General features: G+C 44.5%; 1 long non-coding RNA gene across 1 annotated transcript; it reads right to left on the bottom strand.

Moving 5' to 3' along the window:
* Positions 1–204: 204 nt before the first annotated feature.
* On the bottom strand, positions 205–108,232 carry LOC128340221 (uncharacterized). Its single transcript, XR_008313526.1, has 3 exons — positions 108,171–108,232; positions 2,900–3,049; positions 205–350 (listed from the first exon to the last, which is right to left on the bottom strand). It is a non-coding gene; the product is annotated as an uncharacterized LOC128340221 (long non-coding RNA).
* Between the last annotated feature and the right edge of the window lie 13,664 nt (positions 108,233–121,896).

The following is a 121,896-nucleotide window of genomic DNA, read 5'->3' as shown; positions in this document are numbered from 1 at the left end:
AAACAGCTTCCAATAAAGGAAGAAAAAGCAGCAGATTATTTCAATAATTTATTTTCATGAGAACCAGATGGGAGCACTTTTAATCAGATTGATTTGACAGTTATGGCAATGATGGAATAATACATAACCTCATAAATATCATGGCTTAATAATTTGACCAGACTGACTGCTACAATCTAGCTAGATGCTGAAACAATTGCAGATAAGGACCATGATCTCACACGGGGACACACCAGCAAAGAGGACCTTAACATCCTTGCAGAAGTTCCTCAAGGTCTCTAGCATAATGGTTGAAAAACAATAGAGTTTGTTTGTTGCCATCATCTGTTCAGTGTGCCTAACTTGCAATACTGCAAATGGACAAAAAGGAGAAGAAGGACAAAGAAGGAAAATGAGAGACAAGGAAGGATATGAAGAAAATGCATCAGGCCTTGCCCTAGTGCCATCATATCCTTGACAGAATGGAAATAATGGTGGCAGTAATAATGAGGGGGATAATGTTTGTTTCATATCCATAGTCTCATTTGGTGGAACTGAAGAGGTTAAAACAACGGTGCCCCTCTTGGAAGACATGCCAATTAAAAGAATGCAAAGTCAAGAAATGCAGCTGGATAAATAAAAGCAGCCCAGATGGCATAACAACAAACTTCTGGCAGATCTTGTGGCAGACAATTTTCTTGCATATTTTATTTCCCAGCATTGTGTTCCACTAGACCAGATCACACCAGTGAACATTCAGGTGGGAAGACAAAAACAAAGGGTGCCTGAATGCTCTCTCTGTTTGTTCTCGGGCTATCACAGTGCCAAAAACAGGTCCACTGAAAAGTACGGTGTTTATTCACACACCACATAATTACCCCTAATATTCTGCACTTTCCTCTAATGAAAAGGTACCTAGGTGAACATGGCTGTAATCTTTAGGGAGATGTTGATTTAGGTACCAGTGCACATAGGGCAAACCTTCTTTCACAATGATGATCTCTGTCGCCTTTGTCCAGACTTCCTCCAAGGTCTATTGAAGCCCAGAGTGCTTCAATTTGATGTGCTTGAACAGGATTTGTGAAAACGGGGGCTATTTTGGGCCCCTGCTTAGTGGTTTAGGGAGAGCATAGATAACCTGTGTTCTCATGGGCAACCCTGCCCCTTAATGTGGTAGGGGCAGCACTCCCTAACCTGGTGGTGGCACATCTCCACTCCTGCTGGTGATGGTGGCAGAAGTAGCAGCCTCCTCCTAATGATAGTGTGCTCCTGACAACCACACAGTGCACTATTGGGGACAGGTAGGAAGTGGTGATGGGCTGCAGGAGCCCATTGCTGGAGAAGGAGAATGGCAGCGGAGCACAGCAGCCCCAGGAGTGGCTGGCCAGCAGGTGAGGGAAGGGGAGTGAGGTGGCTCCAGAGAGGAGTGAGGTGGCCCCAGTGGCAGGAGGACATGGGTTCTTGGAACCTATTATAGCTCCACCCCTGCCCCTGCTAGTGGAGTAAAGAGGCATATTCTGAAGGGTGATTCCCTCATATTTAGTAGGGCGAGGGCAGTGATTCTCTGATAATGAACAGGGATCCAACTCCAGCACAGCATCCCAGCATAGCATAGTGTTTAGAGTGTTGGACTAGGACTGGGAAGACCCGTGTTCAAATCCCCATTCAACCATGAAACCAACTGGGTGACTCTGGACCAGTCACTTAACTCTCAGCCTAACCTACCTCACAGGGTGGTTGTGAGGATAAACACATCCCGTCAGCCTTCGAAGGGTCATTTCGGCCCTTTCTGAGGTGGCGGTGTCCATATTGGAGGTTACCTCGCATGCATATGGGCCATTTACATGGCCAGGTCATGACCCAGTCACACAAATGGCCAGGGTGCACATGTGGCAGCCTCCAAAATGGCCGCTTCCACCTCAGAAAGGGCCGAAACGGCCGTTAGAAGACTGAGGGGAGTCTGGCAGTGGGAGTGGGAAATGCTGAAATGCCCTTCAGTCACAGAAGCACCCCCCAAGGCTACCATCTGTGTGTGTGTGTGTGTGTGTGTGTGTGTGTGTGTGTGTGAGAGAGAGAGAGAGAGAGAGAGAGAGAGAGAGAGAGGAGAGAGAGAGAGAGAGAATGAACACATTCCTTTGCCAGCAATGGGAGGAAAGCACTCCCTTTCTGCTGGTGCAGTGGAGGGAGGCATTACTTCCCCTCTACCAAAAAGGAGAAAAGAGAGAAGTACTCCCCCGTTGCCAGTGGTAGGGGGAAGGAGAAAAGTAATCTCCCTCTGCCAGTGGCAAAAGTGAAGACATCCTTTCTCCTTTGCAGGTTCAAGGAAGAGCAGTATGACATGTTTGCTGTCAGGGAGTGAGGGGAAAGAGGTGCAAGCAGCATGCCATATACGCTGCTGGAGGGGGGATGGAGTACGGGAAGGCCCCTTGCCACATCACCTCAGTCACAGATGGGGCTTGGGCCAGGCTTGAGTCTGCATACAGTCTGGAAGTCAAAAATGAAAGAATGGCAGGTTGTGGGTGCACTAGTGGTGTTCCAGAAACAAGAGAAGGTAATTTGGAGACACAGCCCCAGGGAGAAATTTGACTGGGGAGAACTTTGTAATCATCCTTACCAGTTTGACATGTGGAAGAATATAAATGTAAACTTCAGATAAGATTTTTGGAGTAGTGACGTACTAGACAGCTAAGAAAAATGGGCTCATGATGAAGCCCAGAAGATAAATCTAAATTATGAGCATGAAATCTAACTTGACTGTCATATATGAAATAAAACAAAATATTTTGCTACAGACCAACTTGATGGGTGACCCTGGATATCTTTGCCTTCCTCTGAAACATCTGGCACAGCCAAAATCGTTAGCCGTCTGGCTTTGCTTTACCACATTCTTTGTTCTATAAGTTCCTCTAGAATGGCATACCTCAATCCCTTGTGCTCTCTGCTTGTGGCACACGATAATCTGAATGATATATAGACGACTCTGTTGGAAGATCTTGGCATCAGTGCAGGGGCTGGAATATTTTGATGGTCTTCTGATTCCCCTCGCCCCCAACCTTCCCATTCTCTTTCTCTGTAAGAAAATAATTTGGCCTTTTAATTCAGCAGAGCTATGCTGTTCGGACCTGATAAAACCTGTGCAGCCAGTGGCCTAATAAAAGAAGTTTATACAAATTACGAATGGTTTAGAGAAAGTGAATAGGAAAAGAAGTGAAAAATGAAGAAAACCCTTCCGTGCACATAATACTAGAATATGGAATGAAATTGGTTAGCGGTGGCCAAAAGAAAGACAGAAATACAGAAAGTCAGAAAGACAGACAGACAGAAAGAAAGAAACCTTCACATAACTGAGAGCCAGTGTGGTGTAATTGTTAGGGTGTTGGGTCTGGGTGAGAACTGGGTTCAGACTCCTGCTTGGCCATAAACCTAACTGAGTTTCCCAGACTCCATCATATCTCTCAGCCTAACTTACTTCACAGGGTTCTTATGAGGATACAAGAATGGGAAGACCCATATATGCTCATTAGAGAAAGCATGGGATATCAATCAGTCAGTCAATCAATCAATCAATCAAAAGATGATGTGATGATGGGATAGGTCTGTCAATGGAGAGCAGCCATGATGGCTCAGTGAAACCTGTCAGATTGGCAGCAGTATATTTTTCCATGCCAGTTCTTAGGGGAGAAGCAAATGAGCGGGGCTGTTGCCTTCAAGCATCTGGGTGATATGCTCTTGGAAACAAAATGCTGAGCTTGATAGTCTGATCCAGAAGGCTCTTCTTACATTCTCAAACCTACCAAGACCATAGCTGGAGGAGTCTGCTGCACGCCTGAACACTTTTACCGCAGGTCTCCATTTTGCCTGCTGTATCTGAAATGGCTTCATTGCAAACATGGTCTCCTGTGTGATGTGGCTGATCATTTGACATCCTGCCCCAAATTCCGCAATGCAAGTTTCTTCCTTCCCTTCATTTTCTTTCTTTGTTGTAATCTATGTGCTGCTCTGGCAGACGTTTTATTTCCAGGATATTTTTCCCCTCCAAGTGAGCGCTACTAAGTGATATGAGGAAGCTTTGATGGCATCGTCCTGATTGAAGAGCAGCCTTCTGGCACATTGGAAAAAGACTTGCTATATGCATGCTGCTGAGTTATAATAGGGATACCACTGCTCAGCCTCCTGTTTGGGCTGCACTCTATTTCTCATCTTCCCATATGGCTGGAGGAGCAACGAGTTTCATGGACTGATGCCGACCTTTGGAAGAACAGAAGCAGAAAGCTGAAGTCTTTCTGCTCACCCTGAGAGGAAAAGCAAAATACATTTGTCTTCCCTCACTTGCACTCTTTCCCATTTTTCAAAATTCCCTCCCATTGCCTTTGACTCTCTGTCCCTGGATGTCTTCCCACTCAAGGGGATGTTTCCCTCCAAGCGGAGAAATTAAAATCTAAAGTACCAAGATGTACAGTGCCCTCATTTCCTGAAGTGCCAGTCTACATAGTGTGCAAACATCTGTGTCACTAGCTGTGTAGTTAATAGGCTTGAGTGAAATTGTCTATTCTCTTCTGGGTAGTATTGAACAGTTTCCTCACAAATGGAACGGTTGTGCTCCATTGGTTAGCTATCTGGCCGAAAGAGATGATAGGTTCCCATAGATGCTGAGCCAGATACATGCTTTATCATGCAGCTTAATGACATGGGGAACTTAAGGTTTGCAAAAGGTCCCCAGTATGCACATTTTGAAATGTGTGCAGAATGAAAAATCTACACCCGGTTTCAGCTGCAGTTACACTGAACTGATGGCTCTGTTCTTCAAGTGCATCGTTGATATTTATTTCAGGTATAGCATTTTCCCCAACATGGAATTCAAGGTGATATACATATATGGCTCCCAGAAAACTTCCAGTCTAGGCATAAGTTTGGTTCCCAGGCTATGAAATGTACCATATTGGTACATTTTAATAGAAATACAACCTGACCCTATGATATAGAAAGAAAAGGAAAGATTGTGCCATCGAGTTGGTGTCGACTCCTGGTGACCACAGAGCCTTGTAGTTTTCTTGGTGGAACACAGGAGTGGTTTACCATTGCCTTCCTCCTGCGCAGTATGAGATGATGCCTTTGCCATTGTCACTGAAATGAGCATCTGTCTCCAGCACCTTAATATATTGCTGCTGCACGATATAGGTGACTACAAATATATATTTACTAGGCACAGTCTGGGAAGCACACCGTTGGGGATTCAAACTAACAGCCTCTTGTTCCCTAGGTGATGCTTCCCTACTGCACCACCGCAGCTAATTATATACACCACACACACACACACACACACACACCATTCACCCTATGATATAAGCCTTTTTCAAATGTACAGTGACCATGTGGAGAGGCAGACCTGGGATCATATCCCTAATCCCTGCCTCCATGTATTCTGCTGAAGATATCTCCATAGGCTCAACCCACAAAAGTTGGATGCATATAGGCTCTCCAAACACAATTCAGCATGCTACAAAATGAGGCTCTTCATACAATTAGTGTGAAGACCCTCTAGGGGGTTTGTGGGGAGAGCGGTCTTAGCCCGCTCTCCCCGCAGACAAGCAGACAGTCTGCTCTTGGTGGCCATAGCGGCCGCCCACACAACTGCCGGCTCCATCATGGAGCCAGCCGGGGCTGGGGAATTTGGGGGCCGCGCACCCCCTGGAAGCTCCAGCATACCCTGCGTGAGCGCGCAGGGCATGTTGGAGAGACCCCTGAGCCAGGAGGCTGCTTTTCAGCCTCCCGGTTGGGGTCTACTCATGAGTAGCCACCGTGCGGAGCTGTGCTGTGGCTACTCACAATTTTAAAAACTGGGTTTGCAGAGTGCTCACTCTGCAAACCCGGTTTAAGGGGAGGGTTACTTTGGTGGGCTAACCACCTGGAGGCCACCGGGCCCGCCTGGGGGCCCCGGTGGTTCTCACAGTCAGGAGAAATCAGGCTAGGCTCCCCTAGCTCAATTTCTGCAGATCGTGAGAATAGCCTCAGGATCTCCAAGTACTTGCACAGAGCCTTTGCACATATAGTTGTACATATATGAGCCCTGTTCTGACCCTTGGTAGATCATGCCGAGGTCAGGGCAAGGAAGTGTAGTCCTATTTCTCCTTCCATATCTTTAGAATGTGCATGATTGTCGTGTGAATGTTGGCATAGGAAAAGCCTTAACAGTCTCCCATCCATTCATTGATCAGACCGAGACTTGCTTATCATCCTCAAAGTTGTTGCATCATATGCCATCAGACCATGCTTTGGGACCTTGCAAGCACTCACATGTGAATGGAGTAAATTACCTGATGTAATGATGTAGTTCCAATAGTGGCATCTTGTCCAAGGCAAGTGGGCTCTATCTGTTCCTCAGTTGCAATCCTATCCTAACCAGTTATTGGTATATGTGAGATGAATGGAAATGCACAAAATGGCTGAATGGTAGAGATGAAATGTTTCTGCTCACTGTAGAGGTTTTGGAGTGTAAATCTAGTCTCTTTTTAACAGAGAAAGGTGGGATATAAATAATTTAAATAAATAAATGTGCCCCATCCTGCTTCCTAGACACTATCCATTTCTGTGACAAGTTAATAGGTTTGTATAATGTATCTAGCCATGGTAAATGCTAACTCTACCCTGTTGTGCAGGTATGAAAGTTTGGACCAGTTCACAACACTGGCCTGACAACCAGGTGTGATGTAGTAGCACCACATGCAAAGCAATCAGTTCATGAAGGCAGACTGCACCAGCTCTCCAAGAGATCAAACAAGATCTTCAGATCCAAGAGCTGTGATCCATTGATAGAATGTTTGAGCATTCCAGCTTCCTTACTTTTCTTATATAGCTGAGTTTGCAACTTTGTTTTTTGTTTTTGTTTTAATCTTCCATTTCTATCTTCCCTTTAAAAATAGCTCCAGTTTTTAACTGGCTTGTAAGAGCTGTGAGTAAAGTTAGGCAGTCTGAGAAGTCAGAACAAGTTTACTCCAATGCACAGTTAAATTATACAGCTCAGACATTCAAGAGTGTTTCTTTTTTAAAATCATGCAAACATTCCACAGAAAATATATCTACTGTACCTAATAAGGCTTTCTCTGCACTATCATTACATTTCTTTCCAAAAGCATTTCCAATAAGAACTCTCCAGATTACGCCCCCTTAGCTAGCTCATCTGTTCAGTCAATAAGCAAAATTTTATTGCTTTTATGAATTAAAACCACTTTACATCCAATCATTTTCTAAACATCTGTAGTTGAATCAGTCTAGGGAGCTTTTGAAAAATCAATCAGTAGGGAACAGCTTTAATTTCTTGTGCTTTTTTATTTTAATAAAGTATTTACACATGTTTGCTCCAAATGAAATGAGAAAAGCACCCCCTGGCTTGGGCATCATAGGTGGCAGTGACAGTTCTGAAACACCTCTTCCAGCTGGTAATAAAAGGATTAATCTGGGTGTTGCCTCATGGAAAAGAAAATAGCCCCCACAATGTCAGGAATAAAATAAACTTATTGTGATCTTCGGCTCCTACTGCAGTAAACAAGAGTGACATAATTTGAATTGTAGACAAACCACACTGGCACATTTTTACGTTCTGCATATTATAAGTTCCTTTCGTGCGTCCAGCCAGGGCCATCCTTAGGGCATGGCAAGCAGGGTGACTGCCCCAGGCCCCTCTCTTTTAACCCCCGTTAGAATGAACTGGAAGGGGGCCCCACACGGGCTGATTTGTCCCAGGCCCTGCACCTGACCAGGGCTCTCTAAGGACAGCCCTGTGTCCAGTGAGCATGTGGAGGAGAAGGTCTGATCCTCTATGAATTTAGTTAGTTAGTTAGTTAGTTAGTTAGTTAACACATTTTTATACCGCCCAAAATGCAAGTCTCTGGGCAGTTTACAATAAATAAATAAATAAATAAAAAGGTTTAAACATAACAATTTAAAATTTAAAACATTAAAACGATTAAAAACACAATTAAAACAATATCTAATTAAAAGCCTGGGTGAACAAATGCGTCTTGACTGCCTTTTAAAAAGTTGTAAGAGATGGGGAGGCTCTTATTTCAGCAGGAAGTGTGTAACAAAGCCTCGGGGCAGCAACGGAGAAGGCCTGTCCCTGAGTTGCCACCAGACAAGCCGGTGTCAATTCATTTAGATGAATTCATTTAGATGATTCATTCAGATGAATCAAGAATCCTTGATCCTCACCTCTGTGTGCTGAGCGGCAGATCTGTGCATAGGCAATACTCACACAAGTTAGATATGTGTAGGCTCCCTCTGCCTGGTCAAAAACATCACAAAGGCAGGGAGCAGGATAATGACTGGTGTGATGCTAGCGTTAGACTGTATTGTGAGGGCATTATGTGAAGAAATACATCTCTGTTCCAAACTTGTTCTTGTGTTTGCAGAAGATGTTGTGCAGCAGAGGAGTGCTGCTCACTAGGAGTGTGCACACAAAACTGGGTTGCCCAGTTCAGTTTGAGTCCAGACCAGACTTGAACCGGACCGGGTATGTTCAGTTTAGTGCACCCTGAACCTGCCCCCAATTCAGGTCAGGTTTGGGGAGTTCGCGAATTAAAATTTCCCCATTCCCCCCCACCAATATAACTCAATGCTGCCACTCCAGGAGCTTCTCCATGGCTACCAGGAGGGGGATCCTTCAGAAGTTCCCCCTGCCCCCCACCGACCTCCATTATTTGCCAAATCATCTGGGCCTCACCCCTGTGGTGGTGGCCATTTTGGAGGCCACCACCACAGGGTCACGCAGAGGTCCATTGGGCATGCACGGTCATTTGGCAAATAATGGAGGCCGGCAGCGGGGGAGTGGGACTTCTGGAGACCCCCTGCAGCCTTGGAAAAGCCCCTGGAGTGGTGGCAGTGAGTTCTATTTCTGAAAAAAATAATAATTTTGAACTCACAACATGCCCCCCCCCGCCCACACAACAGGCCAGGGGGTTCAACTCGATTACGAACTAAACGGGGTGGGTGGGTTTTGCTCCGATATCGAGCCATCAGACCTAAATGGTTGGATGTCAAACAGGTTCGTTTCCAAAACATTGTGCACATCTCTAGTGCTCACTAGGTGCCTGTGTTACCGCAAGCTGCACTACTCACTGCACAATCCTACGTATCCTGGATATACTGCTGCTATTTCTATCGTTCTCTTTACACTCTTATTCTGCTAATGGTTGAGCAACCGTTGCACAGTAGTGCAAGCGTCTTAGAGGCCTTACACCAATGCTGCTATTGTACTTTAATATTGGTTAGTTGTCTTGTGGTTATTTTTATGATGATGCAGGATTTAAATAGAAACAACACTAATCTGGATCCCACTCAGAGCTTCAATTCATATGTAAAGGACCCATGCACACATAGTTGTGCATATGTGAGCTCTGTTCAGACCTTTGGTTAAACACGTACAGGTGTGTGCAATATTGTTTCCCCTTCCAAGTGTTCAATATGAACATGCGCATGATGCTGGGTCAGGTAAAGGTCCATCGATTCTAGTACTCTCTTTCTCACAGTAGCAAACCCCTGTTATTTTGCACAATAGCACCCAAGGCCTTTTGAATGATCAGTATGAACTGTTTTGGGGGCCATCAGGAGGGACAAGCAACATCCCTAGTCCTTATCTTCCAGATTAGTAAGATTTATTCCCAAAATTAGTACTACAGAATCATGAACAGATCAAAATTTCAGAACAGTAGGTTGTGTTTTCCTGCCTTTTTCAGTAATACTGCCAGAGGCGTATCTAGGATAAACAGCGCCTAGGGCAAGCACTGAAATTGTGCCCCCTGTCCAAACACCCGACACCCATCTTTCAGATAACTTTACCATAATATCAGCTCAAAAATACAAGTCAAGCTTGTTAATCTTTTAATATTTCAAGAACTATTTAGCAGTGGATGTAGCCTGACCAAAAAATGCTGGAAAACTACAAATTTTAGTATGCTGGGGCTCATGAAATACCCAAATACTATGTGGAGGTATACTTTGAAAACTAAACAGATGTGCCTGTCTAATTCTCTACTATGCACTGTAGCATCACTATTACATAAGTTTTAAAAATAAATGGAGAATTTGACTTTCCCCAGATACTCTGAAAATAATTAAAGGATATGCAGAATACACTGTGTCACTGCTTGGAATATATTCTAGTATTTCAGAGAGACAGTTAAAAAATGAGAGAAAAGAGCAAGAAACTCCCAGTGGGCCTTAAAACAAAGGATTTCACACTGATCAAAGACAAACTCACCATTAATAGCCATATTATTAAGACATCACATTTAACTCACTTATGACAAGAAGCAAAGTAAGATCAAATAAATACAATCCTAGTTAATAAGCTTGAGCTCAGTATTCGCAAGCCCTGATTCTCTGTACATAGGGCCAAACTGAATATCTGTACAGTGACTTATATTATATTAAATTTTAAATTTTTTTACCTGTTGCCCCTTTGGGGGGGCTTCCTAAAGGCCGTGGGGGGTGTCTGCAAAGTTCCCCCTCCCCCTGCTGGCCTCTAGGGCCATGCAGGGACCATTTGAGCATGTGCGGTGACCATTTTTAAAAATAATTGGTTTTTTAAAAAATGGCCACTGAAAACAAAATGGCCACCGCACATGCTCAAATGGCCTCTGTGAGGCTTGGCATGGTGTCCGGGGGCACGTGCCCTGCCTGCCCCACCCTAGGTACACCCCTGAATACTGCTTTACAGCAGATTTTAATTATGGGAGTCTGCTTGATTTGTATTTGTCCTATTAGCGCGACTTTTTATTGGCATTGATGTTTATGTCAGACATCAGTTGTGAAGGAAAGATAGCATAGAGAAAGAATCATATAAACAAACTAGAACCAAAGACTAGCTTGAGGGAAGTTGGGGGCAGAGGGAGAAGGCAAATTGTGATCAGGCAGGAAGCTGATTAGAAGTTGCAGAGCTAGCTCCAGCATGGGAGCCAAGCAAGATGAAGAACGTGCATGGATTCATTAGGAAGTTACCTGTTGGGCCAAGTGGTATATAAGGAGAGGAGTGCCTGATGCCATGCAAGCACAAAGGGAACATTCCAGCTAGGCTCTTATCCATATGGTCTTATCTCCACCTGCCCTCAAATAGGTGAGGCAGATGGCAAGAGGAAAAAGGGCCTTCTTGATTGTGGCACCTTCTTCATAGAACCTCTCCTCAAAGGAGCTTACCTGACACCTACACTGCTATCATTATATTGGCATAGTCATGCCAGTACAGTTAAGATGAGGAGTGTTTTCAACATTCTGCCATTACAATCCCTGAATATTCTATTGCTTATAAAATCAAAAGTATGCATCCAATCCCCCTGAAATCATGTAAAGTTCAACTAGGGGAAAGGAGACACCACTCCTCCATATTTCATGCAAGTCCATTGCAAAATGGCTGAGGTGCAGCAGTTTAGGTTTTTAACTCCTAAAAAGAGGATTCAAGGTGTTGGCAACACTTTTTCACCACATATAATGTGTGTATATATTAGGGATGTGCAAAACGTTTCAAAACGTGTGTATATATTAGGGATGTGCAAAAAGGATGTGCAAACCGAAATGACCAATTTTGGGTGATTCGGAGCCAAACCGAATCACCCATGATGAGACCCAATAATTTTCGGACCCGAAACGAATCACCCCTGTTTCGGGTCCGAATTTTTCGGGTGTTTCAGGTCTTCTTTTTGTGTCCTAGAAAAGTGCCAGCCTTGTCTTCTTCTTCCCCCTCCGTTTTCAGTTTGATGTCTCTTTGGATTTCCCGCCTTTTTGCCTCCATTGATTTCAATGCAGAAATTGCTTTCCTTTTACTTTAATTGAAAATGTCCTGGGGCCAAAAGAGTGGGGTGGGGTGATAGTGCCTAATGGGTGGAGGTTACCACCCCAATTGCAGAGTGATTGGGCAGAGGGCTGATTTTTGGTGAATTTCTGAAGTTTACGCGTTTTTAAGGTTTTGTCCCATTAAGTATAATGGAGGGTGTATCGCTTCACGTCAGGGGGAAAGGGATGGCCTAGAGCAGTGTGGGGTTGGTGGTAGTGCCGGGTAGGGGCAAGGAAGCTACCTGAATTTTTTCAAAGGATTTGGGCAGGGGGCTGATTTTTGGTGAATTGTTGAAGTTTACGCGTCTTTAAGGTTTTTCCTCATAAGTTATAATAGAATGGAGCTTTCAGCAGCCCCATAAGTGCTCTTGGGGGGTGCTGGGGTGGCCCAGAGCGAGTGGTGGTGTAGTGCACATAGGGTGCCAACCACCCCCATGGGTTTCTAACCCATGGCGTGCAGGGTTCTGTTGTTTCTGAGGTATTCTGAGCAGAGGTGTAACTATAGGGGGGGCAGGGGGGGCACGAGCCCCGGGCGCCATCTTTTCTGGTCACGTGGGGGGCGCCGCCATGACGACATTTTTTTTTAATTTTTTAAAAAATTTCTTTGTTAATACAAATGTTTCCTGCTCAGTGCAGCAGCGCTGCAGCAGTCAAGGGAGTGCGTCGGCACCCCCTCCCCCATGAGAGGTCCCTTCCGTGCCGCCCAAGAATTGGCGGCGGCGGGCGCTTGTGAGGAAAAACCTAAGTTTAATGTAGTATGTGGGGGGGGGGCGCCATTTCAGTGCTTGCCCCGGGCGCCGTTTTCCCTAGTTACGCCTCTGATTCTGAGTGTGGATTCTATGATAGCAAATGAGATTTTCAGTGACACACCATGAATCCACTCTAATTTGCTATCATAGAATCTAAACCTTAAAGACATGAACTTCAACAATTAACCAAAAATCAGCCCCCTGCCCAAATCCTTTGAAAAAATTCAGGTAGCTTCCTTGCCCCTACCCGGAACTACCACCAACCCCACACTGCTCTAGGCCACCCCTTTACCCCTGACGTGAAGCGATACACCCCCCAGTCTACCTAATGGGACAAAACCTTAAAAACGCGTAAACTTCAGAAATTCACCAAAAATCAGCCCTCTGCCCAATCACTCTGCAATTGGGGTGGTAGCCTCCAACCATTAGGCACTACCACCCCACCCCACTCTTCTGGCTCAGATACCACTTTATGCCCCGATCTGCCCCAAAGACACTAAAACTTCAAAAAATCACCAAAAACCAGCCCTTTGCCCAATCCCCCTGAAATTTGGGTGGTAGCCTCCACCCATTGGGCACTACCACCCCACCCCACTCTTTTGGCCCCAGGACCCATTTTTATTACCTGAATTGATTCGGATTCGGGTAAATCCAAATGCGAACCGAATCGGGGGCGATTCGGGTGAACAAAATTTGGGCACAGAACAGAACAGGGGTGTTTCAGTTTGGGTCCGAACCAAAACACCAAAAATACCAAATTGCACACCCCTAGTGTGTGGTGCCTTGAGCTGGTTTGGAAAACATCAATCTAGTGATTTTTGAGTAATTAGTGTTCAGAATCCCCACAATAGGGAAAAATAACCAAGGGAAAGTTAGCTAAGAGCATTACTGCGTCTGCCCACTGAGAATTCTGAAGCCAGGGTTGGGAGGGACAAGTCCTGGCAATTTCTCGGAGTGAGTTCCTGATTCCGAACATAGGTGCCTGATAAGGACAGTCTATGAGTACTCCAGCATTTGTATGATTAAACAACCATTCCTCCATCTCCCTTTCCTTTCATGGGCATTTTTTCCCCTCTGCCCCCTTGCTCTCACCTCCACCAAAGAGGGTAAGCTCAGCCCGTCAGCAAAGCTTGGAATAAATTACTAGAATGTAAGTCTTTTTATTCAACCTGAGCTTACTTCTGAGTAAACACATGTAGGAATCAGGACCAGCAGAGATGCTAGACAAGAATGTGGGCTCTCTCTTTTTCCTTCCTCCCAGCCTCTCAGCAAAGCATAGAAAGAAGGAACCCTTCTGTGGGGGGGGGGGGCATTTATTTCTTTGGGGCTAGGAAGTTATGAAGAAGGAACAGAAAGGAAATCCTAAAAACCATTTCCACCCAGCAGCAAGAAATCATCATTTTGGTGTAGACTGCTCTAGAATACGGAGGTTTAAAACAAAAATGCCAGTAACATAAGAACAGCCCTGCTGGATCAGGCCCAAGGCCTATCTAGTCCAGCATCCTGTTTCACAAAGTGACCCACTAGATGCTGCTGGAAGCCTACAGGCAGCTGTTGAGGGCATGCCCTCTATCCTGCTGTTACTCTCCTGCAACTGGTATTCAGAGACATCCCATCCTCTCTTACTCTGCAGAAAATACAGCAAGAAAGAGACAGTGACTGATATAATAAGTAACATTATTCAAAGTTATCCTACTGGAATTAAAACAACATGTTAAGGAATGCCTAGTATGCTTTTAATTTCAATGAGACTACACTGAGTAAACCATTATCCTAACAGCCATTAACCATTAAGTGGAAGCCCAAGGCTTAAAGGGAAAAAATCTATTCCATCAGTGCTCAGAGGCTGCATCATTTGTGTACAAATTTTAAATATACTACTTTCTAGACAGAAGGAAAAGAGACAGACACTAATGAGTATCAGTAAAACATGCCACAACTTTCTGCACCAGAAGAGCTCATATCCCTTCCTCAGGGCCAAACTATAGCCAGAGAAAAGGCCCTTGAAAGGTGGGGGGAGGGTGGCTGCTCAAGGCCTGTGTGTCCTAAGTGAAGGAAGGAGAAAAAGGAGGAGATATAAGGCCTCCTAGAGGTTTCCATCCCTTAAAAGATTTGGGGTTTCAAGAATTGGGTAGGGATGTGCTTGCCATCGGACTGAGCCTTCAACCAGGGTCATGCAGATGGCCAGTGAGCATGCACGGCAGCTTCCAAAATGGCCACCAGCATGAAGAGGCCCAGAATGGGCCGCAAATGGCCTGTAAACCACCAGAACTGAGCCGGATTGAGACTGGGGGGAGGCCGGTGGGGGGAGGGGAAACCGCTGGAGACCTCCCATGGCCGCAGCAGTGCCCCCTGGAGATGGTGAGTTCTTTTAAAAAAAACATTCCCATTAGAACCCTTGGACCAGCCGGGGATGGGAGTTCAGCTTGAATTTGAATCAAACTTGGTCTGGTTTGGCTCAAGGGTAAGCAGAGGGCGAGCCCTTGAGTCGACCAAGTTTGATGTCGAACCAGCTCGAGCTAGAGTTGGTTTACACATCCCTAGTGTGGGGCATCATCACGTGAGGGAAAAGGAGGAGGGATGGGGGAGACTGCCTCATTCATGTAAAGCCAGCACTGGGCAGGAAGGGTGTGGTCACCAACCATGTGCACGCAAAGCATATGTTATGCATACCCCAGTCCTCATGGCCATTTAAAATGTTACCACTTTCTTTCAATCATGTCAGCTTGAATACAGACATTCTTTGTACCAGCAACTGTGAAGAAGGAAATTGCACCAAGGATACTGAATAGTGAACATGCTGAAAGATTCATGAATAGCCTTGCCGATTGTAACAGCGGCTCTGAAAGCTAGATTACTAGAATCCTGAGTCCAGTGTTAGTTACTTTAATGTATTAGAGCCATAGCCTTGGGACTCATGAGAACAAATCTGTAAAATTGTTATTCTGATACGCAATGTTGTATTACTCCTCCAAAGGCCTGGCATATGTACCCTGTGTGGGGAAATTACCTGGTTGTGGCACCATCCCACTTCCCTTACCCTCTTAAATCCTCACTTTGAAGCATCAAGAAAAAACTTGATGGCCGAAGTGCCAGGAAAGGAAAACAATGGTTGTTTGACAGTTGGTGCTTATAAATTTTAAAAATTGCCCCCTCTGTCCTCTTCCCTTCTCAACTCTCTCTTGATAGGTAGACTTGCTCTGTGGATAAGTTACAAGGATTAGTCCTTGCATACCAGGACTCAACATCTCTCTCTCTATTTCTCTAAGGCATACCCGTCGCTAATCCCATGCGTGGCAACTCTTGCAAGAGTTCACAAATGAGCTGCTGGGAGTGGGAGTGGGAGCAGAGAGAGGCGGAGGTGAAGCTAAGGCACAGGCCAATTGGCAGGCCAAGGAAAGTGGTGCAGTGGACAGGAAAGCAGAGGCCAACAGGTGGGGTGAGGAAAGTGGCGTCCAAGGCAGGAAAAAGGAAAGCAGAGGCTGACGGGCGGGGAGAGAAAAATGGCTTTGCAGCAGTCTGGGGATAAAGGGAAGTTCTGTTTCTTTTGAATAATGCAGAAGAAAACACATTCTCCATGGGGGTGAGGGAGTGCATCACAAAGAGCTGCCCAATAATTGATATAAGCACTGTGAGCCTTTAAGTTAGGGATTTGAACAATGCTGTTGGACGGCTAAACAACGAGCTTCCAGTGTGTTTACTTATGGTTTCTATTTTCTGGACTGCAGAGCGCTGAGAAATTCTTTCAGAGGGAGTTTAAGGGGCCCTGCTGCCCCATCCCCTCGCGGTTCCTGGATTTAAGCATGTAAGACCCACCTGGGCAAAGCGGGGCTTCCTCAACACCCCCCCCCCGCTCTGTCTGCTATCCCCACACCACACTGAGTGCAGCCGCCGAGTCTGCTCTGCTGCTGGCCAGCTCCTCCTTTCCCCGACATGCCACCAAGGCCACTTCCGATTGGCTGGGCCCCTCTGCTGCTTCCACAGAGGATACTGGGATGTGTAGTCCTCAGAGAGAGAGAGAGAGAGAGAGAAGACAGAGCAGTGCCGGTGGTGGGAGCATTCAATAAAGAGCAAGCACACAGCACACACAGAAACACAGGGGGCATCAGTGAAGCCCCAAAATTAAAACACATGGCCCTCCCCTCACACTCAAGGGAAGGGGGGGGAGACAGGGATAGCAGCTGAATGCGAGACTGTCACCATGCCAACCGCCTTCTGTATGTCTCTCTCTCACACACACGCAGAACAACAGTATCTGAGAGATCTCCTCACAAACACAAAGCTTTGGGGAGGGGAGATTACCCGAGAGGGAATAGAAAGAAATCCATGCTTCAGACAGCTACACATGTGATGGTAACATGGTCCCAGTCTAACATGCTGCACAGAGACACTTACACTGACATAAGCCCTGTGCACTCAGAGAAGGACCTTTGCAATGACTGCGCTCCTAGAAGCACCCTTCCCTTCCTTGCTGGCAAAGGAGAGCAGCCAGCCCTTGTGCTCAGGGGCTTGTGAGACAACCTACAAGGGAAAGGAAGAGAGATAGTCGAAAGAGGAGGGAAAGGGAAGGAGAAAGAAAGACAAAGAAAAGCGTGAAAATGAAAAGAAGAAACAAGAGAGGAAAAGAGAGATGGGAGGAGAGGAGAGACAAAAGAGGGGAAATGAGGAGGGAGAGAGAGAGTGTGTGTAAAAATAAAGAAGGGGGAAAGAAAGATGGGAAGAGAGGGGGAGGAGAGAGAGAAGGGAGAGGCAGCGAGTAAGAAATAAGGAAGAGGAAGAAAGAGGGGATGAGAGACAAAGAGAGTGAGAAAGATAGAAAATAAAGGGATAGAGAGAGCATTTGGGGAGTTTGGAGATCAGAAAAGGTAGGAATGAGGGGAAGTGGGAGGCAGCTGGAGCAGGAGCAAGGGGCTGAATGACACATGAATGCCAGAGTTGAGGAAATAACTTGTTGGAAGCAACGGGGTGGGCAGGCCTCTGCAGTGAGGGGGCTGTAGTGGGTGTCAAAGGGAACAAACAGATTCTAGTGCACAGATGCTCTGTGACCCTATATGAACCCAACAATGCTTCTGCCACTTTTGAGACCACAAAAAGCATGACTTCTCAAAGAGGATGGAGCAGCAGCAACAGGAAGTAGAGGAGGAGGAGGCAGGGTTTCCTCACAGATCACAGATGTGAGCTGAGATTTGATGGTGGAGTTGATAGAATCAGCGGAGAAGTGGTTCTTGACAGTGTCATATGTGAACATGGATGTGATGTGTGATCATGTTGGGGTAATTGGTGTAAAAATAATGAGAACCTGTGCTTCAGGTCCATGTTTTTGGCACCATGGTGGTGCCAAGAGGCACCGGATCTAGGATCCAGGCACCGGATCCAAACAAACAGGGACTGCAGAGCAATAAAGCAATAAAGTACTAGTATGCAGATGCTCTGCGCAGGTTCAGCTAGTTCATTGTAATTTTTGAAACCTATTCCCTACAAAAGATATCCCTGTTCTGATTCCTTGTGTCTCCTCACACATCCACTGGCCAAGTCCTCCATGGTTTTGACAGCTCAAGGGTGAATGGCACATCCGAGTGATTACTAAGACTATGATTTGATAGCACATTAACACCTTGGTGAAGTGGCAAATTGGCACACTGGCACATTGGTAAAGTGAGATATGTGTGTGGATGTAAACCTCTCACATGAAAATAAAGCTGCACGGAAGTCCTCCTTCTTCTGATGAAAGTCTTCTGTTGAAAGCAACAGGGTGGAGAGTGGGCCGGCCTCTGCAGTGAGGGGGCTGTGGTGAGTGTCAAAGGGAACAAACAGATACTAGTGCACAGATGCTCTGCGACCCTATAGTTCACCCCGAACTGAGGGTGATTAAGATGTGTGTGGTCAGAAATGTGTTCAATTATTTGTGTTACTAGTGCTTAATGTGTTTGTGCACAAAGCACTACAGTGATGAATCGTTGGAGACCTCCCCTGCTGTCCTCCCATCCTTCTTTTTTTTGCTGAGGAACACGCAAGTTGCAAAACGTGCAGGAGAAAGTGGGCTTTCTCCAATGTGGTTCTACCCTTTAAATGCATGGACTCTAGGGATGTGGCATCCCTGTTGCCAAGCAGCAGCAGGAGGAGTAAGGAGTTGTGTTTCTGGGCTGCTCTGAGCTAACCTCTCTATGGTTGCGGGAAAAGTTTGCACAGAAAACCCAGGTTATAGCAGCAGCAGAATTGAGATGATGCAATGGTGCCTTTGAACCTCAGGTTTCAGCAGCGAAACTCACTACTAACCGAGGGTTCCAATTCAGGTTTGGAAGTGAAAATGGATCTGCAGCTGGGTGATGAACCTGTGGCTTCATGCATCTGGGTGATCACTCACTCAAAGCTCTGGCACGTTTACTTCTAATTTGGTGTTATGTCTGAATGTGGCCAAAAGCTCCTACTGGCCCCACTTTACATATCAGGCTGGGAGAAAGAAGAAAGGGGTGGCCTCACTCTGGTCACCACGGATGCAGCCCATTGCAGGGCCCAGAGGCATTACTGATTCTGACTCCATTTGTTTTCCTTCAACAATCAAGGAAGTATGGAGGACCTCCCCTACCATGGGATCCCCTCTGTCTGGGAGAGTCTAGAAGAGAGGCTGGTGAAGAGGAATTGTGCCCACTGAAGTCATAAAATTGTCTTGCTTTTCATTGCAGCCACTTCAGCTGCCCCAGACCCACCACAACTGTTAAGTGAACTCATTGAAAATGGCCCTAAGAGGAACCTTTGAAAAGACATTCGTCATGAGCAAGCCACTTGGTATGTCAGCACCCTGAGAATGAATGGCATTTGTCTCCATCTTTATTAATTTGTTCAGTTTTGTTGCACTGAAATACATAGTTTCCAGCTTGCCTTCCAAACAGGAAAATATAGAAAGCAAATCCCAAGTCTGACATCATTCCCAGTCAGCATCCCTTTTTAACAGCTTCCTCTAATAACTCATTTGTGACTACTACTATTTAGCAGATATATAACAGCAGATATATATTTAAGCAGATATATATAATATGAGGTGGGTCTCACAATCCGTGAGACCCGCTTTTGTAAAAACTGCAGGGAGAGCGGGCTAAGCCCGCTCTCCCCTCAGATGAGCGGACAGGGAGCCCTGGGTGGCCCCCTGGCCGGCTCCATGATGGAGCCGGCTCCATCAATGGCCGGCTCCGTGATGGAGCCGGCAGGGGCTGGGGGGAGCAGGGGCCACACGGCCCCCGCAAGCCCCAGTATGCCCTGCGCAAGTGTGCAGGGCATATTGGGGAGACCCCCGGAGCCGGAAGGCAGCTTTTTGCCTCCCGGCCGGGGGCCTACTCATGAGTAGGTGCGGAGCGAAGCCGCGCTGTGGCTACTCACGAGCCTAAAAAGCAGGTTTGTTGGGGCGCTCGCTCCGCAAACTGCTTTTTAGCAGGGGTTCTCGAGCGGGTTACCCGCTCAAGAACCACCGGGCTTGGCTGTGAGCCTGGTGGTTCTTACAACCAACAAAAATCGGGTTAGGCTCTCCTAGCCCGATTTTTGTTGATCGTGAGAATCGCCCCTATATTTTTCAGTGCTCAAAATCCTTCACATAGATTGTCTCAATGCAACAACCCATACATTAGTTCAGTATTCATCTCCTCATATTGCAGATGAGGGACTGTAGCTGAAACAACAACTTAATCAACATCATTTAGTGACATCATGACAAACCTGAGATTTGAATAAGGGCTTCCTGGTTCACTACAGGGGTTGACAGCCAGTCTTGCAGTAGCAAGCATGAATTGTCCCCTTTGCTAAGCAGGGTTTGCCTTTGCATTCGGGTGGGTGATTACATGTGAGTACGGTCTGCTGTAAGATATTCCCCTTAGATAATGGAGCTGTAGTTCAGTGGTAGAACATCTATTTGCACAAAGAAAGTCCCAGGTTGAGTCCCTGGCAACTCCGGCTAGGGATGTGCAAACAGGTTCGAACTCAGACCAAACAGGGCATTGCATTGGTAATGCCAGTCTGAGTTCGAACCAATCGAGCCAGTTTCGACTCGAACCAGTTCGAGCTGGTTCGAAGGTTCTAGAGTCCGTTTTAGTTGTTGTCCTCCATTTTGTGTGACTTGTGTTGCTTGATTTCATTGGCTGAGCTCTTGCTTCCCTGATTGGCCAGATGGCTCTCTGGTAGGCTCTGCACTGTGCCAGTCCTTGTGAACTGGCACTATATTGGCCAGCGGGAAGGGCAAAGGTGGGGGCTCCCAAAGGAGGGAGTTTCAAATCCTATTTAAAGCAAAGCCCCTGGCCTGGCAAAATCACTCTGGCTGCTGTCTTCTCTGGCTTCCTTCTGGTCTGTTGTTGCTGTTGCTGGTGGTGAGTCTGCCTGGCAGACCCTGCTGTGTTTTTTGTTTTGTTCCCAATGCCTTATTCCCTTCTGCCTGCTTTTCTGCTCCCTCACAATCCCCCCTTGCTTTAAACCCCTTTTCCCTGGTGTGACTGTGACTGTGACTGTTTGTTCTCTGCTGCTGGTCCCCCCCCATTAGTGAGTGAGTGAGTGATTGAGTGCCTCTCTCTCCCCCCCTCCTCTGGGCCAGGGCACCCTGGCCTAAGGCCTCTCTCTGGTCCATTTCCCTAACATCCCCCAGTCCCCCCTTTCCTCCCCCCCGCTTTTTTTTTGCTTCTGTGGTGGCTGCTGCTTTTAAATCTGTTGGCTGAGTTGCATAGAGAGTTCTCAGCTCAGCAGCCACTGCCAGTTGTTTTTTATTTTATTCTGAGGGGTTTTTTTTGTGTGTGGGGGTGTGTCTTTGTTTTCTCTGGAGCAGGTGCTTTTCTTTGTTAATCTTTTGCTTGCTGTGCTTAGCACACCACCTGCTTCAGAGTCCAGCAGCACCTTTCCTTCCTGTCCCCCCCTTCCATTCCCTTTCTTTCCCCCTCCCTCACCACTTCCCCATCCCCACAGCCATTTCCCCCCAACAGCCCTTTTATTTATTTAATCAGTGTTTTTACTTTAATTTGTTTGTTTGTTTGGGTGATTAGCTACAAAGCTTTTCAATCTGCCCTACCCTACCGCCCCGGCTGTCTGTGCCCACCCACGCTGTGCCAGCCTGCCACTAGTCTGGAATTTCTTCTTTTTTCCTTCTCCAGGACAATGAGGAGGTAAGTGCTTACGTTTTGTTGCCCCCTTTGTTCCCTTTAGTTTTCTTTAAATAGGGCCTCCTTTCATATTTGGGTGTGGGGGACTATATTTTCTGTGTTTTTCCTTTACAGGTTGTTCCTTGTTTTCACAGGTTGTTTCTTGTTTTCACAGGTTCCTCTTTAGTTGTGCCCCATTGTGTATTTTATTACATTGGTTTTTATTGTATTGTATTGTTGTGTGTGGAGTGGCTGGGTAGGCTTGTTTTAAATAGGATCTTCTTTAAATAGGGTTTTTTGTTTTTGTTTTTTAAAAAAGAGTTTCCCCTGCCAAATAGGGTTGTTTTTCCCCCAAATGGTTTTAAAAAATAATAATAATAAATCCACCCCCCATTTTTTTTACATTTTTCTATTAGTATTATTATTATTATTTTTAAAGCCCCTGGGATCTTTGGGAATGTCTCAGCATTGTGTGGTGAGCAAAGCTCACAGCAGGGTGGCAGGCAGATATGGGAGGAGTCCCCAACCTGGTGCAGGAGGCCGAGGGCGGGGGGCAGAGAAGATGGCTGCACGGGGTCCTACAGGTCCCCATCAGTGAATTCTTTGTCCCAGGTGAGGCGGTGGCACAAAGGCTCTCCTATCTGGAGGATCTTGCTGCCTGCTGCCACCAAGCCAGGTCCTGGACATGTGGCAGGTATATCGGGTGGTACTCTGCTGGGGCTGGCGCCCGGTGCAGAGCCTGACAGTACAGGGGGCTATCCTGCTATGGAAGCTGCTTCCGTGGCAGGGGTGTTGATGAAGGGGGTTCAGAAGGGGGTTCATTGTGACAGACAATGGCTCCAATGTAACAGTGGTGATAGAGTCAGTCTTGGAGTGTGTGAACATAAGCTGCATGGCACACATGCTGCACCTGACTGTCAGAGATGCCCTTGGCCTCAAGAGGTGAAGGCGTCCAGGGAACAGGGCCACCCCATGGCAGGTGCTGTTGCTGCCATGGCTGCGCTTGTGGAGAAGTCCCACATGATTGCAGCCCACTTCTACCAGAGTGAGAAGTCCAGGTGCCTGCTTCATGGGCAGCAGCATGTCCATGGGCTTCCACATCTCATCCCCACAGATGGAGATACCTGGTGGAACTCCACCTTCCTCTTGTTCCAGTGCCTGCTACAGCAGGAGGTGTCATTCGAATGGGTCCTTGGGCATGTGCGACCTATCCAACACAGAGTGGAAGCTCATGTCTGAGCTGCAGTTCCAGTTCTATAAGCAATTATGAACTAACAATTTGATGACATACAAGCACTTCTACCAACATGCAGGACATAATATAATTATCTCCATTCCATACTTGTTTTCCTAAGCAGAATCTCAGCTCATAACACATGAAATATGGAGCAGGTCTTGATCTTGATGAAATTGGCATGATCCAGGCTCTGGGTGCCACCCAACATTTTGTTGTTGTTGTTGTTGTTGTTGTTGTTGTTGTTGGAGCTAGGACCCTGACAGCATCAGCTCTCAGCTGCAGTGTCTCATAGTGACCATTGGGGTTTTTTAGGGTCATGGATAAAAGTGCTGGTCTCCTCCCCTCTTTGTTCTTCCAGTGTTAGTCTCCATTTTGTCTCTCCATAGATGGCTGTTTGTTTTGGTCTCTCTCTCCAGCCATGAGCTACAGCTGAAATTAAGCTGCAGGCTTTTTCACATTTGTTTGGAACCTTTTCTTTAAATAAATCCTTCTAGTTCTTCAATACTAAATAACGGTCTCAAAAACTCTTGCTTTGCTGCTTTCTCACCAAACTGGTTTTGCTTTACTATTTGGGGACTGAACTGCCATTCTTCGCCTACATTTTTGTGGTAGACAATAAGGTAGACAATTCAGGGGATGAGTCCAGCATGGAAGCCCCCTTGCCAGTGCACCCATTAGAGGAATGAGACCCAGTCCCCCTACCAAGGCGAGCAGAAACATCCTTGCTTGCATCTTTGGATTCGGGGGGCCCTTTGAAGACCAGCAAAACTCCTGCCCCCATGCCATTAGAATCGTTAAACCCATTAGAACCAGCATCTGCAAAACCAGACACTGGCCCTTTAAGCCTGCCAGATCCTGCCAGAAAGGAGAGTGGAGCCAAAGTTAGCCACCAGCAGACAGGCCTACTTAAGGCTTCAATAGTCGCAGGTCCTTGATAAAACAGCATCTATTATGTTGGTTCTGCACACAGCCCTGCCTTTGATGCTATCCAAGATCTCCTCCTGCCTGTGTCCCTGCTTGGCTTGAGACCACGTCCCCTCTTCTGGTCTCTGACTCTATGATGTGGCAGACACTGGCCTGGAACAGGATAGAAACCCTCTACCCTCTTTTAAAAATATATTATTCTGAATATTGGATTGACTTCAGTTAGACAATTATGCACATTACAGTTTTGAAGACATTGAAGTATCCAGTGTGCACAATTTATGTCTCCGTGATTTCATTCTGTTGAGGTGCCCTATATGTCCTTGCCTATTCACAAGACCAGCAGTGGAATTGTGGAGCAGATCATGCAGAGTCCTTATTTGAGCCTGAATTTAAAAAACAAAACAAAAACCCATTCCCCCCCTAAAGTATCTTGAAAAGTTATCCTACTTTGGGTTCATCTCATAAGCACCTGAAAGCTGCCCTGGATACACACTGAGAGATACAGGGCTGGTATGAAGCTATTCAAAAGTTCAATATTTGTAAGCCAATATTTGCCACATCTTTTGTCTTTTACATGAAACTATCCCCTTCTTGTATCATAAAAGCTGGCATATGTGGATTTCAGTATTCTGTGATACTTTAGATTAGCATCAGAAATATCATAATTTGTATACAAACAGCTCATAGACCAGTTTTAGCCATATTTACAACTCAGAAGTATCACTGAATTCCCCGGAAAGTAGCACTGAATTCCCTGGAATTTATGCTCTGCATAGGATTGTGCCAGGGCAGTCACATTTACAAAGAAGTAAAAGCCACTGAATGGCTCAGTGGGGAAATGACTTGACTAGCAAGCCAGAGGTTGCCGGTTCAAATCTCCACTGGTATGTTGCACTTACCCCTCCCGTCGCTCTTCCCCTGCTGGTGCTCAGTTTTTCGAAAGTCCATGGGGTGGCAGTGTACCTCCCTGCTGCCCCGTTTGCCCCTGTTTACTAGAATTGAGTGGAAGTATCTGGTGTGCCTGCACACACCAGCATGGGCGCATGCACATTGCGCCTAAGCACACACATGGCAGGGGCACAGCAGGTGCAATGTGCGGCAAGGAGGTATGCTGCCGCCCCATGGACTTTCGAAAAACCGAGCACCGGCGGAGGAAGAGTGGAGGGAGGGGTAAGTGGAACCACCTGCTGTTCAAACCAGTTCAGAGGCACATCAAGGGCCTCTGAACAGGTTCCATGCACATCTGTAGCAGCAATATAGGAAGATGCTGTACAGCATCATCTCATACTGCACAGGAGGAGGCAATGGTAAACCTCTCTTGTATTCTGCCAAAGACAACCACAGGGCTCTGTGGTAGCCAGGAGTCGACACCGACTTGACAGCACACTTTACCTTTACGTTCCACTGAGTTAAATGGACTCACTTCTAAGCATGCATAGGATTACAGCCCTCAGGCAGCATTGAATTCTCTGGAATGTTTGAATAAACATGAATAAACGGGGATGTTCATCACCTAAACTGAGCAGAGCATTTCTAATTTGTGTATCACATTTTAATTTTCTTTCTTGTATCTGCCTTTAATTCACACCATGTACACACATGACTCTTTAAGGATTTGGATTCTGATTTCGACGGTAGTTGAAAAGATGACACTGTGGATTCAAGTGTGAGTTCTTGTGTTGTGTGAACGAAAAATGAAGGAAGTGTTTTCTCTCTCATTAAAATAATCTAGAGCCCCTTGAGAGCCATGCTGATTGAAAATGTATTGAAATATGGCAATGATAACAATAATAGATATAATCTAATAATGCAATCCTTTCCTAATAAAAAACGCAATTGGTAACAGACAGCAATTGGAAAGTCTGAGAAGCATGAAGGTGACAACTGCCTTTGCTTATCATATTAAACCAATACAGCAATGTGCATTGTTTGTGATGTTCTTTGGGCAAAGACTAGGTTCACTTTGGTGCTTCAGCAAATATATAATATTTAGGAGGAGGTTCCCTGAAATATAGAGGCATGCCTTTATCCATGTTATCTCCTTCCCATTTTCTTTTGGCAATTACAGTAATGTCAGCTGCATTTTGAAATGCCCAATTATCAAGCACAAGTCCCCCTTTACCTTTTGCATGAAAGAATAATCCCCATATGGTCCGTGCTATGACAGAATGGAAGCATTTCTTGCATTTGGAAGGAGGAACTAAAGGGACACCACTCTGTTCATTCAGATAATCAACTTCCCAGAAGTGACACACAAGGAGAAGGTGAGAGCTGCACCGTGTTCTGTGGAATCCAATGCAAATGTATGCAAATTTCTTCATATTAGAATCATTGTTTAGTTGTCATCCTCACATGGGGCACATGAAAGCCATATGACCTGATTTTGCACCTGCTGTTTAATTAAATTTACAAGGCAGACACAGTCTCTACTCCTGGTGATATACAAATTCATTTTTACTACCAACGCTTCTCATTTACAAGGTACTTGACTGCTGTGTTTTCACCATCAATAGCTGCCCAACTGCTCTTTGTTACAATGCAGATTGAAAATGGAAAACTGTCCACAGTTTGGGCATAAGGAACAAATTATATATGAAAAGTGATTTCCCTCTTCACTTTCTTTTTGGCGGTGGGAGTGGGGAGACACAGGCAAGACTGAGACTACAGGAGAAAGTTTATATTTCTGATTATAACAGCCTAGATCTTTCCCTCTGTGCTAGGAGGAAGTCTAAACACACACTTTTGTTATGCTGCCAATGGCTTTAGTGTTTCACAAGACATATCAGGTTGAAAGAATATGCCAACAGTAGGATATAGTAGGCCTGTGCAAATTCAGATTAGTAAAATAGGACATAGCCCAATTTTACCTTTGCAACCCCTCCACCACCAAAAATGGAGCTCTCCGGAGCTCCAAATGGCAGCGAGGTCCCCCGCCTTGCGATCATGATATTGTGTGTGTGTGGGGGGGGGGACCCAATCTTCTGCCCTATCTGCCCACCTGCCCCGTGCATATTAAACTTTGGTTTTTAGCCCTTTTAAAACTATCAGCAGCCACCAGCCACTCTCCAGGAATTTTACATGATTCTCTGATGTTATAACACTTCCCCTTGGATTCTCTGTTCTTATATCAGTTCCTCTGGTGTTCTATTACCTGGTTTCAAATAGTGAGTATCCACAGTTATCCACCCAACCCCCCGACTTGACTCTGACCCATTTCTTATTCTGATCCTGACCCTAACCTTGAATTTGACCCCAAATCCAATCCCAACTTTTGGAGGGGTCCAAAGGACCCCAAACTGACATTTGCAGAGTCGGTAAAGGTCAGGTTGGACCCAACTCTGATCTTTTTTTTTTTTACACACATTTCTATCCCACTCTTCCTCCAAGGAACCCAGAGCAGTGTACATGGTTATGTTTCTCCTCACAACAACCCTGTGAGGTAGGTTAGGCTGAGAGTTATGTGACTGGCACAGAGTCACCCACTGAGTCCCATGGCTGAATGGAGATTTGAACTTGGGTCTCCCCAGTCTTGGTCCAACACTCTAACCGGTACACCACCCATTTTTGTCTGTGCACTGGGCTAGCATGTAGCATAGCAGCTGGTATCTCACTGGCAGGAGATAATTAACAAGGATTTTGCATACAGTGGCACACTTAGGCATTTTGGGAGCCTGAAGCCACCCCCACCACCCCACACTTTAGGGAAAGTCATGGGCTTATGATGCTCGAGACTTTCACTGCACAGATGTGCGGGGGCATCCTGCCTGTGCTCAGGCCCAGACAAACTCCCCAGCTGCTGCCGCCATAGGGGAAGCCCGCTCAGCTCTCACCCCCCAGCTGCTCACATGGCAGCGAAACCAGGAAAGATCAGCGCAATGGTGGTGTGGGCATGGGGGTGGTGGGGGGCTTCTGGGGAGTCCCCCAGGACATTTGGATACCCCCTTCCGGAGCTGAGGCCAGGACTTCATCCCAGAAGCCCGGTCCTAAGAGTGCTGCTGTTTGAATGTATGGTGTTGGTTGGGAATGCCATTTCATGCTCATGGGGTTGCTTCTTGCTCATGGTTTGGGTTTGTGCATAAAACTGAGAGTACAGGATAAGAAGAAAATACTCCTCTCTCTTATTGTGCTCACTAGAGGAGCATCAGTGTTTCTGCATTCATTACTTGCTGCACATAGATGGGCAAGGACAGCTTGTGGGGAAGGTGGAGGAGTTGAATGGCATGTTATTATGGGTATTCTGGAAAATATATTACTTTGCACATTTGTAAATTGAGCTGATAGACAGTCCCTCTTACTCTGCTTCTGAAAAGAAGCTCACTGCATATCCCATCTTCAGTGCCTGGTGTCTCCAGGTAGTGGTGGGAAAGACTGCTGTTAGGTCTTTGTCTAGATTGGCCTAGAATTTACAGGAATTGGTGTCAATCACAAGGTGACCACTGCAGCCAATCCTAGAGATCCTAAAGCTCTTAATGGCTTGATATTGTGAAAAAGACTGGACCATCAAAACAACAACAACAACAACAACACACACACAAACCCTCGTTCGCAACCCTACCATGCTGTATGAACCTGTGGAAAACCTGTGCCTGAATAGCTGGATAGACTGATAGTTCAATTTGAGGCTAACTTCTGAGCTGTGATACAAAGTATGGGGAGCTCTGGGAAACATATAGCTAAGTTTTAACACTGTGAAGGGCCACCATGGGATAAAGTCACAGAGACTTTGTTGACTGCATTGGTTGGTTCAATGTGCACTAAATTGTCTGTTCATTCCCTGATTGAGTGATTAATTTATATACCGCCTGATTATACACACACACACAAAATATCTATCTATCTATCTATCTATCTATCTATCTATCTATCTATCTATCTATCTATCTACACACACACACAAACACACAGAGCTTTGGAATATGCTCCCTGCTGAAATAAGAGCATCTCCTTCTCTGTTTGCTTTCAGGAAGGCCCTCAAAACTCTCCTGTTCTCGCAAGCTTTTAATTAGAATTAATTTTAATAATTTTAATAACTTGTTTTATATTGTTTTCATTGTGTTTTATGCATTTTAAGCTGTGATTTTTAATATTAAAATTTGTACACCACCTAGAGATGTATATATCAGGCAGTATAAATATATATATCTTGGCAGTGTACATAACCCATATTACAATATAAAAATAAAACAAACAAAACACTTTCGCAGAATAAAACGGAAACAATTCACAGCATAGAACAATTAAAACAATTTCACAGAGTAAAACAATTAAACAGTTTAGAATTAGTTTTTATTAAAAGCTGGAGAAAACAGGTGTGTCTTAAGGGTCTTTTTTAAAGCAATCAGAAATGGGGATACTCTTATTTTGACAGGGAGTGTGTTCCAAAGCCCTGAGGCAGCCACAGAGAAGGCCTGGCCCTGAGTCACCACCAGATGAGCCAGCGGCAACCATAACCAGACCCCCCATCACAATTGTCTCAGAGATACTATCTTAAAAGTTTATTGTTCCTCATTCCTAAAGCATCACCAGTACAGTTTTGAGTTAGGCCAACCAAGCAGGCCTCCAGCCTGCACAAAAATGTTTGTATCCATTAAGAAAGGTAGATAGTGGTCATGAACACAAGTTTTCACGCCATTAATTAAAAGCATAAGCACTCACAAAAGCAGTGAGCACCTTATTAAAGGTATAAAACTAATTAAAGACATAAGCACTCACAGAACCAAAAATGGATTTAAGCTCCATAAATCTTTATTGCTTAATAAGAGGGTATAACAGTATGCTCATCTAACTTCCAACACACCAAAGCCCAACTTAAAAAAAATATCCAGCAAGAAACGTGAACCATCTTCCATTCAAGAGTCTCATGTCCTCACCCACACCCAATGCATGTACATTTGTATAAAAAATATTGTGTCAGGAGTGTGCAGTGCAGGAGAGCTACTTCCATGACCAAACACAGTGTGCTGAATGTGGGGAGGTGAGATGGTGGTAGCATGCGCTAGCATGTATCTGTAGCCTCTTCTGAAGGGGTCATGAGAACAGGATTAGTGTTGCACTGTGGTTGATACAGTGTGATCCTCCTAACTAGGCAAAGAGGCATCTTTTAAAGTGGTGGCACTCTCTTCTGCTTAACAGGAAAGAGTAACTGCTCCCAATTCTTACCTGCATAGCATCCCTTCCAGTGGCTTGTTCATGTCTCCACTGATGCCACCTTTCTGCTTGCAGGGAATAATACTGAAATTACATTTAAGGTGGCTAATTTTTGTGCTGCGGTTGTGAAGATAAGATGAGGTTTGTTTATAACTAATCATTAGAATGGGAAGGTCTTAGATTTTAGGTAAATAGATCCTAATAGATTCTGGCAATCTGTGTAGCTGAGAGGTTTTTGTCTTTTCTTGAGTGGATGGCTGTGATTGTTTTATCATATTGTTTGTTATTGTTTCTGATCATAGCCTGAAATAAAGAACTGACTGATTGATGTCTCCATTTTGTTTCTTTTTATATTGCGAGTCCATTTGAACCCTTATCTCATTACTTTTTCTGTTTTGGGAACTTTTTTTGGTGTTGTAAATCTGTATAGAAATAATCCAAATAATAATGAATAATAATGTCCCCCAAGATGTTGTGCATCAATAAAGGTTAGGAGTTTCTGTAGAAAGTTCCCACTGCAGTTTATGAATAGCTGTGTTAAAGACACAGAAACATTTTCCAGTCTAAAGCTTGTGAATCCATAGGAATCCATATGATGTATTTAACACAGCTATTCATATTCTGAAGTGTTTTGACAGATGAGTTGCAGGAGTATTCCACTTCTCCTGAGATTTCGTTCTAATAATATAATGGAGGTAGAGATGTAGATATTATTGTGGAAAAGGGAAATGCAAAGAGTAATTCCATCAAACCATCTAGAGGTGGCAGCACATGTTTGCATAAAAAGAAAATGAAATATGGAAGAAAAAGTGCAAACTGATTTTATTATTAATAAGCACTGGTTTGTTTGTTTGTTTGTTTTTTGTGGGATGTAAGTGCCCTGCAAAATAATAATAATGGGGATGAACTTCCTGACAAAATGGGCAGTCTGTAGATTTTATTAAAGAGCTTTTATGTTCACGTCAAGACTCATAGAGATGGGGTTCACATCCTAAGCTTCTCATCCCCAACAAAGGCCTGAATATTTTCTTGCATGACGAAGGATCATGTAGTTGCTGTAACTGTCAGAGATTTGACCCATCAAGTGAGGAAGATAACCTGGCAAACAGAGAACTGAAAAGCAGTGATGCCTCCACCTTGTTTGTTTAATGATAAACATATGAGCTTTTCTAATATATATAAACCTCAAATGCATGTGAACTTATGTGGAAATACTTAGCATTATTTTTGGTAGCCACTATCATTGGGATGGTTCTTTTTAAAGAACTGGCCTTTTTCAGATGACAAGTTTGGAATAATGATCTCAGGAAGGAGTGGAATTGTGGCAGCAGGTTGCACCCCAGCGTACAAACATTTGATCAAGTTTTGCATAGATCCTAGGTGTATATAAGTTGTACACACAAGAAGAAGTCCTTACGTACAGAGCACAGTAGAATCCATTCAGCATAGGCCCAGGAAGAATGTGCATAAGCCCAGGAAGAATCTGCTGCCATTATTCCATTCCATCCCTCTAAATTATCTCTAGGCTGGGCTATTATGGATGATTGTCAGTCAATGTGTCATTCAATGCATGATGAGGAGTGAGTATGCACTTTAATGCAGCATTTTAACCACACAATTAAGCATGATTAAAATGTTCTGCCTTCCTATGTGACTCTTCAGATTGCGGGAAGCACACTGAATGGGTGGGAGATGTGTGCACACTTGCTTCTCATGGTGCATTGGGCAGCCAGTCAGGAAATTATAGTCTGAACTGACCAATTGGTATGGGAGTCCGCAAATCTGAACCTCTGGCACATTTACTTATGTTTTGGTGTTATGTCTGAATGTGGCCTGGGTCTCTAAGAGCCATCCATAGAGACACGAAATCAAGTTTGTTGAAACTGCATATAACAAGAGCCTCCTGTATTGCATACAAACTCGGTTTCTACAGTTTCTGTCCTCAGTTTCTTCAAGAATAGTTCCTTATACTCCTTAAGGAGTCCAAAGGGACTCAAGTGGATGGGCTGACATCCTGACTAACAAAGTGTGTGCACTATGAGGGACTGCAGGGGTGCAAGAGGAACCCTTGTGCAACTACGCCTTTCCCCCTGTGCTCAGGCTGTGGCACAATTGAAGGCCCTTAGAATCCAGAGTGCTCTCCATGTTCCAGAAGGGCTCTGCAAGAGAGGAAACATGACTCTGACCATCAGTGACATTTTCCCAATCTTACAGCACTTCTAGAGCAAAAGCTGTGCTTGGATGTCTCATGGCTCATGTGTGCAGGGTGAAAGGGGCAGTTGCATGAGGGTTGCCACTGTGACCCTGTAGTCCCTCAAAGGGCATGGACTTCAGTAGGATGTCAGCCACTGAGTTTATAGTGTGGAACACTTCATGCATTTAACAATGATTATGTTTCATAGCAAGGTAAGCTTTGACATGAAATATAACTTGGTAGGGCTGTACATTTAAACCATCAAACTTTCAGAAAATTCGGATTCAGATCTGATACAATCTGATCCTAATGTAGCAATATTGGATTGGGAGTCTATGGGCTCCAGTGATATCGGATATAAAATTGGATTTGGAATCTGAATCCAAATTTTAACTTAAATTCTGATTCCACACACCCCCCCCACAGTGGTCAATGGGGAAATCAGGGGGGCAGGGGGGTTGCCAAAAATCACCGTTTGGTCTTAGAGTCTTGAAACATAATACAAATGTGGGGAAAGAGGTCAGTGTAGTGAATTTAGTTAGTCTGCTGACATTTTGTGAATTTTTGAAACTTCTATTAAAAATTGTGAAATCTGACTTGTTTACAAAAACTTCTGAAACTGAAAACTCTCCTTGGACCATCATTCCACCAGCATGTGGAGGAATCTGCCCTTTGCCTTCATGAAAAAGGGCAGCAGTATGCCCCTTTCATATCTCCTGAATGGATGGGGATACAGGTATGAAATTGGGGCACACTGGAAATCCACACTGGCAGGAATCTCCTTTTCCCCCCATCCAAAGCTATGGGTAACTCCTCTGATTTTGGGGGGGGGGGGGAGGGGAAGGATTTGGGGGGGAATTCTAAAAATAGAAAAAAGGGCTAGAACTGGCTTGTTTCAAGGAAGAACTTTACAAAATGTTCTGGAACTGAAGCCCTCTCTAGGACCATCATTCCACCCTCATATGAAGAAAAAAGGACATTGCTTTGATTTTATATTAATTTTTGACTTCTACATTGCAGAAGCACACAGTGAATAAAGGTGAAAGTACTTTGAATGTTTCTGTTTTTGTGGTTAGAAAGAATTTCTCACTTTCCCTTCTAGCCATTAAGGGATTAAAAGATGTGAATTCCTTTTAATCCCTTTAAAAATGTCTGCCTGTTCCTGCAATGGGAAAGAAAAACATCACTAATATAAAATTAAAGGAATGTCCTTGTTCCTTCACATGGAGGGTGGAATGATGGTCCAAGGAGGGGTTTCAGATCCAGAACATTTTGTAAAGTTCTGGCGTAAAACAAGCCAGATTTCACATTTTTAGCCATTTATAAAAGTTTCAAATATTCACCAAAAATCAGAAGGTTGACCAATTCTTTTCAAATTCACCTCAGGGGGTCCTATTACTGTTCCCCACATATGTAGCATATTTCAAGGCTCTAGGGCCAACACGTGATTTTTGATGATTTTTTCAATTTCCCCATTGGTCACTATATGTGGTGGTGGGGGGATCTGAATTTAAGTTGGAATTTGGATTTGAATTCAGAATTCAATCCAATATCACCAAAGCCATATAATCCAAATCAATGTTTGGATAAAACAAACCAGTCAATAACACCTGCCTGACTGTGTAAACAAGACATCATCATCATCATCATCATCATCATCATCAATAAATAATCCCCAGCAAAGCATCCCTCCTGTGGCCGTTGCCGGTGTCTATCTTATGCTTCTTTTTAAAGATTGTGAGCCCTTTGGGGACAGGGAGCCATTTCATTCATTCATTCATTCATTCATTCATTCATTTCTATATAAACTGCTTTGGAAACTCTTGCTGAAAAGCAGTATACAAATATTCATCATATTCATATGCAGCTCCACCTTTTCCTGAGCCAGCAGAATGAAAAAGAATGTTTCCCATGAGAATTTGGCAGCTCTTTTACCTGAACTAGAAATGCTATTCCCCATGTATACAAGTATACAGTAGGAATTCACCTATATTTTTGAAAGTATAGATGAGATAGCATGAACTTTTAAAGTTTCTTTTCAACTTTCTGTCTTATCTCTGTGCAGTGTGCTAGAATAAACTGCTTTACTACTACTAATAATGCACCGTCTAGTCAACATGTAGCTCAGAAATGCGTCACATGCCTGCCTGTTCTTTCTTTTCCCGCTTTCTGGGATGCAGACTGCGGAAGCTGGATTTTTGGAGCATGTGGGGAGAACCTTTTCTGTTGTAGTGACCAGGCAGTGCAATTTGAAACTCTGGGAGATCTGGAAACATGTGACATTCATGCTGAAAGTTTGACAGATTTTTGATTTTGGTAACATCCCCCCCCCCGCACTTTAATATTATTGAAGTTTATTTCTTGTGTCCCTTCAATGAGATGATTATTCCTTCATGGGTTGTTGTTATTACTACTACACTCCTATTCTTAATACTACCCTGATTATTACTGCTACTACAGCTACGCTTGCTGTATCACAGTCAGTGGCGTAGGGAGGGAATAGGTGGCCTGTGTTCAGGCCACCCCCCCACCCCCACCAACTTGGTGATGGCAGCCCACTGGGTCACCCTTCTCTCCCTGCATGAACAGCTGCCCATTTCTCCCCACCGTGTGTGGTGGCGGCCCGTATGGAGTCCCCGCCTCTCAGCTGGCCACCACGCACACAGTGGGGAGTGTGTGTGTGTGTGTGTGAGTGAAAACGGGCACCCCATGTGCATGACTGGAAATTGTTGGGGGGTACCAGCCGTGTCCATTGTGGTGAGTGCAGTGGCACCTGTGACAGCTGTGCATTGGTTCTTGGAACCCATGAACACAATTAGAGCGCTGCCCCTGATCACAGTGGATCTAGTCTAGCAACGTACTCAACGTACTATATGCCATAGGCTAAATCTAGGTATATGTTTTTAAAGCATTTGTTGGGCCTGGGTGTCCACAAGCTGTGATTAATAAGAATATTAGTAGCATCTGTTTTAGGGTGGTCTTTTGCTGAATATGGAGAGCTGATGTAATGTAGTCACTAAAAAATGAGCAAGAAAGAAAGAAGTCAAGGTTGGAACCTAAATTTCTCCAAAGTAAAATCTGACAGAGAACTTGAGAGTTTCTCCAAGGAGACAATGAAAATAATTTTAGGATTCCTTCATCTTAATCTTGCCTCTGCTATGAACTCACCGGGTGGCCTCAGGCAAAGGACCATCTCTTGGTCTCAGAAGAGTCTTTCACATCTAAAATATGGGGATAATAACCTTGATCTATGAAGCAGTACATTTAAGCACAGTATTAATCCACATTATGGCCACATTCTTATGTAATGTGAACCTGCAGTTGAACAGGCCAGAGGCTGGAACTCCATTCCGTCTGAATGTGTGCAACCGCGGTTTCACTGCAGAAGTGACTTGAGGTTAGCCTCGTTAAACTCCCATTTGAACCTTGGGTTTGAAGAGAGTTTCACCGCCGCCACCTGAGGTTATTCGGCAGCAGCATTATGTCTGAATATGGACACTGCCATAACCACGGTTTCATTCACCGTCTGGAACTGTAATCATAGAGATGGCAGCACAGACCCGCCCAGGATTGTGCCCGCTCCATGCCTACGGCGCTTCTCACTGGTCACTTCTCCAAGCACTCACTCCACTCCCTGTCTCCGAACCAACAAAGCAGCTGCCCAGCAACAGGGATGCCACCACGTTCTATCCCAAGCTTGGCAGCCTGTCAAATGGCAAAGTCACACAGGGACGTGCCCTCTTCCCACTCTGTCCCATGCTCCCCCTTCCTGGCAATCGGGAGAGAAAGGCGACGGGATGGCAAGACAGGCATTCTGTGCATTGCTCTGTGAAAATGAAAAGAAAAATATCTATGCTCATAAGCACATACACTCAAGATGGCAACATAAGCAGGGCAAGCACATTTGAGTGCTGGGGCGGTAACATATGGCAGAATGAGGATACCTGGGGTCAGGTTTAAAGGCAGCCCCAGCCAGGAATTATTGAATGGCTAAAGTCTATTTTTTTGTACAGTGACGTTGGGGAAGGGGGGCCCAGACCCTTCCACCTGCGGGTACGTGTGCGGTCCCTAGGCTTACTCATGAAAAGAGCTGGGCAGCATGATCAGTATTGCCCCAATGAAGGGATTGATTCCTCATATGTTATGAGGATGGCTGCAGTTCCTGAGTGGACCACTCACTCATGACAGTATCCAACGGGATACTCCTTCACACCTCATGAGAAGATCTGTTAATAATCTGTGATGACATCCCCTTCTCCCATGGACTGCTCTCTTGTGAGAGTGTCAGGCCATTGGTGCCAGATGGCAGATGCCACTCAGCTAGATTGCTCTATATAGGCAAGCCACGGGAATGGGTATCCCGCCAACAGCTCTCTCTGTCTTGATGACTGCCATGAAGAAGCTGTCAAAGCATGCCCTCTGCCAGCCCATCCACCCATTTGAACGTGTCCATCTTTGGTTTTGCCCGGAACAGCAACCCGACTCTCCTGGGGTTGCTGGAAATCAAGGCTCCCCTCTTGCATGATTCCCCAGGGTGGCAGATCTGCACATGGCATAATGCCAGTCTGAACCTGGGAAATGTGAGTGAGAATCAAGATCTGTCTCCGACCCCAGTGTTTCCCAAGTTTGCCCACCCAGCCATGTCTGGACACATGGAGTGTCAAAATCTCCTTTGGGTGTGTGAAAGGCTTCCCTGGAGAGGAGGAGGTCACTGTGCAAAATTTCTATCTTTAACCAGAGAGTGGGGGGCTCCACACAAGTGGGGCCCCATTTGTTGGGTTAGCTCAGGCATCCCCAAACTGCGGCCCTCCAGATGTTGCTGAACTACAACTTCCAGCATACCCAGCCACAAAAATTGTGTCTAGGGATGCTGGGAGTTGTAGTTCAGCAACATCTGGAGGGCCGCAGTTTGGGGATGCCTGGGTTAGCTCAACTCATGAGTGTGCAGTCCAATGGAAGACCAAACGTTTTTGAGAGCCCAAGGTCATCCCCCAGTAGACTGGCCCTCTCATGAGAGTGCTAGTCTGCTGGTGTCAAGCTGGGGGCAGAAGTGTGGTTTGGTCTGCATGGACTGCTTTGCCAGGGTGAGCCCTCGCAAGAGCATCCTTGGCCACAAGAGGCCAGACCCCAGGATCCTTTGTCCTATGGCATATACATATCCCCTCCTAGGAAGTCATCCTTTTCACTTCTCTTTCTTGAGTAATGGGGAAATAATGCCCCTCAAGATCCCGCCCACCACCAGAAATTGTGCTTGAGCGAGACAGTTTTGTTTTGGGGCTCTTATGAAGGCAGCGGTGCAATCGCTGTCAGAAGAAGGGCTGGAATGGCAAGCCTTGCTGTCCCTGCCGAAGGCAGGTGGACCATTCTGAAAAGGCATGATTGTGCTTGGTATGCTCCCTTGAAGATTGTGGGCAATGGCTGCTGCCCTGGAGACCTTCTGATGCCTTGCCCACAGTCTGGCAACATGAGTGCTATGGAGCTTGCTGGGATGTGGCCTCGGTAGACCAGGAAGAGGGAGGAGCTCCCCTGCCCTGAAAATGGAAGTTACTGGACTGAAGTTGGACTGACGTCTGCAATGTGATGCACGTTTTGAAAAATTAACAGCGAGTCCTACAACCTTCGGTTTCGTATTACATGTGAATGCGGCCAATATGTTGTGTTCCCTATTGCAACTTCATCTGAAGGGGCAATATATCTTCCTCTGTGGCTATGCTAAATGACAGAAGTGCACACAGTTTTGCCAGTTGCTTTTGAATCTACAGTAGATTCATCCCACCCCCGCCACAAGCAATATGGACTGAATTAGTTTAGTCATCTGTGTGGTTTACCATGAGCACAGCGAACTGGTGAGGCTGTGCTGGTGAGGATATTTTTCACTCTCAGCATAGCAGAAGCTCTTGTGGTAAACCATTAGGACAACAAGTTCTGCAAAGGCAAATTCAACCTGGGTGGGCTAGAAAAGTCAATCCAGGCTGCACATCAGTTGCAAAATAATTGTCTGTCAGTACTTAATGTCTTCCCAAAATCTATCCCCGCTTAATATAACTGAGAGATGGTGTAGATGCAGTGGCTAAAGGAGTGAGCTATGAATCAGGAATTCCCTGGCCTGAATCTTGCCTCTGCCATGAGTTCACTTAAGCAAGCTGTTCCCTCTCAGCCCCACCTACAATATGGTGCTAATAATACTCACTCTACAAGGTCGTTATAAGGATTACAGCAAGATGATTCATATGAAGCTCCTGGAATACTTGCAAGTGCTTTGCAAACATTAAATACCCATTCTTTTCCTCAACATGCAGCCAACGTTCTGGCTGCATATTGTGACCTAGCAAACTGTGGGTGCTAAAGCACTGGTGGCAAAGCACAGGGTTTGCAACTATTCTCTCATTCATTTCAGTTTTATCGTTGGGTGTATCAACACTGCAAAATCAAACCGATTTTGCTCCTTCTTTCTCACCTGAGCACCCTGGGAACTGTCAGAAGGAAAGGGCTGGAGAATTCATACTCTCCAAGATTTCATAGATGAAATGAAGGAATTGCTGTGGACTTGTAAGTCCCTTCTTCTCATCCTGGGTAAATCATTGCCAAGAGTCCCTCCCCACTTCAGCTATTGTATGTAGCAGAAAGGTTGTATCCATCTATCATATGTTGTATTCACTTACTGATCTAAAAGCCTAGAGAATATTTACTTTTTGATTTACAATATACCAGAAAAACAGAATGCAGTGCAATGCAAGCTATCCAGAGATCAAAAGGCATCTCATCAGCTGCAGGGTGTGAACTGGCAAACTATACCACAACATGTTGCCTTAGTGTTCACGCATGCACATTCCCCTGTTCTCCCTTGCATCTGGTCATCCTGACCTATGGAGATCCAACCCACTACAGTGTAAACTAGTTAGAAAGAGCAATGTACAGAACCTTCTTCCACCTTCCCCAGGGATTTCTCTTGTCCTATAGAAACACATTAGCTTCTCTTGAAAATTCTCTGATGTCTGTCTATGGGAAGACATCTGACATTTGCTTTGAATGTCACAACTGCAATTTTTAAAAGCAGCTTTAAATCTGCCTCACTCCTAGGTCTTCCAGTCAAGGAAGTGTAGGAACTGTAGAGCTATGAGAACATAGGCGACCTCTAAAAGAAAATTGTCAGCACTGCCCCCCACCCCAATTTTAACTCCCTGGTTTATTTTGGATAAGCCATGACAATCAAACTGGTACCAAATCAGTATAAATTTGCAGTGTAGCTGTGCCTTAAATTCCACCACTGTTAGTTTCCTTCTCTTTTCCTCAAAGGAACAATATACAGTAGCAAGGATGATAGTCCATTTAGGCATCAGCAAGTCTGGGCATTCTTGGCTCTAGAGATAACATTAATCAGATGCCTTCAGACCATAATCTGGACAAGGGCCCTACATCAGAAAATGATTTTTTTATTTATATATTATTTATCAAATTTGTATGCTACCCCAAATGTCTGTCTCTGGGCAGCTTACAGCAACATAAAAACAATCCAAAACACAAAAGTAAAACCCTTCAAACAATTTAGAACCACAATTAAATTAAAAAGCTCAGGTGAAAAGGTAAGTCCTTAACGACTTTCTAAAAGTTGTCAGAGATGGGGAGGCTCTCATCTCAACAGGGAGTGCATTCCAGAGTGCCAGGGCAGCAACAGAGAAGACACAATGTGAAAGCACAATACATGTATGGAGATGCCTTCCCCACTCTTTCCTAAAAGCTTAGGACAGATTATAAAATACATGTAGGGTAACATTATCCAGCAATCATGTGAGTTATGTTTGGCTTTAAGATACCAATCTGTCTAGGGCCAGCCCAATGAATCATGGCTGAATAAAGACTAGGTCAGCCAGCTGGCTATTCTCTTTTGAATCTGGCACAGGTAGGTTTTTTTTGTCAATCGTCAACATTTTTGTTAGGAAAGTTGAAATTTTAAAGAGAGATGCAGGATGTGTAATTGTTAGTGGACATGTACAGATGCCTACAGGGCACATACTGACTTAGAAACTTCAGATGTGTGGATGTACGTCCTCCCCCATTCTTAGGTTACTACATGTCTTGCACGTGCAGTGTAGGGCATGTGTGCCACAAGCCACCATGGCTTGCTTAGTCTTTATACTGTAAGTGGTGCACTAAGGTGATTAGTGGCCTTTTAAGCATACAATCCATGCTGTGTCACAGGGATACATGTACAGGCGCGTAACAATGATAGGGCAAGGGGAGACAGTTGTCTGGGGGCCCCACTGCCTGGAGGGGCACCCCAGGGGCACCTCACGTGACTCCCCATTGCCCCCTGCCCAGCCCCATAGCCTCTCAGCCACTTGCCCTCTTCGCCATCTCTCCTGCTTGTTCTGCTGGCCCGAAATCGAAGCAGCAGACAAGCTGCAAAGAGCTCCTTTTCTCCCACCTCTCAGCTGATCGGCGGGTGGGCGGGGCTTCCACGGAGGCCTCCGTGTAGGCCGCAGTGAAGCCTGAACTCGAGTAGGGCCCAAGCCAGCCAGGAAGGAGGAGGCAGCCAGAGTGTTCTCTGCAGCAGAAGACCCCTTGCTGCCCTGCTTAACCCAGACCAGCATTTGCCAGGTAGAGTGTGAACTCCTTTTTGTGGTTACCTTTCCTGCCCCCCCCCATATATAGGGATCTGCTTGCCATAGGGCTTGGATATGGGGGGGGGAGGGACCGAGAAGTCTCTGAATATTTATTTTGAAACAGCTTGGAAAATTTGCTGACTTAAAAAAAACTATTTAAAAAGTCCTATAAGTGGCTTGTTTCATGGCAGAAAATTGCAAAAACTTCTGGAACAGTATTTTATTAATTTTATTTATTCATTCATTCATTTATAAATGCACTTATGTTCAAGTTGTTTTGCAACCCAGAAGGTCTGAGTGAGAACTGTGCAGCATGTGTGGTGCTTTTATTTTATTTTTCTTGTGTGTGAACTGCTCTCCAATAACTTGCAGGGACTTCAGGGTCAATCTGGCCGACATGTGAATGCAGCACCTCCATTCCAGAGGAGATGTGTCTTAAAGGGCTTTAAAAGCCTCCTGTGAGAAACCTCCTGCAATCAAACTTGACTGAATTTGTTCAGAATTCTGAGAAAACAAACATAGGTTCACCCTGCATGGTTGAAAGTCTCCTTTGCTAATCTACAGCGAGGGGCCCATTTTAATAATTCATCTTTCTAGTGTGTTCTAGGCATTAAAAGTAATACAAATGTATAGTACTCAATGTATATCACTATATATTGTGACGTGTGTGTGTGTATTCAGTGAAATGTATTTGCAGGCAGCATACTTATTTTGGAATATCAGACTTAAATCCTTGGGGACCTGGGGTGTGCGGAGGCCCTGGACTTTTGGGGGGGGGGCCATTTTAAAATCTTGTCTCTGGGCCCACTCCAAACTTGCTACGCCCCTGTACATGTAAAATACTGAAGAAACCAGTGAGTCCAAATGTCTATGTGATGACTTCCTGACAATCTATCCCTAACCAGATCATCCCCTGACATATACAGACTTTACTCTCTCTCCAAAATGACAGAAGTTTTGCTGGCAACCATTGTGAAGGTTTGAACCTGAATCTTATACGTCTAGATCAGAGATTCTCAACGTGTGGGTCCCCAGATGTAATTGGACTTCAACTCCCATAATTCCCAACCAAAGGCCACTGGGGCTGGGGATTATGGGAGTTGAAGTCCAATAACATCTGGGGACCCACACGTTGAGAAACCCTGGTCTAGATTATCCACTGCTGTGTATTAACTGTAGAGCTGGGGAACTCTCAGGGACGTATACTGAGGACAGCAGAGGGAAGGTGGGAATGGCAAAAACTGTTACATACCTGAAATATTCTAATGTGATGGCAGCATTAGTTTGGATCCCCAATGTTGACAAATACCCATTTTTGACATTTGATAGGATTATTGTTTGCATACTTGCCAGTATCCAACAAAGCAGTGCATAATCTGTACAAAGCAGTGCATAATCCAGATGTGTAAGATTCGGGTATATGTCAATATCTCTCTCCAGATGCTTATCATCTATCAGTCTGCTTATTATTTATTACACAGAGACCTTGAAGATTATGTAGATCAGGAATAAAGAGTATTGTTGTTAAAATAATCACAAGGATTCATAGGGCAAATGCCTCTAAAGAAGGCCTTGTTAAGGCTGAAATGTTTGGGGCATGATAAGAAAAGTATCAAAAGAACTATCTCCTTGCATGATTCATAGTTGAATCTTGGTCCTACAAGAAAAGTCTACTGGATTACCCATTTGCGTATCTGAACATTTGGGACTTCAGAAGAACTCTTGTGGGAGATTGGATTACAAGTGTGGTGCTCCTTTTCCATTGCTATTTGAAGAACCAAGTCAAGAAGGACATTTTGGATTTATACCATATAGGAATCACTTCCAGTTTTGATTGATATGTTTACTAATTATGATTTTTTAATTGTTTTCTGTGTACACTGTTTTATATTGCTATTTTAGCTAAGTTATTCTATTAAATTTTGTCAATATATTGTCTACAGGTCTTATAATATATAGAGGTTCATGTACATCTTCCAGGGATTGGTGTTTTTCTGCTGGATGATCACATTGTTTTGGTTTCTTTTTGAAATATTAGACCTAAAGTAGCATACATGGGGTTCCTAGGTGGTCTCATATCCAGGCATGGGCCAGTCCTAGACTTGCTTAGCTTCAGCAAGGTGGGTGCCTCACATATTTTCAGAACAAACTCTGAGAGCCATAAATTGAGCATGTCTGAAATGCATCTGCACTGGACAAAATGGTGGTCCGGCTTGTAAAATATAATAATTACTTGACTGGCATAAATGCAAGGGCTTCCTGCAGTGCAATGGAGTAGCCAGTGGGCTGTGACTAGCAGCTAATTGAAACTCGAAAATACTGAGCATGTGTGGGAACAGCTAGAGAGAAGCAGCATTATCAGGAAACTGGGGAAATCAAAGCAGGGCAGACATGCCTTTACCACTTAACTGGGCCTGAAAATGGCAGAAAAATTGTATTCTTAAAAGCTTTGTCATAGATTTAAAACACAGAAGTAACCTTCAATGCAACAACAGATAAGACAGGTTGTTTCTCTCAAACATCATTTTCAGTGTGATGAAAATTTCATGATTCCCCAAGCTGGGGGAATGCTTCAAACTCTTCCATTCAAATTGAGAATGCTCATCAGTTCTTTGGGGGGGGGGGGTGAAATGTGAAAGAAATATGCATCCCAACAATTAGGGGTGTGCATTTTGGAATTTTATTGTTTCGATTTGTATCCGAATCGAAACACCCCCATTTTGTTTTGTACCCAAATTTTCTGAATCCGAATCAGCCCTGTTTTGTTTTGTAGCCAAATTTTCCGAATCCGAATCGATTAGGATTTTTAAAAAGGGTCCCAGGGCAAAAAGAGTGGGTGGTGGTAGTGTCCAATGGGTGGAAGCTACCACCCACATTTCAAAGGAATTAGGCAAAGGGCTGATTTTTTGTGAATTTTTTAAGTTTACACATCTTTAAGAATTTTCTCATAGGGAATAATGGGGATTCCAGCAAATGTATCGCTTCAAATCAAGGGGAAAGGGATGACCCAGAGCGGAGTGTGGTGGGTGGTAGTGACCAATGGGGGCAAGGAAACTTCCAGAATTATCTCAAAAGATTTAGGAACACAGGAAACTGCCATATACTGAGTCAGACCATTGGTCTATCTAGCTCAGTATTGTCTTCACAGACTGGCAGCGGGTTCTCCAAGGTTGCAGGCAGGAATCTCTCTCAGCCCTATCTTGGAGAAGCCAGGGAGGGAACTTGAAACCTTCTGCTCTTCCCAGAGCAGCTTCATCCCCGAGGGGAATATCTTGCAGTGCTCACACATCAAGTCTCCCATTCATATGCAACCAGGGCAGATCCTGCTTAGCTATGGAGACAAGTCATGCTCAACCACAAGACCAGTTCTCTTCTCCATTGGGCAAAGGGCTGATCTTTTGTGAATTGTTGAAGTTTACGTGTCTTTTAAGATTTCTCCCATAGGGAATAATGGAGGTTTCAGCAGCCCCATAATTCCACTTGGGGGGCACTGGAGTTTCCCAGAGCGAGGGGTTGTGTAGTGCACATAGGGTGCCAACCACCCCCATACCCACAAGCCCTTGGGGTACTGGGTTTTGTGTTTCTGAGGTGTTCATTGTAGATTCTCTGGTAGCATATGAGATTTTCAGTGAAAAACAAGAATCCACTCTCATATGCTACCAGAGAATCTACACTCAGAACACCACAGAAACAACAGAACCCAGCACCCCATGGGTTAGCAACCCTTCCCCTGGCCAATGTGGTGTCAGTAAAGAGTGGCAAGAAGCAAAAGAGCCAATGGGGAATAAGGAGGGAATTGTCAGCCGGTCAGCCCATGATTTAGGTCACTGATCAGAAGGCTGGAAGGGTGGGAAATTCAAAGAGCTGTCAAACACAAAATGGAGACTGACTCAGAGATCACCACAAAATGGAGGTCCGAAACAACAAAACGTTTTGTAGCCGAAACAGGGACGTTTTGTTTTGTATACAAAACTTTTGGCTCTGGAAAATGGGTGTTGTGTTTTGTCTACAAAACACCCGAAACAGGCTGTTTTGGGTACAAAATGTTTTGTATTCAAAACATTTCACACATCCCTACCAACAATAGCCTCTACTCGAAGTAAGGCCTATTCTTCTCAATGGGGCCAATTTCCAAGAAAAGTAACTTAGGCTGCAGAACGTACTGGACATTTTGGAAATCAATAGAAAAACTGTCATTGAAATGTCAGCAGACACAATGAGTAGGATCAGAGTATAACCAAAGGTCTTGACCACTTGCCAAGGTCTAACTGGGGTCTAACATTTTCCATGTCAGAGCTTGGATTATAACATATGACTTAATCGAATGGATACATAGTATGTTTGTGAAAAAATTCAGTGCTGAAGGGTCAAAACGAATCATGTGCACATCCTGACACACTGTTGGGATGTCTTTTAATTGCATGAGAGGGCACTAATCTGAATCACCCTCTACACATACCCCAAAATTTTGTTTACAATTTTGAACATGGAGCATGTTCAGAGGGACAATTTAGATCAACCTTAATTTAGATGAAATTAATGGATGCCCCAACTGCACATCCAGACATCCTCTGGTGATGCCAGGGCATGCACACACTCAGCATGACCCTGTCCTGCTTGGGTGTTGTGGCTGCATTTATTTTTTTAAACGGCCCAGGACTGACATCCAGACAATTAGTGTGCCATCTCATGAGGGGGAGAGGGGTGATTTTCAACACTCATGCTTCCCCATTTCTCTATAGAAATATGTCTCCGAGAACTGCATGTCCTTCAGGAACATATTTTCAGGAGGCACAGTAGGATTCAAGGAAAAGGGGGAAATGTTGAAAATAGCCCCTTCCCCCTTCACTCAGTAGTGCACCAATAATCTGGATATGTTACTTTGGATGACAGCCAATGTCATTTTAGGTTATTTTTTGTCAGCTGCCTTGGATTCAGTAAGTAAGATGGGATACAGTAGGAAGAAAGAAAAGAGCTTCCATATAATAAAACATTCCATATTTGGGGGGAAATGACATAAGGAAGTCAGAATGATTTCACAAAGCACTTTTTACAAAAATGGTAAAATATACATAATTTATTCTGTGTACAGGATTAGATTTTCTGCCCTCCTCTACTTTTTAGTACAGAACGTAATCAGCCCTAATTATATGTACTTTTGCATTCCATTTCTTAATTGAGGATTTGGTTTATATTGCAGTACAAATTATGGCAATGAATAAAATGGACACCAGCGTGTTTTTTTCCACTGGCAAATTATGTGGGCTTGGGTTTGTATGACTGTGCATTGTGTATACATTTTATCATTCTTTGTAGTGAAGAAGACCATATGTAGCAAGGTAAACATATAGGACAATGAAACAATTAAAGCCAACCACAGGAATTGCCTAATATGAAACACAAATGCAGCTTAAATTCAGAAATTCAGATGTTGTTATGATTCAGCTTGTCCCAAATAATAGCACACACATTAACAAGGAACATTAAACAAAAATAGTGTTCTGGGACATTTCCATTTGAAGCAGACTACAGAATATGTAAGCTCCCACAGGCACACACCAACAGATGAGATGACAGACCATAGCATGAATTAGAGATCTATTCCACGCATTTGGAAAAGAGCATAAAGTGAATTAGGAGTACCACTTGCATTATAAGTCCATCACACTTACATTCACATCAGGATGAGGTTACCATAGGCAACAGACATATTTCAGAGCCTGCCCCTATGTATGGGGAAAGTTGCAACCTTCTTTTGATAACATATATGGGGTCTTACATACCACACAATGCAACACAGGTTGTTGAAGCTCTGCCTGCATTGGTGTGCACGTGTAAAGACTCAAAACACAGCTGCTGATGCTGATGACATTATTGTGCATCAGAGCAGCTCCACTCCAGCACATAGTTGCACAAACACAACTGTGCAATGGGGTGCCCATTTTTTAAAAAATAATAACTTGGGTAACAGTAGTCTGGATTCTGTTCATAATGTATGTGATTTGTGTAATATATTCTGTTGTCGGTAACCTTGCAGAATCCATTACTCATTTTGATAACATCAGTAAGCTAATGTTCATGGCTAAAGGTTCTCTGCTGCCTAACTCAGAAAACCCCTGCAGATTCTCTCCTAATGACAGCAAGATTCTCTCCCCCTGCCCTTTTCCTTTCCATCAATAGAAGCCAAAGTTCTGAGGAGCATAATGCTTTCATAATGCACCTGAAATGGATGGTGTACCACAACAATCCCTGGCAAGGTCCCCAGAAGGACAGCAAATCTCATCTGCTTCCCTTCCAGTCAGGAAACCGTATATTCGGGTGCCATAGTAACCCAGGTGCAGCCCTATCTTGCACTTCATGCAAGTGAAACCAAGCAGAGCTTTGCTCTCCCTACCCTGCCCCCTCTAACAAGCATGCTAGAAAAAAGTGAGTAAATCCAAACATTCTCCTTACTAAAGACAACCATTCAAACTTAGTCTTAAAGCAACAGGAGGACAGGCTTTTAGTCTTTCCGAAACAATGATATAACTAAAAGAAAACACAGAAGAACAATATTTTTTTACTTTGGATAGATTTCTACAAGGAGAACAACTTCCAGCACAAACTGCGTTCCTTAAGGTTGCCAGGAAATTGCTCAGGCTGGCCTTTAACAGCAGCTTGTGGTTGGCTGGTCAGATTACAGCTTGTCGCCTGGGTCTGCCGCTTCCCCTCCCTGCCTCTCTTATTCAGGTAGGAGAATTGTGCTTTGGTTACATGGCTAAGCATTAAGCTCCCCAGCTCTGAGATGGCCTTGTTTCCTCACAGTCCACCTGCCCACTGGGGCAAGAAGAAGCAAAGGGCCAAAGTGGGAAATGACAGAGGAGGGTTCTAATAACTACTGTGCCAGGCTACATGCCTTAACTTGAATTGTTTAAAAGATCTTCTTCTTCTTTTTGAACTGTTTTCTCAACGAACCATTTTAGAAAAACAAACCCCAGCAGTTTGATGTGCAGGAACCAGCAAGTGAAGCTTATTACAGTATGGAGAAAATGCAAATCCTTTCCAGATGTTTTATGAAGGGGGGGGGACACTGTATGTGCCTGAGCTCCAGGTATTCATTATATGCCCTGCAGAATCAGAATCGCACAAAGAGAGCTCTCCACATGTATATTCAGGGGTTCTTATAATGAATGTGTGGAGGTTGGGTAAGTACCATCCCACATCCCTGCTTCACATCTTCATAAAAGGTCTAAAAATTATTGATGTCTGCATATCAAGATTCTACAGTGACTGATTGGGAAGCTGGCAATTCTACTGTTCTATTCTACAGTTCTATTCACACCTGTTATGTTTACTTCTGTATGCTTCTAAAGTAGAGTCCTGAAGAAGGACTCTCCTTTAGAGAATGAAAAACAGAAAGCCTATTAACACCACTGAAGTTGTCTAAGTGCAATGTTCAGAAGTCTGCAAACAGAATCCTGATTATCTCTTTTGTGGTGGACTCTATACATGATGAGAGGTGGAGCACTTTTAGTCCAGGGCTTTTCTACTGCCCAGTCTCTCTCCAAGGCTGGACGTAAACAGGCAGCCACGTTTGGCCAAACTGTTTCCCCATTTGTATTTGGCCTCTTTTGATAAAATCTTCACCGACTACCTTTTTTGCATTTTCTTGGCTTCATGAAAAACATTACAGGAAGCAAAATAGTAGACATGAAGAGAAAACAAAGAGTGGTCAATATGAAAATAATGAATATTCAAAAATAAACATCAACAATATAAGAATACTGGAGAAAGAATTTCACCTGGAAGTACAATTCAATAGCCTTTTGTGCACATATTTTGTTATGGAACTACTAGTTTAGATGGTACTTTGGCTCTTAAGGTCATCTGTAGGTTCATCTGACTATTGACCAATGAATGAAATCAAACCCCATATTGTGTCATAAAGTACAATGAAATTAATCTGATTTAAAGAAAGATTGATTTGAAAAGGTTTCTATGAAACTGAAATCATCTCAATAAGGTTTATTACTATAGTGCTGTGCTCAAGGAACTGAATAAGCATCAATATACATTTTAATTAAAGCATAAAGTGTTAAAATATTTTACTGGGCTCTTACTCAGCATATCCAGTGGGTCTTTTCCTCTCAGAAATGTCATTTTATTGATCTAGAACATTTGCTTTCCTGTGCATTGCACTGCAGCTCTTTTCTTTTACAAAAGAAACATTTTATATATTGGTCATAATCCTTCGTGATTATATTTGGCAAAGCTAAGCAAAGATTTTGCTATTAAACCGTATTGGTGATAAAATGTATATTTATCAAATTTCAAGTTGTATTCTCTACATTGCCAGATGTTTTTCCTCCTTTGCAAACTTTACTCATCTTTCTATGAACTACTAATTATCTGAAAACATTGGATTTTTCCAGGGAATTCCAATAGGTTTTTCCAGTGGGATGGCAGCATTCCCCTGAACTCTATGAGCCCCACCATCTACATCCAACAGAATCTGGCCTTCAACTCTTCCATCTGAGCATTGGAAGTATGCTGAAAGGGAACCTGCCATCCAAGCTCCTACCGGCTCTCCCCCTCCCTGCTGCTCAGCAATAGAGATCGCCCATTGCACTGGATCTTGAAGCCCCACATAGCTCCCACCTCAGCCGGCCATGCCCTCACTGCTGAAGAAAACCTTTTGCCTGTGCCTTCCCTTGTTTCCCTCCTGTGTCAAGGTCTGGCCAGCTACTAGGGAAGTTCACGAAGCAAGCGGAGCTGCTGAAATCAGATACGGCTTGGCTGAACGCTGTCGACAAGAATGTTGACGAACGTTGATTCTCAGCAATGAGTAGGAGGTTGGAGATGTGATTTATAGAGCAAGCCGAGAGCTCCCAGATGGTAGGAATTCAAGGCTTGTCAGCTCCTCAGCCCTCAGCTCCTCCTAACAGCCTCTAATTGCATTCTATGTCTTGTGAGCCTGCGCTGTTGTGGAGTCAGTGGTGTTTCATTGCTTAGCTCTTCTTCGCATTGGTCCCCCACGCCTTCCGCTGACTCAGGTTGCCGTGCCTGCTCTAAATCATCAGTTGGATCTACCACAGCCATTTCATGAACGCTGACAGCCGGGCTCTGCCCCTCAGACACTCCTGAATCTGCTGGTAAGTTGACAGCTTCCCCTTCCTCCTCGCTGTCAGAGCTCGAGGGCGTGACATCCTGCACCTGATAGAATGAGATGATGGAGGTCAGCCAATCCTTGGACAGACCTCTAAGCAGCCACCCCATGCCTCCTTGTGTATCAGGAGATCAGCTAATGAGGTTTGAATGCATTCAAACTGGCTGCCTGAGTGCAGAGGGCTGGGGGAGGAGTAAAGAAGAAGAGAGTGAAGAGAAGAAGGGGAGAGAGAAGGGGAGAGGATGAAAGAGGGAAGGGGGAAGAGGAACAAGAGAAGGAAAGGAGGGAAGAAGGAGGGGAAGGCGGAGAAGGAGGGGGAGGGGTAACTTTACATTAATCACTTTACGTTAATCACTAAAGAAAAAGAAAGGAGAGAGAGTGACATCCTGGGGTGAGGAGCAAGCCATCCAGAGGTCCTAAGCATAGAGTTGAGGAAGAGCCCAAGATGTCACCCAGGGAGTTCTGCAGATATGGCACCATCACTGCAAAGTTCCCCTCTCTTGTACTTGCCAGACATAGCTCATTCAGGTAGGGACAGGGCAAAAAGAAATGCTTCTTAGGCTGATCTAAGAACTTGCATGGGTTCATATGGGAACAGCTGGTCCTTAAATTAATGTGGCCCCAGACCTTTTAGGGCTTTAAGGCAAGCCAGCACTTGAATTTATCCCAGAAGCAAAAGGGCAGCCAGTGTCATTGGCATAATATAGGCCATTGGTTGTGGTGTCAAGTCGGTGCTGATTCCTGGTGATCACAGAGCCATGTGGTTTTCTTGGTAGAATACAGGAGTGGTTTACCATTGCCTTCTCCCATGCAGTATGAGATGATGCCTTTCAGCACCTTCCTATATCACTGCTGCCCGATATAGAAGTTTCCCATATTCTGGGAAACACACCAGCAGGGATTTGAACCAACAGCCTCCTGCTCTCTAGCCTGCTGCTGCACCATTAGGTGGTTGTCACATGGGCCATTAGTCTGACCCCAACCAGCATTTTGGCAGTTGCATTCTGCACTAACTGCAGCTTCCAATCCATCTTCAAAGAAACAGAAACTTTGTTCATCTTCAAAGAACTGGAAAGAGAAGAAACCAAAGGAAAAGGTGCAGAAGGGTAAAATAAGAAACTCAAAGAATTTCAAGTTAAGTGAGAAGTTATTCAAGATGAAACAGAAGCAATACAGGCAGAATTATTAGCAGTTGAAGACAGGGTAAGATCGGCAACCAAAAATATAACTGCAAAGTAAGCATCAGCATAGAAGTGATAATTAATAGCACAGCAATGTATAAGGTTCAAGTGCCAACAGAAAAACAGAGAGACGGGATCCCAATGCAGAAGAAAGTAGCATCTAAGAAAGGCAAGAATAAGGCATAGTAGTGAAAGAAAAATACGACGAGGAAACAGAAGCTGAAACATGATGCAAAAAAAGAGAGAAGCTGGAATCAGAGCAACCAGTGAAAGATGTTAAAAGAGAACTATAAGGAAAAGAAGATCAGACACGAACATTTTTGTAGGGAAGATAATTGGAAAAGATCTTGAGGAATCAAAGGAGCAAGAAAGGAAAGCATCGGAGAATGAAGCAGGAAATAAGACAATAAGCATCCAGACAACTAGAAGTGGGTGCATATGTAGAGATCAGATTAGAAATATATCCCCTCTTAGCAAAATTTAAGGCAGAAGACATGTGTAGTCTCCTTTGATAACATAAAGCTGAAGTGTATATAACCCATCGTAATGCAGTTTCCTTCCCATTTTGGCCCCAGTGCAGGGGTGTGTGTGTGTGTGTGTGTGTGTGTGTGTGTGTGTGTGTGAGAGAGAGAGAGAGAGAGAGAGAGAGAGAGAGAGAGAGAGAGAGAGAGAGAGAGAGAGAGAGAGGATATGAACCCAGAACTTCTTGATTCATAGCTCCGTCTTTTTCGCCACTATGCCACAGCACAGAGGCAGTGCTAAGTATTGGGGGAGCCCTCAGGCAAAAGCCCTGTGCTGCATTCCCCGATGACTATCTCCTTCCTCCAATGATATCTGGTTATCTTAGCCAGCAGCAAGAAAGCTAAAGCCAGCAGCAAGAAAGCTAATCAGCCAGTTGATGCATTTGTCCTTCAGCTTGACTGCTTTGTTTCTTCAGGGGACTGGGAAACCTGGGGAACACTAGCTGAAGGAAGAAGACATCTGCTGTACCGACCATTGCTTAGTAAGCTTGTAGGGGAAAGCGTCCAATGAGAAGGCTTATAGTGGGCAGCAGAAGACATTGCCCTCCTTTTCTTCAAGGGCTGTTCCTCTGATAGACATGGGCCTTCAGATGGGCATCGGCCCTCGGGCCTGTGCAAGACCAGGATGACTCCTGACACTAGCCCTGCTATACCTGCTTTCAAATATATTCAGCCAGTCCCAACCTGCACCACTAAACCTGCACTGAAAGCTATAAAAGGGAAGACGATTCCCTTCAGAAAATGGAAGTCCTGCCCAAATGAAGAGAACAGGAAGGAACGTAAAGAGGAGATTCTCACGATTGGGCAAAAGCGGGCTAAGGGAGCCTAGCCCGCTTTTGCCTGATCATCTGCTGCCAAAGGAGTCATGTGGCTCCTGGCACCAAACCCTCCTAATTCCCCCTCCCCTTAGATGAGGTTAGAGAAGCGAGCGCTCCACTAACCCCGTCTATTTGACTGTGTATTGCCATGGCGCGGCTCCGTGCTGCGGCAACACATGAGGAGACCCCCGCCGGGAGGATGAAACAAGCCTCCCAGCCCTGGGGGTCTCTCCAGGATGCCTTGCGTGCTTGCGCAGGGCATCCTGGAACTTCTGGGAGCCGTGTGCCCCCCGATCCCCACAGCCTCCGCCAGCTAAGTGACAGAGCCGGCAGTCATGTGGGTGGCTGGATCGGGCTGTCTGGGGATCATCTGTGGGGAGAGCGGGCTAGCATGATGTAGTGGTTAGAGTGCTTTGACCGGGGAGACCCAAGTTCAAAGCCCCATTCAGCCATGAAACTAGCTGGGTGACTCTGGGCCAGTCACTTCTCTCTCAGCCTAACCTACTTCACAGGGTTGTTGTGAGGAGAAACCTAAGTATGTAGTACACTGCTCTGGGCTCCTTGGAGGAACAGCAGAATATAAATGTTAAATAAATAAATAAGATAAGATATTTATACTGCTTTTCAACAAAAGTTCCCCAAGTGGTTTACACACACGCCACACACACACACACACACCACACACACACTCTCTCTCGGCGCCTTAAGCCAGCCTTGCTCACATTGGCTCTTTGAGCAGGTGCGCAGGTGGTGGAAGGCCACAGCGCCCCAAGCAGCTCGTCCACATCCTCAAGAGTCACAGACTGAAACAGACCCATAGCCAGATGGTGGCATGGAGTTCACCCGCCTCCCCCAAAATTCTTCTTCCTCCCCAGCAGCCACCAGGAGCTCAGTTGAAGAGGGAGAATAGCTCACCTCACAGCCTGCTGCGCTGGCACTCCAGCCACTCCTTCTCCTCCCATTCCCGCTGAGTGAGCAAGAAGCTGTGCTTCCATCTTCTCCCACCTGCGCACCTGCTCAAAGAGCCATGTGAGCAAGGCTGGCTTAAGGCGCCGAGAGAGACGGCAGGAGTGATTGGAAAGGACCGGCGCAATGGCCGCTGCTGAGAGAGAGACTCCGCAGCTGCAGCTCAGAGCAGCAGAACACGGAGGAGGAGAGAAAAACTAGTCTCTAGTCCTCCCCTTCTGCTGGGCATTTCGGACAAGTGGCTGGCTGTGCTGTTGACTTGATTGATATTAAGTCATTATGCGGGGGGGGGGTTTACAGGTGAGGCAGGTAGTAAGAGTAGGTGTGTGTCAGTGTGTGCCTATGTCTGTCTTCCCTCTCCCCCATGATGGCTCCTGGCAGCAGGCTGCTGCTAGCAAAGCAAAAAGAGACGCTAGGGGGATGGGATGTGTGACTCTTGTCTGGGGCTCTGCAAGAGAGAGAAAGACTGTATGTACAGAATGTACATAGGCATGGCTGATGCTCTGCAAAGGAGATAGGCTTTCTCTGTGGCTGCCCCAGGGCTTTGGAATCTGCTCCCTACTGAAATAAGAGCATCTCCTTCTCTGTTTGGTTTCAGGAAGAACCTCAAGACTCTCCTGTTTTCTCAGGCATTTAATTAGAATTAATGTTAATAATTTTAAAACTTGTTTTAATATCTATTCTATTGGTTTTATTATGTATTTTAATTTGAATCTTTTGAATATTTTACATTTTGTACACTGCCTAGAGATGTATATATCAGGCAGTATAGAAATATGATTTTAAAAATAAAATAAAATAAAATAAAATAAAATAAAATAAAATAACAATAGGCAGGCAGCCTGACCCCGCACACTCTTGTGATTCCACCCCCAGAATTTTAGGTTGGCTACAGGCCTCGACTGAAATGGATCCAATCTAACCATATAGGTGGAGTTGCTGAACCCCTCCACATTAGGCTTTGCAATAATTGTGGAATCTAGGTCAGTCTGAATACAAGTGATTTTTATCCACACACAAAATTCATTAAACATCACAACAGGTAACTGATAGTTCCAAATACTTTCAGAGAGCGAGGGGCATATACTAGCCTTCTCACAACCCTGGACAACTCCGCTTGGTGTAAGATTGTGGATGCAATACAGGCAGAAAACAATTGCTTCTTAGCTGCACGCATTGCCAGAGCATAGATCTTCAAATGTGTTAATGAGGCAAGGTGAGGCAATGGCCTCAGGTGGCACCCCTGTTCTGGGGTGGTGAATGCAGGCATCCTGACCTGCCCCCCACAGCCCACGTGTTGCCTCAACTGCCTGCCACTTCTGGCCACACTGCCACCCTTCCCCATCACCATGGGGATACATTTTAAATGTCAGATTCAGCAGTAAGGGGAGTAAGAAGGGAGCTCCTTCCTCCCTCACTGGCCAACCTGAAGTTTAAATCTCATCCCCATAGCAATGTGGAGGGGTGGCAGAGTGTGTGAAGGAGCCAGCGCTGCCCTGGCCATTTCATACCCTCCACTGGCCTTCTCCATCACCTTGGATGGGTTTTGTACCTCAAATTCAACAACTAGGCTAGAGAGAAGAGAGCTTCCTCCTCTGGTATCATTGCTGCTTTGGCAGCAGCAGCTACCTTGCTTGCTCACTGGCCTATCCATCACTGCCACCATCTCCCCAGCACTAAATGTCCCTGGTTTGATTGGCTCCCCCCCCCGCCAATAGGCACTGATGGGTCATAGGATGTGTAGTAGCAGTGACAGGCATCATTGCACCCTGGAAAGGAGGATGCAGGAAGGTTGAAAGAGGGGGATTTCATATTAAACCTATTTTTTTTAATCTCCACTTCATTCATTCATTCATTCATTCATATGGCACCTAATCAACTGTCTCTGGATGGTTTACAACCAATAAAAAACAATTAGATTAAGCAAACCAATTAAAAGACACCAACTAAATACATAAATTAAAAGCATAATTAAAGCCAAATAGATTAAAAACAACCATCAAATGCAGGGTTTTAAAAAGTGCATCCTTAAGAGTCAAAAGAGAGGGCAAGTTAAAAGAGAGGGCAAACTTTATATCTTGGCTGGGAGTGTGTTCCAAAACTCAGGGACAGCTACAGAGAAAATCCGACCCCTTAGTTGCTGCCAGACAAGTCAGTGGACCTCTTCGGATGACCTTAACAAGCAGTGGGGAGTTTATGTAGAACACTAACTTAAAACAATAATTCTTTTGTTGACGCTGAGACAAAGAGATAGACAGAAGATGCCCTTCTGCTGCCTTTCCCATGGTCTTTTATTTGTAAAGTTTTTTTAAAATGGGGCATGCTTAAGCCATGCACTTTCAAAATATATGTATCTATAGAACTTACTGAAATTGTTCTAAAAAGTATGAGAAGATCTGTTCCCCCTCCCTCCTTTCTTCATATGAATGTGTTGGGACAGGTTCTCCTTACCAGGACATTCAGAGACAGAGTTATTTAATAAAATCTATATTTCTCCCAAGCAACTCTGTTTCTGGTCTAAGTATGTGTGGAGGGTGTAAGAAATCCATTACTTGATCCAGGCCAGTTTTTGAGGAATGCTTTATGTCAGTTACAATCTAACCAAGTGAGCCTGAAGCCCTCCAGTGGTTGTTGCTGATGTTACGGAGGTGTGTGTAAGAATGTGAGCCCTTTAACCCCTTTATCATACCTTTTGCTATATAAACTGCTGTCAGAATGTTTTTGTTGAAACCAATAAAAAACAACAACATGTACAACGTGTTAGAGAGGGTATGTTGGCCCAGAACACCTACACACTGGCACTTACACAAGGCATGTTGAGGCTATGCATGAACTAGTACTTAGATCCTCTTTACATGCATATTTCCTTGCATGGGTGCCATTGGTGGAAAGGAGGCTCTAGTGCCTGTCCAAGTACGTGTAATAGCTTTGCCCAGGTATCTTGATGCTCTCTTTACATACCTCACAAATGATCCACCTCCTAAGCATGCAGACTTCACTTGCATGCTATGTCAACAAAGATCCCTATGGGTTGAAGTCTTTACAGGAACCTGATCCAGAGTGTCAACAATTTGACAGACAGAGCAGCCATGTGGGGGAAAGAGGCATTGGTTACTACCTGGGGGAAAGGGACCTTTAAAAGTAATGGCTCTCTTACATTTAGTAGAGTGGGAGCAACTGGCCCTGTTCAGCATGGCAAATGTCCCTCCAGTGACCATCGGAGTCCTGTGCGTGTGTGTGTGTACGCGCGTGTGTTTTCAGGTTGTAAAGCCCTTTGGGACAGGGAACCATTTTCTCATCCTTTTTCTATTTATTTTTGCTTTGCAAATTGTTTTGTGCACTTTTTGTTAAAATGTAATAACAACAACAACAATCACAATAATCACAACAACAACAACAACAACAATAATAATAATAATAATAATATAATATATGAGAAAAACTGAGATCAGTGGGGATTAAGCATGTAATAAGGACCTTTAGTCTCAGTTAGGACAAACATCCACTGCATTGTGCTAAGGGTAATACAAGAGCCTTGATAGCCTATGCATGTCCTTCTTCCAAACCAAATGACCTGGGGATTTTTTAATTTTATTTTTTTTTGTAAATCAACTTTCTATTATGACAGACTCCTTACCACCTGAGCACAACAATCATTGTTAGATTTGAGAGGTTGTGAGTTTTCCCCTGGTTTTTTAAAGAAACCTTCTCAAGCCTGACAAATGTTAATGCACAACCTATCGCATCTGCATGACCTGGCACCCACCCAAGCTATGCACCTGCACTATTACCGCCAAGCTTTCCCAGAGCCTTTTTCTTCCCTAACAGCTTGCTCTTTTTTGAGGGTGGCTGGCTGCAAGGTTGCTGGGTTGGTGCTTTTTGAGATTTTGTTTTGTTTTGTTCTCCACTTTCCCTTTTTTGCTTCCAATTTCTTTATTTATTTCACGTCAAACACTTTAAGGCAGGCATAATTTTATTTCCCCCAACTGTTGTTTTGGCGAGCTTATTGGAGCTAATCATATATGTCCCTCGAGAGGTGCTGTGAGACTGGCCCACACTGAAGCAAAGATAGTTGCCGCGAAGAGAGTGCTGAAGAACGGCAGCCACCTGCTTTGCCTGAAGGGCAATGTAAGATTCTGCTCAAGAAAAGCAGAATGAACAGCTGCTTTCTGCTCAGGCCATTCTGACAGTTCCCATTGTACCAATAAAACATAACGCTATCAATTGCTAAATAAGATCAGGCAGAATGGCACCATTTTCATCTCTCTTCCCACCCCCAACTCTCTACTGTGAATGGTTCTGCATCAAGACACAGTCAGGTGTGTTTACATACAATTCATTTGCATTAATATACACGGCCTACCAAGGCAAACAAAGAAAATGAACGCCAGCTTCTGCTGCTACTCTTCCAAAGAAGACAATGCTCATTTCAAGACCAAACGCAAAGTGGCAGAATGGAAACGACAATTATTTGCTAGAACAAATAGACAGAGCTCCACCTAGATTTGGTCTGCTCTGATCATCTCTCTGTAGGAAAGCCAGTTCCCAAAGAGTACTTTATATTGCAAGAGCAAGGCGAAGAATCAGATCCAGGGAAGGAGTGATGCAGGTGGAGACGGGCTGTATATATCCCCGATTCTACTTGTTAGCCACGCTGGCATCCTCTTGAACTTGGTGGTGCCTTTCCTCCTTCTTGATATACATTCCAACTGAGCTGCTAGCATTGTGCTGTTGAATAAGTTCCATGTGTTCCTGAAATAAGTTGAAATTTGAAGTGATTTGACCCTCCTGACTTTCCCTTTCAGCTTCCTTTTTACCAGTCCCCTCATTTTTTATAAGTTTCCTCTTCTGAAGTCCCACGCATCTGTGTTGGACTTCCTTGGCAATGCTCCACTTATATAGAAGCTGAACTGGATCACACTATGGTCACTGTTCCCCACTGGTTCCACACAGGGATATAGTGATGCCACTGGTGGCCCGTGTTTAGCTGATGCCACTGTTGTGGCCACCTAGCCACACCCTGCACCTGACATCAGATGCAAAGGAGGCATGGTCAAGTTTGAAAATGGGGCCATGCGATCCACTTGCAAGTAAATAAGAACCAGCGCCACATTTGCTGCAGCCGTGTGGTTCTGTTTTTGAAAAGCTTCAGCCAGCGCTGGGTTCCCAGCCTGGCCGGAAACCTGTTTCCCTGCCTTTACAAGCAGGGAAAGGCACTCCCTGCCACTGCTGCGAATGTGGTGCTGGCTCTAATTTACTTGTAAATGGACCGTGCGGCCTTGTTGGCAAATGTGACCATGCCCCCAACGTCAGATGCAGGGGCATGGCTGTGGCACCAGGCGTGGCCCCTGGGCATGGCGGTCAGGGTTCTTTGGCCAAAAAAACCCCATGCAATGGTGGCTCTGTCCCCTGGTTCTACAACTTTGACATCTCGCACCCGTTCCTGGTTACCACTCAGGATTAAGTTCAGGCTTGCCTTCTGTATGGTTGGTTCCACCACCAGTTGTTGTAACGCACAGTCATTTAGCATGTCTAGGTATTTCGCCTCTCTGTCAATACCTGCACGTGAATTTGTCCAGTCAATGTGAGGGTAATTGAAGTCACTAATTATTACAGTTCTGTCTCCCTTTGATGCCTCTCTGATTTGCTTCTCCAACACCAGGTCACTCTCAGCATTTTGATCCAGAGGGCGATTGCACATCCTGTGTAACACATTTCCTTTCAGTCCTTGTATTGTCACCCATAATGATTCTGTTGTCATCCATGATGATGATTATACTGAATTATGATGATGTATTTATTGTACCACCCAGGAGATGCACGTTTGGGGCAGTATAAAAATACACTAAATAAATAAATAATGAGCCACCCTTGCCAATGGGTCACAGTGTGTGAAGCTGGAACAGCAGCAGTGTTGGATGTCAGAGCATGCCCTGGGGCAGAGGGCAAGAAGGAAAAAGGGATGGAGGCCATTTCCTGGTGGGGAAGAAATGCACAGCTCAGAACTTACTTTTCTCAACAGCAGCAGCAAGACTGGCTGTTTGCACGCCTGGCCTCCTTGCTCCCTCAGCAAGTGCCTGTTCTTCTCCTATACAGCCGCAACAAGCAGTATATCCTGTTTGTTGCCACCCCTTTCTAGCACTGTACCCTCCTTCCACACATCAAGCAGCAGCCAAGAATAAAACATGTCAATGGAAGAAGCTTCTTTCTAGGAAGACTTCATGCAGCTGGAGATGGTGCAGTAATATAGTACAATTACATTAAGTAAATATGGGAGACGTCCAACATACTTCAATTATCCACAATCTCAAAAGACACACAATCCCACAGAGTTAAGCACACTTAAGTCCATTGATTTCAGTAGGCTTAAGGACACTAGTCCTGTGTTGGATTGTGACCACTACGGATTATCAGAAGCCACAATAAATCATTCATTGCCATAGCCACTGGGGCGGGGCAGGGCTGGAGTGTCTGTGTAGTGCCAAGAAGGATCACAATGAGATGCTGAAAAATCCTAGACTGACCTTGCCTACTTTACACTTCCAATTGATTCTTGCTCACTTCATCAACCCTACTCGGTTGTCAGTGCCTGGCATCTCCCTTCATCCCTCTGTGATCCATGTCATGTAGATTTTCAGTCTCTTGGGGAGACACCATGTCACACACATGTTCAGAACTGTTCAAAGTTTATGATTGTTTTTAATAGATGTTAAGTACTAGTCATAGCAGCAATAGTTACAACAGCATGATAGTAAGGCAACAGATAACTGAAATTCAGATCATCAGGCTAAGGTTCAAATGGTTCATAGCACACATAAATACAGCTCAACAAACAGAAAAACAAATAAATATATAAAAAAATATTATGACAAAATTAATAGGTCATTAATTGAAAGCACTTCTTTTTGAAATTATTCATTGATTTCAGCAGATATTCCATGCATGAACTGAAAATCCTTTGCAGTTGGCATTTTATATATAGCCCAATGAAACTGTTATAGTGAAGGGGAATTTAAAAGCTGTACAGTATATGATGTTTTGAGAGAAAGTAAATCTCTCAAATTCTGAGTGTTACACTGAATGGACATTCAAACCAAAACTGGAAAAATATCAATTGCCACACACAGACTCAAGACTCCTCTTTACCAGTAAGCTGGCCATCAGTGTGTGATGGCCAGAAAGAATATTATGCAGTCTAGTGTGGAAGTGTGTTCAGGAGCACATCCTCTGCATAGTTTGTTCTTATGCATCTATCATACAGGCTATATTTCTGGGAAGGCTTAACTTCTTCCATTAGGCATGAGGCTTGATATCTTCCATACTTTAAATAAGATTCAAGTTAGCTGAACACAAGCTTTCCTAAAGTGAGACAGAAAGACGACAAATTAAAGAAGGTGGAATGGTGGGTGGGACAGATTGGTTGAGATGCTAACTGTATAAGCTCTTTTACAGCTCCCATGAAGCAGAGTGTCTGAAGAGCTACTGAGAAGCATGCAGACTACATTACTCAACTGTATGACAGAAGAGTTACTACACTAGACCACACTTTTAATAGGACTACTCAGGAACAATTTAACCTGGCTCTGTTCACTGACCAGACTAGTGAAGTGCAGAGGAGGATGGTTCCAAAGTGGAAAGATATGTAGAAGAAGGTTAAAGGAGACTGCACCTTTAAGGGAGAAGGCTTATTGGGGCAGGGAGAGAAGCATTAGAATTCCTTCAGGTACAGTACCAATTCCTCCCTATTCCTTACTTCACAATAATATTTATCACGCAGCCTGAGCACAACAGTACATATAATTTGGCAGCTAGTTTCCAAAGATGGCTGGTACTGGAGGATAGAATGAGGACATTGCAAATGTATTAATTTACTTTAAAATGTCTACCCCACCATTCAGCAACAACATCCAAGATGGCCAACACATTTAGCATTAACATTCTTTTTTCAAAAATCACAAAATGATAAAAGCATTTTTTTAAAAAAGCAACAGCAAAAACAGAAACACCAGGAATAAAATAAATCACCCACTAAACATTAAAACAACAACAACACATGATTACCAGGCACTGAGAAACTAGTAACGTAAATGCTGACTCCTTTATACCTAAGGGAAAGTAGTCTACACCTGGGATGACCTCATCAAAGGGGTTTCCCTAAAGGCAGTGACACCCGGAACAGGCCCTCTGACACAGATCTTAAAGAGCTAGCAGCGTCATAGGGGAACAGACGGTCCTTCGTAGTGGAATTAGACTTCTGAAGCAGATCAACTTCATAGTCCATAAAGCAAAGTGAACAAGGCCCGAACATAAGACTGCATCACATATGGTTGGGAGCAATTGGTGGGTCTTCCAGATCTTTTTTTTAAAAACCTGGTTGTACTTTTGGTTTTTGAAGCCAGAATGAAGGCATATGATGCAGTTCAACTGCTGAAGCTAATCAGACCTAGTCTTGAGAATTATACGGAAGAGAGACTGCTTGGAAATCATTTGTAAGTTGCTCTGAGCTTTTGTAAGCTTTTGTAAATTGCCCTAGAAAGCAAAAATACAATAACTAGTTATGGGATTGAGTTCCATATACTGTACTGATTTCTGACTATTTTTTTAAAAAGTACTTCTGTGTGTTTTAAACTGTTTGCCTGCTAATTTCATCGAAAGGCATTTCTCAAAGATAAGAATGTTTTCCTGCTATGTTAATTGAGTACACTAGAACAAAACCACCCCACGAGGGGGATGCATGTATTCTGTAGTATTTACTGGACTAGCATACAATTCATACTTTGGGTTGGATTTATAGCACACTCACCAAAAATGTTGGTTGCCCCTTTTGGATATCATGTAGGCTCAGTGTAGTAGGAAAGTGGGTTGTTTTCACAAACAATGCTCTGTGTCATCCATTTTTCTGTCTGTAGAATACTATAATTCAGCCCTCTTTGGTCTGAGATTAGTCTGACATTTATAAAGTATCAAGAGAAAAGCAATCTTGTTAACACGTTTTGAGTAGTGAGTGATGCAGCATTGTTTATCTGCTCCACAAAGCATTTCAGCTGAAAGGCTCCATTCAGAAGGCAACTCCAAATTGTGAATTCTGGAAGGTCACAAGTTTCAAATATTTTAGATCAATAGCGATAGAATTTGCTGGATTCACACCAGTTTTTCAACAGCTTCAAGTTCAAGAATCTGACTCTTATTAGAATTCTGAAATCTTTAACAGTACAATATAGGAGCTTCAGAGGACAAAAAGTAATCACAGCTGAATGCTATAATTCTTTCTTTCATATCTGTGCAGTTACTGCTACAATTATGTATTATGATATCTTGAGGAAATAGCTGCTAGTGGAGGACTGTTCTCTGCTTTGTACTCTCAACCATGTGTAAGAATGAATAATTTGCAATGGGGTGATGGGGAGATAATTTCTTAATAAAATTCATTTCAGATTATGGAAAAGGGTTTTATTTCTACTTTCTTCTTCTTCCTTTTCCTTCTTCTGTGTGCACAACATTAGTCACTTTGTCACCCAGTGTCTTTTCTCCTGCCTGTATTTAGAGTTTTCTTGTTTTTCCCCTTGATAGTAACATTGTGAATTTCCTTATAGGTGCTCCATATTGCAGGTTCCTTCTATATTACAGCAGACTTTGTCAGCCTATGATAGCAGGCCAATGAGTGTGGAGATGCTGAGATCATAGATGCTTACATATGAGGAGCTACTATGATTGTATATACATATACTGGTACCATCTATATACTGGAATATATTTGATTTAGTATAGAAGAGAAGTATAACTAGAATTTTTGACTCCTGGCTTTGTGGACAAAATCCCCGGAGGTGTTTGTTGGAGATAGAGTTCCAGTGCATCGACCTTTTGCACTGATTATCCTAATGACCATTAGGGGCATTGGGAGTAGAGGTAGTTAGCGAGGTCTCCTTACCTGCCCCTGCTTGCTTCTTTTCTATGACCCCTGCCTTGACTCCTCAGGTACTTTCTATAGTGAGTCATGCCTCTTCCTTTCCTCTTAGAGAGCAGATGGATACATTTCTCTCTCCCTACCTGTCTGTCTCTCCCTACCTACCTATGTAGCTGATAGATAGGATAGGTCTTTCCTATTTCAAATGTACTTCACCAATAAATCTATTGACTTTAGATCATACAACAATCTCCATGTGTGTTCTTTAAATAACTGCAACAGCTAAATGCGGCACTCTACTCTGTAACTGGAGTGGGTAGCTTTTTTTTGGCACTTTGCTAAATAATAACAAACACCAACATTGTTTGGCCTACCACTTGTACTTTAGATCCATGCTCAACATGGCTTATAACATCTAGCAGGGAGGTTGTTAGAGATGGCCTAGCTGACATCATAAATGCCTCGCCGAGGAAGGGCAGGATGCCTCCATGTTTGAAGGAGTCAACAGTGAGATATTGACTTAAGAAGCCTGCCCTAGAGCCCTTGGTGATGGATACTTATAGGCCAGTCTCCAACTTCCCTTGGGTGGGCAAGTTAATTGAGAGGATGGTGGCTGATCAACTCCGGGCAGTTTGGGTAAATACTGATTATCTATATCCATTTCAAACTGGCTTTAGAGTAGGCTGTGGGGTGCAGACAACATTGCTTGGCCTGGTGGATTATCTCAACCAAGGAATGGACAGAGGGAGTGAGACTCTGTTGGTTCTTTTGGACCTTTCTGCGGCTATCGATACTATTGACCATAGTATCCTTCTGAATCGTTTGGGGGATTTGGGAATAGCTAGTACTTCTTTGCAGTGGTTACGTTCATATCGCTCAGGTAGATTCCAGATGGTGTCGCTAGGAGATAGTTGCTCAAAGAAATATTGTATGCTGTCCCTCAGTGCTCCATCCTATCTCTGGTGCTTTTTATCATCTACATGAAACCGTTGGGTGAGATCATCAGGAAATGTGGAGAAGGGTGTTATCAATATGCAATATCCGAATCTATTTCTCCATGACATTATCATCAGGAAATGGCATAACCCCGCTAAAGTCCTGCCTGGAGGCAGTAATGGACTCAATGAGGGGTAATAAATTGAAACTGAATCCAAACAAAATGGAGGTACTCATGGTAAGAGGTCATACTTGGAGGGATGTGATAGATATTTCTGTTCTGGATAGAGTTGCACCCCATCACGAAGGAATAGGTATGTAGCTTGGGAGTGCTTCTGAACTCACTCTGGTTTCTCAGGTTGAGGCTATGGCCAGGAGCACTTTCTATCAACTTTGGTTGATATGACAACTGCATCTATTCCTTGAAGATAGTGATCTCAGAACTGTGGTGCACTCTCTGGTAACCTCTAGACTTTAGGGATGTGCAAACTGGTTCGAATTCAAACTGGTTCAAAGGTTCGAATTCGAACCAAACCAGCCATCAGGTTTGAGCTGCAGGTTCGAATTCGAACCAAACAGGGGGTGGTTCAATTTGAACCGGCTTGCTGGTTCGAACTGGTTTGAACCTCAAAAAGTGGGTGGGGTGGTAGCTGTCCCAATTCCTTTCAAATAATTCTGATAGCTTCCTTACCCCCCTTGGGCACTACCACCCACCACACTCTGCTCTAGGCCACCCCTTTGCCCCCAATGTGAAGTTATACATTTGTTGACACCTCCATGTTTCTTTATGGAGAAAAACCTTAAAGACGCGTAAACTTCAAAAATCACTTAAAAATCATCCTTTTGCCCAATTCCTTTCAAATAATTCTGATAGCTTCCTTGCCCACCTTGGGAACTACCACCCACCACACTCTGCTCTAGGACACCCCGTTCCCCTTGACGTGAAGCTATACATTTGCTGCAATCCTCATTATTCCCTATGAGGAATTCAAAAATACTTTAAAAATTCACCAATAATCAGAGGAGTGTCTGATTGCCTTGGGGTTTTGTGCCCCTAGGTGTGCACCCCACTTTTGTGCCCCTAGGTGCTCCACAATAGGGGATATGGGCTGGTTCGGGTCCCATTATACCCTATGAGAAAAATAATTAAAATTATTTCAAATATTCATAAAAAACCATAGGGGTGTCTGAATGCTTCGGGGTTTGGGTGGTTGTTGGCACCCATGGGTGCTCCACAATAGGGAATAATGGTCTGGTTCAATTCCCATCATACCCTATGAGGGGAAAATTTAATTTCAAAAATTCATTTAAAAAATCGTACGAATGTCTGATTGCTTTGGGGTTTGGGTGGCAGGTACCCATGGGTGCCAGCTACCACCCTACCCACCTTTTGAAGTTCAAACCAGTTAAAACCAGTTTGAAACTGGTTCAAATTAGAACCGAGCCAGAGGGTGGTTCGAGCAAAACCAAAACCGAACCACTCCCTCCTGGTTCAAACCCGGTTCAAATTCAAACTGAACCGGGCAAACCGGTTTTATGCACATCCCTACTAGGCTTGTACTGTAATGTGCTCTACATGGGGCTGCTTTGTATATAGTTTTGAAACTTTAGTTGGTCCAAAATGCAGCAGATAGATTTGTCTCCAGGGTTTCTCGGAGAAGCATATTAAGCCTGTCTTAAAATAATTGCATTTGCTTCTGGACAAAATACAAAGTGCTGGTAATTACTTTTAAAGCCCTAAGCAGCTTAGGTCTGGGTTACCTAGGAGAGCACCTTCTTCAGCATGATCCCCAGTGCACATCAAGGTCATCAAGAGCGGTCCATCTCTGGATGCCGCTAGCTCGTCTGGTGGTGACCCGGGAGCAGGCCTTCTCTGTAGTCGCTTCTGGGCTGTGAAATAAGCTCCCTAAGGACATTTGTGGCTTGTAGGGGTGTGCACGGAACTGCGGAGCTGCAAAGTGCAGCAAAGCGGAAGAAAGGGCGGCAGGGAGATATCCTGCCACTCTGTTTACTCAAGAAAGTGCATGTGTGCGTGCGCACACAAAAGGCTTCTTAAAGCCTTTTTGTACTGACTGCACGCCAAGCGGGGGAAGGGGCAGCAGGGAGGTATCCTGCCGCCCCATTACTAAAAGAACTGCTGCAGCACAGCACCAGAGAAGGGGCGCTCAAAGAAATAGTAAGATAAATTACTCAAAGAAATATGGCACCGGAGGGGGGAGAGCGGTGGGAGGGGTAAGTAAACCCTCCCGTGCCCTTAAGGGGACCCCCCACTCCGAACCACCCAAATCCGAACCGCCCATGTCCGGACTGGTCTGGAGGCCTGTAGAATGGCCTCCGGACTGGTCCGGGTACATCACTAGTGGCTTAACATCTTTATCAGCCTTTAAAAGAACCCTTAAGATGCATATTTTTAGCCTGGCTTTTAGTAATCTTGGGATGTTTTAAATTGTTTTAAATCATTGTTGTTTTAACAGTTTGTTTTATTTTGTTTTTATTGTATTTATTTTTATGAAGCATGAAGCAGTTCTGGGGCAGCTATTACTGTAGTGGTGGAGAACAGAAGATTTGGTGCTGGCAGAGCAGCTGGCCATTCCAGGGGAAGGGAAATCAGTTATTTAGTAACTGTTCCCACTTCCAACTGCCTTGTCAACTGCAATGCCAGGTCAGTTCAGAATACGACCGAAATTGTCCATGATTTGATTGTGGATGAGGGATCTGACCTGGTATGTATAACTGAGACCTGGCTGTGGGAGGCAAGTGGTCCAGTATGGACTCAGCTTCTCCCTCCAGGCTATTCTGTGGTAGAGCAGGCTAGGTGAAGTAAGCGGGGTGGTGTGTGTGTGTGTGTGTGTGTGTGTGCGTGTAACAACTGTGGTCCATAAGAATACCATCTCCCTTACCAGGGCCCCTGTGAGACAGTTGACTTATATTGAGTGCATATTTCTGAGGCTGGGAACTAGGGATAGATTGGGGATTCTATACCATCCACGCCACTGCCTGACTCCCTAACTGAGTTGATGGAGCTGGTCTCAGAGTTGGTGTTGGATTCACTCAGACTTTTGGTGCTGGGAGACTTCAATATCCACTTTGGGGCTGGCTTGTCTGGTGTGGCTCAGGAGTTTATAGAGGCCATGACAACTATGGGCCTATCCCAAGTGGTCTTGGGACCGATGCATATTGCTGATCACATGCTTGATCTGGTCTTTTACTCTGAAGTGGGTGATGTTCCCTGGATTGGGACTCCGGTGATTTCCCCATTGTCATGGACAGGCCACCATCTGGTTAAGGTTGGACTCACGACCATGTTCCACCTCCTCCGGGGCTGAGGGCCCATTAGGATGGTCTACCTGAGAAGATTATTGGATCCAATAGGATTCCAGAAAGGCTTGGGGGGATTTAGTGTTGACTCTGGTGGTGACCCTGATGACACTCTAGCAGGGAATTAGAATAATCAACTCACCAGGGCAGTGGACATGATCACTCCTAAGCGTCCTCTCCGACCCACTTCAAAAATCGCCCCTTGATAGACGGAAGAACTACAGGGGCTGAAGCGATGAGGCAGACAACTAGAGCGCAAGTAAGAAAGATTGAACTTGAATCTGACAGATTATTACATAGAGAGCATTTGAAGATCTATGCTCAGGCGATACGTGTGGCAAAGAAGCGATTATTTTCCTCCCGTCTACATTCTACACGTTCACGTCCAGTGGAGTTGTTCATGGTCATGAAGGAGCTAATGTGTTCCCCTTCCCCCTTGAATCAGTACTTGGACCCAATAATTACTCACTGTGACCTTTTAAATGAGTTTTTTGTGGACGAAATCTCTTGTATTCAGGCCGACTTAGATTCAAACTCCACAATGGTTACAGAGTCTGATGCTGAGGTGTCACTCTTCTTATGTGACGATCCTTGATCAGTTTCAGTTCATGAACCCTGAGGATGTGGACAAGTTGCTTGGAATGGTGCGGCCTACCACCTGCCCTCTTGATCCTTGCCCGACATGGCTTATACTATCTGGCAGGGAGGCTGTTGTAGAGGGCCTGGTAGAAATAATAAATGGTTCTCTGAGGGAGGGCAGGATGCCTCCTTGCCTTAAAGAGGCAATCATTACACCACATCTGAAGAAGCCTGCCTTGGATTCCTCAGAGTTAAGCAATTACAGGCCTGACTCCAACCTTCCATGGCTGGGGAAGGTGACTGAGAAGGTGGTGGCCTCTCAACTCCAGGTGGTCTTGGGAAACTGATCTAGATCCATTTCAAACTGGCTGTTCGGTGGGCTATGGGGTGGAGACTGCTTTGGTCAGCCTGATGGATGATCTCCAATTAGGAATTGACAGATGGACTGTGACTCTGTTGGTCCTTTTGGATCACTCGGTGGCTTTCGATACTATTAACCATAGTATCTTTCTGGAACGTCTGAGGGGACTGGTCATGGGAGGCATTGCCTTGCAGTGGTTCCACTCCTACCTCAGAGGCAGATTCTAGATGGTGTCCCTTGGAGACTGTTCTTCAAAATCTGAACTTTTGTATGGTGTCCCTCAGGGCTCCATATTGTCTCTGATCTTGTTTAACATCTACATGAAACCACTGGGAGAGATCATCAGGAGATTTGGTGCAGGGTATTATCAGTATGCTGATGACACCCAAATCTATTTCTCCATGTCAACATCATTGGGAGAAGGCATAACCTCCCTAAATGCCTGCCTGGAGGTAGTAATGGGCTGGATGAGGGATAACAAACTGAGGCTGAGTTCTGATAAGACGGAGGTACTTATTGTGCAGTGTCGGAACTTGGGAGATGATTTTGATCTGCTGGTTCTGGATGGGGCACACTTTCCCTGAAGGAACAGGCACGTAGGCTGGGGGTGCTTCTGGATCCAAACCTTTTCCTGGTGTCCCAAGTTGAGGCAGTGGTCAGAGGTGCTTTTTATCGCCTTCGGCTGATACACCAACTGCAACTGTTTCTTGAGGTGAACAACCTCAAAACGGTGGTACATTTGCTGGTCACCTCCAGACTTGACTACTGCAATGCGCTCTATGTTGGGTTGCCTTTGTACATAGTCCGGAAACTGCAGTTTCTTCAGAATGTGGCAGCCAGGTTGGTCTCTGGGTCATCTAGGAGAGACCATGTGTTGAAAGAACCACACTGGCTGCCGATATGTTTCCAGGCAAAATACAAGGTGCTGGTTATTACCTATAAAGCCCTAAACCGCTTAGGCCCTGAGTATTTAAGAGAACATCTTCTTTGCCATGAGCCCCACTGCCTGTTAGGATCATCTGGAGAGGTTCATCTGCGGTTGCCACCAACTCATCTGATTTTAATTGTTAATTGATTTTATATTTTAAATGTTTTTAAATTGTAAACCTCCCAGAGACACAAGTTTGGGTGGTATAGAAAGATGCTGAATGAATGAATGAATGAATGAATGAATGAGGACTGTCGGGGCAGCCCCTCCCCCCACCTTCCCAGGAGTACTGAAGGACCAGTGTGCCCTGAGAGGAAGGCAAGAAAGGAGGCACCCAGGCCAGGGAGCTCTTGTCCTCAGTTCCTGAAAAGACCAACAGCCTGAGACAACGTTTTATTAATCTTCTGTAATTTGCTTCTTTTACTCTTGTAAACTGCTTTGGGTGCCTTTGTCAAGGCAGAAAGGCGGTATAAAAATGTAGAAAACCTAATTAAATAAATAAAATCCATAAATCCATAACATAAAACATGTCAACAATGAAATAATGTCTTTAGAAGCAGTATCCAAAGTTAAGGGATTTCCCCTACATACTATCCAACACCTTCAATACATTACAGTTCCATTTGAAGAGGAATCCTATTATGGGAACAGTAATGGGAACTGTTTATGATGCAGAGCCCGTTTTTTCTTTAAATGAAACCACATTTCTCTCGGCTTTCAAACTGGTAACTTGGTTGGGATTCATAATCTCTATATGAAAGAGATTGAGAAAGTATTACATATGGGGGATGAAACATGTACACATACACACACTTCAAAGTGCCTTCACCCCTCCCCTCCCCATGCGCACACACACGCATGAATCATAGTGGGGCTCCCCCCCCACCACTTTGAACACAGAAATCTCACTGTCTATTAATACCATTCCTGGCACAGCTTACATTTCCATATTCAACACCTCACATTCTGTGGTGTAGAAGAAATTGCAGTAAACACAAGCTGCCCTTGTTACTGTTCTTGAAAACTGCATGCTGCCTCCTGCTCTCACACAAGCTGTTAGGCCACAACTGGCCATGGAAAGGAGGGGGGGACCATTTTCTCCAAAATCATGTTGCCCTTTAACATTTAAATTACTGCCGAAACATTCATAGTGAATGTTCAGTCCGGCTGGCGATGTTGTTTCAGAAGCATGAACACAGCTGGTGCCAAGGGGGAGGGGAGTAGCAATTTGCGAAGTTCAAGACCTAATCCACATATTCAGCTAGAATGTTCTAAAAGGATTTAATCTGAGGAAGCAGTGTGAACAAATGGTTCCATTTAGTTTGCTGTCTATTATTGTAAAAAGGAAGTTTCAAAACTGACTCCTTCAGCACAATCTTGGATGTTTATCAAAAACCCTTTTCAGGTGGATCCTGTCCTTGGTCTACATGGCAATGATCTCTCCTAGTATGCTGCAGAGGAGACCTGGCATCAACCAAACTAGATGCGGAACCAAACCATGCCACCAGCCAGCAAGGTTGTTGAATGGCCTGATCATGAGACTTCATAGCAACAGAACCAGTTCTGTTTACCCAGAACCAAATGAAAGCAAGCTGCTGATCCCAATTTCAGTCTGTCCACGGGACAAGTTAAAATGGGGACTGGTGACTGACCAGCAAACATGAAGGGCAGAAGTAAACAAATGTATTACAAAACCAGGCATGATAGCATTTTTTAAAAGAATTATATGGGGGATGCAGGAGACTTGGAGCCCCCCCCCAAAAAAGCAATAGGAAAAGTGGGTGCTTAACTCTTACCCTTCCTGCTACTTTCTGCTGCAACTCTCTGAAGCTGCTCACCGCCCCCTCAACTCAAGGCGTATATTTGTGAGGGCGAACTTGCATCTGGAACTCCACAAAAGAATGGACCTTGGGGAGTGTTGTGGCAAGAAATCTGTGGATGTAAATCTGTGTGGAGGTAAAGCTCCCTTACAGTTGCCTGTCTACTCCAAATGTATCCATCCCAAAGCAGCTTTTTCTAACAAAAGTGTCACTTGGGATTTTGCTTGCATTTCACACTTAGTTCCATCCTGAGTAAGTGTTTTTCTACATTGTATTTCATGTGCTCATTGTAAGATCGCCTCCTATGCTCAGGGTCAGCATCAATGATGGGCATACTTGGGCAGTTGCCAAAGGCCCAGCGTCCTCAGAAGGGCCCACTACTAATTCCTGGTACCACCATAGCCTTTGGGTGGTGATGGTGGAGCAAGTCTCTTGGGGCCCATCCAAGCAGGAAGAGGCCCATGGAGGACAGTTTACCTTGAGCCAGACTTAACCATGCAATACTCCTCTTTGTCTCCTATCTTCCTGGACTATCAAATGTTCATTTTATGAGTCATTTACAGCTATTTGAAAGCACTTTTTGGGATGATCTTGATCTCTGGCAATCTGGTCAGGACTTCACTTCACATGTATTTCTTGAAGCCTGACTTTTAGCTATCTGAAGACTCTTAGTGAATACATTTGTCTGTTATTGGTTGATTTGTGACAGCAAGACAAGGTCATTCTCATGACGGTTCTGGGCAGGGCTGTGGAGGGCAGGGGGAGGGGGATACAGCCGACCTTCCCTCACATGATTGGGGTGCAAGTGATCACTGAGTGGCTAGGGGGCAGGGAGAAAGCAGGCTGTGGCCTCCCACATCCCACAATGCACCACCCTAACCCTGCAGGGAGTCCAAGCAGCCATACAGCTGGGGACTGGGCTCGAAGGTGGGGGTGTGCACAAAACCGGTTTGCCCAGTTCGAATCTGGACCAGAGTTGAACTGAACTGGGCATGTATAGTTTTGTGCCCCCTCTGAACATATCCTGGCTCGGCTTTTTTAAAGACTCACTGCCAGGTCTGAGTCAGCAACGTTGGCCATGGGGGGCTCTCTGCCACCCCACACCCCGCTGGCCGTCTCCCACTTGAAAAAGGGCTGGTTCAGCCTGTTTTGGGGAAATTCCGGCCCTTCCTCAGGTAGTGGTGGCCATTTAGGAGGCCACTGTGTATGCCAAATGGGCCTCTGTGTGGCCACCGGAGGAAGAGCCAGAATGGTGTGGATGTAAAACAAACTTCTTCTTCTTTCACTTAGAATCCCTGAACCGATTTCAAGCCGGCTCAGGGGGTTTTGCTCAAGCCCTTGGGCCGGCCCAGTTCAATGGCAAACCAGCTCGACCTCAAGCCAGTTCGCACATCTCTAGTAGAAGGGTGCACTTGTGGCCTTCTGCCTTGGTAAAAGACTGGGGAGAAAACTCCGGCTACCCAGCAGGGCAGCTCCAGGACCAGGCCTGATCCCAGCATTCCACACAAGTAGCCCTACCTGGGGAAGGCTGTGCAAGCCCAGGTCAGGCTGCTCAAGTGAACAGCTCCAATAACTCATACAAGTCTAGAGCTGGAAATGGATCTTACTTTGAACCTTAAACTGGTCAATTACAGTAAATCTTATATTTCGGGTTGCAGATGACGTATGTACAGTATAGCATAAATCATGTATCAGTTTTATACCCATTTGTGGCATTCCCTAATCCTGGGAAGTGTTGTTTGGCGAGGGTAATGAGAATTCTCTGTTAAATCTCTGGCCTATAGCATAGAATTGCAGTACCCAGGGTTAGGAACATAGGCTTCCTATGTTCCTATGTTCCTAATAGGAACATAGGAAGCTGCCATATACTGAGTCAGACCATTGGTCCATCTAGCTCAGTATTGTCTACACAGACTGGCAGAGGCTTCTCCAAGGTTACAGGCAAGAATCTCTCTCAGCCCTATCTTGGAGATCCCAGGGAGGGAACCTGGAACCTAGATGCTCTTCCCAGAGCGGCTCCATCCCTTAAGGAGAATATCTTACAGTGCTCACACATCATCTCCCATTCATATGCAACCAGGGTGGACCCTGCTCAGCTAAGGGGACAAGTCATGCTTGCTACCACAAGACCAGCTCTCTTGCCTACAGAGTTGTGGGGAAGAAGGAATAGTTGTTAAATCTTCTAGGTCTAGAGTATAGGCATGCCCATGTAACATATTGTGATATTGTGATACTCTCTCTTTAAGACTAATTATACTAAGTCAGCAGAAATGGGACCTAAAGCCCAGAGTCTCAACACAATGCTGTGAGGTGCTTTATCAGTCCACCACTCTTTTAGTTTAATCACTGGACACTCATCAGTCATGCAGACCAAAAAGCCAGTTCACTGCAGAAATGTGCTTTGATTGTTCATAGTTCAAGATGGCATACTGTTCACCATCTTTAAATGGATGGCTTTTAAAAGATATAAATATAGCACACCTCATTTTTAAATACCTTCATAGGTAAATGTACACACTTTGCTCTCTTGGATCAGACCTACAGTCCAGATGATCTCAAGAGGTATTGCATAAGCAAATTTGCTTATGGAGCAAATTGAGAATGAACTCCCCCACCCCTGCACTCCTGGAGTCCTCATCTCAAATGTAATAGTCCAAGACTGGTTTGTATTTTGCAGCATTGGTAACCATCTCTAGTAAATGAGTTTTTATTGTCAGATATCCAGATTATCAAGAATCTCTGAAATTCTCTCTAGACTCTGGACCACTTCAAGTACACTGTTTTAACTGCCTAGAGAGACTGGTAGTGGGCGGTATACAAATATGTTAAATAAATAAATAAATAAATAATTGGGGGGGGCTGTGGTTTGTCTTCAAATATGCTTCAGAGTTTCCACATCCACAGTTCTGCTTCATTGAATGGTCCTTTCTTTCAGTCATCTACACTTGAGACACCCACCCAAATCCTTGCAAAATCCTTGCAATTGTTTCTTATTCAAAAACTATACTTTCAAACTTTTAAAGCAGGCTGCCCAAATAAGCATGCTTTTTCATTTATCGGAGAATAAGTACATCTGTACTTTGGGGCAAAAGCAATTCAAAAGCTGTGTCTATTGAGAGGACAAAATACTCATGACGCTGGATTTTCAATTTTTAAGTAGGAAGTTTGGAGAAGTGGGAGGGTGTTGTTTTTTTTCATCAGCGAACATTTTGGAATAGAATTAGTTCAATTGTGCCACTGGGGCATCATCCCAGAGACTTTCCAAACAAAAAGATATGTGAAACAATTCACAATTTTCCCATGTACAATCCAATGATACTCCTGAGATTTCACATTCCTCTAAGATAGTTTCTAAACCTCATTATCTTCCAGTTTCGCTCAGTGTTCTGGCCAACTGTCAGATGGCTGTGGATTCTGGTACTAATGAACTGTAAAATATCCAGGGATTAAATGTCCAAGGTTGCAATCCTAAACATACTCATTTGAAGTATGTTTCACTGAAGTCAATGGAATTTCATTGTGTCAGAAGGAGTAGGATTAGGGATATGATGGCACACATACCCATATAAATCGTTATCCTTTTTCCAGTAGCATGATTTCCCATGGCTCTTGGTACCAATAATTCATAGCACTGAGTATTCTTTGTTTCATTAAAGCCAGTATTCAGAAAAGCTCAGCCTTGATACTTGTTTACAATACCAGGATTCAGTCATGCCACATATGAAGTACTAAGTGGGGGGAAACCCTGTGCTTCTGACCATGACCATTTGCCTCTTCAATAGCCCTGTTCAGCCCTGTTCATACAATTATGTTGTATGAGTGTACAGACATCTGTACAATCATTCATGTTATTGTGTGAATGAGTGTACCTGCATTCATTTTTAAAGTGAACCTGGATACAGTTCCCTCAAATGCATGATACAGATAGGAAATGTACTGCTATAAATAACTGTACTTATACAGATCTGTACCTGTGTCCAGTGAACACAGATCGTACGAATGTTGAAAACGGTGTGTCAATAGGGCTTATGTGTAACCTCAGACTGTAGTTATGAGTAGTGATGTTTCGGTGCCTCTATTTTGAGGCACCATGACACTTTGAGCTTTACCCACTGAATTGTTTTATTACGGAAATGGAGTCTGCGCATGCACCATCTTGAGTGGTCAGCAACACTATGCTGACCACCCAAGATGGTGCATGTGCACGTGCAGACACCATTTCCTTGATGACCCCTGTCTCCGAGGTCCAAACAGTGCTGAGCTGAGGCAATGAGGGCAGCAGAGTGGCCATGGAGCAGCAGATAAAACCTGCTTTCTTCCTCTTAAAGCACTTGCTTTCCGCCCCCCTGGGATGTGCATGAAACACTGTGCACATCTCTAATTATGAGACAGAGTATCGGAGGATCTGGCATCAAGTTAGAAGATGCTCAAATGCATGATGCATATGGCATCAAGTTACAAGAATCCAAGCTACTTTGGAGAACCCAATATTGGTTTAGTAAGATCTGAAACAAAACCAAAGAGACAGCGGTGCTTTTTCTGAATCAGCAGCACAAAAACTGGCCCTTTGGTAATTTTTTGAAGTCTGTTCCAAAAGAAGGTGAAGTTCTTAAACATACAGAGAGATGACAATGGGCATCTGAATGGACACAGGCAAATGACCAGCCCAGAAGCATTATCCTAACTCTCAAACAGCTTTGTTTGACAGTGTCATTGTCATGTAGCCAGATCTGATTGGCTATCCAGTCCCATGATGTTATCACATTCCCAGTGGGCTGGTTTGGACAATACTGCCCAACCAGCCCTTCTAAATCTCATGATGCGGTTACATCCCACATGCCCTGCTCACCCTCCTAGCATGTCAGTGTGTCTCCACATAATCCTGTAGGCAGAGGTTAATCTAGATGCCCCCTTTAATGTATGAATTAAAGCGGAGTTGGGCTGGATTGGACAAACAGCCTCCATGAAATTAGGTGGAAGCATGCTGGTGTGCCCGGAGGAGAAGTGGACGTTCAGGCAACAAAATGAGAAAGGCTGGTCAGGTAGTATTGTCTGAACTGGCTCATGCAATCCCTGAAAGGTTGATAGTCACTATAAGAAGGAAAAACAAGTTCCCAAAAATGGTACTGAAGCAAAGGAAAGAAGCCAGAGACTTGTTTCCAAAAAACAAAAACAAAAGCAGACTTAAAAAATATTTTTGAAGGAAGGGGAAGATTAGACTCTCCAGCTTCAATTTCAGCCTGAAAAATAAAATGGATGAATATTTCATGCAACCCTAATAACAAAAGCCACTATTCTTTATTTTGTGAGGATAAATATTAAAGAGCAGTGGTGGCCATTATTACCAAGTGCATCAGAAGTGAAGTCCAAAGATGAAATAGTACCACTCCAATACTCCCTTTGTGCTTTGAGCCAGTTTTGATTTAGATTTGTCTAGTAGACTTGTCTAGTGAGCACAGGCCACCTAATGGCACAGCGGGGAAGTAACTTGCCTAGGGAGCAAAAGGTTGCTGAAAACATCTATATCGGGCAACAGCGATATAGGAAGATGCTGGAAGGGATCAGCTCATGCTGTGTGGGAGATGGCAGTGGTAAACCTCTCCTGTATTCTACCAAAGACAACCACAGGGCTCCGTGGGCACCAGGAGTCGACACTGACTCAACGGCGCAACTTTACCTTTTACTTTAGTGAGCATAGGAAGAAGGAGCTGCACAGCATTGCACTGTAGGCCTAAATTCATGCCCTACCCTCTTACTCCTCTCCAGGATATTGCAAGCTCTAGCTATCTGTGCCCCTTGGGGCACCTATACTAAATAATGGCCATCAATAGTATTTGGTTGTATACATGTAGGTATATTATTTGGCTTTTAAAATGATATTTGTATGCAGTTGGGAATGCTTTTCTATTTCTTATATTGTTGTTTATTGTTTATAAGCTACTGTGGGTTCACACATTTTTCCTTATAAGCTACTTTGGGTTCCCACATTTTTCCAAAGGAGCCATACAATACGCACAATTAATATAGAATGCAGTGGGTGCAGAGTAGTGGTAAAGACATCCCTGTTTGTTTCTGCCATTAACTCACTAAGCCACTTTCTCCCATTCACAATATAGTAGTAATAATCCTGGCCTACATTACAAGGCTGCTTTTAGAAATAAAACAAATTATGTGTAAAGTTTGGGATACTCTTAGTGCTACACATGTCATAATAATCCTGACTGACATGATGAGGGAAATTACGAATTTATCCTTTTAATTTCAGTGGGACTATGTTGAGTAATTTTCCTCATCATGTCAGCCATCATCATCATCATCATCATCATCATCATCATCATTGGAATGAATGAATAATTTATTATGGTCCATGACCAGATAATAAAACAGAATACAGCATAAAACATAAGACGAAAGTTCAGAACAATAACTTAGATAAAAGTGACTTTAAAAACTCGTTAACAGCTGAGTTGTTCTCACCTCAATTTGCGAGTCGCTGCACAAAATCTTGCTAACGTCTCTGTGACCTCCATGTGCATTGTTGTTGTTAATAATAATAATAATAATAATAATAATAATAATAATAAATAATAAATAATAAAATACATCAGAAACTTTTTAATCAAGAGCTGTGTTCTCACAATCACATGGATCCTGGTTAAAAAGTTAATCAGGATTAGTGAGCCCAGAGGAGCTAATTTTGAGAACTCAGAATTTTAGGACAATTTTTAGGACAACTGCTCTGGTTAACCAGAATTTAACCAGGATAGATAACTAAGATAGCTAGAACCCTATCCTAGTTATCTACCTTGGTTAAATGCTGGTTAACCAGAATGTATTAACCAGGATTGTTTTGAAATTCTGCATTCTCACAATCAGATCCACTGGGCTCACTATTATTATTATTATTATTATTATTATTATTATTATTATTTCGATTTCTACACCGCCCTTCCAAAAATAGCTCAGGACGGTTTACAAAGAGAAACAATAAATAAATAAGATGGCTCCCTGTCCCCAAAGGGCTCACATTCTAAAACGAAACATAAGATAGACACCAGCAACAGTCACTGGAAGTACTGTGCTGGGGGTGGATAGGGCCAGTTACTCTCCCCCTGCTAAATAAAGAGAATCACGATGGTAAAAGGTGCCTCTTTGCCCAGTTAGCACTAATCCTTTTTAACCAGGGTCCTTGTGATTTGAGAACACAGCCAAGGTAGAGTAAAATTCATGGCTTTGAGTATCATCTAACACAGGGATGTCGAACTGCGGCTCTTCAGCTGTTGTTGGCTTACAACTCCCACCATCCCTGGCTACTGGCCACTGTGACTGGGGATGATGGGAGTTGTCGGCCAACAGCTGGAAGGCCGCAGCTAGATACTCTTGATCTAAAGTTTCAGAGAATGGCATTGTTGACTCATATTTATTGTGTCTCCTTCTTCTCCCTGTTTTAGAGGAAGGGGAGAGGAAGTGTGAGTTTTGACAGACAGCAAAATATATTAAAATGTTTCCTCCCATATTTGTATAGGCATGTTTTGCCTGTTTACTACATGATAACAAGGAAGAGAGAAGGGGGACCAATAGTGAGGGTGGGGGGAGGAAGTGGGAGGTGATGTGGGGGATTATTAAATGCACTCGAGCCTCCAGAGGCAGGCAACATATTTCTATCACTAGCCTGGCACCAAAAATTGTTGGCATGAGAACAACTGTCTCATTGATTCTCTTTAGCAAAAGAAGACAAAGTTACTTACCAATAAGATTTGTACTACCCAAATGCAATAAAAAAGGACTGTTTCACCAATTGTCATATCTGTTCTGCACAGGCTGTTTCCTTATGTGTTTTTCAAATTGGCAACAGGAAGCATATTAAACTGATTAAGGATTGAGTGAATTCAGGATCAAGCAGGTTGGCAACAATGGCTTGCTTTAGTTTGTCTAAAGCCATGGGACTACAAACAGAGCCGGTTGAAAAAATGCGAACAAACACAGCATCTTTTGTGATTAACGAAGACATCTTCTAGAGGGCACTGCACAGTTTTAAGAGGTGCTTTTGAGCGTAAGAAGAATACAAACAGATATTTTTTAATTGTCCTGGAGTATGAAGGAAATATTACATTTATTTCTGCTTTTTAAATCTGTTTTTCTTCTCAAAGGTGAGAGTCCAAAGCAGCTTATAATAACAACGGCAATTTTAAAAATAGACTGTGAATCCCAAATGTACATAACTGCCATTCTAAAAGATAAATAATATACCTTTGTTTCTTTCATAAAACAAAAACTGGATGTGAGAGACCTAGGTAATAGTGCCAGCTCATTGCGTTTCACTGCTTGAAACAAATGGAAACAAGCAGCCCTACCCACTGGGCTGGAAACATTCCACTCCTCTTGCCAGCCCAAACATCGCTCCTTTACTCCACTTGCCTCCAACCTCTTTGGGTCTGCTCTGAAGTGTGGTAGTAACCACCCTTCATGACTATGCTTGGCACAAAGTGGTGAAAAGTAGCTTCAAGTAGATGTAGACCATCCCACAGCTATATTAATCTTAAAATACTTGGGAAAGATAGTTGAGGTTTGGACACATTGAAAAGGACAAAATAGAGTAGATAAGAAAACAAAGGGGTTGATTTATTGAGGGGTAATAGGGGTACAGAGTGTGAGAAGAGGGTGGTTAAGCAAGAGATTCGAGCCTAGCGTTCCCATAATGGGGTTTGGCAGACCCTCTGGAGATGGCTCAGGTAGCTCCTAATAGGGATGTGCACGGAACCAGGCAGGGGTGGTTCGATGGCACTGGAGGTGCTGCCTTAAGAGCAGGGGAGAGTGCACTTACCCCTCCCTCCACCCTTCCCCTGCTGGTGGTCCTTTATTCCGAAGTTCATCGGAGCGGCAGAGTCCCTCCCAGCCGCCCAGTTGCCCCCATTGTCCGGATAGAACCGAAAGTATCTGCTGTGTCTGTGCGCACCGGCATGAGTGTGCACACATTGTGCCATCACGTGTGTGCACAGGTGCAGCAGATATCCAGACAATTGGGGCCATGGGGAGGCAGGGAGGTCCTCTGTCGCTCTGGTGAACTTCGGAATAAAGAAGTGCTGGCAGGGAAAGAGTGGAGGGAAGGGTAAGTGCACCCTCCTCCACTCTTAAAGCAGCACCCCCAGTGCCATTGAACTGGCAGAACTGGTTGCCTTTCAAACTGGTTTGGAGGCCCATATGTGCAGTTCCGTGCATATCCCTAGCTCCTAAAGCACATTTACCGTGCCATAGTGCTGGGAAGGGGGGAAGTGGGTTGGTGGTGAATGAAAGAGAAAAGGTAAAGCCGTTTTTCATGTCTACCTGATTTAGCGGGGGTCCTTCTCTCCAATTCGCTCAAACACATGGAGAGCTATGGGGCACATGCAAGCAGTGTGCACGAGTATCATTTGATGTAAGAGGGGTGCAAGAGACAGATGCCTTCTTTGGGGAGGAGTTTATGGGCAAAAACATATGCTGAGGCATGATGGAAGAGTTTCAATGGAGGAGACTAATGAGTTGTTTATTTAGGAAGCTTGAAGTGTTTTGGAATGCATGCTCTAAATAGGGCAAGAATATTCAATATTGATTAGGTTATGTTCAGGGTGTTTCTCCTCCATGCTCCGTAAACAAAAGAAATGTTTCACAAAAGATAGCTGAAGATAGCAACCTGCATGGAAAAGGGAGGAGGGGGGATATATTGCACTTTCTGGCATTACTTACCCAGTCTCATTAATGATGCAGAAAGGGGTGAGAAGTTCAACTTAGCCTTGAGACCTCTTATCAATGTATACTCATAAGGGAGGAAGAGAGTTAGCATTCCTTTGCTTTTGTCTCTTTTATTTATTCCTCTGATTTGGTTGGCCTCGAATATTCTCAGATGCAATCAAAGGGGCATTTCCTTTAGTCCATTACATTGTTGGGAGATGCAACTCCTGATGGCATCGAGTCTTAGCACCAGGCACTAGGCGTAGAGATAGTGATCAAGAGACTATGCTTTCCCTACTCTGCTTCCCCCTTGATAGTCTTAGGTTTCATTCTCTCACCTGAGAGACAGACTTTCTTCTCTTTAACTCTATGAAGTGAGTCTCATGATCAGTGAGATCTGCCGAAATGAGATCTGCAGGGAGAGCAGGCTTAGCCCGCTCCCCCTGCAGACGATCACCTGTGGGGCCCTGGGCGGCCGGATTGGCCACCCACATGACTGCCGGCTCTCACACGGAGCTGGTGGGGGCCACAGAGATTGGGGGCCACGTGTCCCCCGGAAGTTTCAGGATGCTCCGCACAAGTGCATGGGGCATCCTAGAGAGACCCCCAAGCCCAGGAGGCTGTTTGCAGCCTCCCGGCAGGGGCCTACTCATGTGTCGCCGCAGCGTGGAGCCGCGCTGTGGTGGCACACGGTTAGCAGAGTGATCGCTAACCTTGCTAACCTGGGCTAAGTGGAGGGGTTATTAAGAGGGCTAGCTGCCGGGAGTCGTGCAGCTCCCGTTGTAGTACACGGCCACCAAAAAGCAGACTAGGCTCCCTTAGCCCACTTTTTGGCAGTCGTGAATCGCCTCTATGTCTCCATCACAGCAATGACCTGGGGGCACCATGGGGAAAGGTCTTGTCAGAACAACCTTTCACTTCTTGAATATAGCCAGCTAAAGCTTCTCTTCCAAGCAAGCCTGGGAAAAGGTTAAGTTTCTTTTGTTAGCAGGATGCATTGAATCACCCCCAAATGATGTGGCAAGCTAGTCTACTAACTTCACCTTCTAGGATGCACTGGCAGCTTACTGTTTGCATGCCAGTGAGGCAGTGTGGAGTATGGGTTCACCACGGGCAGCTATGCACACTGGCCTTTCCTTATCACCACTGCATTGCACTAACACCAGCTCTCTATCTCCCCACCACCACCACCACTGTCTGTCCCCTCTAGCACCAAACATCTCTGGAAACAAAGCAGAGAATCTTAACACTGGAGGAGAGAGAGAGAAAGAGAGAGAGAGTGCTAGCTCAGCAGCACAGTCGTGATGAGAAAAGGTAAAACTTCTGATGCTGGATCCCTGCTCCATGCTGCCTCACCAGTATGCAAGAGCAAAGCCATTCTCCAGAAGGTGAGGCTGGGGGCAAGGGAGAAAATGGACAGCATCTGTGCTGATGAAGGGTGGGCTGGCAAGGGAGAAAGATGGAATATGAAGTCAGGTGGCAAGAGCAGATAGAAGTTGAGGGTGGGGGCAGCAGGCAAATGGGGAGGTACCAGTGGTGGAGGTAAGATGCTTGCATTCATTGCCCAGTGAAGAACCTCCCACCTGAAGTCATCACCACACGTGGGTGGCCTTATGAGAAAGGCATTCCTGTGCGGTAATCTTCTGTCCTATCCCGCAGCTATACCCAGCTGTTTAATGAGGTAAGAGGAGGAAAAGCCCTCCTATCCTGTGCAAACTTCGCATAGTCACTTCCCCCACCTCCTACCTTGCTTTTTATTCACTCACAATCACGAAACGGGAGCGCACACAGTTCCCAAACTTGGGTAAGATGTTTGTCCTAACCAACTACTGGTTATGGGAATTAGCTTCATGTCTCTATAGGGCTAGTATCAACTGAAACTGCAGACTTAGAGGTAAATGCACATTTACAGTGCATCTGCAGTGTGATGGTTTGGTACCTGTAGCATAGGTATGAATTGAAAGTGGAGGGATTTTCACAAACATTTTCAACAATGGAAAAGTTATCCCCCCTTTCTGGCAATTTTGTGATGATTGCTGTGAAAGGGCTCAAGTGTTCACCAGTTCAGGAAGCATCAGCCTCATCAGCCTGAAGATGGTCAGGGTCCCCCCCCCCACACCCACACCCACCAATCTGAACAACCAGCACCATTTTTGCCTTATAATTATTGCATAGTCTTTATGGATAGAATAGTCACATGGGCAACCACACTAGTGGGATCATGTAGTGAAAGGGATCGGTATGTACCAAAGCAGAGTTGGCTATGTGATGACATCACTGAGGGTAAAAAATGATGTTGTAACTTAGCCAACTCAGAAAGAATACGTTGTAATTATAAGGCAAAAATGGTGCTGATTGAGAAGATTGAGGCGGAAAACTGATCATTCACCTAATTCGAGGGGCTTTTTGGAAAGGAGAGTGGGGAAAATATTTGAAAAAGCATTGCTCTTGATCTGAAAATGGAAATGAGCCACCATTTGGTAAAGCCCTATGTAGAATGTGTTTTCTGAATGAAGGGTCAACCTCAGGAACCAGAGTCGACAATAGGCAAACACAGCAGGCAAGTTGCCTGTAGCTTACAGACAGCGCAGCTGCAGCAACAGAGGAGTGAAGCAGTCAGCCCAAAAGATAAATCAAAACTCAGCATCCAAACACAGCAGCAGGACACCAACAAGAAACGTTGAGGGCAGCCAAAAACGGAGCCATCGCAACACTTCACTGTGGGGAGCTCCATTTTTGTGGTTGTAGACAGCCACTGGTTGATTTATGAAGCAAAGGAAATAAAGTAGTGAGCAAGAAATAAATAAAAAGTGTCATTCTTGCTCTCCACATGACTCTCTTAATTATAGCAAGGGTTTCTACCTTTCTGATCTGGATGTGATGAGAGGAGCCAAGGGACAATATGCAATTGTTTCCCTACTTTTTATGAATGTCTTGTATCAACCATCATGATGGGCCAGTTCAGATGAGTACCAACCACACCACATGAGAAGGACAGGGTCATGCTGAGAGCACGTCCACCCTGACATCACTGGAGAATGTCTCAATGTGTTGTAGGGGCATCAGTGTTCCCTCTAACAGGGATCACAAGATGTTGTTGACTACAATTCCCAGAATCTGCAACTGCAATGGCTTTTGCTTGAGATTATGGGAGTTGTAGTCAACAACATCTTGGAATTCCTGTTAGAGGAAACATTGAAGGGCATTCCTTAATTGTGTGAGGGGAACATTCATCCATTCACCTAAATTGCTCCTCTACACAGGCTCCAAAACCCTGCTTAAACAGGGTGTCAAGCATGTAGAGAGGAGATTCAGATGAATGCCACCCCCACCTCCCCACCCCCGATGATTAAGGGGTACCTTAACACCGCATAGGGACATCCACCAATGATGTCAGGGCAGGCATGCTCTTGGCATGACCCCATCCTAATTGCATGTTGCAGCTAGTGTTCATCTGAGCCATCCAATGATGTTTTCAAATGCTGAACTGATTCAAGAAGAGAGAGAAGCTGTGCCATAACTGTTAATAAGCAATGTGCTTGAGTAGCAGCTATAATCTCCTAACAGGAAGGTGCTTCTTTCGTAGAAGTCCCAAGACTCATACAGTTGATGTTGTCATAATCAAGTGATAAATGAGTATGAACGAACTAGCCCTTCAACAAAGGACAACATACAGCAGTTGTATGAAAACTGATTGAAACAGCAGTCAGGTTGGTTTTTGCAATTTTATTTCTTTAAAATGGTTTTTAAATTTGCTTTTTTTTTTTTTGTCAAAAAGAGCCTCCAATAATATGATGGCAATTCAAAACAGAGCAACAAGAAAAAGCAACAACGAATATTAAATCAGAAAGGAGCAGCTGAATCCCAAATCAATTAGCATAGAAGCTGCATCTTTACTGCTCATCAAAAGGCAAGCACGGATTGGCTTCTCATGGGAGAGTGTTTCACACTTTAGGTGCCACAATGGAAAAGTCTCTGTCTCTAGTGCCTACCTACTGTGCCTCAGATGGCGGAAGAACATTGAACAGGGCTTCTGATGTTAATCCTAATTTAAGGGTAGGTTCATTTGGAAGTTGGCAGTTCTTCAAATATTCATTACTCTAAGGATATTACAGGATATCCTTCGAATATCTATTCTTCAAATATTCATTACACTAAGGATATTACAGTTTAAAATATTGTTCAGATTACCTTGTGCTCATTTTGGAAGGGAGTGCAATTTTTGCGATTCCCCATCCCTTGTCAGCCATCTGCATCCCCTGAAAATGTGCAGTGGCCTTGTGTGTGCCAATGCCACACACAGGCTGCTGGGAGCAGCACTGCAGCCGAAAACGGCCTTCTGGAAAGTGGGTGCCGTGCCCAGAAAAGCGGTAGGGCATCAGAGGAACAGGTAAGGACCTGCTTACCTGCTTTTTAAAGGAACTGATCCCTGCCCCCACCCCCCAAACTGGTTTGAATGCGGGTGCTCGAGCCACTTCGGCACTTTCCTAAGAAGCCGGTTAAGGCACATCCCTATTCTGAGGGTCCCCCAGCCCTATTTTGTGCTCATGTAAAAGGAGGGGGTGCAGTTTTTATAATTACCCTTCCCATTCCAACCTCCATATTCCAAGAAAATATGCTCCTAACTCACAGGTATAGGTTTTTAAGAGATGCAGGGAATTCAAGAGGGGAAATGAATTGGCAAAAATTGCATGCACAGGCTTCTTGCACAAGCACAATATATAGTGTGAGTGGAAGTGAGTGAATACAACCCAATGAGATAATTGCGGCAAACTTCCCATGTCCAAAAATAGGTATGAGTAAACCACACACACAACTTATTTACTGCATAACTAAGGACAGTCGTTCAAGCAAGCTTCATATATGACATTATACTATACATTTTGATGAGATGTTGATGAGTATGATAATTAACTGGAAAATATATCGGAGAGACAGGACAAACAGACCTTCCGAGGAAAATGTCAATAATTTGATTTTTAAAAAACTTAAAGTAATCCAGGGGTGAATTTTATGAATTATTATTATTAATAATAATATAAAGATAATCCAGGAGTGACTTGTATTAATTATTAATAATAATGTTTATATACCACTCTTCAACCAGAAGCTCTCAAAGCAGTGTACATAGCAAAAAGAATGAGACCAAGAATCCTTTCGCTTCTCAGTGGTTCTTTATGTTCTTTCTGCTGTCCCCAACTTTGATTCACTATTGAACCTGTAGACAAGAGAGAAGCTGAGGAGAACAAAATCACTAGCATCATTGTGCAAACAGACCCTGAAGAGCAGCACTTTTTTACAAAGACATATTGGCTGACATGAAGAAAAATACTCAAAGTCGTCCCACTGAAATTAAAAGGATATGTTAGGCAATACCTAACTTGTCCTTTAATTCAATTGAACTACTTTGAGTAATTTTCCTCATGTCAGCCACCATATATGCAAGTTTCCAGGATGTTTCCAGATAATTTGACCATGTCAGCTCTGCTGTCTATCTTGGGATGATGGCTGATTTAGCATAATCATTTGCTGGGCCCTGCATTTTACTTCCCACATGTATGTTATTAAACTGCCATAGAAAAGAGATGTCACTTTGTCTGCCATGCATTGTGTGAAGTTTGCAACCTATTTATTTTAAGTTATTTCCAGTTTATGTGCAGTCCTCAAATTAGGTATCTAGGATGTTTTCTTATAAAATAAACAACATTTCCCCCCGCTCCTAGCAGCTCCTCTTCGATACAGCTGTCAGTATGTCCGGTAGACTTATCCAAGGCCATTTGCAAAAAGAAAGCATGGCCTATTTTTCTGTGGCAAGCTGCCACCTTTCACCTACAATGATGCACAAAATGGAAGTGGAGTACCATTTACAGGATTATTATTATCCAGTGTTTACAGCTAATGGATTTGTGTTACAGCTTCATTTTACAAGGACTCTTCTCTACTTTTAATTCACCCTGAGATCTGTCACTTCATCCCCCCCCCACACCATCATCCTTATGAAAGCCATTATCTTTCCATTAGCAAACCTGCTAGATAGTTCTTCCTGTGCTCTTTGATCTGCCTAGCACCTGTTTCCATTTTTTGGTGCACTCTTTTTCCCCATAATTACTCTCAAGAATTTTAAAGAATTAGTTTGCTGAGAGCTACTTCACACACGGTGGTACATTAATTAATGTAAGATGTAGGGTGAGTTCGCATCGCTGTTTTTTTGCTGCCATTAACAACTCCCCTGATCTGGGCAAAGCAAGTTATCCTTGTAGACCATTTTTCTGGAGCAGGATAAAAGGCCAAAGATCCTGAAAATCCAAATTACACTTACACCTCTCTCTGTTGGTTTGCAAAGGTTGTATAGAAGTACTATACAATGTATCTGTATAATGTTGAGTATCATGTACTTGTCTAACACTTGGTCTGCCACACAGTCTTGCATTTGCTCCATTGTAAGCTGCTTCCAAATGCTATTTCCCCCCCAATAGGTCAGATGTACTGGCCGACATTCTGTGCAGTGAAATCTTGGTGTTACCAAGCTGCCAGGGGTTGCCGCACATGCAAAAAGCAGCTTGCATCATGCTACTTCCATCGTTTCCAATGGAAGTAATGCTGTTGAAGTGCCCATATGGTGCTTCAAGCAGTTTCACAGCTGCCTTTTACATGTGCATCATCAGCCCCCAGTGGCTTGCTAATGCTGAGGTTTTACTGCACAGAATGTCAGCCACTGAAAGGTAGCTAAAGTGTGCCGTCAAGTGGATTTCGACTCCTGGTGACCACAGAGCCCTGTGGTTATCTATGGTAGAATACAGGAGAGGTTTAGCATTGCCTCCTTCCATGCAGTATGAGATAATGCCTTTCAGCATCTTCCTATAACACTGCTGCCCGATATAGTAACAGTGGGGATTTGAACTGGCAACCTTCTGCTTGTTAGTGAAGCATTTCCCCACTGCGCCATTTAAGGTGAAGTGCTACCAATTTAACAAACCATCAACAAATGCAGATTACATTACATTGTCTAAAGTCTCAGATCTATTGCTGATATTTCTAATCAGAGGAACTCAGAGATCAGTCAAGAACTTTCGGTGCCTGAGACAGAAACTCTAAATGACATCTCTCAAGGATCAGCAGTAGACTAAATAATTACCAGTTTACCTGAAATCTGCCACCTGAGAGAAGTGCACTCTCTCCTTAATGGTAAGCTGCCTCTGAATACCAGTTGCAGGGCAGCAACAGTAGGAGAGGGGGCATGCTTGGATTAGGATCTGGACTAGATCAGCCTTGGGTCTGACCCAGCAGATCTCTTATGTTCTTATGGCCATCCCTTAATGTATGTAGTAGGCCTCAGAAAGACTTCTGACTGAAATATTGGATAGGTGCTGCCAGCCTGGAAAGATGCTACTGGCCTAGTTGCCACTGGTCTTACTCTCACCAACACAGCTCTTTGCAGCAGCCTCAATGAATGGCTGTCACCTGGTCACTCAGGGTCATTAAGTCATCATTAAATTAGCCCCACTGAGGATCATTAAGTGGAGCTGACATTTATGGCAGGGTTCTCAAACTGTGAAAAAGATAGATTCCTTCAAGCAAGCCAGCCAGCCAAAAACTCCTGTTCTCCAAAGGTATCATAATAATTATGCACGGTCTCTCTTGGGACCTAAAGCTAGGGCAATTTGTGAGTTTGTGGGAATCCAGGGGTGTAGGAAGGTTGGCATTTAGCCTTGGGACAGGATGTTCTGGTGGGCTCATGAAGGAAAGAAAGGAAGCACTCTGCCAGCAAAGAAAGCACTCGCCCTCTGCGAGAACACAACAAGCCACATGTCCATGCCCAGCTCTGGCAATGCCCAGTGCCATGCCCAGTGCCATGCCCATTGCCATGCCCATTGCCATGCCCCTGTATCAGCATGGCTGGCAAGGGGTTGCATAGCCTCAGTGGCAAGGGGAGTGAGAGGGCAAGGGAGTGTCCTGCCCCCCCCGGGCCCCCACAGCCCAGGGGCATATGTCCCTACTCTACCCCACCTCAGGCCAATGGTGGCTTTTCCACTATGGAAAACCATTTTGCTTCTGGAATAAGAGCCCCCCGCACTTGCTGTTGACTGCTGGGGTGGATGAGGAAGAGAAAATCTGTAGGATGGAATTGCCCAGCAGCCATATTCACATGCCACAATTCAACAAAGAGTTAGATATGCTTAAGGCGGCAATCCTGTGCACACTTCTCTGGGTGTAAGTCCCACTGAACTGCTGAGTAAACATACATAGAATTGTAGCATACCTCTGGTTCACTAATTAGGCCCACACCCTTCCCCAACAATAATTTGTTCCCAAATTATTGGGAATAAGGATCCCCAAAGATAATTTGTTTAGTGAATAAGGATGTTCTCTTTCCTTATTTGCTAAACGTGGTGAGGGGGAGAAGCAGAAGTGGGAGCATGCCAGCTAGTCCAAATTGATACATTCTCCCCAGCCAGGCTCCTAGATGACTGCACATTCAGTACTTGTCTGCAGACCCAAGCCAAGACCCAAGCCAACAGTTATGGGGAGCAACTTTCCCTGTGTTCTGTGCTTGCATTTGCAGATAAGTGCTTAAGGATGCCCAGTGGCATGGGGAGAGGCAGTGGTTGGCTAGCAGACATCCATTCTGCAAGGAGAGAACATTCTGGGGATCTTCTCATGACCAGCATTTTTGGGATAAAGTAAAGTTGTGCTGCCATGTCGGTGTTGACTCCTGGTGACCACAGAGACATGTGGATTTCTTTGGTAGAATACAGGAGGGGTTACCAGTGCCATCTCCCGTGCAGTATGAGATGATGCCTTCAGCACCTTCCTATATCGCTGCTGCTCTATATAGGTGCTTCCCATGTTCTGGGAAACATACCAGTGGGTATTCAAAACAGCAACCTCTTGCTCCCTAGGCAAGTTACTTCCCCACTGCACCACTGGGATAGGAGGCAGTAAATGCAGGCTCATGTGGAGCCATTGAAATCCTGCTGACTCATTGCCTGCAATGCATGAAACTCAACTCTTGTACCCAGGTCTTACTTGAGGTAGGTGGGAAATAGCTGCTGTCCTACTTTGGCGTTTGATCGTGAGGTTGCTCATGCCATTCTTAGCACCTAAGCTAAGCTAACTGCCATCTTTATCAGAGAGTTGCATAACTAGAAGGGCCAGGCAGAGGCGATCTACTTGTGCAATGAGGGCTGCCTCCCTACTGGGAATGCAATGCATTGTGGGATACTTAGAGACTCTAGCTCCCAGTTTGACTGTGAAGCCAGCAGCTGCCTTGATCATCTGAGTTCAGGGCTTGCAGAACACAACAGAGGCTCTTCTTATCTGTCTGAACCATGATAGGATATCTTCTAACCCAACCACCCCATATAGTCATGTGAATAGGCCTCCTATCTTTTTCTAGATTAATGAATTAGCATTCCACAGAGATATCCTAATTAGGGTTGTGTGTTTTGGTTTTTTTCTGTTTTGTTTTGACCCGAATCCAAAACACCTCCATTTTGTTCTTTGTTCGAAATCAAGCAATCCGAAACACCCCAATTTTGTTTGTTCAAAATCGCAGAATCCGAGTCCGAAATGTTTTGTATTTTAAAAAATTACCCCGGGGCAAAACTAGTGGGTGGGGGTGGTAGTGCCCAATGGGTGGAAGCTACCACCCAAATTTCAGAGGAATTGGGCAAAGGGCTGACTTTTGGTGAATCTTTGAAGTTTAAGATTTTCCCTTAGGGAATAATGGAGGTTTCAGCAAAGGTATAGCTTCACATCTGGGGGAAAGGGGTGGCCCAGAGCAGAGTAAGGTGGGTGGTAGTGCCCAGTGGGGGCAAGGAAGCTGCCAGAATTATTTCAAAGGAATTGGGCAAAGGGCTGGTTTTTGGTGATTTTTTTTGAAGTTCATGCGTCTTTAATGTTTCCCCCCATAAAGTCCTATAACTCCAGGGGGGCACTGGGGTGGCCTGGAGTGAATAGTGGTCTAGTGCACATAAGGTGCCAACCACCCCCATACTGACAAGCCCATGGGGTACAGGGTTTGGTTGTTTCTGAGGTGTTCTGAATGTAGATTCTCTGGTAGCATATGAGAGTGGATTCATGGTTTGTCATTGAAAATCTCATTTGCTACCAGAGAATCTACACTCAGAACACCTCACAAACAACAAAACCCAGTACCCCATGGGTTAGCATCCCATGGGGGTGGTTGGCACCCTCTGTGCAATACACCACCACTCACTCTAGGCCACCCCAGCACCCCCTCAGTGCAATTATGGGGCTGCTGAAACCTCCATTGTTCCTTATGGGATAAAACCTTAAAGATGTGTAAACTTCAGAAACCAATTTAAAACCAGGCCTTTGTCTAACTCCTTTGCAATCTGGGTGGTGGGCAGGCACCCCTTTGGGTGCTAATGCCCAACCCACTGCTCCAGCCCCTTTCTGCCCCAAATTTTCCACAAAGACATGCAAACTTCAACAATTTATAGAAAATCATTGCCATGCAGCACACACCACAGAGAACAGCAGACTAGCAGAGCTTCCTAAAGAACCAGGTTTCCAAATCAAGCATCTGATGCAGCAAACTAGGGCCAACAGCAGCATCAAGTATGCCCTCCCCTCCCTCCTCCACCAAGCAAGCATTTCTCATCCACAGACTGTTTTTTCCAACACATCAACAACAACACATTAACAACAGCAGAGCTTTACGAAGAACCACGTTTCCAAAGCAAGATCACACATATATGTAGCAGAACAACAAACCATCCTAGGCAGGCCGGCCAGCATTTGAATTGCTATAGATAGATAATTTTCAGACACAAAATGTTTTGTTGCTGAATCAAAATGCACAAGCCTAATCCTAATCTGATCAACAAATCTGGAAAAAAGTTTTTTACACACACACACACACACACACCCTGATTGGTTTTAAGTTATCGACAGCCATTATTGGATCTGTTCCACTTTGTTATTTTTGTAATTATGGAGGACTATATAATTATATATGTACAAATGTATACTTTAGCAGGCATTATGGAGATGCAGAAGCAAGCACATAGGAGTCAGTACTAGTCCCAAAGTAACAACAGCATCCCACAATCCAAAGAGATATTGATTGTGGGGGTTTAGGGGGGGTTAGGGGGTTTGTGGGGAGAGTGGGCTTAGTCCGCTCTCCCCACATACAATCGGAAGGGAAGCCCTGGGCAGCCGCAATGGCCACCCCGCCGTCATGGAGCCAGCGGGGGCTGCGGGGATTGGGGGCTGCACGACCCCTGGAAGTTCCAGGATGCCCCGCGCGAGCACACAGGGCATCCTGGAGAGACCCCTAGGGTCGGGAAGCTTTTTTCAGCCTCCCGGCGGAAGTGTCTTCATGTGTTACTGCAGCGCGGACGCACGCCACAGCAATACACCATCAAAAAGATGGGGTTAGCGGAGCACTCACTCTGCTAACCTCAGCTAAGGGGCGGGGGGATTAGGAGGGTTTGCTGCCGGGAGCTGCACAGCTCCCGTGGCAGCAGACAATCAGCAAAAAGCCGGCTAGGCTCCCTTAGCCCGCTCTTTGCTGATCGTGAGAATCTCCTCATCTTCTCTTATTCTCTTAGAGCAACTCTGCCAGCCAACATTCAAACATAAACTCCAACCTGCAGCTTTTTTTCCCTTTTTTCTTTGTATACACAGTCTGCCAGGTAGATGCAAATTAGTTCCCACTCAAGCACATAGGCGTGACTTGAACTACATTCCAAGGTGGCAGACCATTGAAACCTGCTGCACAGATTGCCCATTATGTAGGGTTCATGATCTATGACCAGGCCTACTGAGAGAATAACTGCATGACAAGATGGCATTGCTGTGATGTCATGTGGTTGAAAAAAGTAAGAACTGAGTTGTATATGGGGACAATGGATTTTACTGGTATCAGACATTTTCATGGTGGACAAAATCCATATAAGGTAAGCAAGGCTATAGCTATAATAAAGATATATCTATATATATTGGGGAAGGTAGGAAGGGGCCAGAGCATGACATGCAACGTTTGCAAATATGTATACAAAAGTTAATGGAGCACAAACATGTAGGCTTGCTTGCCAACCAAAATATACCATTGATAATAATGTGTGGCACGTGGACAAAAATAGGGCTAACTGTCATCCATTTCATAAACACTTCCCTTCCTCCCCAGTTGCCTGCAGGTGAGTCTGACTCCTTGCTGCCCTGTAGGAGATTAGGCAAGTGGCTATTTACAAGTCCAAGCTCAACAAAAATCCCAGGATGGTCCCATAAAGAGCCTCAGTATTTGTTCCAGTGTCTGAGTACCTGCGTCTTCCAGACAACAGAAAATTCACTTGGCCTCCCTCATAAATGAGCGACGGTGCTGCATAGTTCCCTTTTCACATTTCTCCATTATACCCTTGATTATGTGTCCTTGGTGACAATACATTTCTGGGTCCATGCACTTCATTGCTTCTAAAAGAAACTCCCTTTTACAGCTGCCAAAGCAGCAGAAATCATGTCAGTCACATTCAGAAAACCAGTGAACCATATAATACCACTGACAGCTAACATACGTGACTTTAAGAACCCTGGCTACAGCTAGAGTGATATGCCTGCCGTTGCTATTAGGAATGTGGTCCAGAGAATGGGATGGCACGACATTTGAGTAACATGTATTTTGATTTTCTCAGTGACCTTGTCGGTCTTAAGTGCGATGCATTCCCCACCCCTGCCCCGCCGAGATTAAGGCATATACACAAAAATCAATGTTTATGAACCGCAATTGCCCTCTCTTTCCATTTCACCATTAGCTCAATTTGTCCCAAGAAGTAAGAGTACCATTATCTTGATTCAACAATACATTTGAGAGACAACAGAGACAAACATTTTGGTATTTTGAAGGAGAACTTAATGCCAAAACATAATTACAATTTCTGTTCAAGAACACCAGGTCTCTGAAATAGCTCCATTAATCTTTCAGCCTTTCAGTGTGGTTACCATGTGTATGTAACTATCCTGCCTCCCTGAGTTTCCATGTCCTTGTAATGATTTCAAACCTTTAATTGCCTTTTGAAGTATTGTACTGAGGTGTGGGATACAAATATTTTAATAATATATTTTTTAAAAAAACACAACACATGTAGTTCAGCCCTCATGTACAACTCTTTTGTTAGGTAGCACAGCATTCAAGAATGCAGACCTGTCAGCTCTGAGCAAGGAAAAAGTATCAAGAACTAGGGTTGTGCACAAAACCAGCTTGGTCTGTTTGGTTTGAATATGAACCCAATTTGAACCCGGCTGGGTAGGTTCAATTTTGGTTTTGCTCAGAAACCCACACCCCCAGTTCAGTTCGAATTGAACTTGAACTGGTTGTAAGAGGTTCTACAAAGGGTATAATGGGGACTTGAACTGGCCCATTATTCCCTATGCAGAGCACCTAGGGACACAAAACTGCGGTGGGTGGTAGGCATCCAGGGGTGCCTAACACCCACCAAACCACAAAGCAGTAGGACACTCCTGCAATATTTAAAAAGATTTTAAATTTTCTTTCATTTTCCCATAGGGAATAATGGGGATTTGAGGATGCCCCAACTGCCCCCCTGGGGGGTTCCTGGGCACCAAAATGGATCTGGGGGCAAGGCTCCATGTGCCACAACTCCCCCCAGCAGCCCCAAGCCGATGAGGCTCATGGTTCTTGTTTCATAGATTTTTAAAGATTTTAGCCTGTCTCAATGCAACGAATAGGAATTTCCCCCCCATTCAAAAACCTAGAACAGTGTGTGACCTAATGAATAATGTGTGACCTCAAAGTTCATGAGTGCGGGGAGAAATTCTAGATGAACCAGTGATCTGATTTGGTATAAGGCAGCTTCCTATATTCTATGGATCTGTGAGGAATTGTGGGGGTAGAAGAAAAGAAGCAAAGAAAAAAATAATTGAGGCTGTTCTCACAAGCAGCCAAGCCCTTGGCTTCCCATGAGAACCACCGGGATCCACGCAGATCCCAGCAGTGCTGTGGCACCAAACCCAGCACCACAGCTCAGCCTAGGTTAAGGGTGAAAACAACCCTTGCTCTGCGATCATGTGTCAGAGCTAGCTGCTTGCAGCTTGTACTGACACAAAGATGAGTGCCTAGAGCACCCAGCCCCTGGGGGAATCCCCCAGTGCACTGCGCTTGGTGCATTGTGGGATTCATGGAGGCTGGGACAATGAGTCCCGGCCTCTGTTTACCAGCACTGCTGGAAGCAATGCAGATAGTCATGGCAGTACTGGTTATGTGGGCTTGTGGCTTGCATGCCACAGGGGCTGCAAAGGGTCGTCTAGGGGAAGGTAGGTTGAACCCTGCCTTCCCCCCGCCCGCCCACGCATTCACATGGCTGTGTGAATAGCCCCAGTATTTATTTCCACCCCCTGCCTTCTGCTTCCCATCATCCTCTTACTTACCTGCCTCTCACCACCCTCCAGGCAAAACTGTCTGAGGGAATTCTTTGATTTTCTTCTTGAGAGGAACCCTGAAATCCCTCTTTGAATTTCACTTTGGAGAAATTTCAGTTCCAAGCCTGCATTCAACTTTCCAGACTCACTTCCTGTGCTTGGGCTGATGGGAGGAAACATAGTGCCCAGCTACTGAAAGGCACTACTACAGCAGCTAGGTGCTCCCAAAACAATCATAAGGGGTTGTCAAGTTACTCCAGGGAGCTGGTGGGTAGAAGGGATTTGAGCAGGCTGCTGACACTTTCCAACAGGGCCGGCCCAAATGTTTTTGGTGCATTTTGGTGCCGGCCCAAGTGTTTTTGCATGCACACACACATTCCACACTGGTCCATCGGGAAACAGAAGATGTTGTTCTCTCCCTACTGAAACCTTTCCTGGTGAGTTACTACTGTGACAATGTGATGACATTAGGCAAGCCCTCCTTTCCATTAGGCAAGACCTTTCATTAGGCAAGCCCTCTTTTCCATTTGTTCTCTTGGAGTCATCAGGCAAGAGGATCAAGCCTGTCCTCCTCTTTGACATGGATTTGGGCCAGTGTGTGTGACTGGTGGGGGGGGGGAGGAGGTCTATCAATGTGTGTGTGTGTGTGTGTGTCTATCAACGGCTACTAGTCGAAGGGCTATGGACCACCTCCAGCCTCAAAGGCAGGATGTCTCTGAGTACCAGTTGCAGGGGAGTGACAGCAGGAGAGAGGGCATGCCCTCGATTCCTGCCTGTGGGCTTCCAGTGGCATCTGGTGGGCCACTGTGTGAAACACAATGCTGGACTAGATAGGCCTTGGGCCTGATCCAGCAGGGCTGTTCTTATGTTCTTAGGGGTGGGGTGTATTTGGGTTGTCAACTCTGTCAGAAACTATTCTTGGATTTTTTTCTCCCCCCAACACCCCCCCCCCCGAGTATTAAAATATCTAGTACTGATTTAATACTCACCTGGAGACTGATGCCAATTCCTGGAGATGAGGAGAACCCTCCAGTTCTCCCATATCCCCAATATGGTTGCCAATCTACAAGGATTGCCCTGCCATCTCTGGAAATTGGTACCAATCTCCAGGTGACTATAGAAAGCAATCCTGGAGACTTAATGGCTTGAAATTAGAAAGCCATTTCAACCCCACCCCCACCCCCATTAATCATTTGTGTGTAAAGGTCAGGCACCTCTTCCACAGAAAGAAGCCCTCACCTATCCTGCCTGACTCCTAGTTATTTGTCACCTTTCACATCCACAAGTGAACTCAGAGTAGTAAATAGATTATTGAAAATCTTAGCTTTTTATGTCCAAGCAACCTACATGATCTGACAGGTCATTTCTTTGCTAGTGAAACTAATTGCAAAGTCTGATCTGCTAGTTCAAAGCAGAGCTGTTCACAATATCTCAGCTAGTTCTACAACTTTGCTAAGGCTAAGCTGCTATACAGCTTAGATACAAAATCTTAAAAGCCTTTATAGATATTTTGCAACCCTCTTGTTTGCAGCTGAAGCAACAGGCCCCTACTTTAGCATTTCAAGGATAATACAGGCTTAAATTTGTTCAGTCCTGATAGATAGTGCATGTATCTTTTGGGTACACCTAACAAATACATCCTGTTTGGGGACTAAAGGAAAATTTCAAAGGCCTAGGTGCACTTGTATGTTGATTCCATTTAACCCATCATACTTTATTAAAATGTGTTGCTCAAACTGTGTGCAAAATCTGCACACAGCTTGATCAATATATGTTAATAAAGTATGATGGGTTAAATGGAATCAACATACAAGTGCATCTAGGCCTTTGAGCTGTGCTTGCCCTGGAGAAGAACACTTCCCACATAAGAAGTCCACTTGGCTGGTTGAACGTCTAAAACCGAAACAAAATGTGGCTGAAACTCAACCACAAGTTAGGGGGTTCCCCTGGGAAACAGGTTGTTGTGGCGAGCTCTATACTGACTTGAAACCACAGGGAATGAGCCATCTGTTAGTTGGAAACACCACCAGTTCCATGCAAATCACATGCCTCAAATGTGGAGACTAGAAGAATGAGTTGTCCAGAAGGACAAATCGTAAATGTAGCATAAGGGTCTTTAATCCAAATGAACCTATCAGGATACAAGGAAGAACTATCTGGTGGTTAGGATAAGCCAATCATAAAGTGGAATACAAAATATTGCTGAATATGGTATTTGATTCCTGTGGGGTGGGGTTATAAAAAGTATACCATGATGAAGAATCAGAGACTTGGTTGACCCATGCTACTTGAACTTGCTATCTATTATGTTTCTGCATACTGCTACTTTAAACTGAACATGATGCAATAAATGTTACAGATTTTACTTGACTTCGACTATGTTTTGTTTTCTTGACAGTGCTTACTCAAATGGAGAAGACCCAAAATAAAAACAAAGGTCAAGGTGAGTTCAGTGGGGCTAAACTGAACTCACATATACAGCTAAAGGTATGAGGGCTCCTTACAGGATGCGAGGAGTAAGGAATGTGTGACGGTCGGGGATGGAGCTGCCGTCATAATGCTGACTCCCCCATGCATGTTCAGTAAATGGAATGAATGACTGGAGCAAGCTTTACTCTGTAGTAATCACAAATGCAAGACCACAGTTCAGTTAGTAGCCCCAAGTACGTTCAGGTGCAATCAGTGGTACAGCCTTCCATTTAAAGAGTTACAGGCTTGGGCTGCACAGGCTGCAATCTTACGCCCTTGGGAACAAGTCCATTGAAGCCTATGTGACTAGCAACTGAGAAATGACACTTTCACCACATAATACCAACAGGGCTTTTAGAAAAGAGGTGGTGGGAGAATAGGCTTAGCATCACAACTGAATATTTGCAAAGCAATGGTTATAAATGATCTCCGGCATTCCTGATTGTTTTTCTGCCAAATGACTGGTAGCTTCACCATATAATCACAAAGTTAAATGTAGTTGTATGAAAAGGGCTCTTGAATTGCATTTGATCCAGTATCTCTTTTCCCCGACAAGAATAGAACTTTCTTCCTTTCCAAAAGAATCTTGCTTCTGCCTCCTGAACTTGTTTCTGCCTATCACAGCAGGGTGCGTGGACACATCACATTGTTCTTCTCTATGGAATGACACGTAACCGGTTTTTTAAAAAAAACCTCTCTCCTTGTGTTTATACTGTTAATAACAGATGTTGCTCTGCGACATCACACATGCTGTTTAATATTATCAAAACAATTATTCATTTATTCATCTTTGCACAGTGTGTGCAAGCTGGCATTACTGAACTTGCAGGCATGGCCGTCATGAATGCATAAACCTGAAATGCATGTCATATATCATAAATCACCCTCCGCATCCCCACTCACATCACCCTTCCTAATCTTTGGTCTGAAATTTTCATAACATTATTGCTGACAAACTGATAAGGAGGTGGCAGGCCAAACTTCTGGCGCATGCTGAGAAATGCTGAGATGCTAGAGATTCATCCTATTTGCAGGTAAGCTCAATCATGACCTTGTCACAGGCCACAGAAGGGAACAGAGAAGGTTTCTTGTCAATTAGATTCAGGAGAGTTTTGAACCAAGCCAGAGTCCAAACAGTTCAAAGATAGCAGTAGAGAACAGCAGCAGACAGAAGGAAGTCCTTCTCCTTATGCATGTTCTCGACTGTCATGATGCTTAGGGGAAAAGTCTATTGTAAGAATGCAAGTGACCCTGTCTCTGCTGGAGGACTGCCTGTGCATTGGCATAGAAGGCATTGAGGGAACATGAGGCAGGCAGGCAAGCAAACCCCACCCCCCCAACAAATAATTCATGCTTCTGTTGCTACCTATTGCTAGGCTCTTGTGGTGACTTGAAGAAAGCCACTCTTTATATAGCCCTGCTAACTGGGCAAAGAGGCACCTTTTTAATGTGGTGATTCTCTTATATTTAGCAGGGGGAGAGCAACTGGCTCTATCCACCCCCAGCACAGCATCCCTCCAGTGGCTGTTGCTGGTGTCTATCTTATGTTTCTCTTTAGATTGCGAGCCCTTGGGGGACAGGGCTCCATCTTATTTATTTATTATTTCTCTATTTGTTCTTTTTGATTATCATAAACCTGTGAGTGTGTGTGCACGCATTTCAGAAATCTAACACTGGGGACAAAGTTCACACCCTGCCTAAATGCGCCATGGCCTTCTTTGCATCCTCACTTTCCCCTTAGTGCTTCTTTGTCAATGGGCCAGCTTGGATAATACTCCCCCCCGCCCCTTGAACTTGCCCATGCAATTAAAAAAGAGGACATGCTTCACCAGGTGTTCTGATGTGCTTCTGACATGTCCCTTTGCTGCTGGGGGTGACTGCCTGTCTGAACTGCCATTCTACACACAACCCATTTACTAGTTTAAACTAATATTTTAGTCACATGCAGGGCATTGGTTCAAATGAACCATCCCCCCACACAATAAAAGAACATACTGGGAAGACATCAGGATGCGAGGAAAACATATAATCAGGTGTTTGATGGAACAGCTGAGTTTTAGGAAATATATGACATCTACCTTCAGATGACCTGCCTACCTACTTGAAGGTCAGAGGCGTACTTAGCCACGGACCTTGGGGATCAGGTCCGTGGCCTCCTGGGGGGCCTCCAAACAATCTGGGGGGCCTCAGAAGAGCCCCACCACTGTGTTGCCACTGTGCTGCACTGCTGCCCCACACCCACATGCATCACGGCATGCGACACTATCCATACTCAGACTGTGCAGGCACGCTGGCCGTAGGGAAGCCAATGCACTGGCCAGGGAATGCCCGTGCCACTGCCATAGGGGTGGCCTGCTCTGCTCAGCTCACCCCCCGGTGGTGAAGATGGGGAATATTGGTGCGGCAGGGCAGCAGGAGGAGCAGCGAGGAAAGGTATTGGGGGGAATTGAGGGGGGCATCACGGCAGGGGGCCTCATGGTGGAGCAGTGGTAAAACTGCCGCCCTGTAACCAGAAGGTTATAAGTTCGATCCTGACCAGGGGCGCAAGGTTGACTCAGCCTTCCATCCTTCCGAGGTCGGTAAAATGAGTACCCAGAATGTTGGGGGCAATATGCTAAAATCATTGTAAACCGCTTAGAGAGCTCTGGCTATAGAGCGGTATATAAATGTAAGTGCTATTGCTATTGCTATTGCTATGGTGGCAGGGGGGCTCCAAAGCCCTCTAGGTCTGGGCTGATTTTGGACCTAGGAGTGCCAAGCCAATGTTGAAGGTCAGTAGAAAAGTTTGGGATCCCAGTGACCTTCCGGCGCTAAGGTATGCAAAGGCATCTCATGCACAAAACTAGCTAATTTGTATTTGTTCCCCTTTCAAATTACAATCTATAGTAAGACTTTGTTAAATGATGCCCTCTGGCCTTGTTTGGATGGAAAAACAACTGTTTGCTTAGGTCCCAGTTGTTCATTCACTTTTATGACATTATGTAAGTTCTGCTTTCTGGGACAACACAACAGAGAATTCAAGGTCAAGCAGAATCAAAAGCTGGTTGCTCTACTTAATTTTGCCTTGAGTTGTTGACAGCAGGGGCTGATAAGGATCTTTTGACAGAGCTGACCTTTGTCTGCTGCCACGGCTGGGACATTTCGTTTGCATGGGACTTTCTGAGGCTGGACCAAAGGTCAGAGTTGTTCAGTGTAGCACATCCAGTTCCCATAATTAAAACATTCATTAAGCCTTTTTGGTTAATGTCGATGTGTTTTCATTTGAGAAATTCATTAACCACTAGGCACATCAAACGATGTGTTTTAGAACTGTTGGGAAACTGAATTGTTAAGCAGTTATACAAGAAGCTGTACAATAAAATGATGGATTGTTCTTTAGCTGTGAAACAGAAGTGATACAGAGGGGAGGGCAATGACTGCAGACTCTATTTGGCATTCCCACAGATTGGGATTTCTAGGGAGAAACTTCATGTTGTTGTTGTTGTTGTTATTGCACCCTGGGCATTATACAGTTTCATAAGCAGAAAAAGACATAGATCTTTGCCCCTAGCAACAATTTACTAAATTTCAGCTATTAGGGAGAGAAAAGAGGAAGGAAAGGTGAGGTAACAAATCAGAGCTAATGGTGAGAGGCAATGGTAACTTGGTGCAGCATGTAAAGTAACGTGTGCCATCGAATCAATGTTGACTCCTGGCAACCACAGAGCCTTGTGGTTGTCTTTGGTAGGATACAGGAGGGGTTGACCATTGCCATCTCCTGCGCTGTATGAGATGATGCCTTTCAGTATCTTCCTGTATCGCTGCTGATCGGGATATAGGTGTTTCCCATAGTCTGGGAAACATACCAGTTTAAATTATCAAAAAGAAATCTATAACAATAGTCTGGGAAACATACCAGTGGAGATTTGAACTGGCAACCTCTGGCTTGCTAGTCAAGTCATTTCCCTACTGTGCCATGAGGTGGTAAACAAACCCCAAAGCATACAGACTAGGAGGTTTTGGAGGAACATTTGAAGGAAGAGTATGAGCCAACATTGCCTAGGTGTTGCGGTCATCCCAGGCACAAGAATGAGTGAGAAGGAATAGAGAGAATGGGCGGAGCCAACACGTTATGGTGGCAGACCCTGAGGGTAGTAGAACTAGCTGAGCGCAAGTCAGCTAGGCAGAGATATCTGACTCCAATTGTATTCAAAGCAGCATATTAAACAGCAACCTCCATTATGGAGTCTGAGCTGACTGAAAAATGCTGGCACAGCTCTAGACCTCTCTGATATGTTAGCTTTTCAAATGCAGGGGCACACCAAGGTAATCTGGGTGCCTAGACCACTCAGCCGTGAGCCCCCCCCCATGTGAGGCCCCCCAAAACCTCCTTTGGGGTGCCCACTCCACCAAACCTCCGCTTTAAAAAATATTACTACTGCAGCCGAGGCGTGGCTGGGGGGGTGGGGTGGAGCAGTCCTTCTCCATTCTCCCCGCCTCCCCCAGCAGTGTGGACCAGAAGCGACACTGATCCCCTCTGTTCAGGCCAGCGTCTTCATCCAACTGCGATGTCTCGGGCTTGCGATGATCTCAACTGTGCAGGCACACCTCACAGTTGGTTAGAGATGCTAGCCTGAACGGATGGGCTCAGTGTAGCTCCTGGTCCCTGCCTCCACCAGAAATGCATAGGATTTCTGACAAACTGGCATTTGCAAACAAGTAATCCCAAAGGGCATTCATGGTACAGTCACCTGGTGGATTGTATCACGAGGCTTTTCTGAACACCTGACTCCATTCCTGTGTTTCACAGTAGCCAGGTCAGAGTTTTCTGTAATGTTGCTACCATCTTTCTACGTTATTTCAAATATGAACATTGAAGACAACTTCAGTTTCAGGAGCTGAGCTCTTGAGCCAACCAAGCAGATATTAAAAGAATCCTTCAGTTTTTGCAGGACTATGTGAGAAGGCAACTAAATCATGAGAACATGGGAACATGTTGTTGTTGTTCCCATGGCAACATGGGAACAACATGTGAACATGGTCACGGGAACATGGCAACTAAAACTCCTGATTCCATGTACAGTGAGGATTCTAAAGGCAAAAAAAAAAGTGCAGTTCTGTTTCGATTATCAAAAGGAAATCTATAACAACTTGACACTTAGGAATGTTTTTACAGTATAATGTTTCCCCAAATTAAACATTGCCAATAATAATATGTGGTTACTAATAAAAACTTGCATTTTACAGCATCTTTTTAAAAGAGTGTGTGTTTGTGTGTCAGTTTAATCTAGGAACATAGGAAGCCAGAATGGGGCTCTTGTGTGGGAGCAAGAGGATCGGCTCCTGCCTTCCTTTCAGCTCCCCGCACTGCGGTTTGGTCATGAGAATGACCTCATTGTTTAAAGTACATAAAATAGTACACTTCCTATTTGTACCCTGGATTTGAGGGGGCCTGTGACCAGGTTCATATTTAAAATACACACATGTATAGTCATTCATAATAGCCCTGTTCAGACATTATATTCTATGTGTATACAGAAGTCTGTGCACATATACATGGCTTTTGTGTGAATGACTTACATGCATTCACTTTGAAAATGAGCCTGGGTACAGGACGTATACTGTGGTACATGCATTGAACGTAACATGTGAATAACTGTGCAGATCTATATGTGCATATACCATACTTGGAGTATACATGCATTGAACTTGATGTGTGAATAGGACTGTACAAACGCACACATAACAACATGACGTCTGAATATCACTCTTCTGTTTATAGTTTTCACACCTGTGCTGCAGGATAATATATTTCATGTTATTGTGGCGATTGATTGATTGAATAACGTGGGCTTCAGTGTGAATCCGTGGATTGGCAGAACCATAACTTTCTTCAGTGTAGTTAGAAGCCTATGGAGAATTTAATTTGGTACAGTGCAGATATGTAACAGTAAGCAGTCTTTACAGTAGCTGAGGGTGAAGGAGCTTGAGCAGGAGGAAGGAGGTAGTCAGGAAGATAAATGAGCAAGTATGGTTTATTAATGAGACAAAGTTCCTGCCAGAAATGGAAAGAAAAGGAGATGAGACAGCAGAAAAGAAGGACCAGGAGTGAAATTTTTAGGGAATAATTCATTGGGGAGGGTAGAGTAGCTGAAGAAAAATAGGATGTAGAAAGAAATAGGAAAGGATGGCAGGTGACACATGAAAAATAGAAAAGCAAGGAGATGGCCAAATTAAAATTTTAATTAAGGTCTGTGATTCAGTGGATTTAAGGCTGCATGCAGCAGAAATGAGATGGTAGAGTGGATGCACCACTTCAGGCTGCACATACAGGGGCTGTTCACATGACCACGCATACGTGGTTGCGCACTACCTTCCCCCAGTTGACTGCTCACAGCCCCAAAGGCATCCAAGCCGTGCACCGACATGACCAGCACTGCCGGGAGCAAAGTGGGCAAACAGAGGCAGGAACTCATTGTTTCGGCCTCCAGAGATCCCACAATGCACCGTGTGACATGCACGATGCATTGGGGGAGTCTCCCAGGAGATGGGCACTCTATGTGTCCATCTTTGTGTGCAAGAGCTGGCGCTCTCTGTGTGGGTGCTCTAAGCACCCATCTCTAGGTGCTTCTCTCTGGAAGCAGCCTGGCTCGCACATAAGCAGCAAACCCGGGTTAAGGGAGCACTCGCTCCCTTCTCTTTGGCTAGCAGTCGGGCTGAAAAGCCAAGCTAGGCGGTGCTGGCCCACCAGGATCGAGCCTGATCCCAGCAGTTCTAATGTACAGCCTAATCCATGCTGGGCTTCCCAGAGGGTTAGGCTGTGCGTGACAACAGCTTAACAGTTTATGAATTGTTCCCAGGTAACAAACACCCTGCAAGTAGCAAACGAGCACAGCAGGGAGAAAGGTTCTAAACCTGCTCTCACTCTACCGGCCTCGTTGTCTATTGTTAATGAAGGAAATATTTAAATATGTTATTCTCTTACCAGCACTCAAGCGGTACAGTCCATTCTACTGCTACTGATCCTATAAATATATGTAGCACAGAGATTGGGAATGAAGTAAAGTAAAGTGTGCCATCAAGTCAATTTTGACTCCTGGAGGCCACAGAGCCCCATGGTTGTCTTTGGTAGAATACAGGAGGGGCTTACCATTGCCTCCTCCCGCACAGTATGAGGTGATGCCTTTCAGCATCTTTCCTATATCGCTGCTGCCCAGACTATGGGAAACATACCAGCAGGGATTTGAACCAGCAACCTCTGGCTTGCTAATCAAGCCATTTCCCTGATGCACCATTAGGTGGCTGGGAATAAGGTAACAACAACTTTATTTATTGGCCGCCCCATAGCAATTAACCTCTGGGTGGCTCACAAACAGGGACGACTACCAGTTCAGACTGCAGGTGTGATATGTTTTTAACACCCCTGTGTTAAAAAAACAAAAGCAACCCAACTTGCAAGCAGAAAATAATCACAGCAGGGAGTAGACTGGGTTAGAACATTTATGTTTGATGTGTTGTTTTTTGTAGTTGTTGTTTTTTAAATTTGCAGGGCTTTAAAAAAGAAGAAGAAAAAGAAGAAAGTTGGGAAGTCATTAAAATATGACACCCCACCCCACTTGCCATGTGAAATGGCATAGTCAGCTCATCATATGTGGTTTCTACCACCTCATTCCACTGCCTCTTCAGGCCAGGCCTGAGTCATTCTCAATCTGGTGGCTGGGCTGTGACTTCCGAGAGGTGAAAAGTAACTCCCATACAGTTTTGCAAGTGTTTATCTGGAAGATGCCTGCGTGGGAATTTCCATGCTCCTGATTCAGCACTTTCCATGCTCCTGATTCAGCACTTCTCACTGGCAGTGAGAGAAGCAATACTAGCGTTACCAACACCCCATTGAAACTAGAAAAAAAGATTGTGTGAGTTTTAGATGGCCTTCACTGGGGTGCTGCATCACTCCTTCTGGTTTCACAGGTTCCTTAGCAGGAGCTATCAGGGCATAAGCACCAGCTGTGCATAACTGCTACATGATTTGCATGGCTGGGACATGCTAAATAAACACGAATGTTGCTGGTGGTAAGAATAAGAAATATAAGATGGAGAGCAGGAGTCGTGGGTAAAGCTACATGAAAGATCCTCAAGGTTCATCTAGTAATACCAGAATCCAGGTGTAGCTTAAGTGGCAAAGCTACGAATTAGGAAATCCCCAATTCAAACCACGCCTCTGCCTTGAACTTGCTAGGTGGCCTTGGACAAATAATATATGGGGATGATGATAATGATCCATTAATGACTCATTAATGATTCCTTTTGTGGTTGTTGTGAAGTACATGAAGCACTCAGAATAGGCAAGAGCACTATACAAATGCTAAGTAGTAGTATTAAGGCCACCTATTCCTTATCCTGCCCACTTAGGGTATTGTTCAGGTATGGTGCACACGTTCAGCATAATGAGGTGGTAGAGTGGACTGGACTGTCCTACTTCAGCTGTAGCTGAAGGATACTGTTTTTAATGCTTCCCCATGTAAAACCAAAATCCCTGCAAGTACAAAGAAGTGGGTCCTAGCCTAGCTTGCTGCCCCCTGCTGCCGTAGTTAAAGCTCATGATTCTACAGCCTCATTCAGCAACTTGTATAGACTGGGCCTCCATTAGCTCCAGATCTTTGGCTGAGTTGGCAGATCTGGTGCAATGTCACAGGCACCCTGGGACAAAGCTCTGCAATGGATGCCCCCCCCCTCCATTGGTGTATCCAGGGGAATGAGGGTCCGTGTTCTCTCCATCCCTGTGGCCCTTGCAGTGCAGTGTGTGTGCACCAATGCAGAGGCGTAACTAGGGAAAATAGTGCCTAGGGCAAGCACTGAAATTGCATCCCTGTCCAAACAGGAATGATGGGACTTGTAGTCAACAATATCTGGAAATCCTTGTTAAAAGGAACACTGTACCATCTAGACATGGTTGCTGATCAAAACCTGAAAACATGAGCCATCTCTGTAAAAGACTTAGAACAACAGTCAGGAGTTATGCGAGGATTCCAAGTGTCATTTTCTCTGTCTCATCTCATTCTTTTTTTAAAAAAACATGACTTTGTCCTAGAGGATCACCTGCCCAAATAGCCACTAGCAAAATAGGGGAAGAAGAAGGTGGTGGGGTGTGTGTGTGTCTATAAATCAGTGAATGATTCCTGCCAGCCTTTGTCTTATGGTGACTGTTGGCTCATGATGGGGTATATGTGCATTCACCACACCAGTGCTTACTTTGACACCAAGAGGGAGGAGGATACATTAGTTTGCCACACTAGACAGAGGCATTTGCAACAGGAGCAGACAGCCAAGTTCTGCCAGGGCCAAAACCAGCCCCTGCCAGACTAAGAAATCATTGTAATTTGCCCCTTCCTGTCACAAGCAGTGTGCTGTTCTTTTATTATTGACTCTAACTCTCAAATATCCCAGTCATGGATGGAATATTCAGGGTCAATTTACAAGAGACACATTTTCTACATGGAAGTTTCTTCTGTGCAAGTGTTGTGCAGAAACCCATGTGTAGTGACCGCCAGGGTTGGAATGGGCCAAGATGAGATTTTAAAATGGGCCCCCAGCCCCTCAAAGTCCAGGGCCTCCACACAACCCAGGCCCCCAAGGATTTAAGTCTGATATTTCAAAATAAGTATGCTGCCTGCAAATACATTTCACTGAATACACACATGCACACTTCACAGTATATAGTGATATACATTGAGTACTATATATTTGTGCTACTTTTAATGCCTAGAACACACCAGCAACGCTAATTATTAAAATGGCCCCCTCGCTGCAGATTAGCAAAGGAGACTTTCAACCATGCAGGGTGAGCCTATGTTTGTCTTCTCAGAATTCTGAACAAATTCAGTCAAGTTTGATTGCAGGAGTCTTTTCACACCTGCTTTTAAAGCCCTTTAACACACATCTCCTCTGGAATGGAGATGCTGCATTCACATGTTGGCCAGATTTACCCTGAATCCCCTGCAAGTTATTGGACAGCAGTTCACACACAAGAAAAATAAAATAAAATAAAAGCACAAGACATGCTTCACAGTTCTCACTCAGACCTTCTGGGTTGCAAAATAACTTGAACATAAGCACATTTATAAATGAATGAATGAAAGAAAGAATGAATAAATATTTGTTCCAGAAGTTTTTGTAATTTTCTGACATGAAACAAGCCACTTATAGGCCTTAGATAGGTTTTGTTTTTAAAGCCAGCACATTTTCCAGTCTTTTTAAAATTAAATATTCAGAGACTTCTCAGTCTCACCCCACCCCCCCATATCAAAGCCCTATGGCAAGCAGATCCTCATATATGGGGGTAACCACAAAAAGGAATTCACAGCCTACCTTGCAAAAGCTGTGCTGGATGGTCTGGTCTGCTGCTGGGAGCTCGGCCAGCCTCCTTCCTGCCTTTCTTGGGGCCTGCCGAGTTCAGGCTTCAGGGAGGCCTACTGGGAGGCCTCTCTGGAAGCGCCGCCCACCTGCCGATCAGCTGAGAGGCGGAGAGAAAAGGAGCTCTGCAGTTTGCAGGCTGCTCCGATCCTAGGCCAGAGCTGGAGGCAAGTGGCTGAGGGGCCCTGGGGCTGGGCAGGTGGGCAATGGGGTGGGGGTGGCAGGAACTGGTGTGGCGCCCCCACCTCAGTGGCACCTAGAGCAGTGCCCTGCCTGCCCCCCCCCCCCGCAGTTCCGCCTATGCACCAATGATGCCCCTTTGCATGTGACATCACATACAAGGGAGCATGGCCGGAGCCCCAGAAGGGCCCTGTGAGCCCTCTGTAGTGAGGGAAAGGTGGGTGGGGGACTTCACCAATCCAGCAAACACCGGCGGGAAATGAGCACTGGGGGCAGGGGAGCCGAGGCAACTCTGGTTCTTAGAATCCATCCACTCAATTAGAGCTCTGCCTCTGCCCCCACCCCATGGCAATCCTGCCCTCCTAGCACATTCCCATTGCTGCATTGCCTACCATACCAGGATTACCTGGATGGGGATGGAGGAGGGAAAGGGCTTGTATGGAAGGAGCAGCAAGCAGGAAGCTGGCTGGCTGGCTGGCTGGCAGGTGGCTTCACAATGAGTGGGTGAGGTGGATGCAGTGGCAGTAGCACTTCCTCACTCTCCTAGGAACATAGGAAGGAACATAGGAAGCTGCCATATACTGAGTCAGATCATAGTTTCATCTTGCTCAATATTGTCTACACAGACTGGCAGTGGCTTCTCCAAGACTGCAAGAAGGAATCTCTCTCAGCCCTGTCTTGGAGATGCCAGGGAAGGAACTTAGAACCTAGGTCAAGAGTGGCTCCATCCCTAAGGGCATCCCCTAAGAGCATCTTACAGTGCTCACACATCAAGTCTCCCATTCATATTTAACCAGGGTGGACCCTGCTTAGCTAAGGAGACAAGCCATGCTTGCTACCACAAGACCAGCTCTCCTAAGGCTCAGACTGGCTCACCAAGCAGCAGGGCATTTTCCCGGTGCACCCTCACCTGGTGCACCCTGCTGCGCTCGCTGCGCTCTCCCCATGCCAGCTGCCCAGCTCCCCTTTCTCCCTTTCCCTGTCCAGAGAGCTCCACCTCGTCTCCTTCCGATTGGTCATGAGAAGTAGGCTCAGACTGCCCTTAGGGCAACAGGGCATATTCCCAGTGCGCCCCACCCGCCCCGCCCCACCTGGTGCACCGCACCCCACCCCACCTAGTGTGCCCTACCCCACCCCTATGCCCCAAATCCCCCCTTAATTATCCATTCTGCTCAAAACCTGGCCCCTCCCCACATACATTCCACCACCCTCTCAGTGCCCCCAGTCTGGCCCTGTCTCAGAGGTTGGGAGAAGGAGGAGGAGTTGCCACAGCCATGACCCCCTTCCAGTTGCTGAGGGGGAGAAGCTGCTGCTGGTGCTCATCAGGTTGCTGCTCCTCCTGCCATTCCTTCCCCTTCAGTGAAGGGTCTTCCTTTCAGAGCCCCCCTGCAGGAAGTCCCTTTCCAAAGGGGAAGGTAAAAGCGATGCCATAAAATAAGTTTCTCACACTGCCTTTGTCTTTTCTCACCTGCTCCCCATCTGCCAATGGAAATGCCCTCAGGAACATTCTCACTTGTGTATGGGGAGGTGAGGGGAAGAAAGTAACATAGAATATGGTGGGCAAGGGATCCTTGTGGGACATATTGTACAGGCAGGCCCTCCAAACCCAATTTGGAATCCTTGTTCTGATTCTTGTGCAGTATGCTGCAAGGGACTTGAGTCTTGTTAAGATACCCTGTGCTTCTGTTTGAGAGAGCTGTGCTGGTGCTTTTTCCCACAACCCCCTATATGGGCCCTGGGGCCTCAGGGGTCAGCCATGGGTTCTAAGTCAGGGCCTCACTTGGATGACCCCTGATGCTGAAATCCGTCTGCAAAACCCATTCAAGCCCTCAGTGTTGGATACATCCCTTAAATCAGTCAATGTTCACCCTAAAGAAATTGCTCATTCTTTTGTAGGGATGTGCAGACTGGTTCGGTGGTTCAGTCCGGAGGTTCAGGGATTCAGAATTGAACTGAACCCCACCCCGGTTCTGTCCGGACCGGAATAGAACCTCCGGACAAGTCCTCAAATTGTTCTATTTTTATTTTTAATAAAATAAATAAATAAATATCTCCAGCCCCTTTGGGGGGCTTCCTGCAGGCTGTGGTGGGGGGTCCACAAAGGTTCCCCCTCCCGCCACCGACCTCTTAAATAACCACCACAGCCGGGTAAAATGACCCTTTTTGGCCCATTTGGGCCTCCATAAGTGCGCACAACAGCCATTTTGGCATGGCCCATGGCCTCGCAGAGGTCATTTGCGCATGCACGGCAACCATTTTGGAAAAAACAAACTCGAACCAAACCGGGCCAGCCAGTTCCATTCACACCCCTATTCTTTTGCTAATGGGCATGTATAACAACCAAAGCTTCCAAGACTGCCTATGGCAGCAGACATGAGCTGATCCATGCAAGTCAGTCAGGCAGAGCTCCATTTTGACTATGGCATCTTTGACTTAAAACAGATTTTCATGTTTTAAAGAGGCACTGGATAATTTGAAGGTTAATTATTTCCTAGCTAGATTATAGGAAGAGTTTAATTCCACACAATTCATTAAAAAAGAACCGAGCACCATAGAGCAGCAATCAACTGTTCACTCACCTTACTAAACATAATTGAATGGATGAACCAAAGTAACAGGGTAACACCTTTTTTATTATTATGATATCTTAATTTGATTTCTTTCTCAGTTGAGCTGAGCAGCAGCCTCTATTGACACTGAAAATATATTCAGAATTAACTGAATATTTTTAGGGGAGAAGATGTTAGCTAACCCAGTGAATATTGATAATTCATCTGATATGTGATGCAGAAAGCTAAATCTCTTGGACAACCAGAGCCCTATGCAGAAGTCCCGTTCCATACAACTGAATATGTGGAGGGGGAAGTAGCACCATGGCTGCTGGCCACACCTCCAGTGCCGAATATTTGGCATGTAAGGGGTCCTTCATTTATTTATTTATTTATTTACTTACTTACTTACTTAACACATTTGTATATCACCCAAAATGCAAGTCTCTGGGCAGTTTACAACAAAATAATAAAAACAACAAATAAAAAGGTTAACACATTACAACAATTTGAAATTTAAAGTAATATTAAGACTATTAAAAACACAATTAAAACAGTATCTAATTAAAAGCCTGGGTGAACAAATGTGCCTTGACTGCCTTTTTAAAAGTTGTAAGAGATGGTGAAGCTCTTATTTCAGCTGGAAGTGTGTTCCAAAGCCTTGGGGCAGCAATGGAGAAGGTCTGTCCCTGAGTAGCCACCATACTAGCTGGTGGAAACTAGGGATGTGCAAACAGGTTCAGCGGTTTGGGGCCGAACTGAACTATTCCCTGTTTGGTCTAACCCCAACTGTTCAAAGGTTCGCAGACCTTTTTTTTTTTTTTAAAGTAAAATTATTATTATTATTATTATTATTATTATTATTATTAAGAAGTTCCATGAACCCCACTGGACCAAACCAAACCAGGGGGTGGGATCGAGGGGGTCCTGGACTGAACTGGCACAGTCTGTTTTGAGTCTGGTTTGGATTTGAACCGAAATGGGCCAGCTGGTTTCGTACACCTCCCTAGTGGAAACTGAAGACGAACCTCTCCTGATGATCTCAATAGGCGGTGTGGTTCATAGCGAAGAAGATGTTCTCTTAAATACCCAGGGCCCAAGCTGTTTAGGGCTTTATAGGTTATAACCAAGACCTTGTATTTTGCCCAGAAACCTATCGGCAACTAGTGTAGATCTTTTAAGATAGGAGTGATATTGTCTCTCCAAGATGATCCAGAGACCAACCTGGCTGCCGCATTCTGGACTAACTGCAGTTTCCAGACTACTTACAAAGGCAGCCCCACATAGAGCACATTGCAGTAGTCAAGTCTGGAGGTGACCAGCAGATGTACTACTGTACTGAGGTCAATTATATCAAGAAACCGATGTAGCTGGTGTATCAGCCGAAGCCGATAGAAGGCACCTCTGACCACTGCTCAACCTGGGACACCAGGGAGAGGTTGTGTCCAGAAGCACCCCGATACTGCGTACCTGTTCCTTCTGGGAAAGTGTGACCCCATCCAGAACTGGCAGATCAAAATCATCCCCCAAATTCCAACCCCACACAATATGTACTTCCGTCTTATCTGGATTCAGCCTCAGCTTGTTATCCCTCATCCAGCCCATCACTTCCTCCAGGCAGGCATTTAGGGAGGTTATGCCCTCTTCCGATGATGTTAACATGGAGAAATAGATTTGGGTGTCATCAGCATAATGATAACACCCTGCACAAAATCTCCTGATGATCTCTCCCAGTGGTTTCATGTAGATGTTAAACAAGATCGGAGACACTATGGAGCCATGAGGGACACCATACAAAAGTTCAGATTTTTTTTTTTTTTAAATAAGAATTTTTATTAAGAAGTAAACCAAAGGAGACAGAGACAAATCACCATAAAGACAATATAAAACCAATCATTTTTCATAATGAAAAACCTCATTTTTCTAATTAATTACATCAGTAAAGAAAAGATATCTAGAACAAGATAAAGCAAAAGCAATTCAGACTCTTAAAGTTGTAAAATCTAATCAGCTTCTTGTAAGTTACATATCGAGAACACTATAAGTCAAATCCAGAAAATGGGAATAAACTTTGACCATAACGGATATTATAAAGGGTTCCAAAACAGACATGAATGATTCAGTAGATATACCATGTACATAAGCCGAGACTTTTGAAATTGAAGCATAGTCCCACACTTTCAAAAACCAATCAGTTAAGGAAGGAAGGGATTTCCAAAATACGCCAATTAGAAGCCTATATAATCCTAGCTGCTGTAATCATATATAAACACAATTCGTTTAATTTGGCAGGAATATAAGGTTTATCATACTTAAAAGAAACATTTCTGGAAGAAAAGATATCTCAACTTCTAAGATTTGTTCAATTTTTCATATGAATTTGTTTCCAAAACTGTTGAGCTTTACCACAACTCCACCACATATGGTAGAATGAGCCTAAATATGAGTTACATTTCTTAGAAAAAGAATAATCTATTTTATTAATAGTCAAAGGTGTTATATACTATCTTAAGAACATCTTATTTCACATTCTTTTTCCATTGGTATTCCCAATCAGAGATATCGATCGATCTATTAAAGTTCTGCATCCATTTTATCATACATTCTTTTATCTGCTCAGTCTCCGTTTCATACTTCAGTAATAGCTTGTAAATTCTGCCTAATAAATTATCATTATTTCAGGTGATTAATTCTTCAAAGTCAGTCAGATCTCTAAGTTTCCCACCCTGTTAACTGTAACTCTTTCCAAACTATTGAGCTGATCCGAGCTTGTTAGAACCAGGATGATTGTTGAGTTGTTTGCCCAGAGGAAACTGATTTGTTCAGAGCTAAATATTGGGCCAAACTTTGTAAGGAGTATAGACTGCCTCTCCAAAAATTATACTTAGAAGAAAATTCTCCTAATTCTTCTGCAAATTCTTCTGCAAAGATTTTGAAGAACAATAGTGCCTCCCACCCCAACCCTCTCAGATGCTCCAGAAAGATACTATGGTCGATAGTATTGAAAGCCACTGAGAGGTCCAAAAGGACGAACAGAGTCATACTTCCTCTGTCAATTCCCAATTGGAAATCATCCATCAGGCCAACCAAGGCAATCTCCATCCCATAGCCCACCTGAAAGCCAGTCTGAAATGGGTCTAGGTAAACAGTTTCATCCAAGACTGCCTTGAGTTGGGAGGCCACCACCCTCTCAATTACCTTGCCCAACCACGGAAGGCTGGAGCCAGGCCTATAGTTGTTTAACTCTGAGGGATCCAATGAAGGCTCCTTCAAAAGTGTTATAATAATTGCCTCCTTAAGGCAAGGAGGCATCCTGCCCTCCCTCAGAGAAGCATCTATGATCTCTACTAGGCCTTCTACAACAACTTCCCTGCCGGGCAAGGGTCAAGAGAACAGGTGGTAGGCCGCACCGCTCCAAGCAGCTTTTCCACATCCTCACAAGTCACAAACTGTGATCTGGCCTGACCACATAAGAGGAGTCGCAGGACACCTCCGATTCAGATACTGCAGTAATTGTGGGATTTAAATCCAAGTCAACCCAGATACGAGATATTTTATCCACAAAAAAACTCATTAAACATGTCACAGTGGGTAATAGATGGTTCCAAGTTCTGATTCAAGGGAGGAGGGACACTTACTAGCCCTCTCACAACCTTGAACAACTCAGCTGGATGTGAACTTGTGGATGCAATATGGGCAGAAAAGAACCGCTACTTTGCCACCCTTATTGCCAGAGAATAGATCTTCAAATGTGCTCTGTGTTTTAACCTGTCAGATTCTAGTCGAGTCTTCTTCCACTTGTGCTCCATTCGTCTACCTCGCCACTTCAGCCACCATAGTTCTTCTGTATACCAAGGGGCCAATTTTAAAGCAGGGCGGAGAGGACGCTTAGGAGCGATCATGTCTACTGCCCTGGTGAATTTGCTGTTCCAATTTTCTTCTACCATGCATTTCAAGGGCCTGTATCCAGGTTCACTTTTAAAACGAACGCAGGTACAGTCATTCACACAAGCACATGTATGAGTGAACAGATATCTGTACATTCGTACAGCATAATGCCCAAATTGGCCTAAGTGAACTGAACAACTAAATTTGGTCCTGAAGCTTATTTACCTATAATTCTAATTTCCATATTGTGGCTCTGAGTAAATATTGTGATCTTGTCAATTTTGAATCCTGGTCCAAAAAAATCTGACCTGAAATATCTCATGCTTTTGATGAATCCTCGATATGCTTATTCTGAACTGGGGGCTTGGAATGAGCTGTGTTGAATCCCAGCATAGCTATATTCTTTTAATATCATAGCTCTTTTGTGCCATACCTTTTCCTCTGAGCTCAACAGAAACTGGACCTAAAACAATGTGTGTGTGTGTGTGTGTGTGTGTGTGTGTGTGAGAGAAGTGTATCTCTAACTTTTTGTACCTCTCTCTCTCTAAACTTATTCTTCCTTTTAGGTCCCTCAACCCAGCATCAACCATCTGTTTCACAGCAGTGCATGCAGAGATCCTTTCATGCAGTCATATGCACGCAGCCTGCTGCTATGTGCAAAGTTATGGTGTCAGGGCACTGGCTGACATCCTGATTAAATGTATTAGAAGAAGTCCTTTTGAAATTTAGTAGTCCTTCAGAGTCACTCCTCAGTGGTACTCTTGAGTAACTGAGCCTGGATGTCAGCCACTGACCCAACACTGTCACTAAAAGAGGGATAGAACAAGACATCTCAACCCACCCTAAAACCACAAACAGAAGCATCATTAGGACAAAGCAGGAGCTCTGCCCAAATCAGGTTGGGGTGATGGAGCAGGTGTGGGAACAGTCACCCTGACAAATCCAATGTGAATAAATGAGAATCCCTGCCAGAGGGCATTCAACACATATGTGTTGTGGGTGGTTAAAGAAGGAAGGCTCTGCACAAAGATCTTCCCTCTCCTCAGAACTTTGTGCCCCCTTCCAGGCATTCCATGTCTTTCAAGGGGGGTACCCCACGGTTTGAGAAATAGTGGAACGCAATGTAAAGAAAAACTGGTATCCACAGAATTAACTGCACAATTCTCTCTGTGTTTGTTTGGAAGTCCCACTGTCTGATCTGAAGGCACATATGATGCAGTAACCTTGCGGAAGCTAAGCAGATTTCAGCCTGATCAGTGCCTGGATGGGAGTATCTGGAAACCCTCTATACACCACCTTGAATAGCATGAGGGAGGGAAGGAGGGTTAGAAGTATAAAAAATTAGTCCCACTGTGTTCAATTACTTCCTAGGAAGTATGTTTATGATTGCAGCCTTAATAGCTTGTGAAGTCTTAAGACTACAAAGCTCATGGTGCTTTGTGCCCTAGGTGAAAACACATTCAGGGCCTTTGAATGGAGGTGAATAACTGAGAAAGTATTGAAGCAATAAACATACAACTGGAACTACCTGAAATTCAAATGGTTCAACAAAATTTCCACAAAAATCCACTGCTTGCGGCCCAGAAAACTGAAAATGAAATCTTTCCTGCTGGTTTCAGAAATGACTACCTAAATGTAAATAATGCTTGATAAACTAATAAAACAGGTAGCAATCAAAGCATACAATTGGTTTCCTTAAAACACTCAGGCCACTTTTTAAATGATAGAATTGTAGTCCTTTGTTTACATTTTAATTATATTCAGATACTGCTTGCTTTGAGGAAAACACTTTACTTTTGTGTACGAACATTTTAATCAGAGTCCTTGCTTCATGTCCCACTAACTGCCTCATTTCCCTCTTGACCCTCATTTCACTCAAATTCATACTTTATTTTTTTGCTGCGGTGGTTTGAAATTCTGACCAGATGGCCTGCAAGTTGGCAGTCTGAATGCTGGTCGCCATCATGGGAGCATTGCTTTTCTTACCCATCTGTCTCTCAATTCTCAGCTTAAAAAGTACTCCTGGGTCACTCTGGACTTCTTTTTAGGCATCCTGTTGGACTTCTGCCTTTCAGAATGGTTAGAGACCACTGGTGGAAACCCAGAATGCTTTATATATATATTTTTAAAACCCAGTAATAATTTGAAAAGAAAATTAATAGTACACTACCTTGCAGCTCTGAAATTGTGAACGTTATGACCGTTTTGAGTTTTAAGCAACCTCAGTCTTCCAGTTTAGATCTATAGTTCCCAAGCATATTTAATTAAACTGTTGGTTTCCCTTCTTCTCTCCTTTTTGAGGTTTCATATGCTGAAGAGGCTGTTAGTTATTTTTATCCTTTCTTCAGAAAGACTGAACCTTTATTGGATATGCCATTTGGTCTGACTTCTGATACACTGCATAATTGTTCCCCACTTTGCTGCACGCACCCGTGTGTGTGTGTGTGTGCGTGCACACACATGCATTACAAATATTGCCTCTTCAGCTGCGATCTGTGTGCCTGGTTTCATTTTTCCTGTCACCACTATTTAAAGACTGTCAATCTGGAATACAGGCTGGTGTTGCTGAGGTATATATGCAGGCAATATGTGGCAAACAAGTGTGCTTCTTTCTGATCTCAAAGTTTTGAAATGTCTTGAATCTCTCCTCCTTCTCCAACATGAAAGCTAAGTAAGTTTAAGTGGATTAAGAGTTCATTAACATCTTAATATTTAGTATTTCACATCTGATCCGAATACAGAGACTGATATGCTTTTTATGAGAGTGGAAGGAACTGGCTTGTGCACAGGCAAATGGTGCATGTACATTTGTTTAAAGGGCAGTAGGATAGCAATATGCAGGAAGGGGGAGTTCCAATGTGTTTCTTAATACATATTAAGATGACTTCATCAGTCAACAGTGGACTAATTCTCACTATTGCCCTGGGTGGGCAGGGAGGGCATGGGTCAGAAGCCTGCTTTCAACTTACCTACCCCCAGATGACTAAGCAGATCATCTTTGGCATATTTCCTGCACACCCACATGGGCTGCCATGCATAGAGCAGAGCAGAGGGATTCAGGGCCAGAATTTGTTGTTCCGGCCTCCGGGTATTCCACAGTACAACATGTGGCACGCACATTGCATTGAGGATTACCCCATCAGATGGGTGCTCGATGCACCCGTCTCTGTGTCTCCTTGGATTCAGACTGAAGAGACACGTGATACCCAGTAGCCAGGTTAAGGGTGCAAGTACACCCTTAAAATCGACTAACAGCCAGGTTAGTTAAGAGGGTTAGGCGGGCAGGAAGTGGAGGGATCCATGAGCATCCCACTGCTTCTCATAACCAGCTTAACCCTGCCTGGGCTGCCCCAGGCTAGGTTAGGCTGGTCATAAGAGCAGCCTCAGTATCTAAGTACAATAAAGTAAAGTAAAAGTATGCTGTCAAGTCGATTTTGACTCCTGGCACCCACAGAGCTCTGTGATTTTCTTTAGTGGAATACAGGAGGGGTTTACCATTGCCTCCTTCCACACAGTATGAGATGATGCCTTTCAGCATCTTCTTATATCGCTGCTGCCCAATATAGTACCAGCGGGGATTTGAACCGGCACTATGTACAATAACATCATTCTAATTGGGGCTTCTTGTAAAAAACAAGTTCTAGTAAGAACTGATCTGCCTACTTTCCTTTCACTAACCACATGACTGGACTAAATTTGGTCCAAAGCAGGCAGGCAGTTCAAGTTAGCCCACTTGCGCCTCAGATGTTCACGTGTTCACCTCCTTGAATCAGGGTAGATGACAGCATTACAAATGATGACTTTGATCTCTCCCTACCCCTGTAGCATTTTTTTCTACGCCCTACACCTGCAGCAGATTTGGTTCACATCAATTAGACAGTTAACAAGTTAGCCCTCTTGCATCTCAAATTTCCATGTATCCACCATCTTGGATCAGGGTGGATGGAATCATTACAAACTACACCATTGAGGTGACCCTAGGTGTAGAACAGTACCAAATTTGGTTCAAATTGGTTAGACAGTCCACAAGTTAACCTACGTGCGCCTCAAATGTTCACGTATCTGCCATCTTGAATTGTAGTGGATGGTGTTATCACAAACTATGCCATTGAGGTGTTCCAATTTGTCCCTACAACTGTAGCAAATTTGGTTCAAATTGGTTAGGCGGTTCACAAGTTAGCCCACCTGACCCTCAAAACCTACACGTCCACTTACGTTTCTGCCATCTTAAACTGGGGTGGATGACATCACAAACTACACCACTGAGGTGTTCATATGTGAACATAGGAACATAGGAAACTGCCATATACTGAGTCAGACCATTGGTCTATCTAGCTCAGTATTGTCTTCACAGACTGGCAGTGGCTTCTCCAAGGTTGCAGGCAGGAATCTCTCTCAGCCCTATCTTGGAGAAGCCAGGGAGGGAACTTGAAACCTTCTGCTCTTCCCAGAGCTGCTTCATCCCCTGAGGGGAATATCTTGCACTGCTCACACATCAAGTCTCCCATTCATATGTAACCAGGGCAGACCCTGCTTAGCTATGGGGACAAGTGATGCTTGCTACCACAAGACCAGCTCTCCTCTTCCATTGTGTTCCTACAATGGTACCTGATTTGGTTCATATTGGTCTAGGCATTGAGAAGTTGATAGCAGGGAAACACACACAGACACAGACAGCGGAATGCTGGGTGATCTCATATGCCTACTGGAAATAAGTTAAAAGGAGGGGGGCAGTGTCCAGCTGCCAGCTGCCAAAGTGAGTGCTGGGACTGGTCAGTGAGTTTTCACTGCCCACCACTGAATTTCACACCCCACTCTAAAGACAGATGGGAGCTTTGTCCCCACTTTCACCTGACCCTACTCCCAATTCAAGGTGAAAGTTCTCTGTAAACTACCCTGAGCCATTTTGGAAGGGCGGTATATAAACCAAATAAATAAACAAATTAATTAATAAATAAACACTTCCATCTCGGCCTTAATGCAAAGTCTTCTCAGCAGTGCACCTTGTGACTGCTATCTGAAACTGTGACTTCATATGTGTAAAACATGCACTGATCTGCAACAGCCCAGGCATTGAGTAGCCATGTACAATATACGGTCACAACATGCTATGTTGCCACACTGGAAATGTGACCCTCACAGTGATGAACACTATAACCAGGGACAGGCCCACCCTATGATTAATTGGGAACAATGGTGTGCCATGGTTATTATACATTGTTACTAAATAGAACTCTGATCTGGCATTATGCGTATTTGGCATTATGGTTGATTCAGGACCATCCTTCAGCATTTTGAGAATTCTTGCCCTAATCAATCAATATCAGTGGCTTGTAAAGGTAGGTATTGAAAAGAGTTGCTACGTGTAGTGGTGTCAACAGGTCAGAAGCAAAGGCTGGCTGATACAGAAGGGAAATTTTATTTTTTCAAGATGCTTTTCAAGACTCATAAATATCAAAGCTGCCACAGAAATTTCACTCAAAGCAAATATGGCATATGAGTTTCCGCCTCAGATGAAGAGTCTGAGAAATTTCAAGAGAAGTCAACAGAAAGTTTAATAAGACTAGTGGAATTTTTGTGGAGGGCTGAATGTATCCTTAGTCTGTTGCCAGATTTTGCCCAAAGTGAAATTTCAAGCAAATTCGGAAGAATCTGAGGGAAGCAAAAGGAGTGTCAATAAATGTAGTGACATTTGTAAAGGGAGTAGAAATGAGTTGAACACACCTGATCAAGTTAAGCATACACACCTAAGTCTACAACCCTACCTACAAAGGAAGTAGCACTTACATGGGGGTGAGAAGAGGAATTGCATACTATCAGGGCTGAGGGAGGTCATGTAAACCTTGAGTTCCACATTAAGACATTTTATCTCCAGTGCTTTTTAACATCTACATGAAACCGCTGGGAGAGATCATCAGGGGATTTGGTCCAGGCTGTTATCAGTATGCTGATGACACCCAAATCTACTTCTCTGTATCAGCTTCATCAAGCAATGGCATAACTTCCCTAAAAGCCTGCCTTGAGGCATTAATGGGCTGGATGAGAGATAAACTGAGGCTAAATCCAAACAAGACGGATCACTGTGGGAAGCTGCAGTTCGGGAAGTGGGATAGATCTGCCTATTCTGGATGGGGTTACCCTCCCCCAGAAGGAACAGGTTCACAGTTTAGGAGTACTTCCGGACCCAAACCTCTCTCTGATACCTCAGGTGGAGGTGGTAGCCAGGAGTGCTTTCTAACAGCTTTGACTGGTTCACCAATTGCACCCTTTGCTGGAAGTGAGTGACCTTAAGTCAGTGGTGCATGTTCCTCCAGGCTTGGCTACTGAAATGCACTCTACGTGGGGCTGCCTTTGTACATAGTCCGGAAGCTGCAATTGGTACAGAATGCTGCTGCCAGATTAATCTCCAGGATGTCCCATAGAGACCATATTACTCCGGTTCTAAAAGATCTACACTGGCTACCAATAGGTATCTGGGCAAAATACAAAGTGGTGGTTATTACCTATAAAGCCCTTAATGGCTTGGGCCCATGGTATTTAAGAGAATGCCTTTTTCATGATGAACTCCACTGCCTATTTGTCTGAGGGGAGGTTTGTCTGAGGATGCCGCCAGATTGTCTGAGTTTATCTGAGGAGTGCCTTCTCTGTAGTTGCCCCAGGAGAGCAGGAATGCACTTCTTGCTGAGATTAGAGTTGCTCCATCCCTGTTGGCTTTTAGGAAACAACTAAAGAAACACCTCTTCTGCCAAGCTTTTTAGTTGGTGTGTTTTAATGGATATTTTAATTTGATTTTTTATATGTTTTAACTGTTAAATACTTAATTTATTTTTAATGCTGAACCACCTAGAGAGTTTGGTAGTGGGTGATATACAAATTTATTAAATAAACAAACAAACAAACAAACAAACAAATAAATAAATGTGAACCTGCCCTCCATAATGTTATATAAATATTATATGCATTATATATCTTTGGGTCTGGTAGCAAAGATCCTGATGGCCTTGTTTATTCCAGTAGCAAATGAACCAAGTGTGATTATGCTACATCTCAGCTCCTTTCTCTCT

Source organism: Hemicordylus capensis, chromosome 1 (genome assembly GCF_027244095.1).
Source record: "Hemicordylus capensis ecotype Gifberg chromosome 1, rHemCap1.1.pri, whole genome shotgun sequence".
NCBI classification, from domain to species: Eukaryota; Metazoa; Chordata; class Lepidosauria; order Squamata; family Cordylidae; genus Hemicordylus; species Hemicordylus capensis.
The sequence above is the reverse complement of the archived record's forward strand: the minus strand, read 5'-3'. Positions and strand labels throughout refer to the sequence as shown.